Source organism: Mustela nivalis (genome assembly GCF_964662115.1).
Source record: "Mustela nivalis genome assembly, chromosome: 7".
NCBI lineage: Eukaryota > Metazoa > Chordata > Mammalia > Carnivora > Mustelidae > Mustela > Mustela nivalis.
In genome coordinates, this window is record NC_139026.1 from 76,117,433 (window position 1) to 76,251,309 (window position 133,877).

Below are 133,877 nucleotides of genomic sequence, written 5' to 3' on the forward strand. Positions count from 1 at the left end.
TAATATATTACTAGTATGCTAAAGTGCAAAACAGTTCGTATTGATAGTTCTTTTAGATTATTCTCTTACTGCAGATTTATTCTTCCATTTTTTTTCCTGAGTTTTCTCTCAGTGAAACAATTCTGTGATCAAATTCAGTTTGATAGCAAACAACTTTTACCCTCCTCGTGGTAAGACTTTTTGATCTGTCATTGAGTTTGCTTGAAATGATTTCAGGCATTGACTGGTAGTCTTACCTTCAGTAAACAAACAGAAGAGTATTTGAATGTGGATTACCAAAATACTATAATGTGACTTGGAAATAAATAAGGTGGTAGCTGATATGAATGTGCAGATGCAGGCATGTCTAATTCCAAATCCAACAGTAATTTCATTGTAATTTTGAGAAAACAATGAATAGTTCTTTATCATGAATTTACATGCTATGAACCCAAATGAAGTTTTACTAATATTTATATGTTCATAAATAGTTTATTATAAATTGGGAAAATACGCTTCTAGAAGCAAGAAGATAATTTTTTTTTACAGATTTTAATTAAATTCCAGTTAATATATAGTATAGTATTAGTTTCAGGTGCACAGTATAGTGATTCAGCCCTTACATACAACACCCAGTGCTCATTACAGCAAGTGCCCTCCTTACTCCCCATCACTGTTAAGTGCCTTCCCTACCTCCCTCTGGTCATGATCAGTTTGTTTGCTATAGTTAAAAATCTGTTTCTTGGTGTGGCCCTCTCTCTCTTTTTTTCCCCTATGCTCATTTGTTTTGTTTCTTAAATTCCACATATGAGTCAAATCCTGTGATATTTGTCTTTCTCTGACTCCTTTTGCTTAGCATAATATTCTGTAGCTCCATCTATGTCATTGCAAATGGCAAGGTTTCATTCTTTTTGATGCCTGAGTAATATTCTAGAGGGGGTGAGTGTGTGCGCGTGTGTGCTCACATACCACCACATCATCTTTATGCATTCATCAGTCAGTGGACATTTGGGCTCTTTCCATAGTTTGGCTATTGTAGATAATGCTCCTATAAACATTGGATGCATATATCTGTTTAAATTAATATATTTGTAATCTTTGAGTATAATTGCTAGGCCATAGGGTAGTTCTATTTTTAAATTTTTGAGGAACCTCCATACTGTTTCCTACAGTGGGTGCACCAGTTTGCATTCCCACCAGTAGTGCAGGAGGGTTTCTTTCTCCACATCCTCCCCAAAACCTGTTGTTTCTTTGCGTTGTTTATGTTAGCCATTCTGACAGGTGCGAGGTGATATTTCATCATGGTTTTGATTTGTTTCCCTGATGATGAGCATCTTTTCATGTGTCTGTTGGCCATCTGTATGTCTTTGGAAAAATGTCTATTCATGTCTTATGCCCATTTTTTAATTAGATTATTCATTTTTTGAGTTTTAGAAGTTTTGTACATCTTGAATACAAATCCTTTAACAGATATGACATTTGCAAATATCTTCTCTCATTCACTTGGTTGCCTTTAGTTTTTTTTTATTGTTTCCTTCACTGTGGAGCTTTTTATTTGGATGAAGTCCCCAGTGGTTTATTTTTATTTTTGTTTCTTTTGCCTCAGGAGACAGCCACTAAAAAGTTGCTATGGCCAAGAAGATAATTTTTTTTAACTGGAAGGTTTTTTTTTTTTTTTTTTTTTCCTAACAGTTATCCTGTAGTAATCAGAACAAAATACTTTTCACTAAGAAATAGCAAGCATTTGCACAGTACTCATTTATTGGCATTCTGTAAATGTTCATGGGATGCCTTATGAGCAAAGTATACAAGGACAATCTCTCACAGAGCTTATAGCCTAGTGAGAATTACAAACATAAACTGTGAATAATCGTACAAGTATATGGTTAAAAATGAATCAGTATATCAAGAAGAGTAAGGATCTTCATAGCATAGTGACAAGAGATAGTGCCCCATTCTGGAAGTTAGAGGAGTCTTGAGGAAGTGAGAGTTGAGTCAACATTTGAAGGATGAACAAGAGTTAATTCACTGAAGCAGAGATGAGAGACACTTCAAGGGCTCTAAGAAGCCTGTGTCACAGGGGATACAGAGGGGAAGAGGGGTAGGCCATGGGGATAAATCTGTTCTTTAAGAGCAAAAGGAAAACTGTAAGGATTTTAAAAAGAGGAGAAACCTATCAGATTAGCATGTTTAAGACAACATCTGGTGCTGTTTGGAAAATAGCCTGGAGGATTATTAAAATAGAGGCTAGAGAATGCTCCTCTAAGAATCCCAATAAGCATGCTACAAGGACCAGTCATGAGACCTAATAGTCCAAATTATGACATTGATAACTTGGATGTGGAAGGAAGATGCAGAAAAATAGGCAGATTGAAAAAATATCAAGATAAAATCAGCAGGACTTTGTAATATGGTGACTCTATGGGGCAAAGTAGAGGGAGATGTTGAAGACGATGACTCCTAGGTTTCTGACTTGGCTTGACTGGTTAGATGGCTGTGCTATTTTCTACAATAGGCAGCACTAGAAGGGAAAAGGTTAGGAGGGGTGGGATGAGTCAGGAGAGATCTGAGGGCAGGGAAGATCAAGATCATTAGTTCATTTGAGGAGATATTGATGAAACATCCAAAAGTATGAAAGGTAAACGTCTGGACCAAGCCTTTGAAGACCTTCTTTAGAGTGAGGCAGACAAGGGTGAACAAGTAGAGCCTGTCACCAACAGAATTACAATACCATGGTATATATTCCTGATGTTCATAGGGCGTTCTTAGTCTAGTATAAGTTTGTGTTAAATATTTAATTCTTTCTTTTTTATTATTACTGTGATTATTGCTCAAATCGTTGATTATTCACTTTTTTAAATTTAAGGTGGTTTGTTGGAAGTGTTCTGATTACAAAGCTCAACTTGAATACGATGGTGGAAAATTAAACAAAGTTTGTAAAGACTGTTATCAAATAATAAGTGGATTCACAGATAGTGAAGAAAAAAAAAGAAAAGGAATTTTAGAGGTATGGAACACTTAATGTTTGGTAATGTTTAAATTTTTATGCAAGGAATGTAGAATTGTCTTTTAACCCTGAAGAATACAAAAGCATATTTTGTTATTTCTCTTAATATTTAATAATTTGAAGATTTGAAGAACAAGCAAGATTCATACTTTTGTCCTATCTTGCTGAATTTGGGGATCATACTCAGTTGTGTAGAAAGAAGAGGGACAAGTGCCATATTTTAATCACGTGCATTTGAGAGTGAAATATAATGCTTTTGTGAAGATGGCTATAGTCAAATATTAGAGTATTAATTGTCTCTTCTGGTGCCTAACTTATGGTATATTTTTTAATAGAAAAGCTTTTCTGTCAATTTTATCATATCGGCTTCAAAAGCCATTGTCTGAAATTATTAGAATTCATATTAAAGTATTTATTACCTGAAAATATCTACCAACTTACTGTATTAAAAGCATCATTTAATAGCCAGTGACACTAATCTGGTAACTGCATTGAAATATTATTGAAATGTCTTGCAAATGAATTTGACTCATGTTTTCAAACTAAAGTCAGAGCCTCCCAAGCCGGGGAACTGTAATTCAGCTTGTATCTGAAATGAGTTTTATACTCAAAAGACATTAATGTAAGGAATAAATTATATAGTAAGGCCTTTGTGGCAGAAAGTTCAACATAGCCTGGAAGGTCTGCGAAGGATAATAGGCTCATGATCAGACTCCAATATATCTAAAGTCAGAGACACACTTGGTTTATAAAGAATTTCCATGATTTATTAAGAATCAATGAGCATTTATTGAGCATCTATACAGTGTAAGCTTACAAAGGTCATTTCTGCTAACTGAAAAAGAATCCATTGGAAAAAGTGTCCATTGAAGGTTAAAGTATAGGCTGACAAGCTAAAAGTATAAAACTGAATCCTTCTAGGGTATATATGTTGCTTACAGGCAGACCAAAATGGGGCTTTCTCCGGCAGGAAGGTGGAGACCCATTTCATTGGCTCCCAGGAGCACAGCCTTGAGACTTAAACACAGCAACTGATGAAACTGGCATAATGGAATGAGTCAAATAACTTGTGTTAAGGGATGAATTTCAGGCTGTATCTATGAAATAAAAAAACTCTAGGTAGTTTTCTCAAAAAACCTTTATTGGGAGGACAAGTTACCAGGTTAACCCTTTTAATCAAATAAATATATAATGTGAGGTCAAGATAATATATATATGTGCACATGCACACACATGTACACACATATTTGAAACTGGCTTCATGCCAGCGGGTTTGTTATGTGCTCTAGACCAAAAGTCAACAAACTTCTCCAGTAAAGAAAGGGTCAGAGAGAAACTATTTTAGTCTTTTCAGGCCAAGAGGAAAAGCGGAATATTATTTCTATAACAAGAAAAAAAAAATATTTTCACAATTTCTTGAAAGAATTCAAAATTTAGTAATAACTTAGTATAACTTTTTATAATATGGCAATAAGCCTGGAATTCGTTGCGAGTAGGGGAGAGTGCAGTTCGTTTAACTGGAGTCCAGAGTTAGTGTTCGCTGTCGTCAAATTGATTTTAAATGTTCATCCTTAAAAACTATTCTTAGCTCATAGGCCATACAAAAACAAGTGGTGGGCTGGTGGGCCCTGGTTTGCCAGCCACTACTTCTTAAACTGTCTGTGATGAAGGGCCAGTTTTATTTCCAAATCACCACAGCTCAATATTTTTGTGACATAATTATGTTGCCTGTGTGTTGTCACAAAGCCCAGTTGCTCTAAAAGTTTCTAAGTGCTTACTCTTACTTTCTATGTTTTATATTGAAGGTGTAGCAAAATAGTCTGAACTAGCACTGTTCAGTGGGCATTGAGTAGCACTACCCTAATGATTAGAACAATTGAAAATAGAAACAAACCACTCGCTTCCCCTAATGTGCATAATAAAATCTATCATTTAGTCCAAGGGTTTTGTTTTTGTATTTTTTTAACCAGAGATATAGGTATCAGGAGACAAAGCAGAAAACTATAAATGAGTCTACAAAGAATTGTTGCCATTTTCAGAACTTTTAAATTATCTCAGATTCCAGAACAAAACTTGCTGGTCAGTATTTGCCTTTTTGCTGTTGCACTGTTACACAGTTGAAGCTGGTATAGCATTGTGGTAAAAGGGCAGGCTCGGGATCCAGACCCAAATGCCTAGCAATACCGTTCCTAAATGTGTGACCTGGGGACAGTTACTTCATCTCTGAACCTCATAGATAAGGGGGAAGGGGTATCTTCTTATTGTCAGTGTAAGGATTAAATGAAATAATACACATAGTGAACTAAAAAATGTGCGTGCATAGCAAGCAGTCAGTGAATGTTTAACTTTATTTAAATTTCAGGTCTGGTGCTACAAAGAGTTAAAATTCACTTGAATATTTTCCGTGGCTCATGAAAAATCTAGATGAGTATTTAAATAAACATTGCCATGAACCTTTTTGGACATTCCCAAGAGAAATTTTAGATGAATGTATTGTACTTTGTGATTATTCCCTTAAGGTGAATTACTTCTCTGCCTGGTTCATTTTGTGTTCTCTATCTCTCTCACTCTCTTTCCATTATATTTTTCTAGATTGAATCGGCAGAAGTATCTGGAAACAGTGTAGTGTGCAGCTTTCTTCAGTATATGGAGAAGTCAAAACCTTGGCAGAAAGCTTGGTGTGTGATCCCCAAACAAGACCCTCTTGTGCTGTACATGTACGGTGCCCCCCAGGTATCTGACCGGTATCTTTCTGAAGGGGGTCCTGGGGCACAGGCGGAGGTGAAGAGACACTGAACTCAAAATCCTTCCATTACTACTCCATAGAACAAGAGAGCTCAGACAGTTGCATTGTCTTTCATTACAGTTGAACAATAATTAGGAACTAAAATTCAAGCTTAAACTGACTATTTTTTAAGCTTTTTTTTTTTTTTTTTTAAAGATATAACCCATAGCTTCTTCACCCTGTGCAGCATTTGCCTTCTCCCCCCTCTCATTCCTATTCAGTGATTTGAGAAAGGATTAGCTGGATTAGGAAGGGGTATGGGAAGCAGGGGTGAAGAGGAAGAGCCAAGGAGGAGAAGGAGCCTGTTTGGTGAAGGGAAATAATTATAGGTTTGGGTTTTGTTTTATTTTTTTTTCCTGAATGGATGTATACCTGAAGAAGAAAGGAATTTGAGAGGAAAGGGAATTTACATCAACCTCAGATTTTCATTGTCCAGTAACAAGTTTCTAAGAACCATGTATACATGAACCTGAGCTACACCTGCGGGAGTAACAGACGCAGGTTTAGCTTCTAACCAGAACAGCACCAGGCACTGTGGAAAAACACCTGCATTCACCTGGAAATAGATAAAATCTTAAATGTACCTGTTGTATTTTAGCCTATATCCATATTAAGGGCTGGTAAAAAAAATGTTTTAGAAATAAACTTAGCACCTGGCTGGCTCAGTCAGTTAAGCACCTGCCTTCAGCTCAGGTAGAGATCCCAGGGTCCTGGGATCAAGTTCCGCATTGGGCTCCCTGCTCAGCCAGAAGCCCACTTCACCCTCTCCCTCAGCTGCTCTCCCTGCTTGTACCCTCTCTCTCAAATAAATAAATAAAATCTTAAAAAAAAAAATGAAAGAAACTTAAAATACCAAGGTATATAGTGTCTTCTATTTCATTATTTTTCCTATACCCTTTTCTTGTCCTTAAATAAATTGGTGCATGAATGAATGGATCACCAAATAAAACAGTTCGGTAATCAAATCATCATTAGTGCTTGGTGGTTTTGTAGAGTAAGATAACTATTATTCTTTCCCCTTTTCATCTGAATGAAGAGCTAAATGGACTCCTTCACAGGGGGTGGGGTGTAGGGTCTGTGAATCTTGGCTGATTGAGGTATCTGCTCTCATTCATTAATTCACTCAGCCAACATTTTCAGTGACCTCATGTCTGGGCAGTATGCTAAGCATTGGATCCCAGTCTCTGTCCACAGAGAGCTCATAGCATGTGTCTTTGTGGAACAGCAATAGGGAAAGGGTTAGTGGGAGCCAGATCACAAAGGGCCATGGATAACAAGCAAATACATCTCACAGTCCTGTGTACCATGTTTTTTTTCCTTAGGACGTCCGAGCCCAGGCCACCATTCCACTCCTCGGCTACGTTGTGGACGATCTGCCAAAGAGTGCAGACCTGCCCCACAGTTTCAAACTGACCCAGTCCAAGTCTGTGCACAGCTTTGCTGCAGACAGTGAGGAACTGAAACAGAAGTGGCTGAAAATCATCTTTTTAGCTGTCACAGGTGAGACACCAGATGGTCCCAACAAGCATCCAGCCACCTTGGATGATCATGCTGAACCTAAGAAAAAATTAGAATGCTGAACTCCAGGACCATCCATGACATGGAGGTCTCAAGATTTACAGCCCAAGACATTCCCAGCCCTCCTTATTCATCTCTTAGCACTTTATGTTGGAAAATATAGGCTCATAAATGCATCTTTTGGGGGACTATTTTCCTATGTTTCTGTACCCTTAGTGAAACTGATGTGCAGAGCCATTCTACCGATAAAAGTTTGAAATAATGTGAAAATGGAGCATTTTTTAATGAGCTATTCCTTGCATATGTACTTTTGTCTTGAAGAAGATGGTATCAATGGATTCTATCACTATCAGGTTAGAATAGGCCACTTGCATCTAAGGTCCTTCCATGTCTTCTCCCTCACAGGTAGGACTTGTAACAGTTTGAAAGATATACCTCCATGTTGCCAAAATAGATCCGTGGTATTAAAAAAAAAAAATACAGGGACAGTTTAGGCTATTAACTTATTTAATTTAGTTTATAAAGCTCAAGCTGCATAAACAATGTAAGGTCTCTTAAAACAAAAAGGACAAATTGTTGACATTCAAACTTTCAACTTACTAAGAAAAGATAGTACTTGTTTTTGTAGAAATATTCCTAAGAAGAAACTATCTCAAGTATATAGCAATTATGTGTATATAGTATTAAATATGGATATAATTATATTATACATGCTTTTCTCTTCAGCTTTAGGTTCATATTTGTCTCTAATTTATTTTTTAAATATAAAGCATGTTTTATCTTGGATTTGAACAATTTCAGAAATGTTTTTGGTGTTTTATGTTTAACTGATTGACATCTAAGGGTATTGATATTTTTATAATAAGAAAAAGCAGTAATTTATGTGGCATGGGATATATTAGTTCCAACAGTATTTTTAAAGTACTATTTTTTTCGTTCTGTGCCTATTTAAAACAGTGCCTCTCTTTGAAGGTGCTAATAATACCTATTTAAATATATTATGAGGGTTTAATTAATGCTTCAGTCTTGAGTATTTGGCCACTGGGGTGGTCGAAGTCACACAGGTTATTTTACCTTTCACAGTCCTGCAATTGTTGCAGCAGTTAATATCAGCATGTGCAAAAATGTTCACAGAAACCTAAACTGTACAAGATACCTGACTTTATATAGAACTGGGACATATGGAAACTGTGTTTATTGTAATGTTTTTCTATTCTGTAAGGCTATTAAGCATGGTTAAATGAGGACTATACATAATTAACACTTAGATAACTATGTGGGCCTATGCCTTCATCAGATGGGAAACGAAATTCACATGTGTTAACCTGTGTTTGAGGGGCAGGTAAATAGAAATTAGAGGGAGTTTATGCTCAACTCTTTAAACCACCTCAGTGAAGAAAAGGAGGGGGAAAACACAGTAATGAAAAGCAATATTTTAATGGTAGGTTTGGGAGGTACAAGATGTTTGAAGAGAGTCTGAGCATTTTTTCCCATCATTTGGGGAATTCTTAATAGTCAAAACATGATTTCTTATCACAAAGGCTGCTCTTCATTATATTGTGGTTGTGATTAAGATCTCACATAAAATTGGCTATTTAAGTTAATCTTTTTCTCAGATTAGGTATTTTTTTACCCATTTACCCTGTTAAGCCCCAAACATTATCACTTTTAAATTCCTAAGTCTGCTAGAAATCCACAAGAATGACCCCACTATCTTGGCTTTTGAAAATTATGTCTTTTTTTTTTTTTTTAAGATTTTATTTATTTCTTTGACAGACAGAGATCACAAGTAGGCAGAGAGGCAGGCAGAGAGAGAGAGGAGGAAGCAGGCTCCCCTCGGAGCAGAGAGCCCAACGTGGGGCTCCATCCCAGGACTCTGGGATCATGACCTGAGCAGAAGGCAGAGGCTTAACCCACTGAGCCACCGAGGTGCCCCAAGAGTTATATCTTAAGTGTAGAATGGATTCACTCAAAATTTAAGACAGCCACACATTTATTCAGGCCTGTTGTTTTAAGAAATATTTGAAGTCTCTCCTTTTTTCCCCACTCCAAAGGCGAAGGTAAACTAATTATGGCTGACAAAATTAGATTGCCTTCCTCTATAAAAGGAATTTCAGCCATGATCATTAACATTAAACCAAATATTTGGAATCAGAAAAAGATAATGGTGTAGCTTCTTAAGCCCTATCACATCAGGGACTCACTGAAAGAAATGTTACATTACTTCTCTTTTCTAGTTGCAAATCCTATGCGGGGAGGTGGTGTGTGTGTATGTACAAAGTATATATTCAAGGTGGCTTTTGAGATGGTTACACTATAGCTGTAGGTGATATATTGGCATTCTTAATCTCCAGAAAAGAGAAGCAATAAAGACATAGAGGGATTATCAGGAGAACATGACTTTTGTAAATTGTGAATAGAGCAATGGAAACATAAGGGCCAGTTTAGAAGATTTATGGGCCAGATTGTTTTTGAAAACTATTTTGAACAGTGAGAAGATTGTTATCCTGCAATGGGAGTAACATGGATACACTCAAGTTTTGGCTCAGTAAATATCATTGTTATTTAATTTAGATTATCAAAAGAATACGTAAAAAGAATATTGTCATGCCCTTAACATTATCCATTATCTTTAATTTTTCTAAAAAATTAGAAATAATAGTACTAGAAGAGAATTTCTGGTTATCCAGTTACCATCTTTCATGGCACACCCCGTGTTCTTTAGACAAGCACAAAGAGAAGCATTGAGGCAGGCTTACCTGTTTCTCATAAAGAGTCACTAGTGCTTTTACTTGGAGGAAGGCAAGGGAATACTCTTAAGCATTTAGTAAACATCCAGCTAAACCAAAAGACATCAAAGTGTGATTGGTTTCAAGAACCATCATGTGTCTTGGTTTCTGAGACACCTGAGCAGCATGACAAATTGAACATAAAAAACCAATTGATTGCTTTCCAATTAAAAACAACATTCCATATAGGTTTTACTCTTTATTTTCCCTAATCTGGTGCTTTCCAAGTCATCTTCAAAGTGCCCTTTCTCCAAACTTTGATAAAAACTGCTATTCATTACAAAACATTCCAATTTTTTTAAACTTAAATTTTGCTTTTACTGAACGTCTACCATTTGGTATATGAAGTATGAAATGTAGTGCAGACTTATCTCCAGGTTTTAAGTGGGACTCAATAATGAAAAATGCCACCAGCCACTTTTGTAATAATGGCATCTACAATGCCATCATGTATGCAAGCAATAAAATTCTTCAGGGTATGTTTTTATACTGAAATTTTAATAAGAATGCCCCTAGCCACAAGGATATAGAGAATTAACTTTTAGAAATGATACTATAACTCAAATTTCTGGGTATAGGGAAGGGAAAGGGGGGGGCATTATTCCTTGGATTGAAATAAGTGTCAAAAGCATTTTTCCTTTTGCAAAGGGTATGGATGGTGAGAGAATTAAGCACATCTGCACTACTTCATCAAGCTACATTTCATTTTCCATGAAGTTTAATACAGCATACAGGTTGGTGTACTTACCTTCATTGGGTGACCTACCCCAATTAAAAAAAAAAAAAATACTCCAACCTAAAAAATTACTAAACTTTTTATAAGAATTAACCTTTTAAATGTGCCCTGTCCCCATATATAAATACACATTTGGGTTTTTTAAAAAGAGTACTTGTCATAGTCATAAGTATATAAACTACAAACTTCATAGTACTGCAGGGTTGTTAAAGATTCATTGATGCCTTCTAAAAACCTTATATCAAAAATACTTTCGTGAGCTCACAATTCTGTTTTACTTTCCCTTGTCTACTTTGTGGAAACAGGGTAGGTTTTTTTTGTTTGTTTCCTTCCAAAGTGTAGATCCCATTTATGATTATATTTAAAGCCTTAGGTTCTTATTCTGAGAATATTATCTGTGATAACTCTAACAAGATCTTTCTGGACAAGATACATCCAGAGGAAAAGGCACCAACAGGAGCAAATAAACTTTTAAGGAACAAAGGTCTTATTTTTTGCCAGGTATCCTTGTATAATGCAGAATAGAAGATTAATTAAAATTTCCTACATCATGTGATGTTCATGTTAGCGGGTCTAAGATTAAGCACATGGTATTTATAAGCTAAAATTAATTCAAAGGCAAGAATGTCTTAATGTTTTCATTCTTCAATTTTGTATTCTTTAAGAATGTATTAATATAAAAACTGTGGCTAACCAGTTCTTATTCTCTAGAACTGTATTGACACCGGTAGTGGATCTTGTTACTTCTTCATTCTCATCCGATTTTAGTAGAATCAAATTGCTTTTTATTTTCGTATTACTATCTACTATAGATTCTTCAGATGTAGAAAATGAGTAGGATATATAAAAACCACTAGATATACTTTTAAAACTCTTTCTGTGAATTTATGCATATATGTATATATGTAAAAACATTGTTGATTTTCCAATTGTTTTTCCATAGGAGTGAAATTTTTATAGAGACTGTTCTTTTTAACTTAAATATTTTAACATAAATTATTTACATGGGTTTTTAGTACAATTCATTCTTGTGTGTGCCCTGTAATCATGTTTCCAGAAGAAGATTACTTTCTTTATTGATACGGTAAAAAGGAATAAAAAATTAGGAACTGAAATAAGCAAGAGTGAACAGAGAAGTGGACTGAAAGAGAATTCTGATCACCAGATCAGAGCAGTATATGTTAGGACAAAAGAAAAAATGCCTAGACTGCAGAAAGGATATGAACTATAAAATAAAAGTCTTTGTAGTTGAGCACTGATGGGATTTGTTGCACCAAGGCCTTTCTCCATTAACTACTTTTTCCTTCAGGCTTAAAATTCTTTCATCCTATGGGCCATTTTCTGCACTGTTTACTGAGGTAAAAAAATTCCTTTAAAGTCAATCATGGTTTTTCCACTTTTTGACCGAGGATTTGGCAGAATGCAGTATTTTTCTGTGTTTTGAGATGAACTAGCACATAGCTCCTACAAGATAGTTTTTAAGTCATTGGGGTCACTAGAAGTCACATGATGGTATACTTCTTCCTAAAATTTGTTATGGTAGATTTAGTGAGAAATTAAATCAAGAAATCTCATTGTAGCATATTTTAATAAGTGAATACCAAATACGTAGAGTGAGATATATATACACATATATATATCAGTTTGCAAAGAAACATAATAGTCTTGGGGACCATTATGAAAACGGAATTGCATTATATATTACACATTATGTGGATGTGGAATGTATCACTTGGGGGAGGGGTCTCCATTCATTAGCAATCATGTCTGTATATAAAACTTTTTTTTAACCAAACTAGCATTTTATTTTGTGAGTGACAATTGACTGATATTTTTGAATGAGTGTTATCTGGGTTTTGGAATTGTGATCAGTTTTAAAAGGTATGTTACCAGAATTTTAGAGTTAACTCCAATGTGAAAAAGTGTACACAAAAAGTAATTCTTTTCTAGCTATATGAATGTAAAATACTTGCATATAGTGTATATATTGTGTAATATATGTATATTTGGTCATAAAGGCTAGAGTTGGAAACATTGTAAAATTATGCACTTTAATTCCTATTAAATATTAAACATTTGTATCTTGTAAATAAATACATCCTTAAATGAATTATAAAGACTTAAATGTCATTTCATTTAGGACTATAGATGTTCACAATGATCTCGGTTGTCAGAAATTTTGGTTATCTCCAGTTACTCCAATACAGTGCCGATGCTCCTTCCCATATCCAAACCCCACCAAAACCTGTGGAAATCTTTCAAGAATAACGCAGTGACAGAAGCCAGGGCTCCCCAGTTATAGAACTGGGGACTCCTCCCTGTGATAACTCCAGGATAAGGTCTACAGGAGCCACAAAAGCAGTGCTACTGTGTTCTCCGAGAAATGACTGACTGCTTTACTACATTGTTTATGGTGTTTGCCTGCACTGCTCAGTCTTAGCTGGTGAAACAGACATGAAAATGGAAGTCAGAGGAAATGCATTTGAGTCTTAGTCCTGCTGTTACTACTATTATGTGATCTTAGACAATTTACCTGAGTCCCAATAATAAACTCTTATAGTCATTCCAAGAAATACGAAAAATGCACTTGGTGACTACAAAACACTATATACATAAGTATTTTATGGAATACTTCACTGGGTTTCATACAGTTACTTTACTGGCTTTTGATTTAAAACGTAAAAGATATCCCAAAAAGGAATGTGTGAACAGTTTGATTTAAGACAGAAAATATTTCCGGAGATAATCCTTTTTAGAAATTAATACCCTTGTTGAGGTCTCAGTGAATTACAAATGCTCACCAGGATGAGTGTAGTTACCATCTATCACCATACAAAGTTATTATAATATTATTGACTATATTCTCTACACTGTACTTTTCATTCCTGTGACTTATTTTTATAACTGGAACTTTGTTATTTCTTAATCCCCTTCACATACTGCTCGCATCCCTCCTCCCCTCTGGCAACCACCGGTTCTCTGAGTTTTTTTGTTCGTTTTTTAGATTTCGCATATAAGTGAAATCATATAGTATTTGTGTTTCTCCACATAATACCCTGTAGGTCTATACATGTTGCAAATGACAAGATTTATTAAAGATTTATTATTGGGATGCCTGGGTGGCTCAGTTGGTTAAGTGGCTGACTTCAGCTCAGGTCATGATCCCACTGTCCTGGGATTGAGTCCCACATTCGGCTCCTTGCTCCGCGGGGAGCCTGCTTCTCCCTCTGCCTCTGCCTGCCACTCTGCCTGTGCTCTCTCTCTCTCACTCTAACAAATAAACAAATGAGATATTTAAAAAAAAAAAAAAAGGTTGTTAGAGAGAAAGAGTGCATGGGGAAAGGGTGAGGGAGTGAGAATCTCAAGTTGACCTCACTGAGTGCGGAGCCCAATGTGGGGCTCCATCTCACGACACTGAGATCATGACCTGAGGTGAAATCAAGTCAGACACTTAACTGACTGAGCCACACAGGCACTCCAAGGATCTTTTTTATGGCAGAACATTCCATTGTATTCATATATACCACATCTTTATCGATGGATACTTAGGTTGCTCCCATATCTTGTCCATTATAAATAATGCTGCAATAAACAAACCCCAAAAAACACATCTTTTTAGATTACTGTTTTATTTTTCTTTGGGTAAATAGCCAAAATAAAATTATGATATTTCTATTTTTAACTTTTTGAAGAAACTGTGCTGTTCTCTTAAGCAGCTTTGTCAATTTGCATTTCCATCAACAGTCATGAGGATTCCCCTTTCTCCATCCTTGCCAAGACTTGGTATTTCTTGTCTTTTTGATAGTCATTCTGACTATATAAAGTGATACCTCATTGTGGATTTGATTTGCATTTCCCTGATCATTAGTGATGTTGAGCACCTTTCCATGTGTCTGTCATGCATCTACAGATCTTTAGAAAAATACCTTTTCAGGTCCTCTGCCCATTTTATAATCAGATTATTTGGCATTTGTGTGTGTGTGTGTGTGTGTGTGTGTTTTCTTTACATATTTTGGGTATTAACCCCTTATTTAATATATACTTTGCAAATACCTTCTCCCAACTAGTAAGTCACCTTTGTTTCCTTGATGGCTTTTTTCACTGTGCAAAAACTTATTAGTTTGATGTAGTGCCAGTTATTTATATTTGCTTTTGTTCCCCTTGCCTGAAAAGACCTATCTAGAGAAATATTGCTAAGGCTAATGTCTGTGAGTTTACACCTATGTTTTCTTTTAAGAGTTTTGTGTTTTCAGGTCTCAGGCAGGAGTCTCTAATCCATTTTGAGTTTGTTTTTGTGTGTGGTATAAGTGGCCCAGTTTAATTGTTTTGTATGTGGCCATCCAGTTTATTGAAGAGATTGTCTTTCCCCATTTTGGGTCCTGTTGTAAATTTATTTACAATATATACATGGGCTTCTTTCTGGGTTCTCTGTTCTGTTTCATTGATTTATGTGTTTGTTTTTATGCCACTACTGTACTGTTTAACTTACTAGAGCTTTGTAGTATAGTTTGAAGTCTAGAATTGTAATATATCCAGCTTTGTTCTTTCTCAAGATTGCTTTTGCTTTTGGGGTCTTTTGTGGTTCCATATAAATTTTAGGATTATTTGTTCTATTCTAAAAAATTCTATTGGTATTTTGATAAGGATTGCCTATGTTCTGTAGGATTTTTATAGTTTCAAGTCTCACATTAAGGTTTTTCATCCATTTTGACTTTATTTTTGTGTGTGGTGTGAGAAAGTAGGCCAGTTTCATTCTTCTGCATGTTGCTGTCCAGTTTTCCCAACACCGTTTGTTGAAGAGACTGTCTTTTTCCCATTGGATATTCTTTATTAAAGATTAATTTGACCACATGGTCATGGGTTCATTTCTGGGTTTTCTCTTTTCTTCCAATGATCTGGGTGATTATTTTTGCGTCAGTACCATATTGTTTTGATCACTATAGCTTTGTAATACAGCTTGAAGTCTGGGATTGTGATGCCTCCAACTTTGCCTTTTCCAGGTTGCTTTGGCTATTCTGGGTCTTTTGTGGTTCTGTACAAATTTTAGAGTTGTTCTAGTTCTATGAAAAAATGGTGGTGGTATTTTGATAGGGGTTGCATTAAATATGTAGATTGCTTTGGGTAGTATAGACATTTTTAACAGTATTTGTTTTTCCAATCCATGAACATGGAATGTTTTTCCATTTTTTTGTGTGCTCTTCAATTTCTTTCATCAGTGTTTTATAGTTTTCAGAATACAGGTCTCTTACATCCTTGGTTGGGTTTATTCCTAGGTATCATGTTGTGGGTGCAATTGTAAAGAGGATCACTTCCTTAATTTCTCTTTCTGCTGCTTCATTATTTGTATATAGAAATGTAAGAGATTGCTCTATGGTGATTTTGTATTCTGCAACTTTACTGAATTCATGTATTGGTTCTACCAAATTTTTTGGTGAATTCTTCTCTACATAGAGAATCATGTTATCTGTAAATAGTGAAAGTTTGACTTCTTCCTCGCCAATTTGAATCCCTTTTATTTCTTTTTGTTGTCTGATTGCTGAGGGTAAGACTTACAAAACTATGTTAAATATGTTTAACATAACATGTTAAACTTTGTTAAATAACATTGGTGATAGTGGACATCCCTTTATTTTTCCAGACCATAGAGGAAAAGCTCTCAGTTTTTCTCCATTGAGGATGATATTAGCTATGGGTTTTTCATATATGGCCTTTATGATGTTGAGGTATGTTCCATCTAACCCCACTTTGTTGAAGGTTTTTATCTTGAAAGGGTGTTGTACTATGTCAAATGCTTTTTCTGCATCTATTGAAATGATCATATAGTTCTTATCCTTTTTCTTACTAATGTAGTATATCACATTGATTTGCAAATATTAAACCACACTTGTAGCCCAGGAATATATCCCACTTGATTGTGATGAATGATTCTTTTAATGTACTGTTGGATTTGATTTGCTAGTACTTTGTTGAGAATTTTTGCACCCAAGTTCATTAGAGAAACTGGCCTGTAGTTCTCTTTTCTGAGGAGTCTTTGTCTGGTTTTGGAATCAGAGCAATGCTGGCTCCATAGAATGAGTTTAGGAGATTTTGTTCCATTTCTATTTTTTGGAACTGTTTGAGAAGAATAAGTATTAACTCTTCTTTAAATGTTTGGTAGAATTCTGCTAGGAAAGCCATCTGGCCCTGGACTTTTGTTTGTTGGGAGATTTTTGATTACTGATTCAATTTCTTCAGTGGTTATTAATCTGTTCAAGTTTTCTATTACTGTTTCAGTTTTGGTAGTTTATATGTTTGTAGGAGTTTATCCATTTTTTTCATATAGTTTTTCATAATCTTATAATTATTTATATTTTGTGGTGGTGTTATTTCTTCACTCTTTTTACTTATTTTTTATAGATTTTATGTATATATGTGTGTATGTATGTATTTTTGTGATGTTATTTCTTCTCTTTTCACTTATTTTTTAAACTTTATTTATGTATGGATACATACATACATAAATATGTATTTCAGAGAGTGAAAGAGAGCCTGAGCAGGGGGAGGCGCAGAGGGAGAAGAAGAAACAAACTCCCCGCTGAGCAGGGTGCCTGACATGGGACTTGATCCCAGGACCCTGGGATCATGACCTGAACCCAAGGCAGACACTTAACTAACTGAACCACCCAGGCGTACCCTATTTCTTCTCTCTCTTATTTTTTATTTATTTGGGTCCCTTCTCTTTTTGGTAAGTCTGACTAGACGTTTATTAATTTTATTAATTCTTGCAAAGACCCAGCTCCTGGCTTCACTGATCTGTTCTATTGCTTTAAGTTTCTATGCCATTTATTTCTGTTCTAATCTTTATTATTTCCTTCCTTCTGTAGGCTGTAGGCTTCATTTGTTCTTTTTGTAGTTCCTTTAGGTGTAAAGTTAGGTTTGAGATTTTTCTTGCTTCTTGTAGTAGGCCTATATTGCTGTATGCTTCCTTCTTTCCTTTTGCTGCATCTCAAAGGTTTTGGACTTTGTGTTTTTATTTTCATTTGTTTCCATGTATGTTTTTAATTTCTTCTTTGATTTGACCCATTTATTGTTGTTTAGCCTCTGTGTATTTGTGGTGTTTCCAAATTGTTTCTTGTGGTTGACTTCTAGTTTCATAGTGTAGTGGTCAGAAAAGGTCCATGGTATGATCTCAGTCTTGTATTCGTTGCAGCCTGTTTTGTGAACTAATATGTAATCTATTCTGGAGTATATCCTATGTGCCCTTGAAAGGAATGTGTATTGTGCTGTTTTGGGATGGAATGTTCCAAATATATCTGTTAAGTCCATTTGGTCCAGAGTGTCCTTCAAAGCCATTGTTTCCTTCTTGATTTTCTGCTTAGGTGATCTATCCATTATATAACTGTTGTGTTAAAATCCCCTACAATTATGGTGTTATTATCAATTAATTATGTGTGTCATTATGTGTTTGGATGCTCCTATGTTGGGTGCATAACTATTTATAATTATTATATCTTCTTACTGGATTGCTCCCTTTATGATTATTTAATACCCTTCTTTATTTCTTATTACAGTCTTTGTTTTATTCTAGTTTGTCTGATACAGGTAATGCTATTCCAGCTTTCTTTTGACATCCATTTGTGTAATAATGACTCTCTTGGGGCACCTGGATTTTAAGCATCTGCCTTCACCTCAAGTCATGATCCCAGAGTCCCAGGATCAAACCCCACATCGGGCTCCCTGCTCAGCAGGAAGTCCGCTTTCCCTCTGACCCTCCCCTTTCTCATGCTCTCTCTCATACTTGCTCACTCTTTCTCAAATAAATAAAATCTTTAAAACAAGTTTCTTATAGGCAGCATATAGATGGTTCTTGTGTTTTCGTTTTTTTTTTTTTTTTTTTTTTTAACCCATTTTGATGTCCTATCTCTTTTGTTTGGACCATTTAGTCCATCTACATTCAAAATAATTATTTTTTGTTAAGATTTTTAAGTAATCTTGGGATGCCTGGGTGGCTCAGTTGGTTAAGTGTCTGCCTTCAGCTCAGGTCATGATCCCACAGTCCTGGGATTGAGTCCAATCAGGCTCCCTGCTCAGCTGGGAAATCTGTTTCTCCCTCTTGCCTGCTGTCCCCCCTGCTTTCTCTCTCTCTCTCTCTCTCTCTCTCTCTCTCTCTCTCACACACACATAAATAAATTACATCTTCAAAAAAGATTTTTTTAAGTAACCTTTACACCCAACATGGGGCTGGAACCTATGACCCTGATTCAAGAATCATACACTCCACCAACTGAGCCAGCCAGGTGCCCCTCAAAATAATTGTTTGATAGATATGTATTTACTGCCATTTTACTACTTGTTTTGTCATTATTTCTGAAGATTTTCTCTGATCCTTTGTCACTTTTGGTCTCTCTTTTGCAGTAAAGATTCCCCTTTAATATTTCTTGCAGGGCTGGTTTAGTGGTTACAGACTCCTTTAGTTTTTTGTTTTTTGTTTTGGTTTTTTTTTTTTTTTTTTGCTTTTTTTGTTTTTAACTAGATTCCATGCCCAATGTGGAGCTTAAACTCATGACTCTGAGTTCAAGACCTGAACTGAGATCAAGAGTCAGACACTTAACTAACTTAGCCACCCAGGCTCTCCAACTCTTAGTTTTGTTTTTTTTTGTTTTGTTTTGTTTTTTTCTGGGAAACTCTTTATCTCTGTTTCTATTCTGAATGACAGCTTTCCTGGATAAAGTATTCTTGGGTGCAGATTTTTCCCATTCAGCACTTTGAACATCTCATGCCACTCCTTCTGTCTTGTCAAGTTTCTCTTGAAAAGTCTCCAGTTAGCCTTACGGGTCTTCCCTTGTAAGTTAAGGGTTTCTTTTGTCTTGCTGCTGCTAAGATTTTTTCTCTTCATCACTGTATTTTGCAGTTTTAATTACAGTATGTCTTGATGTTGGCCAGCTTTTGTTGATTTTAATGGGAGTTTTCTCAGCCTCCTGCATCTGGCATTCTGTTTCCTTCTTCATATTAGGGAAGTTTTCTGATATTTCTTTCTGCTCCCCACCCCTTTTCTCTCTCTTCTTCTGGGACTCCTATAATACAAATGTTATTATGTTTGATGGAGTCACTGATTTCCCGGTTTATTATTGTGTTCCACAGTTATTCTATTGTTCAGCTTCATTATTTTCCATTATTTTGTCTTCTATTTCACTTATTTGGTTCTCTGCTCTTTCCAGCCCATTTATTGCATTAAGTCTATTTTCCAAATCTCATTTATTGGATTTCTGACTCAACTCTATTATCTCTGTGGTAAGAATCTCTTCTGATCTCTTCCATTATCTTTTCTTAAGTCCAGTGAGTATCCTTATTGTTGCTTTGAATTCTCCATCAGGCATGTTACTTACATCTGTTTTGCTTAGATCTCTGGAAATGGCCGCCTCTTTTTCTTTCATTTAGGATAAATTCCTCCATCTTGGCATTTTGTCTAAGTCTCTGCCTTCTTCTGTGGGTGAAAAAAGCCAGTTATGTCTCCTGATCCTAAAAGTAATGGCCTTATGGAGAAGAAGTCATGTAGTACCCAAGGCCTGGTGCTTCAGGGAATGTCTCTGGTGTGTGCTGCATGTGCTCTGCTGTTGGGTTTGGGGGCTCTATCCTTAACGACAGTCATCTGCAGGGGCTCTTCTTGCATGCTGTGCAGTTTTTGGTTTCTGGCCTGAATGTGGTAACTTTTAACTAGGCCTGAACCACCATCACCTCTTGCCTACATGACTGCAGTATCTTTCTAATTAGTCTCCAGGCTATCATGCAACCCCTCCCATTGTCAAATAATCAGCCAGGGGAGTTAGGTAAAGCACAAGTCAAGTTGCTTTTCCTCTCCAATCCCTCCAGGAACTCCCCATTTCACACCCAGTAAAGCCTAGGGCCTCGAGTGGCCTCCTAGGCCCTATATGTCTCCCACCACCACCACCACCCTTGCTTTTCCGTAAAGAAGCCAAGTACATCACAGCCTTATAACACATACACTGGCTGGACCCTCTTCCTGCAAGTTCCTTCCCCAGATACCTACATGAGTAACACCCTGCCAGTTTAAGGTCTTTGTTCAAATCTCACCACCTCAATTTCCCTTGAACATGTTATTTTAGATTACAACTGCCTTCACTACCAATGTAACTCTCCCATTCCTCATCTATTTTTTCCCATAACACTTATAGCATCTTGTAGCCAAATAATTAGCTCTTTTTATGTTTATTTTTTCCTATCTGCTCTACCTACTAGTAAAAAGTTCCAAATAAGGTCCATTTATCTGTTTTGATTACTGATGTCCCAAATCTACAAAACAGTGCCTGGCACATTTTAAGAGCACAAGAAATACTTATGCAATACACAAGCTAGGTTATGTAAAAGGGGAAAAAAAGTGAACAGAACATTTCTTCCAAAGTATCAGATTGTGACTCTGGACTTTTGGAACAGAGGTCGAGAGGAAAGGAAATCAACATTTTATAAGCTAAACTTCTTTAATACAAAACCAGATTTCTGATTAAGTGTTTATTTTTTTTTTTAAAGATTTTTTATTTATTTATTTGACAAACAGAGATCACAAGCAGGCAGAGAGGCAGGCAGAGAGAGAGAGAGGGAAGCAGGCTCCCTGCTGAGCAGAGAGCCCGATGCGGGCCTCGATCCCAGGACCCTGAGATCATGACCTGAGCCGAAGGCAGCAGCTTAACCCACTGAGCCACCCAGGCGCCCCTCTGATTAAGTGTTTAAAACATAGTCAAGGACTTCAAAATGTAAAAATCTTGGTTAATTTTTTCATAATGGATTTTTGCTTTCAAATATCAGTCTCAACCCACTATCACCACCATCACCACAGCACCTCAACTGCGGAAATTAGAGGCAGCTGGTCACTGTTCCAAAAAGAGCCAGAGGCACTGAGAGACACATGTCCTGAGGAAGTGGGACTGGCAGGGGGGACCTCATCCAGGGTTTGGATAATGAGTGCCTAGTCTGCAGCCACTTCATAGAGGAAGTGATTCATGGATTGTTTTTGTCCTGCATTTAAGTAAAAACAAAACCAGGTTGCTTTGTCTTAGTAAAGGAAACTCTCTGCTTTTATACAGTAAGATTGGACCTTATAGTCCATTATGTTTTTTTCACAAAAAATAATATTTTAAATCACTTAAATATATTATTATCATATACTGTGAAAAAATTAAGAATGTTCTGTCTATAGAGAATCATGTCCAATGTTGGAAGAAACATACCTTGTCCTAAATATCATCATGTAGTTTTTCCAATATCTTCTCCACAGTACCTGCTTATGTATCTGTGTATATATGCTTGAGGAGTGGGGAACAGGCAGGCAGGAATGGGACATAAGGAGAATGAATCAAAGGATCCAGGTTCAGTTATAAATATAGGAGAAGGAATCTTCAAATATAAAAAAATTATTTATGGGGCACCTGAGTGACTCAGTCAGTTAGGCATCTGCCTTCAGTTTGGGTCATGATCCCAGGGTCCTGGGATTGCGCCCTGTGTCATCAGGCAACCTGCTCAGCATAGAGTCTGCTTCTCCCTCTTCCCCAACCTCCCCACTCCCATGCTAGCTTGCACTCTTTCTCTCATAAATAAAATCTTTATTTAAAAAAATTATTTGCTGGGGCGCCTGGGTGGCTCAGTGGGTTAAGCTGCTGCCTTCGGCTCAGGTCATGATCTTAGGGTCCTGGGATCGAGTCCCACATCAGGCTCTCTGCTCAGCAGGGGGTCTGCTTCCCTTCCTCTCTTTCTGCCTGCTTCTCTGTCTACTTGTAATCTCTGTCTGTCAAATAAATAAATAAAATCTTTAAAAAAAATTATTTGCTAAAGCAGTCATGATGCTTTTCTTTTTATTTATTTATTTTCAGTGTAACAGAATTCATTGTTTATGCACCACACCCAGTGCTCCATGCAATACGTGCCCTCCCCAATACCCACCACCTGGCTCCCCTGACCTCCCATCCCCCACCCCTTCAAAACCCTCAGGTGGTTTTTCAGAGTCCATAGTCTCTCGTGATTCACCTCTCCTTCCAATTTCCCTCAACTCCCTTCTCTTCTCCATCTCCCCATGTCCTCTGTTATTTGTTATGCTCCACAAATAAGTGAAACCATATGATAATTGATTCTCCTCTCTGCTTGACTTATTTCACTCAGCATAATCTCTTCCAGTCCCATCCATGTTGATACAAAAGTTGGGTATTCATCATGATGCTTTTCTAAATATACCTTTTAGTTGAGTTTTGACTTTTGAACCATCTTAATGTTTTACGTACACACACATAATAAAACTAAAATTGTAAAACAAAACCTAATATGGAATCCAAATGCAAACAAGTGAACCTATCTGTATATCAAGTAATAGCAAAAGAATAACACAGCCAAACTGAAGATAAGAATTAGAAGAACTAATGCACATTTTTAAATGTAAAATATTGACTACATATTCTTAAACTAAAGAAAAATAGACTTACAAACAAATATTGAATTCTAGGTCTTTGGTTTGTTTTTTCAATGGTATGGCTTCACAATTCTAACATTACTTTTGCTGAGTTTTGGAACCAAGAAAATCAAGTAGTATGTTGAGTATAATGGAAGCCAAATTTCTGTCAGAAAAGGCAGTATGGAAAGGGTGAACATGATAATAAATCCTGTATTTTGGACTAAAATTGCAGGAATCAGTATGAATACATGGTTTTATAAAATTAGCTAGGTGAGTATAGTTATACAGATATAAATATATTGATCTGTATAGATATATAGATATGTGTGTGTTCATATATTTCCAAGCTGTCTGCTGCAAGGGTCTAGAAGCAATAACACCGCAGTAATAATGAGCATATCTATGTTGGTTTCTAAGTACCACTTTCCACTAAAAGAAATCAGAGGTCCTTGGAAAAACAGCCAGTTCCAGGGCTAGGGCAGAGAACATTCAAAATAAATCTGGAATATTATATTGTGCCAGAAAGTGGGAAAGTGCCCAAAAAATAATGGGGACACGTCAGAAGAACCAGTAGTAGCTTAAAGAGACTCCCACTGGTAAAATCTGGGATAGTCAAACATGAAAATAAAAATGGTAGTAGTTATATGTCAACTTTTTTTTTTTTTTTTTTAAGTAGTGGTGTCCAATGTGGGGCTTGAACTCACTGATCCTGAGATCAAGACCTAAGCTGAGATCAATAGTTAGATGATCAAAAGACTGAGCCAACCAGGTGCCCCAGTGATATGTCGATTATATCTCAATAAGCCTGAGAGCCATGGGAAATGATGGTAATGGATTAAATTCCATTCAGTAAAATAGGAACACATGAATTCAAGCTGATATGAATGAATGAGTGAATGAATGAATGAATGAATGGAGAAAAAGGAAAATTTCTTCCCTATAATAAAATACAAACAAATGTAGAAGGAATGATGAAGTTTAAAAAATAGCATTTTTAGCTGTTAGGCATCATGAGTTCAAGCCCAGGACACTCCATGTGTAGTCTACTTAAGAAAAAGGTATTGGATATGGGGCGCCTGGGTGGCTCAGTGGGTTAAAGCCTCTGCCTTTGGCTCAGGTCATGATCTCAGGGTCCTGGGATCAGCCCCGCATCAGGCTCTCTGCTCCGTGGGGAGCCTGCTTCCTCCTCTCTCTCTCTGCCTGCCTCTCTGCCTGCTTGTGATCTCTGTCAAATTAAAAAAAAAAAAAAAAAACAAACTTAAAAAAAAAGGTATTGGATAAAGGATTAGTAATAATTTAGGTAAGAATTATCAATAGACACTATTACAGATGGGTAAGAAATTGTTGAGGACAAGTATATCTCTACAGTCTCAAAATTGTACCCACAAAATCCGTACTAATTACAAAAAGAAAAAAAAAATACAATGGGAAAACCTGGGGACAACACCCTAACAAATTAGTATCACCAGTGAATACAAACTGGTATCATGGGCTATTGGTCTGAAGCACTAAGAAGGGCACAATATCATTTCTGTGATATTTCTACCAAAAATACAGAACCTAATCTAGTCAGGAGGAAATACCAGACAAGCACAATTGGAGGAATATTCTACAGAATGCCTGGTCTATATTAAAAAGTGTTAAGGTCATAAAATACAAAGACAGACCGAGGAACTTTTCCAGAATAAATGACTAAAGAATTAGGACAACCAAATGCAAGGGTATGTAATCCCGGGTTGGACCTAGGCCAGAATATTTTTTTCCTTCCATCAAGGATATTACTGAGACAGTAATTAACATTTGTAAGTGAGATAATTGCATGTGCTAATTTCGCCATTTCAGTCATTGCAATGTGATTATGTAAGAGAATAGCCTTGTTCTTTAAAATACACACACAAGTGTTTGAGACAAAGAGGCATCAGGTATGCAACATACTGACAAATGGCTCAGCGACCAAAAAAATCAAAGATTAAGCCAATGAAATAAAATGCTTCTAGAGAATCTGGATGAAGGATAAACTAGATATCTCATAATTCATTTCTAACTTTTCTGTAAGTCTACATGTATTTCAAAAAATTTTTTTTTCTAATGTTTTTATGGAGTTTAACCTAGTCCTTTATTTTCCTGAATTGTTTGTAAGCATACATATTGCAACCTTCCTTTTCTTTATCTCTTTCCATACAAATAAAAATTGTCTCGTAAAGATAAAAAATAACTAAATTGTCCCAGGAAAAACAATAGTTTCAAGAAATAGTTTATCTTGAGTCATCCATTCATTCGACATCTAAATATTAATTGAATGCTTTCTGTATGCTAGTTGGTTATTGTATCAATATTTAAGGTCTAAGATTACTCTGAATATACTGAGAGTAGGCTTCTTTTTAAATTTCTCCGAACACACAAAGAACTATTCCCGTATTTTGTCATTCTTCTAATCAGAAGATATGTTCGTTGTAAACCAAATACCCTGGATTTTTAAAATACATGAGCTGTAGTGTCACAAAAATGTGTATTTGTCAACATTCATATGGAAAAGGTTTTTGTTTTTTTTTTTTCCATATGGAAAAGTTTTGACCCTATGCTTGTCAGCTGTGGTTCAACCTAATATAATATTTATAAAGTAAAATAAAAACAGGAGAAGCATCCTATTTTAAGCACAGTGGAAATATGTATCAACAACTACGTGGAATGTTATAAAAGTATACAGTTTTTCCTCTTTTTGCTTTCCTTTTTTAAGTAGGCTGCACACTAGACCGAACAAAGGTCTTGAACTCATGACTTGAGATCAAGACCTGAGCCAAGGTCGAAAGTCTGATGCCTAACCAAGTGAGCAACTCAGGGGCCCCAAATTACACATTGTTTCAAATAAAAGGAACTGGGATTGATGCAAAAAGTATTGCCTTGCTACATATTAATAATTGGTTTATTTAAGGCACCCAAAAAATGGTAATAGATTTTTAGGAAAAAAAAAAACTGTGTGAAAGGCAAAGAGATAACAAGCTGGGTAAATCTGTGACCTTTCTACCTTCCTGTGTGCATTTGGGCTTCTCAGACACACCAATGGGCTGCATAAATGTATTTCATTTACTCTTAAAATGCCAAATTCCAGAGGGTCTGAGGTTCTATTGTTTCCAAACGACATTAGAAAAAGTGCAATATGACAAGTTGTACATTTCCAGATTCAAAAACCAAACCATGAAACCAAAATGGAATTAGAACACAAAGTTCAGACTTCGAGCAGCCAAAGTAAAGATCAATGTAAATTTAAAGCTGTGGGATCCTGAGTAATTTCATCTTAACTTTTCTTCTCTGTATCTTCCATTTTTTCGTAAGTCTAAAAATAGAGTCAGAAATTAAGAAGAAACATGCCATTATTAAGGAAATGCTGCCATCCCCCTACAATTATACAACCATTAGTAACAGTCACTTGCCAGAGTTTGGGGCAGTGATGGTGGCCAGGCAGAGAGAGTCCCCTGCCCAAAGTTTGCCTTAGTATTTGTCATCTAAGCCCCAGTTATAGGACGCAAGTCTCTCAGATCTTAGTATGCAACAGATTCCTTGGCCAACATAACAACCGAAATGCAACAAATAAAAATTCTTCAGTTTCTGCCAATAATCTTGGTCTTTATGAGCTCTGAAGAGGGGTGGGCCTAGGATCAGGGCCAGATGGAAGGTACAGGCTCCAGGGAAAGTATTAATTTGGTGCCTTTTAAAACTAATACTTTTAAATACTTGCTTAACATTTACTTAGAGAAAGAAGGAAGGACAGAGAAGTAAGACTTCTGGGGGCAGTTGGCAACCTCTTCTATTGTGTTCTGGGCTCTCCAGTTTTGGCAAAAGAGCTGCATATACTTACTATTCACAAAATGAAAAGACCAGAATCAGCTGGACCCAGTTTCACTAGAAAGCGGTGTAGGGATCATTTACTCACCCGCGCCCCCTGGGGGTTTCAAACTGTGACAAGTGACTTTAACCACATTTGGTACTCTGAGAGTTTTGGTAAATACAAGTTTCCCCCAAAACACTGTTTTCTACTATGGCTAGTGCTCACTGATTCTTTAGCATCCCTTGTGCAATGGCAACAAGATGGCTCACCTGCTCCCCCGTCCCTTAATCCAGCTCGGCTGGGAAGGAGACAGTTCCCAACCCAGCTGCTCTATGATCCTCCCAGTTGTCTTTCTGTTCTCTTATTTCTCCTTAATACCAGAGGAAATTCTTCAAGTGTGTCTCCCACCAGTCATAATGAAATCTAAGAGACTGTCACAGCTCAGTCTTGAGTTGGGATCCCCAGATTATGGGTATCTCTTTAAAACACAAGGGATCCGGGGTGCCTGTGTGGCTCAGTTGGTTAAGCAGCTGCCTTCGGCTCAGGCCATGGTTCCCGGGTCTTGGGATCCAACCCCACATCGGGCTTCCTGCTCAGCAGAGAGCCGGCTTCTCTCTCCCTCTGCCTGTTGCTCTGCTTGCTTGTGCTATCTTTCTGTTAAATAAATAAATAAAATCTTAAAAACAAACAAACAAACATAGGGATCCACTATTTATAGCCTCGGGTCTTATTATTTTCATTCAACGTCATACCCTAAGCACTTCCCTAACCTCCAAAAGCAGTTTTTCATAGTCATAGCAAGCATTTGAGGGCTCACTATGTGCTGAGCACTATTCTAGGAACTTTATATGAATTCTTTCGTTTTTACTCCTCCACAACCTGTTCAGCAAATCTCCTACATCCTATTTTTCACTAGTTAAGATAATGCTTTAAGGAACATTCTTTTTAAGTTTATTGATTTATTTCGGTAATCTCTACACCCAGTGTAGGGCGGGAACTCACGGTCTCAAGATCAAGCATGCCATGCTCTCCTAACAGAAACAGTCAGGATCCCCAAGGAACATCTTTAACTTGTTATTGAGAGCCCACCTGTGACTGAGGTAAGGTGTCGTAGAAAACTTCTTAAGGCAGGTGGTTCTTCCTCGAGGAGAGAGTTGCAAACAGGCACACCCATCCCGCGCATGCGCCTGCTGGCATGTTTGATGTGCCTGGGGCTACATGCCTGCAGGTGGTGGACAGGGTTATATCATTTTCTCCCAGATGATTCTGATTCACCCCCTTCTTCCTCTACCTGCTCACCTCCATTTTTAAGAGACACGGTGATAGTCAAAATTGAGGTAAGCAAGTTAGTTTTCAGTGTTGCTCTCAGGCTGAATACCACAAGCCCTGCCCGGATGAGACCTCACGGCTCGGACCTGCGCCCTCCTGCCATCCTGCTCACCTCCCAGATGCGGAAGGGCTTCACCAATGGTCTCGGGTATGTCGCAACCTGTCATGGGGTGACTAGGATGAAAACAGAAATAGCTCTCCAACTGCAGAAGATCCATAAGGGATCTTTTAACGGATTCATAAAGAACCTTTCTAAAAAGATAAAATGTTTATAAGGGAGAAAAAAAAATTTTTTTTTAAGATTTTATTTGTTTATTTGACAGAGAGAGACAGAGAGGTCACAAGTAGCCAGAGAGGCAGGCAGAGAGAGAGAGAGGGAGAAGCAGGCTCCCCGCCAAGGAGAGAGCCCGATGTGGGGCTCCATCTCAGGACCCTGGGATCATGACCTGGGCCAAAGGCAGAGGCTTAACCCACTGAGCCACCCAGGCGCCCCAGGAGAAAAAAATGTTTTATAAAGGGAGAAAGGGAGGAGGCAGATGTCCAGGGTATGTTCCTATGGTTTGCTTCCTCACACCCAAGCGCATCGGCTCTCAGCCTGTTCTTCCATCTCCTTTCTCCTGCCTCAGCAGGGACATTTGGCAGAGTCTGGAGACATTTTCGGTTTGTCAGCCCTGGGAGAGGAGTGGTGCTACTGCATCTAATGCAGAGAGGCCCAGGATGGTCCTACAGGGCACAAGACAACACCCTGCCACCAACAGCTCTGCAGTCTGAAATGCCAGTAGTGCCAAAGCTGAGAAGCTCTGCTCAAGAGCCTTTACTTGCCTATGGCGCTCTCCTCCTTTCCTCGGTCCCCTTGTCCAGAGCTGGAAAGGGGATCGAACTGATGAAGTCCCAGAACCTAAGTCATGTTTGGTGGGGTGAGGTTCGGAGCTGACGACTAAAGAAAGAATTCTTAAGACATCTTTGGTGCAAAATGGTGGTTTATTAAAGCACGGGGACAGGACCCGTGGGCAGACGGAGATGCTGCTGCCCCGGGTTGTGAGGAGTGGCTGGTTATATACACAGGAGTTGGGTAGGTGAGGACAAAGGGCTGTTCAGAATGGCTATTGGGGTAAAGAAGACTGTCAGGATATGGAAGGCCTGGTTACTATCAAGCCAAGGCCACTTTCCCTCTAATGAGGCACTAAAATAAAGACAATTGGGAGTCTCCTGGTGGAATGTTACATTCCTGCTATCAAACATCCTTGTTAGTGAGATTTAGGTTTTAAAAGAAATTTAACTTTATTTACTTTTCCTTCTACCTCCGTCTCCTTCAGTTTTTTTTATGGAGGGGAGGGTGACGTTAGGGCTTGAGGAACTGAGTTATGTATCTTTGGAAATTGGGCTATTGATAAGGTAACTTCTCTGTTGTAAATCTCAAGGACATTTGTAAACCAAGAGAGACTCCTGCCTTGCAGGACTGTGATCTCTGCAAGATAACCATTTGTTCTTTTAGGGCAGTCAGGGGTGCCTGTGGAATGTTACACATATTAACAAGGGGAGTGGGTGGAGAGGGGGTGCAAGGCACCAGCCCCTGCTCCATCCTCAGCCAGCCTCCTGCTCCCTCATCAGAACCAGAGTGCTTTAGGGGTGTCAAGCAGTTTGCTTATGTTCTCAGTCTGTAGGTAGTATTTAGTAATAAGTTTCTTGGAGCAAAATTCCTTCTCTCAGCTATGAAAACTGCGGGCTCGTGGAGACGCATGGCTCGCCTAAATCCTGGTGGCCTGGGAATGTGTCCTTTGACCAGCAGAATTGGAAAGTTCCCTTCCTTAAGTGGCCTTGAACTATGAACTTTTCTTTCAGAGCTATGTCTAGTTCTCTAGCTTAACAACTTTAATTTAGGATGTTTCTCAGTTTTGCATTCCTCTGGGCTGCGATTCAGCCTCCCATAACTACTTCCCACCCCCCACATGTCATTATAGTTTGTGTTTCTACTGAACTTGTAAATTCAACAGAGAAATAGAATTGGCGTTAGCTGTTATTTGATAACTTAAGAAATTAATTTGCTGAGAAAATGTACCCCTTGAAGGAAGAAGTCCTCCATTGGCTTTTTTTTTTTTTCCTTAAATGACTAAATGATTAACATTCTGTTTGAATACATTTTATCACTATTCATTACATCTCATTACACTTCCTGTGAACTATTGGGTAAAACAGCCCATAGAAAGGACTTTAAACATTTTAAAGGACTTTCACAATGGCAAAAGGGCACAGGGGTTTTGACTTTGAAACTCCTCTTCAACACAGCTACCCAGTTTAAATATACTTATCTGGGGGCACCTGGCTGGCTCTGCTCAAAGAACATGAAACTTGATCTCAAGGTTGTGAGTTCAAGCTCCATGTTGGGTGTGGAGTCTACTTAAAAATAAATTAGGGGAGCCTGGGTGGCTCAGTGGGTTAAAGCCTCTGCCTTCGGCTCAGGTCATGGTCCCAGGGTCCTGGGATCGAGACGCCGCATCGGACTGTCTGGTTGGCAGGGAGCCTGCTTCCTCCTCTCTCTCTGCCTGCCTCTCTGTCTACTTGTGGTCTCTCTCAAATGAATGAAATCTTAAAGAAATAATAATAATAAAATAAAATAAAAATAAATTAAATAAATACACCTCATCTGTGCATGATGAGCTGGGAAGGACCTGATGAGTGCTTGCATTCAAAGACCTGAACACAGGGGTGCCTGGGTGGCTCAGTGGTTTGAGGCCTCTGCCTTTGGCTCAGGTCATGGTCCCGGGGTCCTGGGATGGAGCCCCACATCAGACTCTCCGCTCAGCGGGGAGTCTGCTTCCTCCTGTCTCCCTGCCTGCCTCTCTACCTACTTGTGATCTCTCTTTGTCAAATAAATAAATAAAATCTTACAAAAAAAAAACCTGAACACAGTGCGAAGTGCCTGTATGTACCATGTTTTGGGAATGATGCTAAGCATCTCGTTTCATCCTCACAATCCTATAAGGTAGGTTGAGAAAAGTAAATTCAGAAACTTTAAGAGAACTCCTCAGGAACATGTATCTAAGGACTGCCAGAGGCGGATTTAAACTCAGGTTTATCTAGCTTCAGCAGTCACATTTGACAGTAATTGCTACTATGATTGAGCACATTTAATGACAAACACACTCTGGTAAGCCCTTTACATGCATTATTTTGTTTTGAATCAAACAGCTATTTTTTCATGTACTTCTTTAAAAAAGATTTGGTGGGGTTCTAGGTGGCTTAGTCACTAAGCGTCTGATTTAAGCTCAAGTCATAATCCCATGGTCCTGGGATCGAGTCCGCATTGGGGTCCTAGCTCAGTGGTGGGCCTGCTTCGCTCCCCCTACCCCCCCACTCATGCTCTCCCTAGCTCGTTCTCTTTAAGTAAATAAAATATTTTCTTTTTAAAAAGATTTTATTTATTTAACAGAGAGCGAGAGAAAGCCAGAGAGCACAAGCCGGTGGAGGGGGCTGCAGCAGGGAATGGCAGAGGGCAGAGGAGCAGGCTTCCCGCTGAGCAGGGAGCCCATGTGAGCTCAATCCCAGGACTCTGAGATCATGACCAAACCCAAAGGCAGACACTTAACCCTCCAACCCACCTAGGTGTCGCTATTTTCTCATGTATTTTGTAGATGAGCAAATAGGCTCAGAGAGTGTACATCAGTCATTCCAGGTTAGAACTGGTAAACAGAACTTGAATTCAAGCATGTTGTGTCTGCCTATAAAACCCATGCTTTAAAGAATACAGTATACTGTCCCCCAAAATGCCATTTCCTCCTCACCAGGTAGCCCTATGTGCATTATCTCATCAATGCTAAAAAATGTTGGTCCCTTTTTGCAGATGGGAAAATTGAAGCTCAGAGGCATAGGTAACCTTCTAAGGCAACACGTCTTTCCCCATATATGGGTTATACTAGGCAAGGAACATTTGCTAGTACCCATTCCACCAGTAATTTTCAAGTTCTCTCTGTGTGGGTGTCTTTGAGGCACCAGCGCAATTTAAAAGACAAATGAAATCATAAACAAATTGTGTTCTACATATATAAATACATTTAAAGGTGTTAAAAAGAATGAGGTGATGCTATATACATTGATTTGGAAAGATGCCAACAAGACACTAAGTGAAAACTTAAATTATTATTATTTTTTTTAAAGATTTTATTTATTTATCAGAGGGGGGGGGGGAGAGACTGAGCATAGGCAGACAAAGTGGCAGCAGAGGCAGAGGGAGAAGCAGGCTCCCTGCTGAGCAAGGAGCCCGATGTGGGACTCGATCCCAGGACGCTGGGATCATGACCTGAGCCGAAGGCAGCTGCTTAACCAACTGAGTCACCCAGGCGTCCCTTAAATTATTTTTTTAAACTTAATTATAAAACAATATGACTCCCCCATGTGTGGGAAATTTCTGAAAGCACACACCAGAAACCTTTAATAGTATTTACCTTCAGAGCAAGTGATTTGATGAGATGCCAACAGAGTTCAGGTGACTTTTACCTTCCTCTTTATATATTTCATTATTATTTTTAAAATTATTACCACTCTTTCTTTGAGGTGAAGAAAGAAAATCTAAATCAGCCTTTAGAGAATCTTCTAGCTTGAGAACATAGCCTAGATGGGGTGTGATACAAGTAACATAAATGTTGTCAGCATGTTGTTGTTGTATAATGGGATCCAGAGAGTGAGACGCGTGATCTCCAACACACAGTTGGCCAGATGGGGCGGGGAGGGCAGGAAAGTGGCTTTTAGAGAACCTATAGATTAGGTTCCAGGCCACAACTGGCTCTGAGTTGCTAATCCTGGGATTTGATTGTTTATGTGAATTTAACGCCTGTGGGCAAAACTCAGAAATGATACTTCTGGGGCTTTGAGTTGGCTTCAGGGCTTTACCATCTATTGAATAGCGCACCTCAGCTGGGTATTAGATACGCGAAATAGTTGTGAAACCCTGATAAACTATCAAATTTTAATTCTGCAAAAAGTCACGTTTTAAAATGTGTGAGGTTTGTTCTTGTTTGCTTTTAATTCCAGAGATATTGTGGGATGCCTGGGTGGCTCAGTCGGTTAAGCTGCTGCCTTCAGCTCAGGTCATGATCCCAGCATCCTGTGATCGAGTCCCACATTGGACTCCTTGCTCGGCAGGGAGCCTGCTTCTCTCTCTGCCTGTGCCTGCCACTCTGCCTGCTTGTGTTCTCTCTCTCTCTCTCTGACAAATAAATAAATAAAATCTTAAAAAAAATCCAGAGATATTGGAACTCCTAAATTAAGGAGGTTTTGCCAAATTGAGAACTGAATTCTAAACCTGTCTTTGCTAGTAACTGGAGCCGGTTCCTCTGTGAGTTTTCTTTAATCATCATAAATTTTCTGCAGCATTGTCCATAAAAAGAAATTTGAATTGATTTATCATGTGTCCAGAGAAAAACTTAATTATCATAATCTTTACAAGCAAATACTATTCACCTGTTTGAAAGAGTATTTTGGGATTTTTAGGCACTGATATGGATGATATCTGTAATATAGCAATAAGTGAAGAAAAATCATAATGAGCTTTTTCCACAATAAGTGAAAAAATAACTATAGGTGTAGTATAATCTAATTTATATTATATTTGTGTCTGAATGGTAAAACGTGGGAAGAACAGAAAGAAGCTACTCACTCTCCCTTCTAGAGAGTGAGATCAGAGGTGAGGAGGGGCACCTGGATGACTCAGTCAGTTAAGTGTCTGCCTTTTGCTCAGGTCATGATCTCGGGTCCTGGGATCAAGTTCTGCATTGGGCTGCTTGCTCAGTGGGGAGCCTGCTTATTATCCCTCTACCCCTCTCCCCTTACTTGTGTTCTGCCAAATAAAAACAAATCTTAAAAAAAAAAAAAGAGGTGAGGAGCTCCTCATATTTTATATTATTCATTCAAAGATATTATAGACTGAATTGTGTCCCCACCTGTCCCAAATTTATATTAAAGCCCTATCCCCCAATATGACTGTATTTGGAGATAGGGCCTGTAAAAAAAGTAACAAGGTTAAATGGTCATGAGGGTGGATCCTAATCCTATGGGCCTGGCATCCTTATGAGAAGGGGAAGGGACACCAGAGAGCTGTCTCCTTCAACTTGTGCACAGAGGAAAGGCTATGAATGAAAATAAGGCAACCATCTCTAAGCTAAGAACAGCTAAACCAATCTTGCTGGCACCTTGATCTTGGACTCCTAGCTACCAGATCTGTGAGAAAATAAATTTCTGTTGCTTAAGCCACCCAATCTGTGATCTCTTGTTTAAGCAGCTTGAGCAGACTAATACAGCTATAGAGATTTTCATACTCTTATCCCTGAATATTCTTTGTTGGGAGAAGCTCATGCCCCCCCCTTTTTTTTTTGCAGATAATTAAAAAACCCACTTCAAGACATAAGCTGCACCCCAGGATAGAAACTTTTCCAATAATGTGCCCATCAAGGTTAGGCTGCTATAGTAAGGATAATTAACACCAAATGCTGCTACAGACCTCTAAATCTTAGTGTCTCTAAACTACAAAGATTTTTTTTCTTGCTTATGCTACATGTCTATTATATTTTGGCAGAGGACTCGATTCTACATAGACAGTCAGGGACCCAGTTTGACTAAGGGTTGACCATTTTGGTAAAATCACTCTTTCAACCTTTGTCCTCAGAGATTGCCAAGTCAGGAAAATGGAGCTAAAAGGTTGCACCAGGCTTTGCACTGACCCAGCTCAAAAGACACACAGGCCACCTCTGCTCACAGTGATTTGGAGAAGCAGTCACAAGCCTCCAAGCATATTGCAAAGGAAGCTGGGAAATATAAGAACTATTAAATATTAATGAATACCATATGTTCCACCATTCCTGTTATGGACTGAACTGAATTTCCCCCATAAGATATATTTAAGTCCTAAGTTGAGTACCTCAGAATATGACCGACCTTATTAGAAACTGGGTCTTTATGGAGGTAATCGAAAATTAAAATTCCTTTGAATTAAAATCTTTCTGCTGTCTTCTCTTTTTATCTTTTTGAAGATTTTATTTATTTATTTATTTATTTATTTTTAGATTTTATTTATTTGACAGAGAGAGCGAGAGACAGGAGATCACAAATAGGCAGAGAGGCAGGGAGAGGGGAAGCAGGCTTCCTGCTGAGCAGAGAACCCAATTCGGGGCTAGATCCCAGGATCCTGAGATCATGACCTAAGCTGAAAGCAGAGGCTTAAGCCACTGAGCCACCCAGGTGCCCCTATTTTTAATTTTTTAAGTTAGCATATAATGTATTATTTGTTTCAAGGGTACAGGTCTGTGATCCACCAGTCTTAGATAATTCACAGCACCCACATAGCACATAGCCTCCCCAATGTCCATCAGCCAGCCACCACGATCCTCCCACCTCCCTCCCCTAAAAATTTTTTTTCTGAGTAATCTCTACACCCAACGTGGGGATTGAAACTACAACCCAAGATCAAGAGTCTTCACTGCACCAACTGAGCCAGCCAGCAGGCACCCCCTTTAGTCTTCTCTTAATATGAGGTCATTAGAGTGAGTTCTAATCCAGCAATGACTGGTGTCTTCATAAAAGGACATTTGAACACAGAGACAGACACACACAGAAAGAGGATGGTATGAATAGGCAGAAAGCAGATTGCCATGTGAAGGTGGAGCCAGAGATTGGAGTCATGTTGCCACAAACACTTGGGTTCCCCAGAAGCTAGAAAAGAGCATGGATTTTCCCTCACCACCTTTAAAAGGAACCACTCCTGCTGGCAACTGGATTATGAGTTTCTAGTTTCTAGAATTGTGAGACAATAGATTCATATATTTCTTTCTTTCTTTTTTTTTTTTTTTTTAAGTAACCTCTACACACAACCTGGAGCTCAAACATAGGACTCTGAGATCAAGAGTCACATGATCTACAATGAGCCAGCCAGATGCTCCAAATTTCTATTTTCCTAAACCAATGAGTTGGTGGTACTTTGCTACAGGAGCCCTAGGAAATGAACACACTCTATCAAGTTTATGCAGAGAGAGATTTACTGCATGGAATTAGATGTTTGTGAATCTGCTAGAATGACTTGAAAATGAGCTCTAGGCTAGACATCCAGGAATTACTCCCAGAAAAACTGGTCACCAAGAATTACTGATACATTTATTACAATTAGGAGCTGGCTCTCAGGATCTCCTCACCTTAGCCACTATCTGAGAATCAGAAAGCATCATCAGAACCATTAACTCTAGAACCACGTCATGCCCTCCATACCTGCACAAGTAAAATGGATGCCTTGTGTAACTTGTCCATCTTCTCATAATTTAGATCAGAGTTTAAGCCTTGAGTGAATGTACCTGTCTTATGGAACTAAAATTATATATGGAACACTGAGTTGTAAAGATATTGAGAAATGTAGTTTATAGTTTCTGGAGCAAAGAAAAGCCCACAAGAAAGAGGTTAAAATACATTTTGCACAAGCCATTAAAATTTTTTTTTTCCTTTTTATGTTTTTAGGTCACTATTTTATAGTTTTTCTAACATCCTTCTTCTGTCTCCTCTTAGATGTTCCTATTGCCCATTCTGCCCTTGGCCTTTTTTTCTTTTTTTTCTTTATACTATCTCGACAAATTCATCTATTCCAAATTTCTCCAGTTCCACCAACCCACCTCCATTATTCCCACCGTAGTATACATTACCATCCTCTCGGACTTGGATTACTGTACTCCTCCCTATCTGGTTTCCCATTCTCCCTTACCTTGCCCCAATCCAGTGGGATGTGGCTGATCTTTATAAAACTCATAAGATAATGTGTCTCTTTGCACTCTTCTGATTTTCTCCCTTACCCTCGGGATCCATCTCTATGTCCTCACTCTCATGAATTCATCTCTGACTGGCGAGCTATTAGTCTGGGCACTTAGCACTCTGGTACAGACCCTCATGCCCTATATTTAGCCACATGGAACTATTTAAAGCATTGAGAATACATCATGTGCTTTCCTTCCTCTTCATTTTTGCGCAAGCTGTTCCTTTTGCTTGGTTTAAAAGTCCTTTCTCTTCCTCTTTGGTCAACTCCTATTATTCATTCGTTCATCCAGGAAGCCCAGGCGAAGTTTTTTCCTATGTGATGACTTATTAATTATGTTAATTAATTAATAGTTATTAATTTATATAATTCTGGCCACTTGCCTGTTTTCTTCTTGAGGAGAGGAAAAGAGAAGAAGGTAGTTTTGAGGAATGCCAATGGATGTGTTTTGTTCACTTTTACATCTTAACACCTAATTTAGTATTTAATAGTCCCTTTTTGTTTTCATTTTTATTTCGTTTGCTTTTGTGTTTGCTACTCTTGTGAATCGTGGCACACATTTGAAACTGCTCCCTGGGTTTTGGGCACATCATTTTCTGTTTTTCCATTAACTCACTAGTACTGCTAATTCTGTTTAAAAACTTACTTCTGTTTAGGTAGTAGGTCACATTCTTAGCAGTTATATTATTACTCCTAGGTCATAGATCAGGGGTTGGGAGTAAAGAGGTTGATTAATTCAGAATTCTTTTCCTCAGTCTGTACTAGTTCTAAAATGACTTGTTAGTCTTTGGCTAGCCCAGAAGAGGATTTTTAATATGCAAAACATCTAGTCAATCATTCATTTATTCATCCATCCATCTTTATTCATCCATTTCATCAAAATTCAGTAACTGAAGAAGAATTACAATAAAATTCATTAGAAACATAAGTCAACTGCTGGATAAGCCTTTTTATATATTATACATAATGTACTTAGTACTTTATGCTATACTGTCTTATTCACTAATTTGACAATCATGTCACTGATGTATAAGTTTTATCATCCATCACAATTGTGCAGCATGTTTATAAAGAAGGTTCTTATAAATTCAAATCTACTCATGCTACCCATTACTGGTTAGATGGGCTGGTTGTGCAATTAGAAAGGAAAGATGTTCAAAGTCTATACCAGGCCTGGCTCCTAATGGAAGAAATTCCGAGTAGAAGTCCCTTTTGTTTACCACCGGGTACTGGTAAGCCTTCGGATATGCGAGGTAGCTAACCAAGGACTGAAAAGCTTGATTTCTCTTTATCAAAAAGTGTGAGCTAATTGAGTTGGTATAGGGAAGACATAAAGGAAGCCTGAAAAACAGAGGATAGAGGAGATTTACAGAGCTTCTAAGAATGTCAAACAACATTTTGGGACCCTGGAATGCAGTTGGAAAGAGGCCAGTGAGAAATTTCCATAGACAAAGTGAGAAAGGTAGTTTAAGGGCAGGGATGTCTAATGTGTAATTTTCAGTTGTTGGAAAGTCACTTTGTATCTCTAGTAGTTAGTGAAATATACATGTTTTGAGGGTGGGAGGATTTAAAAAATGGCGGAGTTCCCCTGGTGTATGCGAAAGGAGGAGAAGACCATCAGCTAGGGAGAGGAGTCAGCTCCATTACTCTTAATTGTGTTGTCACGCTGCCCTCTACTGTGCTGTCAGTATCTCCCGAGATTTCATTGCTGGCAGCTGAACCACATGACCTGCCCCACCATCTGTGGACAATTTCCGGCACCTACTGACAAAGTCTGTGTTAAGCTCGCGGCTCAGGGAGTAGTGCAAATTGATTAAAGCTGTTTTCTTTATCATCTTTCCAAAATACAGGCAGTTTCCAAAATATAACAAAGAGGCTTCCCCATCAGAGTTGTGTATTTTATGTTCACTTTAGATCTGCATGTTCCACTACGATTTGAAGGCATGGATAGTGGCACCTTGGCTATGATTGATGATCAAAATGTTGGCATAAAATGATACCGGGCAATTATGCTATTAAAAAAAAGTCTGCCTGAGCAGACTGGATGCTCTGCAAGAGCTATTAATAATTTCTAGTTATTAATTTAACTCAAAATGAACTTCCGTTCATCAGATATTGAGTTAGAACAAAGCCAGCCTACTCCCCAGCAAAGTAATTTGTCAGCTATTCTGATGAGTCTTCTGCCAGGCCAGCCTGCTATGTTTCAACAGGGTTTAACTGCAAATCCTAGCTGCAATTCTGCCAATTCTGACATCCTTAAATCCTTGCTATTCCAGAATTTTCAAGTAAAGCAGAAGGAACCCACCCCCTTCACTAGAGTGATAGTGTAAGAAGCATCATACTTGGTAGTGGAGCTAACTAGCTGTATAAGACACCCCCTCTGCCCTCCTTGAGCTCACTGCTGACCAGGGGGGAAGGGCATGCTATTGTCATGTCCACAGTAACTCCTTTTCTTTAGCAAATATAGTGCCTGGCGCATATGTCTACAAGGTACATGATAAATATGTGTTGAGTGAGTGAGGGAATGAATGAAGAAACTAGGCAGTATGTGTAAAGGTAAGGAGTTGGCCAAATAGCCTGTTTTGATCACAGCTCTGCCATGTACTAGCTATGTAAATGTATCATTTTATAAATAAATCCCTGAAGCCTCTGTTCAGCATCTGTACAGCCGTCCCACAAAGCAACTGTAAAATGCTTAGCACTCTGCTTCACCCCCAGCAAGCACTCAGTGAATGTTTAATAATATAAAGTGAAAAGGGCAAGGAGGAAAAGGAGTGATTAAATATGGGGATTAGAATTCCTAGATTGTGTCTATATATGTACATTTAGAAGTATGGGACAATGTTGGATTTGGGTAGTTGTTTTGTTTTTTTTTTTTTTTTATGGTGAAATAAGGGATCTATTTTCCAAAACCAATTTATTCCATGTGGTAGGAAGCATGATTTCTGAAGACATTGACTCACATCCTGAAAATGCCATTACCAGACAGAGAAAATTCTTGGGTTAATTCAATTTAAAAAATTCTGAAGGGAGGGGCGTGCCTTGGTGGCTCGGTCGGTTAAGCGTCTGCTTTTAACTCAGGTCATGATCTCAGGGTCAGAGGATAGAACCCCATATTGGGCTCCCTGCTCAGTGGGGAATCTGCTTCTCCCTGCCCCTCTGCCTCTGCCCCTCCCCCCCTCATGCTGTCTCCCTTGCTCTGCTCCCTCTCAAATAAATAAAATATTTGAGAAAGAAGAGAAAAAAAAAAAAATCAGAGGGAAGGCTTCTAAATGTCCCTGCTGGGATCAGGTCCATCTCCAGAGCAATCCCCTTAACCTGATGTGGTAGGCAGAATAACACACCCCCAAACATGTCCATGCCCTACTCCCTGAAACCTGTGAAATTTAAATGGCAAAAGGAACTTTCTGGGTATGATTAAAGGAATGGACTCTGTGCTGGGAGACTGTCTCGGTTTAGCCAGGTGGGCCAATCTAATTATGGGTTCTTAAAAGCAGAGAAACTTTCTTGGCTATAGTTAGAGATGCGATGGCAGAAGAAGGGTCAAAGACATATGACACTGCTAGTTCTGAAGATGTTGGAAGGGGAACAAGAGAGGGAATGTGAGCATTCTCCGATCTGTAAAAGGCAAGGAGATGGACATTTCTGTAGAAGCTGCAGAAAGGAATGCAGCCTTGATGATCATTTTAGCCAGGTAAGACTCACATTGGACCTCTTACCTACACAGCTGGCAGATAATAAATTTTTGTTGTTTGAAGTCACAATTTGTTGAATTTGTCTAATTTGTTAAGGCAGCAATAGAAAGCTCATACACCAGGGAAACATGGTAGAAACCTAGTATCAGTTCTTCTCCTGATTCATTCAAAGTCATCAGCCCTAAGGCAGCTTGCTCATGGAGATCCCTATAGCTTCCACCATTGCCTGCTGTCCTGCCTGCAAGGATAAATTGATTTGAGAGAATGAAGTAGATTATGCAGAGAGAAGCAGAGCTAAGAGGTAGAGAGAATTCTGATGCTATCTGAGCCCCCAGTTCCAGTCATTTTTGAGGCCAAGGTCATGCTAGCTCTTTGGTTATATAAGCGAATCAATCCTGCTTTGTGAGCTAGTCGGTTTGAGTTAAATGTCTGTGAGTTGCAACCAAATGATCCTGCCTAATGCATAAACCTATGGTAAGGGAGGGATGGCTGAAGGAGAAGAGTTGTTCAGTTTGTTTTTTAAAGCTTTTGGTACAGTAGCTGATAATGGCTTAATGTGATTTCATAGCAACCCACAGAGAAACACATTATCCTACTTTAGATGAGGAAAGTCATATTTATTGGCTAAATGGCTTTCCTACAAGCAAGAATATTCTGAATTTAAAATGATAAAACCAATATTCGTTTGCTTTGTTTGTCTCCAGTGAGACACATTGCACATAGAGTATCCTGCCTTATATATTTTTTTAAGTTATCAAAACAGAGCTACACTTTTTAAAGGCCTCACCACTTCCTGTTTCTATAGTCTCAAAGACTTTCCTTTTCCTCTGCACCTGATAAACTCAATGGTTTAGAGTCTAGGCAAGGCCTGGACAAAGCTGCTGAAACCTAACTGGTGGTCATGGTAATAGGAGGACTTTTGAACACTGACCATGTGGTCATTTCTCCTAGAAAAAAAAAAAAACAATTAAAAAGCAGTCACTATTATTCTTGAAGTATGTTATAAGACTCTGGATGTTCCCTCCCAAGAGATATTTTATAATGTCAATGGAAATATATAATGCCACACGAAATTCATGACATTTGTTTTCCTGGAATATATGTATGTTTATTCTTTTAATTTTGAAAAAGGAAAAGACTACGTCTATTGATGTCACAAATAAGGTAAAAGCAGCTGTAGTTTGATCATTTTTGCCCTAGGCCACCTTGCCCCTATGAAGCAGTTACTGATTTTGCCCACGGCGCTTCACAAGGAGCCTACCCTCTCTGTCTGCTTTTTCCTGTTGGAAGGAATACAGACCACTCAGAGAAAAAGAAGAGTTGAAAATCTCTATCAGTAGAGGACTGAAAAGCAAAGTGGGTAAAATCTGACTACTATATTGTATTTGATAGAAAATAAGGGGATTTGGAATAAATGCCTTATTTGCTTTTTGTTTTCTGGGGTTCTGAAATTTTAATCTCACTTTTTTTCTGAAATTTTTGTTTCTTTAGACAATGAGAAGGAAATGTTCATAAAACTTAGTAAGAGGCAAAACACTGCTAGTGGTCCCTCAGGTCTTAGCTTATGCGGTATTTTATTCATTGGTCCCAAAACATTCTGTACTTACTGTGTGTCTTGCTGAACATCCAGCATGTTCCTCAGGGCTACAATGTGGGGTGTGCAGGAGAACAGTACCTGGGGTATTTGTGCAATGCTCAACTTTTCCTATTGCAGGTGGTCCTTCCCCTCCTGGAGATGAAGTCTGATGATGTCTAGAAAGTCTTGCTTGCATTTTCACTCTTTCCCCTCAGAGTAGAAAAAGTGTTCCCATTACATGTTCTATGATACCCAGTCATAACATGCCACCCATTTATAATGGTGTCATCCTGTTACACTGTAAACTTAGATGGGACTGAGATTGTACCTGTCTTGTTTGCCACTTTCTAGATGCTAGGGGTGCATCAGTAAATTAAATTGTCAAAAATCCCTGGCTTCTAGGAGCTAATAATCTAGCAAGAGGAAAAAGTAAACAAGTTCAATATGTAGCATGTGGAGAAAAATAAAATAAGGGAAAGGGGCTTTCTCCTCACTCACTTTAATTAAAAAAAATTTTTTTAAAAGATTTTATTTATTGGGGTGCGTGGTTGGCTCAGTGGGTTAAAGCCTCTGCCTTCGGCTCAGGTCATGATCCCAGGGTCCTGGGATTGAGCAGGGAGCCTGCTTCCCCCTCTCTCTGTCCCTGCCTGCCTCTCTGCCTACTTGTGATCTTTGTCAAAGAAATAAAATCTTAAAAAAAAGATTTTATTTATTGAAAAAGAGAGATAGAGAGAGCATGAGAGGGGGGAGGGTCAGAGGGAGAAGCCGACTTCCTGCTGATGCGGAGTTTGATCCTGGGACTCCAGGAAATTGACCTGAGCTGAAGGCAGTCGCTTACCCAACTGGGCCCTTTAAAAAAATTTTTTTTAGAAAAATTTTAAACTTATTTATTTGAGAGATAGTGAAAAAGCAAGAGTGCGCAGGATCCGGGGAGGGGACAGAGGGAGAGGGAGAAGCAGACTTCCCACTTAACAGGGAACCCCACTTGGGGCTGCATCCCAGGATCCTGGGATCCTGACCTTAGCCCAAGACAGATGCTTTCCCATATGAGCCAGTCAGGAACGCCTCTCCTCACCTACTTTAGATCTTTGCTCAAGTGTCACCTTCTTTTACTTCGAAATAAGAAACATTTGGAGGTTTGGAGTAGAGGAGAGGTAGGATCTGTCTAAAAAAGAAAAACATGAATAGTTTCAGTGGGCCCACTTAGAAAAAAAGCAAGTAGGGCAGTTACCAGATCTCCGCTTTGCCAGGAATTAGGCCACAGCAAGTGAAGTTTTATACAGAATATAGAGAACAAGGGCTCAGCCTCCTCTCCCCTCCAAAACTCTTGACATAAGATTTTCTTAAAATTTTTTTTGTTTTGTTTTTAAACACGTTTTTACAAGAATCTAGGCGAACCCGCGTGTTCTAACAGGGGTTGGTGTGTTTTTGCAAAATAGCACCCCACGCCTTCTGTAGTATCACTCTACAGATCCCGTGTATTTGATTGGGGAGCCTGAAGCATCAGCTATCCTTTTAAGATTCTTCAGCCCTCCCTCTTTAAGCAAGCGACCCCATAAGGAAATGACATCTTGGATAATCAAGATATTCCGCTCTAGTTAACACACATTTATATCCGGCATTTTCACACCCGTTAGGGCCCTGATACATAAGAGATACATAAATGTATCTCTTCCCTCCTGCTCTCGGGGCCTCTCTCCCTAGTCTTTTGACCGGTGCGGGTGAACCATGTCAGAGCTCTCAGCTCTCCGCCCGCCTGGCGCCGCTCAGCCTTCTGGAAGTCGTAGGCCTCCGTGTCCCTCCGACGCAGGACTACAACTCCCGGCAGACTTTGTTCCTCTCCACCTTCCTCTTAGCGCGTGGCCTGCCGGGAGGGGGCAGGTAGCGGGCGGGCGGGGTCCAATGGGTGCCGGCTCCCGAGGAGAGGGCGGAGGAGAGGAGGAAGGAGGCGGACTCTGGGCCCCGGCCCCATTCATTGCCGCGGCCGGGCGGGCGAGGGTCCCGTGTTTTCGGAGTCATGGAGGCGCTAATTCCTGTTATCAACAAGCTCCAGGATGTCTTCAACACGGTGGGCGCCGACATCATCCAGTTGCCTCAGATCGTTGTGGTGGGAACGCAGGTAAGAGACGAGGGCGGCGTCCGCCCAGGCCAGAGTCCGGGGCGTGGGCCTGGTGGGGGTCTGCGGCAGCGCCCGCTCCCAGCTGGCCTTTGCGGCCTGAGGGAGAGGGCGTTGCTGGGGGTGCCGGGGCTCCCCGGGCTCTGCCGCGCCTTCCCGCCTCGGGCTGCGTTGCTTCGGGCCTGGGAATCCGGGCCCGGTCCGGAGACGAGGGGCGGAGCCGGCGCAGCGGGCCCGGCGGGTCCCGGGGGCGGGCTCGGGGAGGGACCGGCCGGCGGGCTGAACTGGAGTCCGCGGGGACCGGGCGCGGCTTGCCCAGCGGGCCGCTGCTTGCAAGGGCACCTGGGGGACGCGCGGGGCACGCGGGGCCACAGTGGGCTTGTGGTGGGCCAGCCAGCCCTTCCTCGGTTGGTTTTAGGACGACAAGGTTTTTTTTATTCCCCTCCTTGCTCAGGGGCTGCGGAGTCAGTTTTGGAACCGCGGGGTCGGGACTGAGAAGGCCGCAGCTGTGTGGCACCAGAGTGTTTTCCTGCAGTGCAATCCGTTCTGGTTTCGGGAACGCCGAAGCAGTTACAAAAAAAACAAAAAGCAACAAAACAAACACAAAACACAAAAAATCCAACCCACCCCGAAACTACCTGTACCTGGGTTTGAGGAAGGAATAACCAGTTTTTCTGAGTAGGCTGTGGTTTTTTTTCTTTCATCGAAAGTGGGCATCAAGGTTCTCTGGTCTATCCATTTTGTGTCTCATAGATAACATAATTTTTAATGATTTTTTTAAATTTTTATTTTTTATTATTGCTTATTTTTTATTTTTTTATGCAGAAATGTTGAAGAAATAAATTAATTCTAAAGTGACAGAAGTATAAGTTTCATTTTCTCTGCCTGCTGCTTTTCTTAGTTTAAAAAGACTCCTAGGACTTTTATTAGAGTTCAGAGGAACTCATTTTAGAGATTACTTGGTGTATTGATTTTAAGTGTTTTCATTTCTTAATGATCTTTTCTATTTTACTTGGTTTACTTTTTTTCTGTTGCTACATCTTGTTACAGTATTTTAGTGTAGAGTATAATTATGAGAGAGATTACTATAGTATATTCAAACACTGGAGAGCTTGGAAACTGTAGACATCTTGCACTCTTTCTTGTATTTAAATATAGTAATAGAAATTATTTCAGAAACATATTTGCTTGGTCTGCTGTAGGATTGGTACAGATTCTGGTCTTTCCTGCCTACATATATTGTAGTACTTGTAACTCCATATTTGTAGTGATCGGACACTAAATCATCAGTATAATATTGTGAGCAGTATTTTTGTTTAGCATGTTTTGTTTACTGCTGTATTCTTGTTCCTAGCTCTGGAACAGTCTGGGGTATGTAGTGAGTGCTCTATAAATACTTTGAATGAATGACTGTTGCTCGCTGTAACAGATAATATTTTTAAAACACTGGGACTTCTATCATCAAAACGGATCTGCTTTTGAAAATAGAATTAAAGGAGGTGAAATAAATCTTCTTTGGTAGTAATTTGGAAATGTTTCCTGTCTGTGGACCAGAAACTTTCCATATACTTTTAAGAGATTCTCCATGCTTTTTAAGCTTGAAGCAGTAAAAGAATCAGGGCTATTGTGTATCAGCATAAATAGTTTAAAATCAAGAAGGATTTTTCTTACACAAAATTGAGTTTATTTCCGTGAGTAAACCTGTTGGCAGAATTAGGAAGGTCGGAGTGGAAAAGTTAAGATCTCACTGTTAGGAAAGTCGTTAATGTGTGCTAGCAAAAACCATCCTAGTAGTGTTAGGTATATGCTGTGTTTGTATGTTGATGTTTGAAGTTACTCACAGGGGAAATTAGGTGTCATTGTTGTTTTAAGTATACTGTACATGAGTTTGAACTTAAAACCCTGAGATCAAGAGTCACATGCTCTACTGACGGAGCCAGCCAGGCACCCAGGGAAATTAGTGTTTCAAAACTTGATTTAATGAAGTTTATCGCTGTGTATGTCTTTATTAGCTGAAATTCAATCCTTTATTATTCATGTACAGAAGAAATAAGATTACAAACACTGTCTTTTTTCCCATATTTTCCTTAGTATGTTGAAAATCTCTTTTACTTGAATATGAGTATATCACTACTTTTTCATCCATGCCATTAATGTTTTGTACATTTATACAGCACATGCATTACATTCATATTATGTCTGGAATTCATTTATTGTACAATAATGAATTCCAGACATAATAGGTGTTCTGACAGGTAAACTTCTCAGTAGTAGTGAAGATGTCGTCATAACACAGGTACAGTCACTATCTTACACATTACCATTATCTTAAATGGCTGTTGGTCCCATTTTATTGAACTGTGATTTACAAACTTAGTGTATGTAAGGATTAGTTTGAAAATAAGTTCCTGGATTCCATCCCCAGAGATTTTTGATTTTTTAAGTCTAAGTTGGGCTGGGCATCACAGGTGATTCTGATGCAGATGGTTCATAGATCTTAATTGAAAAGAATCTTAGTGTGTCTTTAACTTTAAAATGCACGAGACTAGAAAAGACAGGGAAGCTGAGCCTAAGGACCTGCTACCATCCAGTAGCATGTTCATCTTGGTGGCATTCTTGCTAATGTTTTAAATTTTGATTTTTAAAATGGCCCAAGTAATATTTCAAGCCTAGATTGTTGGAGGAGTTGAGAGGGAAACATGTTCATAGCTGTAGATTACTCACAGCTTTTACGGTTTAGCTAAGTAGTTTTCTTATTTCCCTAGTTGAGAGCATCTGTGTGGAAAGCACTGAAGAGGGGAGAGAAAAGGTTGACACTTTTAGACCATGGTGTATTTTGTAGGTGGAGGAGATAAGACTTAAACTTGGGAAATTTGATCACTATTTTTTAAGTTGAGAATTAGAAGGGTGAGCCCTCCCAAGTATGTAATCTAAACCACCACCCAGTATAAGAATCCCAGTACCCAAGACATTTACCTGAGATGCTGGCTCAGAGTTGCTAGTAGGGAAATTTTCACTTTACCTTTTATTTCAGTGATCTCAGCATTCCACCTTTAGTAATTCAAAAAGGAATCTTGGGTTTTAAATAACCAGTTTGCCAACCAGACGTTTGTTTCTTTTTAATTTAACATTTTAAAAATGGAAAGATAATTCATATAACATAAAATTCACCCGTGTAAAATTCAGTTTTAGTATACTCCCAGGTTATGCCACCATCACCACTATCTAATTCCTGACTTTTTTTTTTAACAATTTTATTATGCAGGAGAGAATCTGTACCCATTAGCAGTCATTCCCCATTTCACCCTCCCGGCCTGTCCCCTGGTAACCACTAATCTATTTTCTGTCTCTATAGATTTGCCTGTTTTGGACTTTTTTTTTTTTTAATGATTTTATTTATTATTCGACAGAGAGAGACACAGTGAGAGGGGGAACACAAACAAGTGGGGGAGTAGGAGAGGGAGAAGCAGGCTTTCCACTGAGCAGGGAGCCGGATGCGGGTCTCTATCACAGGATTCTGGGATCATGACCTGAGCTGAAGGCAGACGCTTAATGACTAAGCCATCCAGGTGCCCCTGTTCTGGACATTTCAGTATAAACAATCATACAATATGCGGCCATTTTTGTCTGGCTTCTTTTGCTCAACAGGTTTTTTGGGTTCATCCATGTATTTAACTTCATTACTTTTTATGGCTAGAATTCCATTGTGTAGATATGCCACAGTGTGATTATCCATTCATTATTGATGCATATTGGTTTTTTCCCCACTTCTTGGCTATGATGAATAATGCTGTGAATATTGTTTACAAGTTGTCCTGAGGACACGTTTTCAGTTCTCTTGGGTATATACTTAGGAATAGAATTGCTGGGTTGTTTGTTAACTCTTGTTTAAATTTGAGGAACTGCCACATTGTTTTTTGTTGTGGCTATTCCATTTTACATTTCCTCCATCAGTGTATGAGGGTTTCAGTTTCTGCACATCCTCCCCAACTGTTACTGTCTTTTTAAATTGGGACACCTGGGTGGCTCTGTCAGTTAAGTGTCTGCCTTTGGCCCAGGTCATGATCCCAGGATCCTGGGTTGGAGCCCCTCAACTCAGTGGGGGCTGCTTCTCCCTCTGCCCCTTCCCCCACTCATGTTTCTGTCTCCCTCTCATAAATAAACAAGATCTTTTTAAAAAGTGCTAAACTATTCTAGAATTCTTTATTTTAAAAAAAGGACACACATCCCCCTCTCCCACACTGCTATCTACATTTTAGTTCCTGAAGTCTTGCCTTTTCCTCCTGGATATACCTTCATTTGTCTTGTGTTCATAGAGGTGATGATTTCATTACATTTAGTAATTTCATGCTAGATACTGATCATAGTTTTCATTCGTATATTGATTTCTTGTGAATATTCTTAGGTGAACTTATATTTTTATTTTTTTCCTAGTTTCTTTATATAGCTCATGTGCTGCTTCTTTTTTTTTTTTTTTAACTTAAAAATGAAGTGAAATTTGTATAACCTAAAACTTGCCATTCAGAGACACAGTTCACTGGCATTTAGTACATCCATGGTCTTGTGCAATCACCACCTCCTTCTAGGTCCAAAACCTTTTTGTCACCCAAAAAGAAAACTTCATACCTGTTAAGCAATGACTTCCTGTTTTTCATTGTCATCTCCAGTCCTGGCAACCACCAGTCTTCTTTCCATCTTTGTGGACTTACCTATTCTGGATAGTTCATAGAAATGGAATTGTAAAATATGTGATTGGTTTATGTCTGGCTGCTTTCACTACAAATAAAAAGTTAAAAAAAATAAGAAAAATACATTTTAATCTATTATATTAATATCAAAGAATTAAGAGGCCTGTCTTATACAGTGAAAAATAAAAACTTAGTTAAAAACTGAATCAGTTTGGGGTAGTGTGTCATGAGTGAATATTTACTACATATTTCCAACTGATGTTGGATCTGATAGCTTTTTCAGATTTTTAAGTGTTTTTTTTTTTTTAAAGATTTTATTTATTTGTCAGAGAGAGAGGGAGAGAGAGAGCGAGCACAGGCAGACAGAGTGACAGCCAGAGGCAGAGGGAGAAGCAATCTCCCTGCCGAACAAGGAGCCGGATGTGGGACTCGATCCCAGGACGCTGGGATCATGACCTGAGCTGAAGGCAGCCACTTAACCAACTGAGCCACCCAGGCATCCTGGATCTGATAGCTTTTTATCAGAGAGAAAAAGCTAAAAATATAATAAAGCCTTTTCAATGAAAGGGTCAGTCTCAAAATATAAATCCAAAGCACTATAAATTTTAAAACAGTACAATTTGGAAGAAACTAAAAGATGGTACTAAGACCAGGGACACAAATCTCTAATCAGGAAATACAGAGATAGTGAATCAATTTGGGGAATATGTGGGGATGAAAAAGCAGAAGCATTGCAGTGCCAAGTGAGCCATATTTTCAGAGCAAGCTGCCTGTGACTTGCCATACTGGAATTTATGCAGCCACTCACCTTCCTGGAAAGAGTGTGAATATTGGGTATTTAAATCATTGGGAAAAACAAACACTGTTCCAGCCAGTTATTGAGGAAAGCCAACATTATTCGTAATAGGTAAAAATGAAAACTTATAAAAACATGTTTTGTTTGGTCTGTATGTGACTCTGTTGACGTAATTTTTTATAATTGAGATATAATTGACATATAGCATTTTATTTCGTGAATGCAACATAATGATTTGATGTACATATATAGTGAAATGATCACCACAGTAAGTCTAGTTAATATTCATCACCACACATAGTTGCATTTTTTTCCTTATGAAAACTTAAAATTTACTGTCTTAGCAACTTTCATATAGAAATACAGTATTATTATCTAGAGTCATCATACTGTGCATTATATTCCCAGGACTTACTTTATTGGGAGTTTGTACCTTTGACCACTTTCACCCATTTCACTTACCCCCAGCTTCTGACAGCCAGTAATCTGTTCTCTGTATCTGTGACTTCTTTTTTGCTTTTGTTTAGATTCCACATGTAAGTGAGATCATGTGGTATTTGTCTTCCCCTGACTTATTTCAGCTAGTGTAATGCTGTCAAGGTCCATCTGTTTTGTTCCAAATAGAAGAATTTTTCTTTTTTATGGCTGAATAGTGTTCTGTTGCACATGCATATATGTATTAGAGTAGTCTTTTAAGATCTTTTGTATTCTGTGGTAATAATTATAACATCTCCTCTTTTATTTCTGATTTTGAGTCCTCATTTTTGTTTTTGGTAAGCCTAGCTAAAGGTCTGTGTATTTTTTATCATTTCAAAACAACAGCTCTTGGTTTCATTGATTTTGTTTTGTTTTGTTTTTAGTCTCTATTTAATTTATATCTGCTTTGATCTTTGATCTGTTTCATTCCTTTCCTACTGATTTTGAGCTTAATTTAGTCTTCCTTTTCTAGTTCCTTGAGTTGTAAAGTTAGGTTGTTTATTTGAGATCTTTCTTGTTTGTTAATACAGGCATTTATCACTATTAGATTCTCTTTTAGAACTGGTTGTGCTGCATCCTGTAAGTTTTGGTATGTTTTATCTTCATTTGTTTCAAGCTTTTTTTTTTTTTTTCTTTTTTCATCCATTGGTTGTTCAATGGCATGTTGTCTAATCTCCACATATTTACAGATTTTTCAGTCTTGTGATTGATTCCTGGTTTCATACCATTGTGGTTGGAAAAGATTTTTGATATTTCAGTATTCTTTTTTTTTTTTTTTTTAAAGATTTTATTTATTTACTTGAAAGAGAGATAGAGAGCACAAGTAAGCAGAGCAGCAGGCAGAGGAAGAAAGAGAAGCTTTCTGCTTAGCCGGGAGCCCGATGCGGGGCTCCAGCCCAGAACCCTGGAAATGACCTGAACCAAAGGCAGCTGCTTAACCAACTGAGTCACCCAGGCGCCCCGCATTTCAGTATTCTTAAACTTATTAAGATTTGCTTTGTGGCCTGATATATGATCTATGCTAGAGAGTATTGCATGTGTGCTTGAGGATAATGCGTATTCTGTTAAGTTTTGGATGGCATGTTCTCTGTATATCTCTTAAATCCATTTGGCCTAATGTGTTTTTTCTTTTTTCTTTTTTTTAAATTTTAAATCCAGTTCACTTAACATACAGTGTTAATATTAGTTTCAGGTGTACAATGTATTGATCCACAATTCTATACATTATTCAGCGCTCTTCATAAGTATACTCTTAAACCCCTTCACTTATTTCACACGCCCACCCTAATCAGGTAACCATCAGTTTTCTATAGTTAAGAGTTTACATATGAGTAACATCGTGTGGTAGTTGTCTTTCTGACTTATTTCACTTAGCATTATACTTTCTAGATCAATCCATGTTACTATAAATGGCATGATTTCATTTTTATGGCTGAGTAATATTCCATAGTGTGTGTGTATGTATGTATGTGTACCTATCTTTCCAACTTTCTGTCCATCTATCCTGTCTATACACACTACACCTTTATCCATTTATCAATCAGTGAAAATGGGCTGCTTCCATAATTTGGCTATTGTAAATAATGCTGCAAAAGCTGTAAGGGTGCATATGTCTTTTCAAATTAGAATTTTTGTATTTTTCAGGTAAGTACCCAGTAGTGGAATTACTGGATCATATGGTAATTCCATTTTCAATTTTTTGAGGACCCTCCATACTATTTTCCAAAGTTGCTGCACCAATTTGCATTTCCATCAACAGTGCACGAGGGTTCCTTTTTCTCCACATTCTTGTCAACACTAGTTGTTCCTTGTGTTATTAATTTTAGCTATTCTGACAGGAGTGAGGTGATACGTCATTGTGTTTTTGATTGGTATTTTCCTAATGAGTAGTGATGTTGAGCATCTTTTCCTGTGTCTGTTGGTCCTTGCTATGTCTTTGGAGAAATGTCTGTTCATGTCTTTTGCCCATTTTTAATTGGATTATTTGGGGGTTTTTTTGGTGTTGAGTTGTGTAAGTTCTTTTATATTTTGGATACTAACCCTTTATTGGGTATGTCATTTGCAACGATCATCTCCTATTCAGTAGATCAGCTTTTAGTTTTGTCAGTTGTTTGATTTGCTGTGCAGACTTTTTAATTTTGATATACTCCCAGTAGTTTATTTTTGTTTCCCTTGCCTTTGGAGACATGTCTGGAAAAATGTTCTGACACATGTCAAAGAAATTACTGCTTGTGCTCTCTTCTAGGATTTTTGTGGTTTCAGGTCTCACGTTTAGGTCTTTAATCCGTTTTGAGTTTACTTTTGTGTGTGGTGTAAGAAAGTGGTCCAGTTTCATTCTTTTGCATGTAGCGGTCCAGTTTTCCTGGCACTATTTGTTGAAGAGATTGTCTTTTTTCCCATTGCATATTCTTGCCTCCTTTGCCAAAGATTAATTGACCAAGGCTCTCTATTCTATTCCATTGATATATGTGTCTGTTTTTGTGCCAGTACTATACTGTTTGGGTTAATGTAGCTTTGCAGTGTATCTTCAGATCTGGGATTGTGATAATCTCCAGTTTTTTTCTTCTTCTTCCACATTACTTTGGCTATTTGCGGTCTTTTGTGGTTCCATACAACTTTTAGGATTATTTGTTTTAGTTCTGTGAAAAGTATTTTGATACGGATTTGCATTAAATCTGTAGATTGCTTTGGGTAGTATTTGTTTAGCAGTATTTGTTCTCCCAAGCCATGACCGTGGAATATATTTGTCTTTTGTTTGTGTCATCTTTATTTTCTTTCATCAGTATTTTATAGTTTCCAGAATACAGATCTCTCACCTCCTTGGTTACATTTATTCTTTGGGGTCTTTTACTATTTTGGGTACAATTGTAAATGGGACTGCTTTCTTCATTTCTTTCTGCTGTTTCATTATTAGTGTATAGAAATGCAACAGATATCTGTATATATTTTTTTAAGATTTTATTTATTTATTTGACAGAGATCACAAGCAGGCAGAGAGGCAGGCAGAGAGAGAGAGGAGGAAGCAGGCTCCCTGCTGAGCAGAGAGCCCGATGCGGGACTTAATCCCAGGACCCTGAGATCATGACCTGAGCCGAAGGCAGTGGATTAACCCACTGAGCCACCCAGGCGCCCCCAGATATCTGTATATTGACTTTGTATTCTGCAGCTTTCCTGAATTCATTTATCAGGTCTAGTAGTTTTTGAGGGGGGAGTCTTTAGGGTTTTCTATATAGAGAGTATCATGTAATCTGCCAATAAAGTTTTACTTTTTCCTTACCAATTTGAATGCCTTTTATTTCTTTTCTTGTCTGATTACTGTGGCTCGGACTTTGAGTATTATGTTGAATAAAAGTGGGGAGAGTGGACATTCTTATCTTCTTCCTGATCTTAGGAGAAAAGTTCAGTTTTTCCCCACTGAGGATGATGTTAGCTTTGGGTTTTTCACATATGGCCTTTATTGTGTTGAGGTATGTGTCCTCTAAATCTGTTGAGTTGAATGGATTTTTTTTTTTTTTTTTGGTAAAGGTTTTATTTATTTTGGAGAGTATGAGACAGGGGAGCAGCAGAGCAAAAAGGAGAGGGAGAGAGAGAATCTCAGGCAGCCTCCCACTGAGCCTGGATCTCACAACCTTGAAATCATGACCTGAGCCAAAACCCAGAGTTGGTCGCTTAACCAACGGAGCCACCCAGGCGCCCTGGTGAATGGATTTTTTTTTTTTTTTTTTTTTTACTTTGTTTAAATGCTCTTTCTGCATCTGTTAAAATGATCATGTGGTTCTCACCCTTTGTTTTGTTGATATGATATAGCACATTAATTGTTATGTGGATATCAAACCATCCTTGCATCTCAGGAATAAAGCCCACTTGATTGTAGTGAATGATTTTTTTTCAGGATTTTACTTATTTGTCAGAGAGAGAGAGCACAAGCAGGGAGAGCGACAGAAGGAGAAGCAGGCTTCTCATTGAGCAAGGAGCCTGATGTGGGACTGGATCCCAGGACCCTGGAGTCATGACCTGAGCTGAAAGCAGTTGCTTAACCTACTGAACCAACCAGGTGTCCTGTGAATGACTTTTTTAATGTATTGTTGGATTCAATTGGGTAATATTGGGGATTTTTACATCTATGTTCATCAAAGATAATTGGCCTGTAGTTTTCTTTTATTGTAGTGTTTTATCTAGTTTTGATATCAGGGTAATGCTGGCTGGCCTCAGATAATGAAGTTAGAAGTTTTCCTTCCTTTTCTATTTTTGAATAGTTTGAGAAGAATAGGTATTAACTCTTCTTTACATGTTTAGTAGAATTCGCCGGTGAAGCCATCTAGTCCTGGGCTTTTATTTGTTGGGAATTTTTGGTTTTGTTTTTTTACCAGCTCAATTTTGTTATGAGTAATTGGTTAGTTCAGATTTTCTTTTCTTCTTGATTTCGTTTTAGAGGATTGTATGTCTCTAGGAATTTATCCATTTATTCTACGTTGTCAGTTTGCTGGCATATGAATTTTTTTCTTTTTTGGTATTTTTCTCACAATTCTTGTATTTCTGTGGTTCTTTCATTTCTGATTTTATTTATGTCCTCTTTTTTTCTTGATGATTCTGGCTAAAAGCTTATCAATTTTGTTTTATTTTCAGAGAACTAGCTCTGGGTTTCATTGATTTGGGGGGGTATTGTTTTATCAATCTATTTCATTTATTTGTGTTCTGCTCTTTATTATTTCCTTCCTTCTATTCACTCTGGGCTTTGTTCTTGTTCTAGTTATTTTAGGTGTAAGATTATTTGAAATTTTTCTTATTTCTTGGTGAGGTATGTATCACTGTAAATTTTCCTTTAAGAATTGTATTTTGCTGCATTAAAGATTTGGATTATTATGTTTGGGTTCTCATTTGTCTCCATGTATGTTTGGATTTCCTATTTGATTTCTTCATTGACCAGTTGGGTGGTTATTACTATGTTGTTTAGCATCCACTTGTTTTTGGTTTTTACCACTTTTTTTTTTTTTTTTTTGGTAATTCATTTTTAGTTTTATGCTTTTGTAGTCAGAAAAGATGCATATGATTTCAGTATTCTTAACTTTATTGAGACTTGTTTTTGTAGCCTAATATGTGGTATCAACAAAAAGTTTGTGTATTCTGTTTTTGGATGGAATGTTCTGTATATATTTAAGTCCATCTGGTCTAACATGTCATTCAAAGACACTGTTCTTTGGGGTGCCTGGGTGGCTCAGTTGGTTAAGTGTCCGAACCTTGATCTCAGCTCAGGTCTTGATGTCACCTGGCTCACGTTCTTGATCTCAGAGTTGTGAGTTCAAGCCCCTGAACAAAGACACTGTTCCCTTTATTGAATTTCTGCCTGGATGATCTGTCCATTGATGTAAGTGGGGTCTTAAAGTCCTTTGTTATTATTGTGCTACTAATTTTGTAATGGTAATAATACAAAATAATAGTTTTGTATTATTGTATTACTATTAATGTTTTCTTTTGTGTCTTTGCTTTATGTATTTAGGTGCTCCAAGTTTGGGTGTATAGATACTTAAAATTGTTGTATACTCCTGTGGGATTGACCTGTTTATCATTATGTAATGCCCTTCTTTGTCTCTTGTTAGAGTCTTTGTTTTAAAGTCCATTTTTGTCTGATAAAAGTATTGCTTCTCCAGCTTTTTTTTTTTTTTCATTTTTGTTTGCATGGTATGTTGTATTCCATACTTTTTTTTTCAAGGTTTTATTTATTCATCTGACCTCTGTCAGATGAATAAATAAAAAGTAGGAGAGAGGCAGAAAGGCAGGCAGAGAGAGAAGGGGAAGCAGGCTCCCCGCTGAGCAGAGAGCCTGATGTGAGCCAGCATCCCGGGTTCATGACCCGAGCCAAAGGCAGAGGCTTTAACCTACTGAGCCACCCAGGTGCCCCTGTTTTATTCCATACTTTAGCTCAGTTTTTAGTGTATCTTTAGGTCTGAAGTGAGTTTCTTGTAGGCGTTACATAAACGAGTCTTTTTCTTTTTTTAATCCATTTCACTGCCATCTGTCTTTTGGTTGGTGGAGCATTTAGTTGATTTACATTTAAGATAATTATTGATAGGTGTGTACTTTTTGCCATTTTGTTCATAGTTTTTTGTTTTTGTAGTTCTTCTCTGTTCCTTTTCTTTTCTCTTTCTCTCTTCCTATTTATTGATGACTTTCTGTAGTGTTATGCTTGATTATCTTTTTATTTTCAGGTTTGTAGTTACCATGAGATTCATATGTAGGGTCCTAAGTATATAGCAGTCTGTATTAAGTTGATGGTCATTTAAATTTGAACACATTCATAAAAAACTTTTTTAGTTCCTCCTCCATGTTTTATGTATATGTTGTTAAATTTTACATCTTTTTTTCTTCGTAATTTTCTTATTTCTAATTACGCCCCCCCTCCTTATAGAAGTCACTTTACAGTTTTTGTAAGGCCAGTTTAGTGGCAATGAACTTTTTAAATTTTTGTTTGAGAAACTGTTTTTTTATCTCTCCAGTTCTGAATGATAACCTTGCCGGATATAGTATTTTTGGTTGTAGATTTTTTTTTCCTTTTAGCCCTTTGAATATATCATGCCACTCTCTTCTGGCTGCAAAGTTTTTCCTAAAAATCAGCTGATAGCCTTGTGAGGTTTTCCTTCTATGAAACTTTTTTCCTCTCCTGCTTTTTAAATTCTCTCTTTATCTAACTTTTGCTATTTATATTATGTTGTCTTGGTGTGGGCCTCTTGGGTTCATCTTGTTTGCAGCTCTTTGTGCTTCCTGAACTTGAATGTCTGTTTCCTTCCCTTGGTCAGGAAAGTTTTTAGCTATTATTTCTTTATATTGTTCTGCCCCTTTCCCCCTTCTCTTCTGGGACCCCTGTAATGTGAATGTTAATTCACTTGATGTTGTCCAAGGATCCCTTAGCCTAATTCTCATCTTGAAAAATTCTTTTTTTCTTTTTGTTCTTCAGCTTGGAGGCTTTCCATTACCCTGTTTTCCAAACTGCTAATCCAGTCTTTCGTATCCTCTTATGTGCTGTTGATTCTCTCTAGTGTATTTTCCATTTTAGTTAATATGTTCTTCAAATTTGATTACATCTTTTTAGCATTTACTACCTCCTTTTTTTTTTTAATTTTTTATAAACATATATTTTTATCCCCAGGGGTACAGGTCTGTGAATCACCAGGTTTACACACTTCACAGCACTCACCAAAGCACATACCCTCCCCAATGTCCATAATCCCACCCCCTTCTCCCAAACCCCCTCCCCCCAGCAACCCTCAGTTTGTTTTGTGAGATTAAGAGTCACTTATGGTTTGTCTCCCTCCCAATTCCATCTTGTTTCATTGATTTTTCTTCTCCCCACTTAAGCCCCCATGTTGCATCACCACTTCCTCATATCAGGGAGATCATATGATAGTTGTCTTTCTCTGCTTGACTTATTTCGCTAAGCATGATACGCTCTAGTTCCATCCATGTTGTCGCAAATGGCAAGATTTCATTTCTTTTGATGGCTGCATAGTATTCCATTGTGTATATATACCACATCTTCTTGATCCATTCATCTGTTGATGGATATCTAGGTTCTTTCCATAGTTTGGCTATTGTGGACATTGCTGCTATAAACATTCGGGTGCACGTGCCCCTTTGGATCACTATGTTTGTATCTTTAGGGTAAATACCTAGTAGTGCAATTGCTGGGTCATAGGGCAGTTCTATTTTCAACATTTTGAGGAACCTCCATGCTGTTTTCCAGAGTGGTTGCATCAGCTTGCATTCCCACCAACAGTGTAGGAGGGTTCCCCTTTCTCCGCATCCTCGCCAGCATCTGTCATTTCCTGACTTGTTGATTTTAGCCATTCTGACTGGTGTGAGGTGATATCTCATTGTGGTTTTGATTTGTATTTCCCTGATGGAGCACTTTTTCATGTGTCTGTTGGCCATCTGGATGTCTTCTTTGCAGAAATGTCTGTTCATGTCCTCTGCCCATTTCTTGATTGGATTATTTGTTCTTTGGGTGTTGAGTTTGCTAAGTTCTTTATAGATTCTGGACACTAGTCCTTTATCTGATACGTCGTTTGCAAATATCTTCTCCCATTCTGTCAGTTGTCTTTTCATTTACTAACTCTTTATTGAAGGTTTCATTGAGTTCTCCCACTCTTCTCTGCAGTCTGGTGAACATCTTTATGATCATTATTTTATTTTACTTTTAAAGATTTTATTTTTTTATTAATTATTAATATTTATTATTTGACAGAGGGAGTTAGGGAGCACAAGTATGGGGAGTGGGAGAGAGAAAAGCAGGCTCCCCTCTGAGCAGGAAGCCTGATGTGGAGCTCAATCCCAAGACCCTTGAATGATGACCCAAGCTGAAGGCAGTTGCTTAACAACTGAGCAACCCAGGTGCCCCTGTGATTGTTATTTTAAACTCTTTATCAGGCATATTGCTTATCTCTGTTTCATTTAGTTTTTTTTTTTTCTGAGGTTTTGTTCTGTTTTGTTTGGAGCATATTCTTTGGTCTCCCATTTTGCTTGACTTTAATTATTTGTTTCCATGAATTGGGTGGGACAGCTACTTCTTTTAAACTTGAAGTGTGGTCTTGGGTATAATCATTTCCTGTGTAGACTCTGTGTGCTTGGTGACTTTGGCTGACTGGAGCAGTTTCTGGAGTGGGGCCCTGGGGCACTCTGTGCTGGGGTCTCCCTGGTGAAATGGCCAGCAAGGAATTGGGCATCGGCCTGGTGATCCAGGGGCCTTCTACTCGGAGGGTACTCTGGCAGCACAGTTGAAGATGAAGGGCGTGCAATGTTGGGGGTCCCAGGTCTTTCCCTACAGAGGGCACCCTGGTAGGGCAGCTAAAGCTGAAGTGGATATGAGCTGGTCCTTGGGTTCTCCATACAGAGGGCGCCCTAGCAGGATTGCTGAAGCTAAAGTGGTTACAAGCTGGTATGTCTGGAGGTATTTAGTGCTGGGGTGCCCTGGCAGGGTGACTAGAGCCAAGGCTTGGTGGGCCAGGGTGTCCTGGAGCACCTTGTGCAGAGGGTGCCCTGTTAGGGTGACTGCAGATAAGATGTGGTGCAAGCCAGGGGATCTGGAGTGCTATATTCAGGGGACTCCTTGGTGGGGTGGCTGGAACTGAGGCAGCATGGGCCAGGGGTTCTTGGGGTGCTCCATGCAGGGGGTCCCTTGGCAGAGTGGCTGGATCCAGGCAGGTGTGAGCCAGGTAGTCCTAGAGTACTCTGTGCCAGGGGTGTGCCCTTGCAAGTGATGTGGGCCTGTGGTGTTCTGGGGTACTTGGTGCCTGTGTCACCTTGACATGACAGCTGGAGCTGTAGTGAGTGCTGACCAAGGGTGTTTTGGTTTGTGCCACACTGGTGCTGTCTCGATGGCATGGCTATAGCTGATGTGGGCTAGAGACCCAGTACTCTCTGAGGTGGTAGATTGGCTCTGGCACCTGGAACTCTGTTCCCAAATGCACTATCAAGGTGAAAGGTTAATGTAAACTGTGGCACTTGCCAGCTCCTCCAATCTGGAGAGAGTCCCAGTAGTTCCCCCACTATTTGGTGGTTGTGTGGCTGGATCTTTTATATACTAATTGCTTTAATATTATTTCTTAAGTAATTAATTTTTAAATTTCTTACCACTAGATACAATGTTAGCTGTGACTTTATTGTAGATATTTTTTATTAAGCTAAGAAAATTTCTTTCTATTCCTAGTTTACTGAGAATTTTTTTTTTTAACGATTTTACCCATTTTTATTTGAGAGAGCGAGAGAGATAGCAAGAGATACAGAATGAGCAAGGAGGAAAGGGAGAATCCGGTACCCAACTGAGCAGGGAGCCCTCTGTGAGGCTCGACTCCAGGACCCTGGGATCATGACCCAAGCCAAAGGCAGTTGCCTAACTGACAAAGCCACCCAGGTGCCCCTACTAATTGCTTTATAGACCACAGTTTTTTGTTTGTTTGTTTGTTTTATGTTTTTCCTCTGTGCCCCTTCATACTATTCCTCCCTACTGCAGTTCACAGTGTTGGGGGTAGAGGTTCCTTTCCTTATGGTGTCTGGTTTCTTCATCTCTCTTGCCATTTTCTGTGTGGCCTCTCTGTATTTTGTGGTGTAGAAGCTACTCAGACAGAAGTGCTGTATAATTAGGTATAGATTTGGTGTGTGTGTGGAGGAGGTGAGTTCAGCATCTTAAATTGCTATCTTGGATGGGACTCTTGTTTATTGTCACTTTTTAAATTTATGGTTCTTAATTGTGGTTTTATTATATCTCCTTGATGATTAACAAGTTGGAGCATCTTAACTTTTCTCTTGTCCTTTTGTGGTTCTGGTTTTGTGAATTTCTGTTCCTATCTCAGCTCATTCTTTTTTTTTTTTTTAATTTTTTTATTTTTATCTATTGGACAGATGGAGATCACAAGTAGGTGAGAAGCAGGCAGAGAGAGAGGAGGAAGCAGGCTCCTTGCTGAGCAGAGAGCCTGATGCGGGACTCGATCCCAGGACCCTGGGATCATGATCTGAGCTGAAGGCAGAGGCTTTAACCCACTGAGCCACCCAGGCATTCCTCAGCTCATTATTTTCTGTTAGCTTATTCATCTTTTTTCTTACTGATTTGTAGAAGTTGTTTTTGCATTTTACTTACCAGTACTTTGTCAGTAATAAGAATCACAAATATTTTCCTCTTAATTTTTTTTGTATGAGTAAAAGAAATTACACTTTTACTTTAGATGAATTATCAGTTTTTTTTCTCTAGTTTTTACATTTTATGTATTAGGGAGTCAGGAAGGTATACCTTAATATTCTCTAGTACTTTTTAAACTTTGTAATTCATTTGGAAATTTTTCTCCTTTGTTTTTTTTCACAGCTTTATTGAGATGTTGTTTATATACCATAAAGTTCACCCACTTGAACTATATAATCAGTGTTTTTTAGCATGTCTGTAGAGTTGTGCAACCATCACCGTAATCTAGTTTTCGGTATTTCATCATTCTAAAAAGAAACCTTGTATCCATTAGAGGTCCCTCCCCATTTCCCTCCATCCCCAGTGCTTGGTAGCCACTTAATCCACTTTCTTGCCTATTCTGGACATTTCATATAAACAGGATTAAATATTTTTCTGATGACTTCTTTCATTTAGCATAATGTTTTTGAGGTTCATCCATGTTGTAGCATGTGTCAGCACTTTATTTCTTTTCATGACTGAATAATGTAAAAAAATGTATAATACTAAGCATTATACATGTGGGGCTTAATCGCAGGAGTCTGAGATCATGAACAGAGCTGAAAGTGAGAGTTGGACATTAAAAATAAGGGTAAGAAATAGTTGTTGGGGCGCCTGGGTGGCTCAGTGGGTTAAGCTGCTGCCTTTGGCTCAGGTCATGATCTCAGGGTCCTGGCATCAAGTCCCGCATTGGGCTCTCTGCTCAGCAGGGAGCCTGCTTCCTTCTCTCTCTCTCTGCCTGCCTCTTAGTGTACTTGTAATTTCTCTCTGTCAAATAAATAAATAAAATTAAAAAAATAAAAAAAAATAAGGGTAAGAAATAGTTGTAAAACAAATTTGGCAGAAGCTAACATTGAAAAGAGGCAGAGAAGATCCAACATATGTATAATGGGAGTGCTGCGCACCCCCCCCCCAATAAAGCTAGTAGGGGAACAGATACTAAAAATTTAGCTGAATTAAAAACAGATTTGGAATTCCGTTTTGAAAAAGCACAACACATACCTGAGAACACTTACACGGAAAGATCAACCTTGAGATATAACGTAGTCTAGTAAATTATTGGACTTTAAAGGAAAAATAAAAAGCCCTCAGACATGTAGGCAAGAATTCACGAAGTCTCTTAGAAGGAAAATCAGATTTTTGCCATATCTTTCAAAAGTAACTGTTCAGGAGAGAAAATAATATTTATGAGAAGACTTATGAGAGAAGACACAATTTATTGTGGAAATTTTATGTCTTAAGATATTCAAGAGTGTATGAACCCAAGATTTTATATATAATCATTCTGATTTTCAGGTATAAAAGTCCCAAAGTGTTACATATATGTTAGAATTTGAAGAATATTGCTTCTATTAGCCCTCCTGAGGAACCTACTGAGAACATGCTTCAGAGAATCAAAATGACTATGTATTATTTGTTAATTTGCTGTCCTTTAATATTGTATCTATGTTAAGTTTCCTGAGTGTTCTCATTGGATATGATTATATAGAAGAATGCCCTTGTGAATGTTCTTAGAGATAGATATGCTGCAAATATTTAGGAATGAAGTGTCATGAGATATATATATCTAGATATATTTATGAGATTTATATCTATATCATAGATATATTGATATATCTATATTTATATCATAGATATATCTATATCTATATCTATATATAATTCTCAAAGAGAACAAGAAGTGGATGTGTGAAATAGACATAAACAGACATAAAGCAAATGTCAAAAATTAATTGGTGCATCTTTGTTAAGATATGAAACTCCACTGTTAATATTCTCAAAACTCTTGTGGCTTTGAAATTTTCAAAATAAAAAGGGGAAATATTCAAAACAGAAAATGAAATGCAAGGATAAACAGTTTTATAAAACTAATAAGAAACATAAAATGCCAGCATTTGAACAATCACTGAAAAATACAGAAGGCCTTTAAACAAAATGATCCTTGACTTTAGTAATTAAGGAATGTAAATTTAAATGAGTTGTCACTGTTCATCTATCAAAGTAGCAAAGGTTAAGGAAAGTGATAATTCCAGTGCTGTTGGGGGTGCAGCAAATTGCATGGGAAGTATAGCTTGGTTCCTGCCATTCCGTGTGTAGTCTGACAGTATGTGAATACTTAAAATCTCTGTGCTCTTTAATCATAGCCATTTCATTTAATGTATAAAACTGATAATATGTGAGTAATGTTATGTGTATAAAGCATGTGCACTGCAGTGTTCTTAATAGCAAAAACCACTTAAATGTCCAAGTCAATGTTTAGCTTTACAAACAGTAGAATACTACTTAACTTTTAAATGCAGAAATTAGTATATTGATAGGGAATATTATCCATGATTGCTACATTAAAAATAAAAGCAGGTTATAAAACTACCCCATTTAAATTAATATGGTCTCATAGGCATAATGTTACATACCAGTATTATACAGGTTTTGAAAACCTGGTTGGGAGAGTATCGAAAAAGGTGGGAAAATTTTAGGAGAGTGGGACTTTATTTTTTAAATTTTGCCCGAGGGGGGGGTGTCGTGGGACTTTATTTATTTATTTTTAAAGATTTTATTTATTTGATAGAGAGAGAAATAGCAAGAGAGGGAATACAAGCAGGGGGAAGCGGGAGAGGGAGAAGCAGGCTTCCTGCTGAGCAGAGAGCCCGATGTGCAGCTTGATTCCAGAGCCCTGGGATCATGACCTGAGCGGAAGGCAATGCTTAATGACTGAGCCACCCAGGCGCCCTGAGAGTGGAATTTTAATATTCTCTTTTTTTAATTATAAAGAAATAAAGCTCATATAATAGAAAATGTAACTGAACTTTAATTTTATTTAAACATTTTTGCAATAATTTTTCCTTTAATTTCTTTGTATGGTGCTTTGTTAGTATAGTTTTATTGAGTTATAAAAAAAATCTGTAGGAGGACACCTGTTGGCTCAGTTGGTTAAGCATCTGCCTTGGCTTGGGTCATGATCCCAGCGTCCTGGAATTGAGCTTTGTGTGGGCTCTCTGCTTAGCGGGGAACCTGCTTTTCCTTCTCCCTTTGCCTGCCTGCTCCCCCACCCCCTAACACTCTCTGTGGAGAAACTAATTTTGCTCTTGTGTATTTTGTTTTCAGAGCAGTGGAAAGAGCTCAGTGCTAGAAAGCCTAGTGGGGAGGGACCTGCTTCCCAGAGGCACTGGTATTGTTACCCGGAGACCTCTCATTCTGCAACTAGTCCATGTTTCACCTGAAGATAAGCGAAAAACAACGGGAGAAGAAAATGGTAAATTTTAGAATTGAAATAAAAATTGTTTAAAAATTATTCATTTTTGCTTGAAAAATTTGCTTAAAAATACATGAATTGATTAGACAAATCAGTGGCTATAACAAAAGCAGGAGTCCTGTAAAGAGAAGTAGAATGCATCATTTCTCTTGTGAAAAAAGCGTTAAGTTTTGTTTTTTTGAGGACCGTGAGTAGATTTGTTTGGAATAGTACCTTTTTGGTAATTCCCCTTATTAGTAAGCTGTCATTAATGCTTAGGGAGGATTTAGTGAGGTACTGGGTAAATAGGAATCAATTATTTTAAAGAAAAAGTTTTTGTGTCTTTTGGAGTGTTTTAATAATAAGTAACTTTTTTTCCCTAGTGTTTAAAACAATGTTTTTATATTTTAACTTTGAATTAGAAACTTAATCTAGGTTTTAGCTCAGAGATTTTAAATACAATTAAAACGACTTTGCTTTTTCAGTATAGCAGTGTTATCTCACCTTCCCTTTTCTGGTCTTACCATGTACTTGCTAATTTTGAATCTTTTGCCCTTTAAGCTAATAAAATATTATTTTTAGAAAGAGTTTGGTTATTTTATTTTATTTCTTTTTTGCAATCTTTCTCTTGCCAAGCCTTGCCTGCATAGCACATACTATTCTGATTTTTCAGATCCACCCATTCCTGCAGTAGTAAATGTGGAATATTAAGATAAGAAAATATACACTGTCCTTTATTGCAGTCCTTCTTTGGTTAAACTGAAAATATTTTGAGAAATGCTAGGTCTATAAATGGATATTAAATTGCTTATTAAGAATATGTCCTATTTATATCGGTGAGGTTGGAATGTTTGATGCAAATAATATATTTTATCTTCAGTTTGTAGCTCAGACTTTCTGTCTTATTTATAAAACTGTAAAATGCTCTAATGAATACATTTGCAGTACTGTACCATGTTTGTTGCTTTTCTGCAGAGATCTGTTACAATGCACTTTCATTCTATTTCTTAGATTCTGATCTAAGAAGGGATGATAGTATTGATGAAATTGAAGTTACTTTAATTCGTATTTTATTTTTCCATTTTTATAGGAGTGTTGGTGATGATAGCCTGATTTTTTTTTTTAAGGAAGTAAAAAAAACCCTATTGTGATGTAGAAAGTTAATCACTGAAGCAGGTTAATGAAGTTGTAGGTGTTAACAAGTAATATTTTTGGATAAATTGCCAGAGGACATGTAAGAGCCTCTTAATTATATTAGTTAGTGTATTGATATATTATTTATCACTTTGCATTTCTGTAATATTTCTGTATTATTGAAATTTAGAGCCTTGAACTTAGTCGTTTTGTAGTAACCTATGGTTCAGTTCAGCTTTATATATATAGAATAACACTTAAAATTTCATTCCCACTAAGTTATGTCTTCACATCAACCAAATACCTTAAGCTTTAAGGAACCATATGGCATTAATTAGGTCTCTTTCTTTTAACTTTTTATTTTTTTCAGTCACCATGAAAAGGGCAGATGATAGATATCATGCCTTTCAGAAACTGTTGGCAGAGCTGGGCAGTGTTTTGAGAAAAGGGTGTACATTTCAGCTACAGAAGTGTCAGTTCCTCAGTATCTCTGCTTGTATGTTCACTGTATTTTGTTGGATGTGTCTCTTCTTGGTGGTGGTCAGCAAATCTGCATATCTTAACTTCTCTCTATATATTTTCAAAGCTTAGTGCTTATATTTTACATAAAACGTAAAACCTCATTTAAAATGACAACTCAGCTACCCATAACACAAAAGAGATTAAATAAGTTTTGAGTATTAAATTTCATATGTCCTATTAATAACTAGCATAGTTCCATAGTGTCTCACCAGAGTCTCTTTATCCTCAATATGAACAGTCTACCTTATCATAAATCATTGTAACCCAGAGAAAATCAGAAACAATGAAGCAGATAAACAGTTAGCCACAAGAGTATGAACTTCCTCCAGTCTGATAACCAGAGAGGAGAGAGGGAGGAAAACATAACCAGATGGAAAATTCAAAAAAGAAAAAATCAGTCTCTAACCATTTTGTATAGAGATTTATAGCCTCAGAGGGCTTTGCTATATGAGAGAGGCCTACATTATCAATAATAGGTTTGTTTAAGAGCAGTGTGTTTTAGGATGACATGGAGTAGTATAACCCATTTTAGATACAGCTCCATCAAAACTGACTAAAATAAAGTATTTTAATGTTTAATAAGCAGCATTTAGTTATCAGGAAATTTTATTCTATGTTGAGTCCTTCATTCTGCCAACCAGATAGGATAATTGAGGTGTCAGTGTATTAAATTTCTTAGCCTGCATCCCCTATTGCCAATGTAAAAGAATTTTCTGAAAAAAATCTTACAAAAACATATTCATGCTATTTTAGAGTAAGATGGTGGTTTTGTTTGAACTTTGAACTTCATGATTATTTTTCATATATTTTAAGAAATAAATCAAGCTCTCCTCAGATTTCTTTTTAGGCAAAATCCAGAAGTAGCATGCTGATTAAAGACCAAAATTGTTTGTGTTCTTTTAAATCCAGTTTATATTTCAAAGAACATAATAATCCCTTACATAGCTCAATCTTTGTGAATAGGGTAAATACTTGTATATATTTACTTTCGAGGTGTTGAAAGATGTATTGGGTATGCTTTGTAGCTTTTTTTGTACCAGGCCATTTATCTTCTCTCATAGTCATAGAAAGCAAGTATATCAAATATTTAAGGCAAAATTTTGAAGAGTGAATTAATCTTAATCCAGATGTGTTAGAACTAGAAACCAGAGGTAACACAATTAGTTGTAATGGAAAATAACAGTAAGTTATGACACATAGTATGCTTCATTTATATCACTTAAAATCTCTACATCCCTTTAATTATAATTAATTGTAGTGGGATTACAGTTGTAAAGTTTGAATAATTGAATGCTCTGTGCATTTGAAATGTGTTCAGGTTTCTGCACATTTGAGTTTTTAAAAAGGTTTAAAATATTAGGGATAAGCACTAAACTTCTCATTCTGTACTGTTTCTCTTTAACTACAGACCCTGCTACATGGAAAAACTCAAGACACCTTTCTAAAGGTTTCCTTTATCCATTTGTTTTTGACCCTTCTTTTTCTAGTATGCCTGCATGTGTGCTTATGTACTCTTACAGGCTGTGTGCATTATTTTTCTTCCATTTTTATTTGCTTATCTACATTGATTGCAGGTGGTTCTTGTTACCTCTTGGCATTGCATCAGAATACAGGCTTTTTTTGGTGGTGAATGTAATTTATTTTATTTTTATTTTTAAGAACATGCTTGTTAAGCCAGGCCTCTTGTATATGATAAGGTAAATTAAAAGCACCCCTTTGGTATGTAGTACTTGCCTCTGTGAGTTCTGTTCACCTAGATTACTCCTGTCCTCCAATGAGACTTCTTGGAAGAAGGTACTAAGCTTCAAGTAGGTGAGCATTTTACTTGCAAAAAGGATCCAGTTTTATTTGCCTTATTTCCACCAAAGAAATAAGTTTTTCTTCAATATTTATTTGAAAATCTTTTAGTCATTTTTATTTTGATTTCAGTGGCTGATAATGCATTATTCATAAACTCATTAAGACATTTAAAACTCTAAATTTGGTGAAAGCAAAATAACTGTGCTTAGGGAAGGCAGTTAGGTTAGCTTTGTACAATTAAACACGTCTAGTTTCTTTGAGAAAACCAGAATAAAACTTGCTCGCCAAGATTTAGACCACTTGAAACAGGGCCTACAGTGAATATATTTTCCTTTTTTTTCAGCAAGTGCAGGAAGAACAGACCTATTACTGGAAAACTTCATGGAGAGTAGCATCTCTACAATAGTTATGCTAGAGTCCTCTGTCCCACCATCCTTCCCAACACACACTCATTTCATTTCTTTCTAACGTTCACTTCCAAGGGGGGAACATTTACCTTTGAAAATGCATATGAATCACAGAATGCACTACTGACGGAGCTCTTTAAAGGAATACCAAGTTGTAACTTACAGGTAGCCAGCAGGAAACCAAATTTTAAAAAAGTGGATTTAATAGCTATTTCATTCACATATTACAAACTTTGACCTTATGTGTGTAAACCTATTATGTGTGCTTTTCGCATTACTCAGTAGGATTTAGTTTTTCTTTTAGCCATTTGCTTGAGTTACTTTCATTATATTAACTGCTTATGTGTAAGATACTTAAAAACAAAGCATATACTTTTGCTATGATATAGTTACATACAAAATATGAAGTGAACAATTTTATTTGTAGGATCTAGATTTCAAAAGGAAGACCTGTGAGTAACTGAAAATAGTCACTGCTTGAAATACAGGATACAGTTTTTTTTTTTTTTTTTTTAGATTTTATTTATTTATTTGATAGAGAGAAATCACAAGTAGATGGAGAGGCAGGCAGAGAGAGAGAGAGGGAAGCAGGCCCCCCGCTGAGCAGAGAGCCCGATGCGGGACTCGATCCCAGGACCCTGAGATCACGACCTGAGCCGAAGGCAGCGGCCTAACCCACTGAGCCACCCAGGCGCCCCAGGATACAGTTTTTAAAATATGAAAGTACAATTTAGTAGATCTTAAAATACTGCTTGTCAGTGGCAAAATAGAAACAAGTGATAATTATGTTGCCTTTTTGAACTCCTGAGATAAAAAGGTAGTTCCCATAGTTTCCAATAAATGGAGTTTTTCTTTTTCAGGGGTTGAAGCAGAAGAATGGGGTAAATTTCTTCACACCAAAAATAAGGTAATTGATCACACAAGAATATTATGAGGAAAAAACATTTTTGAAAAATTTACAAGTACTTGGTAATTTAGTTCCTTATCATTGGTGGTGTGGTATATTACCTTGAAGCCACTGCTCCTTGTAAATTTTCCCTTAGTAACATTTCTAACCATAGCAGTTTATTTGGAAAACACATTAAGTTGAGCTTTATTGTAATTTGGAAATTAACTTTTGTGGGATCAGGCAGCTTTGAAAAACTCATATAAAACTCCTTGGCTCAGAAAATATGTGTTTATGTTAGAATTTACTAATTCTCTGAAGCAGACTCATAGACTTCTTTGAAATTTATTAACCCCTCACTTAAAAACTGTTGAGCTTGCTATGAGTGTTGTGCTTTTTGTTTCAATAATTTCTAGCTTTACACGGATTTTGATGAAATTCGACAAGAAATTGAAAATGAAACAGAAAGGATTTCAGGAAATAATAAGGTAGGCATCTTTTAGAGTTGGAACATATAAATGTCAGTAAATATATCATTGAGATTCTTCTTTTTTGTTTGTTTTTTTAATATTTTATTTATTTATTTGACAGAGACACAGCGAGAGAGGGAATACAAGCAGGGGGAGTGGGAGAGGGAAAAACAGCCTTCCACCCGCTGAGCAGGGAGCCTGATGCGGGGCTCGATCCCAGGACCCTGGGATCCTGACCTGAGCTGAAGGCAGATGCTTAATGACTAAGCCACCCAGGTGCCCCTCATTGAGAGTATTCTGTATATAATGTATGATGAGCATTGTAAATTCCTAGTCCTGGTATTTGAAACTAATGGAGGTTTTCACAAATATGTAAAAACCTTACTTAAAATCCCACTTGTTTCTTAGAGCTTATATATACTATAAGATATTTCATTTAGATGTTTATTCTTAATCTTATGATATACATACCACTTGTATAATTTTTCTATTTAATACTGCTACAATAAGTTATCTTCTTCTGATAGACTGTACTCTAACTCAAGAGGGATTATATAACTTCTGAGATTTTGAAGAGCTCTCTTTCTTACCTGAGTAAGGCTAGATTCACTTAGGAAAGCAAAGAGAGAGGTTTTTTTCAGTGAAATTAAAAACTAACATTAACTACTGAATTGTTTTCCTGTTTTCTAATACTGTGAGAATTTAAACTAGGTTAGGTATTCAATATGCCATTAATCTTGACACCAGGCACTGTCACTGCTTCCTGTAAATGCTTCTGTTTTCTCTCCTGGTTTATTCTTGCTAACTTTCTCTTTGTTCCCTTCCTTAAAATTTTTTTTTAAACCTCCATTCTTGTATTATCCAGAGGCCATTTAATCCCACAAGTGGGCCCTAGCCCAATATTAATATTCAACAAATATTCATTGAGCCCTTTTATCTCCCAGATGCTGTGCTGGAGAGGTTGTCCTGACAAAAAGGCATTTTGGGAGCCATATCAGTTCTTTATGCCTAGTCAGGATATTTATCTCTTTGACCAACTAAGCTTTATTCATTATTAAACTGGTAACCTTCAAGTTGCTGCTGCTGCTACCATACTTTCTTGAATTTCTAGTAATATGTTGTATAGAAGAAGCAGAAAAAGCGGTAAGGGACTAGATTATATTGTCCTTAGTCCTGTAATTGTATTGGGGATAATCTTGACTTTGGGGATGTTGTTAATCATAATACCAGTCTGAATTCTTTCCTGCATTCCCATGAATTTACTGAATTTAGGAATTTTACAGTGCTTGCTTTGGCAGCACATATACTAAAATAGAAATTTTACATAGGGCTAGAATTTAGAGTGGATGTGACTACATCCACTACTTTGCTTTCAGAAGGGAAAGTTTTAGTTACACTAAACTGAATGTCATGAAGGATTGAGTCTATATACCAATTAGATGTTTAATTTATGGTGGGGATGTGATATACTTACCTAGCAGGTTTTCTTACCCACAGTGTCCAAAGGATGAGAAGTCCCTTACCCCCAAATCTGTGAAAAGTCTCTCCTTCCCTAAGTCATGTTTGTAATGAAGTAAATGATACTTTGATCTTATGTAAGTAATTTCATATGTATAAATATCTAAATGAATTCCTGTGCCTAACATAAAGCCCTGAAAGATTTAAAATATCTGTGAGATTGGAATTTTAAAGGCATTTGAGCAAAGCTTTGTATTGGACATGAAAGGGAATCCCTGAGAAGTACACATACGTGAGTAGGTATGCTGAGTATAAGCATATGACTTTGGAACATTGGTGTATTTGAAATAGATAAGTAGTTCGGAGTAATCTAATAGAACTCAAGAGTAAAAGATGTTCTAAAAAAGCCTTCTGGGAAATTAGAATTTTCACTGGGTTAATGAAAGAAGATTCAAGGTGTAGGTAAGATGAGATGGCGTTTTCAAGGATAAAGAAGGGCAGGGCACGTGCAAAGAGAAGTTATGTATATTTTCTGTGTGTCTTTTTACTTATAGCTGGCTCAGCTTTAAAACTTGTAGAGGGCCAGTGGTGAAGAGAAGGCGATCTGGATAATAATCTCAGTCTGGAGAGAAAATAGAGGTATCTCTCACTATCCAGATTCTCTCTACTTGAATTCAGAGAGCTAAGATATGGATAAATTTTTCAGGGAATCTCTTAAAATACACACTTTTGCTACTTCATATTCAAAGATTAGGAGCCAGGTTGATTTGGATGACTTGTTATCCCATGCCTCACTGTCTACTCCAGAATATCGGAAATTTGGATAATGATATAGTTTTCTTTTTGTTCAGCACTAAGTCTGTTAAACATATTTAAGAAGTTGTGTCTGTTTAGAATCCAGAGAAAAGCATGTGAAGTAATGCAGGGGAAATAAATTTTGTGTATTAATGATAGAATTGGATAAAATTATCACCTGCTATGCGGCTGTCTGTCTTACTTGTCATGTGTTTCATCAGGTTTTGATTACTGAAATGTTTATGGTTTAATTCATATGTAAAAACTTCTAGTGTCTGTCTACTTGAAATGTGGTGTACTTTAGCATTTATATTTCACCTAAATTTTAATGTGATTTTAACATGGTATTTTAAAACTTATTTTTAGGGAGTAAGCCCTGAGCCAATTCATCTTAAGATTTTTTCACCCAATGTTGTCAATCTGACACTTGTGGATTTGCCAGGAATGACCAAGGTAAAGATTAGTTGTTACTCATTGTGCATTTGGTCATGTTTGTTTTCAGTTGTGGTGGTTTTTGCTTGACCTCATATGAGAATAGTCAGCTTTCTTTTTTCCCCAGTCAACTTGGTCTATTAACTCCATTCCCTTCTCCTTGAAACACTTTCTTTACTTGGCTTCCAGGATACCAGGTTTCTCTCCAGTCTCACTGGCCATTCCTTCTCTCTCTTTTGCTGGTTTCTTTCCTCCCATTTTCTCCAGAGTGAGTGCCTCAGAGCTGTTTTTAGACCTCTTGTCAGTTGGGTACACTTAACCCCTCTTGATGATTTCATTCAAACTATGGCTTTAAATACATGAGTGTCTGTTTGCTGACAGCATGTAGACATCTCCAGACTCATATATCCAATTGTCTATTTGACATGTACACTGAAGTGTCTAATAGGCATTTCAAACTAATGTGTCTTATGCTAAATTGCTGACCTGTCCCTCAACCTTACTCCATCACTCTGTAGTCTCCCCTACTTCAATAATTGACAAGTCTTTCCTATTAGTTGCTTAGCCAGAAAGTTTGTAGTCATCCTTGACACTTTTTATTCCACACCCTACTTTCTCAGAAGATCCTTCTTTCGGCTCTTCTTATATTTAAAATATATACAGAACTCCATTATATCTTAAAAGTTTATAGCTACTATCCTGATCTAGCCACTACCCTGTCAGCTTGATTACTGCAATAACCTCCTAATAGGTCTTCCTCATAATCTGTTAAGTAAGCCGCCAGAATGATGCTATTAAGGTGAAAATTAGATTGTGTCATTCCTTTGCTCAAAATCTCGCCAATGGTTTTTCATTTCATTCACAGTAAAAGCTTAAGTTCTTTTTTTTTTTTTTTTTTTTTAAGATTTTTAAATTTATTTGACAGGCAGAGATCACAAGTAGGCAGAGAGGCAGGCAGAGAGAGAGGAGGAAGCAGGCTCTCTGCTCTCAGCAGAGAGCCTGATGTAGGGCTCCATCCAGGACCCTGGGATCATGACCTGAGCCAAAGGCAGAGGCTTTAACCCACTGAGCCACCCAGACGCCCCAAAGCTTAAGTTCTTAAAAGTGAAAGTATCCCTGTTCTTCTAACTCCTTCTGCTCTAGTTTTCCGCCCTTACTGTTCATTCTGCTGGAATATTCTTCCTCCAGATATCTGTGTGTACCTCTCCCTTACTGGCTTCAGTTCCTGCCCATTCTCTTTTTTAAAATTATTTTATTTTTAAAAAATATTTTATTAATTTATTTGTCAGAGAGAAAACAAACACAGGCAGAGGGAGCAGCAGGCAGAGGGAGAAGCAGGTTTCCCCGTCTACTCATTCTCTTGAATGTCATTATCTGAGTGACTTCTTCCCTCTTTACTCTGTTTAAAAGCATAATCCTATTTATTTAAAAGTATAATCTTTTCTAATCATTCCCTAGCTTCTTGTTCTGCTTAATTTTTTTCTACAGTTCAACCACCATCTGGATACTATATTTATTTGCTTATTGTCTACTTCTCATCACTAAAATATAAATTCTGTGAAGACAGGAATTTGTCTTTTTTTAATCACTACTGTGACATATCTGATGTAGAACAGTGCCTGAAATATAGTAGGCTGCCAATAAATACTTGTTAATTGAATGAACAAATGAATTTTGTCTCTATATAGTTATCATTGACCAGTCCTTTACATGGTAAACTTGATATTTGCAAGAGGTACATTTTGCGACTTTCACATACCCCTAAATTCATATATTCCACTAGTACTAGTGTACTCTTTTTTAATTTAATTTTTTCAGTGTATATTCTTTCTTCATTTTAACTATCTGTGAATGGGGTAATACCTCTATTCTATAGATTAAATGGGGGTGGGGGCAGCTCAGTTGGTTTTTATTATTAGTTCCTTGCTCATCTCTGTTTGGTTTAGGTGCCTGTAGGTGATCAACCTAAGGATATTGAGCTTCAAATCAGAGAGCTCATTCTTCGGTTCATCAGTAATCCAAATTCCATCATCCTTGCTGTCACTGCTGCTAATACAGATATGGCAACATCAGAGGCACTTAAGATTTCAAGAGAGGTAGATCCAGATGGTAAGGACAGATGTTAATATTGAATGATGAGATGGTTGGTTAACAGTGGTAAATCTACCCTCAAGAAAGAAATATTTATTTTTAAAAGTAATTTTTCTAGCTATTAATATAGATTTAAAAAATAATGTGTTCCTGTTTTGCTTATAATTACAAGTAGAAATTCTGATGGAAAATAAAGTTTTAATGGATTAGTTCCTGTATAGTCAAGGCAAAAACACTTTATATAATGTCCATATTTGTAATAGTTGCCTAATGATTTTAACATTATAACAGGTTTTGCAAAGAGGGTTTGTTTTATATAAATAAAATGATTTAGATTTTGGATGGCTGACTTCTAAGAATAAGTGTCATAAAAGGTAATCATTGTAGATTATTATGGTATAGTAGAAAATTATGGTATCTATGTTCTGCAGAGATAGGAAAGAAACATTTAGACAAGGCAGAGGGAATTCTTAGAAATAAAGGTAAACTCCTTTTATGAAGCATTCATAACCCCAAGGATTATGTTCATAAATCCCAATTTAGTTCATACTGTGGATCAGTTTATGGGATTTGACTTATGCTGTGGTGTGCATCTCTTAGTATATATAAAATGGCAGCTTGTAGGTGAGTAGTTCTTATTGCTGCTGATAAATATGGCTTTGCCCCATACAGTAGCTTTTTTTTTTCCCTGAGTATTTGATGGTTCTGTGAGCTGTGAGCTATGTCATGTTTCTTTTTTCCTGCTTTGAAATAAAAATTTGGTAGGAAAAGTTAATGCTAAAACTGCTAATTAAAATAACCATAACAGTAACTTTTTAAAGTTTTTTTTTTTTTTTAATTTCAAGTTTTTAAGAAATTTTTATCTCACATCATTTTAGATTAAAAGATAAGCCCTAGGGGCACCTGGTTGGCTCAGTCAATAGAGCATGTAACCCTTTTTTTTTCTTTCTTTTTATAGATTTTATTTATGTATTTGAGAGGTGGGAGGGAGGGAGGAAGGGAGCAGGAAGACGGAGGAGAGGGACAAGCAGACTCCCCACTGAGCCTGGAGTCTTGACAAAGGGCTTGATCTCATGACCCTGAGATCATGACTTGACTAAGCCACCCAGGTGTCTCTAAAATTAGTATTTATTTATTTATTTATCTTTTTATTTTTATTTATTTGACAGACACAGCAAGAGAGGGAACACAAGCAGGGGGAGTGGCAGGCAGGGGGAGAAGCAGTCTTCCCAACAAGCAGGGAGCCTGATGCGGGGCTTGATCCCAGAACCCTGGGATCATGACCTGAGCTAAAGGCAGACACTTAACATCTGAGTACCCAGGTGCCCCTAAAATTAGCTTCTAAAAAGTATTTGTCAGCAAAGGTTAGAAAAGCATTACCAAAATGATGAGAGGTAATGTTAAGGAGAGATTATAGATGAGGATTTTTCTTTATTAATACCTAATAGCTTTATTTAATGGATCATTTTCTTTTTTTTTCATTTACCAGGTCGCAGAACCTTAGCTGTAATCACTAAACTTGACCTTATGGATGCCGGTACTGATGCCATGGATGTATTGATGGGAAGAGTTATACCAGTCAAACTTGGAATAATTGGAGTAGTTAACAGGTTAGAAATCAAGAATAGAATAAGAATTGCAGCATTCCCATTTCAAAGCAAATCTGAATTTTTAAAAGCATTCTAAAATGTGATATCCTTCTTTTCCCCTTTTACTATAATCTTGATATTGCTAGGAATTCATTGCTGTAAAGGAAGAAAAGAGATTCACTAAAGCCTCCTGTGGGCATTTGTAATGGAAAGTGTTTTTAAAGTAAGCAGTCCATAAAATGGGATGAAAATTTAATAGCCAGGCTTGAAAAATTTCTGCTTATTATGTTATACACGAGGAGTGAACTGGATAAGGAAAGAAAAATGTATTTAATTTGCACATGATTAAGAAAAAGTTTGTTAATACGGTGGAAGGATTTTAATAAATTCATTTAACACCTCTGGCATTAGTGATCCATCATAATTGCCAGGATGTGACTTGGAGAAATTTTATTAAAGGTCCTAATTTTAAATAGCTGGTGTCAGTAATTATGGAAAGGAAACTACTATTGTGTCTATGCGTTAGACCCTCTCCTGTGAGCAGTTTGAACCTTTACAACATCTCTGTGAGGTAGGAATTGATATTTATTTTATAATCAGAAGACTCAAGTTATACATCTACCAAAGTCTCATGGTGAGAGCAGATTTCAAATAAGATTTCTCTTAGTCGAAAGCCTGTAAAGTAGGAAGCACTGAAATTAATAGGAGATCTGGGTTCTACTCATACTTTGTCCATAAACTAGCTATATAACATTGATTTAAATGACACCTGGGTCTCAGGCCTTTTCTAAATGAAAATGTTTTTACTAAGTGATACCGAAGACCCTTTACAGTGTCTGCTTTATTCATATGTCCTATGTCACCCGTACTTCAGTTATTTTTAATTCTCTACTCTCTTTTCATGGTATAAAACTGTTGCATTTGTAAATGACTGCTCTTTAAGTAATTATTTTTGGTAGAAATTAGTTGTCTGTATGGGTAAAATACACAGCTGGTTGTCATAGTCATACTTTTTTTTTTACTTGTCTATCCCTGTTACTTCAGAGTACTGCTTTTGACCGTAGTTAATGGTACCAGTGAGGCATAAACTATTCAGGTATTACAAGTCAAAGATTGACTCTTGGTGGAAGTGCTTAACATGTAACCCTGGGTCAATTAATGTCCCTGAGCCTTGCATCCTTTGCTGTAAAATAGGCCAATACCTACTGCATACAATTATTACAAGAATTAGATAACATAGTCCATATCAGGCATTACTACAATGTCCAGTGCTACCATCATCATCTAAGGTATGCAGAGGACACAGTTGACTTTTAATTAAACAGTTTGTTATTTTTCAACCCTAGGAGCCAGCTGGACATTAACAATAAAAAGAGTGTAACTGATTCAATCCGAGATGAATATGCATTTCTTCAAAAGAAATACCCATCTCTGGCTAATAGAAATGGAACAAAGTATCTTGCTAGGACTCTAAACAGGTAACGTTTTTACTCTTGGAAAATGAGGTCCTTTTGGTTTGCCAGTAGGTGTCCGAAAACTCTGATTTTTTAGTTCCTTATATTTTCACAACATTCTTATGTGTACAGTTTCAGGTTTTGTTTCTTGTACAGTAGGTCCTTAAAATGTAGATGTCTTCTTTTAATTTGGGTGGTTGGCATTAAATTATGTATTCTAGGAATGCTCAAGGGAATTTTTTAAATGCCTTAATTATGAAGTTCTTGACAGTCAATTTACTTTTGGTAATAGAACTAGATAGCAGATGACTTAATTTCCACTTGGAATTTCAGGAACTAAACTAAAATGTATAGTTTTCAGATAAACAATTCTTATTTTAAATGGATATCTTCTGTTCTTATTCATAAAAAGAATTTGAAGTATTTACCTTGAATCCTTAATATCCACTTATGGTAGAAGAACTGGAAAACCTTTCTAGGTAATTTATAAATGACTGAAATGAAAGCTGTTTTCTCTTACTTTTATCTTATTCCCTAAATAAATTAAAGGCTGATGGACTTAGATCTTAATAAGATTGATTTTTCACTGTGCTAAGTACTCATTGTAAAAGATAAGTCAGAAATCAAAATTTTTTCTATTTATATTTGGTTCTCTAGCATATGCTACATTTTGGTGGGTTGAAGGCAAGTTTAAAAAGTGTTAATCAAGTTGTCTTTGTTCATGTCATTTTTTTTCAGTAAGTATTTACTTCTAGCCTAAGATTGCATTATTTCCTGGCAGGACAAATTATTTGACAGCTTTTATCATTATTGGCATTTTAAAAATTTGACTTGTTTGGTTCTTCAAAATATAGTTTTACTTTAAAATCCTTTTTTTCTAACCTTTCATTAGGTTACTAATGCATCACATCAGAGATTGCTTACCAGAGTTGAAAACAAGAATAAATGTTCTAGCTGCTCAGTATCAGTCTCTCCTAAATAGCTATGGTGAACCTGTGGATGATAAAAGTGCTACTTTACTCCAACTTATTACCAAATTCGCCACAGAATATTGTAACACTATTGAAGGAACTGCAAAATATATTGAAACTTCAGAACTGTAAGTAAAAAATTTCTCTGTGGATTTGGTTACCTGACCAAATCTGCTGGGTTACTTAAGCATTTTTTTTCTTTTTTAAAAGATTTTATTTATTTATTTGACAGAGAGATCACAAGTAGGCAGAGAGGCAGGCCAGGCAGGGCGGTGTGGGTGGGGGATGGGAAGCAGGCTCCCCGCTGAACAGAGAGCCCAATGTGGGGCTCAATCCCAGGACCCTGCGATCATGACCTGAGCCAAAGGCAGAGGCTTAACCCACTGAGCCAACAAGGCACCCCTTACTTTAGCTTTTGTAACAGTGACTTTAACTCTGAGATTCTCTGATTGTGATTTATAATCTGCAGAAGAGTATTTTGCAGAAATTATAGGATCATGTCTGATGTATGTGTGAAAATGCTTTGTAAACAGGTAAAGCACAGTAAAAATTTCAGGTGTGTTTTTTTTTTTAACAAGACTTTGATAAGCATTTAAAAATACTTGGTAATTTAACTTTTTAAATGTTTGTTTCTTTAACAGACACACTTTAATTTTTCATGAAAGAAAAAAAAATGCAGATAAGAAGAATATAAGGACAAAATTACTTAATTCCACTATCCAGAGTCCCTGTTAATTTTGGCATGAACCTAGACATTTTTCTGAGCATTTAAAACATTTTAAATGTCTTGGGCGCCTGGGTGGCTCAGTGGGTTAAGCCGCTGCCTTCGGCTCAGGTCATGATCTCAGGGTCCTGGGATCGAGTCCCGCATTGGGCTCTCTGCTCAGCAGGGAGCCTGCTCCCTCCTCTCTCTCTCTCTCTGCCTGCTTGTGATCTCTGTCTGTCAAATAAATAAATAAAATCTTTAAAAAAAAAAAAAAACATTTTAAATGTCTGTATTTCAAAAATCAGATCAAAATACTGTCATGCTATTTTGGAATTATATCTTCAAATCAACTTGTCACAAACAGCTAATATTAATTATACATTTCTGTATTCAGTCTTAAAAATTTACATGGCATTGGGGCGCCTGGGTGGCTCAGTGGATTAAGCCTCTGCCTTCATTTCAGTTCATGATCTCAGGTTTCTGGGATCAAGCCCTGCATCAGGCTCTCTGCTGAGTAGGAAGCCTGCTTCCGCCTCTTTCTGCCTGCCTCTCTGCCTACGTGTGACCTCTCTCCCTGTCAAAAAAATAAATAAAATCTTAAAAAAAAAAAAAATTTACATGGCATTTTACTTTTTAGATATACTCTCTTAAACCAGTACTCTACTACTGATAGATCATTTTTATTCATACACATATGTAAACAGTGTTGTGATGGACTATTTTGGGGGCATGTATTGGAGTAAACCCTTAGGTGAAATTCCTAGAATGGAATTACTGTGTCAAAGGGAAAGAACATCCTCAATGTTTCTTACTGTTGTCATACTGTTAGTAGATTGTATTATTGTACTACTAGCAGTATATAAAAATGTTCATTTCTCTGAACTCACTTAAAAAAGAAAACTTTTAATTTTGAAGTAATTATAGACTTCCAGGAAGTTGCAAATCAATGTACCTTCCTAGGTCCTGTTAATCCTTCACCCCATCTTCCCCAGTGTTGACATTTTACATAACTGTAGTACAGTAACAAAATGAGAAAATAGAATTGGTATAACCCAGAGCTTATTCAGTTTCACCACTTGTGAAATTATACGTACACTTGTGTGAGTATTCTATGTACTTTTGTGTGACCCAGGTGGCCTTTTATGTGCGTTAACTCCATAAAGACAGTATTGAACTCATTGGTGAATGGTTGGTTATTTTATATTTTTTGCAACTGGAGTAATACTTATTTTTTTTTTTAACTTGGCAAAAAGTCAAGTGCTACATTTTTAAAAACAAAACCTCAAACAAACATATTACCCATCACAAAGGGTCTCGCAATAGTACAAAACATCCTACTTAAGATCTTTTTTAAAATATATATAAGTTGGCTTAAAATGATAGACGTTCTGTGAGAATATATATATATATATATGGCATATTAAGGGAAATAAAGATTATTAAGATGAACCTTTAAAAAGCTTAGTGGGTAAGGTAAAACAAGGTAACACAAGGCACAATTATGTGGCAAACGGGCGTATAATCAAGTATTTTTATTTAAATACTATGTCTCCAGAAATGTGCTTATAACATAAATGGGGATTTTTTTTTTAAGATTTTATTTATTTATTTGACAGACAGAGATCACAAGTAGACAAAGAGGCAGGCAGAGAGAGAGAGAGAGAGGAGGAAGCCGACTCTCCGCTGAGCAGAGAGTGCGATGCGGGGCTCGATCCCAGGACCCTGGGATCATGACCTGAGCTGAAAGCAGAGGCTTTAATCCACTGAGCCACCCAGGCGCCCTATGGGGAGTTTTATAAGTAGTTAATAAAGCAAATAATCTTTGTAATCATTTAAGCCTTTAAAACATTGAAGAGAGACCAATTTACATTTCTCTCAGGACTGGGAGCATGCCATAGCTAAAGATGTGTTTAGGTTGGGTTCTGAATAGAATTTAGAGAGGCAATAAGTAGAAGGGTGTTTTAGGCTTTGGTACAGGAAAGAATAATATAGGGTGTATGTAGAGAATTGCATATATAGTGATGGGATGTAACAGGAGGTAATGCAGCAAAGGCATCTAAGAACAAGATTGTGGAAAATCCAGTATCTTCAGATTTTGGAGAACTTCCTGCTATAGAAGTAAAACACTTTCAGTCAGAGGAGTATCCATTTTAGAAGGATAATTCTAGTCATTATGGAAGATTATTTGGAGAAGGGAAAGGTTGGAGGCAGACTGGTAATTTATTCGTTTTAAGTATAATTTAATGGCATTCAATTAAAGTCACACTATTGTCCAATCATCAAAAGGTGTCTATTTCTAAAATTTTTTTATCACTCCAACAGAAACTGTGTATCCATTAAGCAGTATCTCTCTGTTTCTTCCTCCTTCTGTCCCTGGTAACCTCTAATTTACTTTCTGTCTCTCTGAATTGGCTAATTCTAGATATTTTATATGAGGGGAATCATACAATATTTGTCTGTGTCCAGCTTATTTCACTTAGCATAATGGTAGGCTTGTACCTTCTGCTTAGACCACTGTAAGAAAGTATAGTGCTTAATAGAGAGTTAATTTGTTTAAAGCAGGAGCAAAATGTAGCCCATTGGCTAAGAAGGATTTTTACATTTTTAAATGGTTGGAAAAAATTCAAAGAATATTTCATGATGTTAAAATTAGGCAGAATCCATATTCTAGTGTGTGTAAGTTTTATTGGAACAAAGCTGTGCTTATTTGTTTGTATTTTGTCTATAGCTGCATTTTTTGCTCAGTGGTAGAGTGGAGTCGTTTTGACAGAAACTGTATGCCCTGAAAAGCCTAAACTATTTACTGGCTGGCCCTTCCAAGGAAAAGTTTGTCCATTTCTCCTGTAAATTCTGAATAAACAAATAAATAAGATACTGTTTATTGTCTTTTAAAAAGCTTGTACTCGTAGAAAACTAGGGCAGAGAAAAGATGTTTAGTCGTTCCTAGTAAACTGGTGTTTTTTGGCAGAATATTTACTCTGTGTGTGTGTGTGTCTTTGCACACAAACACATACATATACATTTGACAAATGCCTTTTGTGGAATGACTCTTCTTTAAAAGAAAATAATTAGAAACTCGTTCATAATGGAGTTGAGAACACATGGAAATGATCTAAATGTAATTATTTAACTGAGACTGTCTCAGAAAACAAGACTTTAAAAGCTTAATAGGAAGACTTTTAACTTGTAGCTTCTTTCCCTTTTAGTAAATAATGGAAACCATGTACTTCATTGCCTTTCAGATGCGGTGGTGCTAGGATATGTTATATTTTCCATGAGACTTTTGGGCGAACTTTAGAATCTGTTGACCCGCTAGGTGGCCTTAACACTATTGACATTTTGACTGCCATTAGAAATGCTACTGTGAGTATACTTAATTTTTAGATTTTTTTAAAAAAGAGGTTAAAGGTTTATTATAATTTTTAACCATTAGCACTGTCTTTTTAAATGAATTTTATTTTTGTTCTCGTACCTGATATTAGGAAGCACTTTTCATGAAAAATACCAAAAAACATCATTTATTTTAACCTAGGGAAGAACTGAAATTTTGTATAGCTGTAATAAGAGCTCAGAAATTTTTCTAGGGTCCTCGTCCTGCTTTGTTTGTGCCTGAAGTTTCATTTGAGTTACTGGTCAAGCGGCAAATCAAACGTCTGGAAGAACCCAGCCTGCGTTGTGTGGAACTGGTTCATGAGGAAATGCAAAGGATCATTCAGCACTGTAGCAATTACAGTACACAGGTAACTGCGAGAGGCTGGAGTGGTATAAGACAGGAAGTGCTGGTTTCTTATGGTGGGAGGAAACATGGAAGGTGGGCTAAAAATAACTTAAAATATGCATTTTCCTCATTGGAAAGTGATTTGAAGTAGTATGCTTAAATGTAGCTTAAATTCTAATTGAGTATTTCAGTGATTATTTAATTTTCCTTTAAACAAAGCAGTCTATTCTATTTTGCTTCCATCATATATAGGAGTTGTTGCGATTCCCTAAACTTCATGATGCCATAGTTGAAGTAGTGACTTGCCTTCTTCGTAAACGGTTGCCTGTTACAAATGAAATGGTGAGCTGTTATTTTCACAAGTCATCATTATAACCACTGTTAAAGAAGTTTTTTTGTACAGCAATAGCAGTAATTTTGAGTTTAGGCTTGTTTCCCAGTGTATTAGGAAGATAAAGAACTGAACCTCATTCTTATTTCGAAGGACACAAGTAATTCTGACACAAGGTACATTTTTCTTCATATTTTAATCATTGTTAGCCTGCAGCCACAGGTTTTCATGAGAATGGAGTTATTGTTGGGGATTGTGAATAGCTTTGCTCTATTATATAGCACCACTGATCTAATGGAAAATTAGTTTTTATCACCAGCCCCAGTATACTGAGCCTTTATATAGCAAGCTATTTTAACTCTGGTATATTGGGGTCATTTGGCCATTTCTAGTTTGCTGGTTTGAGGACCCAGTACTGTAATATCATGGTTGCTTGCTACTATTTTGTGGGTTGCTGCTATCTGTAAAAATGCTGAAATTTGGAAAAACATGGGATAAGCATTAGAGATTGCCTTTATGTCTCTATTTGTTGGCTGAGTGTTTTGTTTTGTTTCTTTTCTGGTCACTAAAAGTGCATTTGGGTCCTTGGTTCAGGAAGGTGGTGAGCCCCAATGGAGGTTTAAGGTTTACTAAGACTACAAAACCACTCCTGGAAGTGTAGAATGTGAGCGCTGCTGCTTGGATGTTTCCCTATAGCAAATGTGACCCCCAGGCTGAGAGGAGCAGGGATATAGTAAGCCTGATATCAGAGTTAGTGATAGCATGGAATCACTGGAATTTCATTTGAATAGATGTTTTTCACCTTGGTTCTTGACGGTTTCGTACTCTCCTGATACCTGAGATTTGTTAAGGCAGCACATATGAAGGAGTTCGTTTAATCTCTGCAGTGCTAGAGAAATTACTTTCAACTTTCCATTTGATTATTGTCCCAGTAGGATTTCAAACCACTTTGGAGAAGTGTCTGTTCAAGTATTCTGCCCATTGTTTGACTTGACTGTTTTTGGGGTTGAGTTTGAGAAGTTCTTTGTAGATCTTGGATATCAGCCCTTTGTCTGTAGAGTCATTTGCAAGTATCTTCTCCCATTCAGTGGGTTGCCTCTTAGTTTTGTTGACAGTTTCCTTTGCTTTGCAAGAGCTTTTTATCTTGATGAAGTCCCAAAAGGTCATTTTTGCTTTTGTTTCCCTTGCCTTGAAAGAAGTCGCTGTGGCCGATGTCAAAGAGGTCACTGCTTATGTTTTCTTATAGGATTTTGATGGATTCCTGCCTCACATTGAGGTCTTCCATACATTTTGAGTTTATCTTTGTGTATGGTGTAAGAGAATGGTCGAGTTTCATTCTTTTGTATATAGCTGTCTCATTTTCCCAGCACCATTTATTGAAGAGACTGTCTTTTTTCCACTGGATATTTTTTCCTGCTTTGTTGAAGATTAGTTGACCATAGAGCTGAGGGTCCATTTCTGGGTTCTCTGTTCTGTTCCTTTGGTCTATGTGTCTGTTTTTGTGCCAGTACCATGCTGTCTTGGTGATCATAGGTTTGTAATATAGCTTGAAATCAGGCAACGTGATGCCCCCAGCTGTTTTTCTTTTTCAGCATTTCCTTGGCGATTCAGGGACTTTTCTGGTTTCATACAAATTTTAGGATTGTTTGTTCTAGCACTTTGAAAAATGCCATTGGTATTTTGAGCAGGATGGCACTGAAAGTATAGATTGCTCTGGGTAGTATAGAAATTTTAACAATGTTTATTCTTCATGAGCAAGGAATGTTTTTCCATTTTTATGTGTCTTCTTCGATTTCTTTCATAAGTGTTCTGTAGTTTCTAGAGTGTAGATCCTTTACTTCTTTGGTTAGGTTTACTTCAAGGTATCTTATAGTTTTTGGTGCTATTATAAATGCAATCGATTCCCCCATTTCTCTTTCTACAGTTATATTGTTAGTGTATAGGAAAGCAACTGATTTCTGCACATTGATTTTGTATTCTAACACATTACTGAATTTCTGTACAAGTTCTAGTAATTTGGGGGTGGGGTCTTTTGGGTTTTCCACATAAAGTATCATAAGAAGACATACAGATGGCTAATAGATACATGAAAAAATGTTCAACATCATTAGTCATCAGGGAAATTTAGATCAAAACCATATTGAGATACCACCTTACACCAGCTAGAAGGGCAAAAATTCACAAGGCAGAAAACAAGTGGAGGGAGAGGTTGTGGAGAAAGGGGAACCTTCTTATACTGTTAGTGGGAATGCAAGTTGGTACAGCCATTTTGGAAAACAGTGTGGAGATTCCTCAAAAAGTTAAAAATAGAGCTACCCTATTACTCAGAAATTGCACTACAAGGTATTTACCCCAAAGATACAGATGTAGTGGAAAGAAGGGCCATATGCGCCCCAGTGTTCATAGCAGCAGTGTCCCCAATAGCCAAAGTGTGGAAGGAGCCTAGATACCCTTAAACAGACAAATGAGTAAAGAAGATGTCCATATACATGATGGAATATTACTCAGCCATCACAAAGGATGAACACCCACCATTTGCATCAACATGGATGGAACTGGAGGGGATTATGATAAGTGAAATAAGTCAAACGGAGACAGTTATCCTATGGTTTCACTTACATGTGGAACATAAGGAATAGCATGGAGGACATCAGAAGGGAAAAATGAAGGAGGGGAGATCAGAGCGGGTGATGAACCATGAGAAACTATGGACTCTGGGAAATAAACTGAAGGTTTCAGAGGGGAAAGGGGATGGAGGGTGGGTGAGCCTGGTGATGGGTATTAAGGAGGGTATGTATTGCATGGAGCACTGGGTGTTATACGCGAACAACATAAAAAAAAAAATTTCAAACCATGTATAATATTTAAACCATGTGTGTCTAATTAAAGCTTATCAGTCATTATCTCAGGTCTTTACATGTGTCCTTTACTCAAATAAAGTTAACATCTTTTATATCTGATTATGAAATGTTTCTTGTTGAATCTGAACTGAAACTTTGACACGGAATAGCAGATGATCTGAGATTTTAATAGCAAAATTACATAAAGCCTTGGAACTTAAGATTTGCATCAAGGAATTTTTTTTCCCCCTAAAAAAGTACTTCTAACTATCTTACTTCCTAACCCCTTTTGAAGTGCAATCTTAGATGCTGAGATATAAATAATTCAAAAGAGAGCAAATTATTCTGTAGCATAATATGCATCAGTTGGAACATATTTTTTGAGTATTGACTCAGGCATCAGTGTCCCATACTGTCATTTTTAGAACTGTTTACAAAGTTTTACATTACCTAAAGTAGAATTAAGTCAACATGTTTTTGTATATAGCCTAATTTTATTTTTTTCTAGGTCCATAACTTAGTGGCAATTGAATTGGCTTATATCAACACAAAACATCCAGACTTTGCTGATGCTTGTGGGCTAATGAACAATAATATAGAGGTAAATACCATTTGAATTATCACTTTTGAGAGAAAAAAATCCGTTGTAAATCAGTTGTATCAAATATGTGGGACCATGTTATTGTCTGGTTACATCCCAGGATGTATGCTGAAGGCATTATGTTATGTTAAATCTAATTCTCAAAACCACCTGGTGGCATTATTCTAATTTTCTGTTTACACAGCTAATTCAGAGGGGTCTAGGATTCACTGATTTAATGAATGCTCCCTTTCAGTAACTGTTGTAGTTTATTCAGGTTGAAGAGTGGAAAACTAAGTGAGTGTTTAAAATTGTTTCCATTTGGCTCTGAAAGCTGGGAAGGAAACATTCCAAGATTTACATAAATTAATACATTTTCACCTGTACCAGGTGGCTACACTTCATGGCTCTTTTTTCACGCATTTGAAGTGAATTTTGGAAGTTGTATAAGATCTCACATGGAGCCAACGCTGGTGGATAAAACAGTTTATCCACATGCTGTTTTTATTCTCAGCTACTTTTATCCAAGAACAATAAATTTTTTTGCTGCTCCTTAATCCAGTAAGACCTTAGTTCCCTTCTTTATAAAATTTCTTTTTATGCATATGGGTGGAGAGAATATTGTAAATGTGCAATTTGGGAATTGGAAGGGACTCTGGGTCATCAGCTTCAGTCCTTTGGTTAAACAGACATGAGTAGGGCACTTCAAGCACTTGGCAGGTGCACTAAAAAATAGTTATGTTAAAAATTAGTGTGTATACACTATCTTAGAATAAGGGTTTAGTTCTTGGAACATAGAAACCACCTTCAAGAGAAAACCGATGTACCAAATTTTCTGTAATACTGACAATGTTATTTATGATATGATTTCTGTTAAGTTTTGTTTTGTCTTAGACAAATGAGTATGTCTGTTTTTAACGATTCCATGACAAAGAACTTGATCTGGATATTCTCATTAAATCTTTACAACAACTTTTTGAAGATAGGTAATGGTAACAATAGACTACAAAACTGAGGGCTTATAAAGAGTTGGTAACCTGTCCAGTTAACAAAGTTAAATAAGCCAGGACTATTGTCCAGGATAGCCAAGGTTATAACTGGTTGGTAACAGACTATGATGAGAATTTCTATGATGAGAAATTCAGAAAATTTTTGCAGGAGCAAAAGTCTCCTGCCTTTTGCTTTGTGTCCCTCTTCAAAATGTACATTTTAATTATTCTGAAGATTGTTGAAATCCACATATTTTTATCATCTGATACATTTTTTTAATCACTGGATTCCCTCACGAAAAAGATGAAAATCAGCCAAGTGTCTGTCAAAAAGAAAGTCTTTACGCATAAAAGATCACCATAGAAGCTTTGTTAACATCTTTTTTGCAGGTTTGAGAGTGCTTATGAAATGGTTTCTTCCTAGGAGTAATTTTGACTTTATTTAACCTAAATGCTTTCCTGTGTCTTTGTCGCTGCCTGCGAGAGAGCCAGGAACACCTCCATCTTTCTCTGTTGTCCCTCTTGCCCCTGTCACGGTGCTTGATAACAGTAGGTGTTCACTGCCTGTTGATTTGAATTTAAGAATTTTTTTTTTTTTAAGATTTTATTTATTTATTTGACGGAGAGAGATCACAAGCAGGCAGAGAGGCAGGCAGAGAGAGAGAGAAGGAATCAGGCTCCCGGCTGAGCAGAGAGCCTGATGCAGGGCTCGATCCCAGGACCCTGAGATCATGACCTGAGCGGAAGGCAGCGGCTTAACCCATTGAGCCACCCAGGCGCCCCTGAATTTAAGAATTTCTTAAGCTTTGTACCAGAGCTACCTGATAGTACTGGTAAATTAGAAGAGTGGGCGGTCAATCAGTCTGTTAAATTAGGTTACAGAAAGAACTGTTTTCACCACGTTTATTTCTGGGAGATGGTTTAGGATAAAGAAAATGAACATCCTTAAAGGATGACCTCCACCACAGGTATTTATAGGGTCTTGTGTGTGGGAGTTTTATGAATTTAACACACAGGTATGCAGGTTAGAGTGATTTTTTTCAAGGATTAGTTTTCTGTCATCTGTGCATTTAAGATTCCACATGGTGTGCTGGAGGGTTGTGCACATGTTTATGTGGGGACAGTTTAAATCAATGACTTCCAGTGGGAAAGGCAGAGATGTTGGCCCATCACCCCTCAACTGAGAATCCCCCATACAGGAGCCACTGTTACTGACGTTGTATTGTATCCTTCAGGTGTGTTGGGCAGAAAAAAAGATTGAGAAGCATTGGGTTAAATGATTTCTTGTTTGTTTTAAAGTAAAATTGTGGCATGAGTCCCAACAGTGAGAGGATATACTGTAAGTTATTCCACACTTTTCAATTCAGCTGAACATTTTTTAGTAGGCTTCCCTTTCAATGCTCTGATAAACACTTTGGTTTGGTTTGGTTGTGTTTTATAGGAACAAAGGAGAAACAGGCTAGCAAGAGAATTACCTTCAGCAGTATCACGAGACAAGGTAAAAAAAAATAATATTTTAAAATCATATTCCCAATATGCAAAGGATTGGTAAGCCTTAATACAACTCAGTTCTAGGAGTAATGGTCTTTTCTTTTTCTCCCTTTACTATTCCATTGGAACTATTTCATTGAGTAAAGGTCTGCAAGTTTAAAAAGAGGTTGAGTAATTTAAAGATGGTATTTTGAACATTAGATGGTATCTTGAATACATTAGAAAAAATGCTTAAAGGTGGGTTTTAAGCATTAAGCTTTTATTTTTTTAGAAGATTTATTTTACAGGGGGTAGAGACAGAATCTCAAGCGGACTCCATGCGGAGTCTCCATGCACAGAGTCCCATGGGGCTCGATCTCAAGACCATGAGATCATGACCTGAGCTGAAATCGAGAGTCAGAGGCTTCACCGACTGAGCCACCCTAAGTATCAAGCTTTTAAACCAAAGTTTATGGTGACTTTATCAACTTTATAAAATTAGTTGAAATGACCAACAAGAAGGTATTTTGGGAGGGAAGGTAAATATGCACATAATAGATGTTTTCTACAAACAGTTGCATAGATTAAAATACATGTATACAAATCTGTTACCTTGAATTCTTTACCAGAAAAGATCTTAACAGATTCTAGAAATAAAAATGAAGCTTTTGAATTTGGATTTTCCTTAGTTATTCATCTGAAGAAGGCTTTTAACAAAGGTGATAACAGTATAGTACAAGGAGTAAGGAAGAACAAATAATTTTATATCTCATGGTTGCTTTTGTTTCTCATGGTTACTTTACTATTTTGGTACAGAGAAGAACAATTTACACTCATAGAATGTTTCTGAATGCATTTTTGGCATCCTTGATTTTCTTTCCCTGCATTTTTTGCCTTTAGTCTTATAAAGTTCCAAGTGCTTTGGCACCTGCCTCCCAGGAGCCCTCCCCTGCTGCTTCTGCTGAGGCTGATGGCAAGGTCTGTTCTGATTCTTAATCTAAGCCTGCATGCCTAGTTGTTTGGTGCAACATAATCATCTGGAAACAACACACTGTACACTGAACATTAATGTGGGATGTGTGCTAAGGTTAGATCATTTTAGTCTAATAGGAATTTTAAATTATATAACAATGTATACTTCATAAATTGTTGACATGCCTTTCTTTTGCTTACAATATAGAAGATGCGCACGGAAAGATAATTTAAAGAGGAAATTATCCTGCACTTTTGAAATTCAAGCTATTGGTATTTAAATTTTGCTTGTTAAACTGCATGTTTTAACATATCTTTTAACAGTTAATTCAGGACAGCAGAAGAGAAACTAAAAATGTGAGTCTCTTGCTTCAGAATGGAAATGTACCTTTGGTTCTCACTGAAACATTGTCTTCAAAACCACTGAAGCTCTTTGTATAACAGCATCTATCTCTTGTCTGTGTTCCATTTTTTAATGTTTCTCTTACCTAACTAATCCTTCTAAGATGGCATTAGTTCTAGTTTTAACATTTTTTTTAAATAACAAAAGGCTTTCCTCCTAGTTTTGACTTTAATATTGTGGTAGGGAGTTAAGATTCCAGAGCTGGCAGTTAATACTTCTGGACATTTCCTCTTTAAAGGTTCAGAGATCTGTCCGGTACTAATGGATCAGCCTCTCCTGCTGCTTGCCTGCGCGGCCACGTGGTTTGCCTTGTCACCCGAAACATGGGGCTTAGCATGTGCCTCAGCAGCTTAAGCGAATTCGGAACAAACAGGGACTGGGAGAGTTTGAGACTGTCAATTCTTGATAACCTGTTTGGGGGGAAATGAGATAATCAGTAAATTATTCAGACCTTCCTCTGTTTTTTTTCTGCCTTTAGCTCCTTTCCTCACTTACTGTCCAGGTTTAAGATTCTGAACCTCATAAGTTTATCAATGTCTTATCCTCTCTCAGCCCACTGTGCTCAGGTTTTATAGAGAACCATCTAAATCATTGCCTTAAGTTTTATTTCACTTATGGCATCACCCTGAGTTTGCTTTCCTTTTCTTTTCATCATTCATGGTGTAGTTAACAGGTATTTAAAAAACTAATTACTCATGTTAAGATTAGTTTATAATATACTGCTATATTTGGACATAGCATATCTTAACTGATGTATTACAGGCAAATTTGGGCCAGTGTTTTGATTCAGAATGATAACCCAAACTAATGTTTTAAAAATATATCTTTCAGGTGTGCAGTATTATAATTTGATATCTGTATGCACTACAAAGCGATCACCCCAAGTCTAGTTAAGCATCCATCACCCTACAATTGAACCCCAGCTTCTTCTTGATCTAGGATTTTGTTTTTGAAAACTGACATAGATTTAACACTTGCCATAATACACTTCGGTTAAAAGTCTGGATGCCACCTTAATTCCATTTTAGATTGTAAGATCTTTTTAAAGAGCATGTAAAAACATTCCCAAATGTTGATCAGTTACTGTTTTTCCCATTATTCTAAACATTTTTCTTTTATAAATCAACTGACATATCCTAGAGAAGAAGGTACAAAAGTACTGGTGATTACTAGATTTCTTTCAGTAGATTCTTAAGAACATTGAGGAAACTTACCTTGGGTTTATGTCACATTCCACATTTTAGGCAGCTTAAAGTCAGTATCAGCCTAAGAACTGTAAGTGTAAACAGTTTGTAGTTGTATCTTATAGTATTTTGTTGACTATTAAAAATGTAAACTAACTTGGAAAATAGATAAACTCTGAAGTTTGAGACAGGAGTTCATAGGACTTTTGGAAAGATCAAGTTCAATAGTGTGTAAGGTTACTTTGAAAAAATCAAACTGGCAGTTCTGTTTTCCTTTGTGCTTTTAATAAGCACTATTAAGGGCAGTTTATACTTTTCCCACAATTTACTGTTGGAGGGGTTGGCAAGGAGGAAGAATTTTAAAGTTAGCACATGATAAAAATTAAATCTATGGGCTGAGGCCTTCCAAAGAAAAGACAACAGAACCTCTTATTTACGATAGCTCAGGTTGCCAGTTACACATGCCACATGCCATCTTTTTCTGACCCTGTTATCTGTCTGAATAAAATCCCAGATGGTACTGGATGTTGTGTTCTCCTTGTCAAAGAAGATGAACTTTAAGTTCATGTCAGGTCCGATACAGTTGGAATAGGTTTTGGAACATGTTCTTTTCAGGTTGCATCTGGAGGTGGTGGGGTTGGAGACAGTGTTCAAGAACCAACAACAGGCAACTGGAGAGGAATGCTGAAAACTTCAAAAGCTGAAGAGTTATTAGCTGAGGAAAAATCAAAGCCAATTCCAATTATGCCAGCCAGCCCACAAAAAGGCCATGCTGTGAATCTGCTGGATGTGGTAAGCCACGCGAATGGGTTACGCACTAAGAAGATAACTGAATTACTAGGAAAGCACTTCAGAAAAACTCAAGGAACTAAAAGTCACAAAAACTTACTGAACTTTTAACCGTTTCAAAATGGCACAAAAGTGAAATTTTTTTCTTTCCCTCACTCCATTTAGCCTGTTCCTGTTGCACGAAAACTATCTGCCCGTGAACAGCGAGATTGTGAGGTCATTGAACGACTCATCAAATCATATTTTCTTATTGTCAGAAAGAATATTCAAGACAGGTTAGTACTATAGTACTAAATCAGACTCTAATACTGCTCAGTTATTCCAGAATTTGTTGTAGAAATACACGTGTTTTAAAATTTTTAGGCTTTTATTCTAAATTAATGGATCATCTGATTTGGTTTTGCAGTGTGCCAAAGGCAGTAATGCATTTTTTGGTTAATCATGTGAAAGATACTCTTCAGAGTGAGTTAGTAGGACAGCTGTACAAATCGTCCTTATTGGATGATCTTCTAACTGAATCTGAGGACATGGCCCAGCGCAGGAAGGAAGCAGCCGACATGCTGAAGGTATTACTGTCAGCGGTTTTTAATTTTCACAGTTGGGTCGTAGATACAAACACTGCATTGTTAAAAATGCATTCTTATCCTTAGAGATATAGTCCTCCTATAAGGACTAATCTTTTTTTTCCACTGGTACTTGATTAGACTTTTAGGTTCAAAACCAGAGGAGATACTGGTTAATATAAAGTTACTACATATAAAGTGGAGTGATTACACCCACATAATTCAGATTTTTTGTTTGTTTGTTTTTTTAAATATAGGCATTGCAAGGAGCCAGTCAAATAATTGCTGAAATCCGAGAGACTCATCTTTGGTGAAGAGAACTATAGAATATGGAGACTTTGTTGACTCGAAATTTGCTAGTTACTGCCTACTTGAGTAGAATTTTATTTATGAACTCCTGTGTATTACAATGGTATGAATCTGCTCATGTGAAGAGACTGGCTATAAACTGAAAATTTTACTCTGTATTGCAGAACAAATCATACAGTTAATCCAAATAATAAATGGCTGTTTCTAAAGTTGCCCAGTACCTATAAAATACATCAAGTCTTTCTTGTGACCATTTCATTTGAACTTAAAAAGAGCTGTTAAATGTTCTAGTTGTGCAAGCAGTTTGCCTGTGGATAAGATGACCTGTGTAATCTGTTAGTAGTATTAAAGCTGCTGCCCTAGTCCTGCAAGAAGAATGCACAAGACACCATTTCCTACAACTGTAATGCATGCACAATATAAACTGGTCTGGCTTTGAAAGATGTGAGTTGACAGGTTACTCACAGTCATTGTATTCCACCTGTCCTTCGATTTATAGTTTTACTGAGCTTTGCTGCAGCCTTTGATGTGTAAGAAAGCTGAAGTCACAAGAAGGTCTGGAACGTTGACAGTGACGCAGTGTGTGTGTGTAGCTATGCAGCCCTTCCACTTCTGGGCTCATGCTACCCTAGGGCGTTAAAAATCAAAGTATCTTTGATCCTTTCTTAAACCTGGAAGGATGAATTATATTGTTCTGCATTAAAAATCATCTAGACTTGATTTTCAAATATAATAATTCAGATCCATCTTTAAATTAGATCACTTACACCATGTCCCAAGATTCACTTGGAACTGGGACTTAAAACCAAATCCTGTGGTGATCACTGAAGTGTATCTTCTCTAATAGTTGGTTAAAAAAAAAAAGTTACTTTTGCTTCACACCAACAAAATACATTAGAAAATACTCTATTTTAGAGTGGAACAATATATATATATAGTGGAACTCTATTATAGAGTAGAACTCTATAATCTAAAGAAAAATACCCGGACACAGCCACACATCCGAAGGCTTAGGCTACTAAAATGCATTCAAAGAGGTTGGGGGTGAGGTTTAGAACATATTCACATTTTATTAAAATTCCCCAGGTGATTCTTGATATGAATTACATTAAAAATTTTTTAAGATACGGGTCAAAATCCTTAAGGCATTTATTTAGCTCCATCTCTGACAGATACTATATTTCCATAATATAGAATTTACTGAACATGTTAACCTTTCTCCTAAGTTATGACATTTATGAAGAACTCCTGGCAGGGAAAGCATGTCTGGCAACTCGAGCTTACGGTACCCATTTACTAGCAAACAACAGGCTCAGCAACTGACCTCAACCATGAACAGATTCAATCTTCTCTAATATGGTACTCCTTTGAATCTGTGAGCAGTACCTATCTGGAGAGAATGCACACTACCTAAACGTCTGTTAGAACACACTCTGAAGTCACTCTACCATTCTTCAACCTCAGTATAGCCATCCATGACTGACTTACTTCAGATACATCAGATGACTACCATTTCAGCCTTTTAAATTTGTAAGGGGGCGGGGAACTTAACAGGGCACCATTCTCATCAAACATATTTCAAATTGGAAATGTTACCTTTAAAGATAGGTTACGGTAATGTACTTGCTGGCACTACACACCTTGTACAAGAAAAGCAGAGGCAAGAAAGGTTTGGGAAGTTAGAAAACCTTCCTTTGTTGGCTCTCAAACTGAGTGAAGCTCTGATATGTTTAGACGATCTGACATTTACAGTGGACACCTGTATGTTCTTGCTATGTAAATAAAATTGCTGGTATGAAATGACATTAAAGTTTTGTCAATAAATGAATTCTTCTTAACTTTGCTCCCAGAGAAGGTTCAGATAAACTATAGTTTAACTCATAAATCTAATTGGAACATAATACAGCTTACACTGTATAAAAGTTTTACAAAATTTCCTATTAAATTCTCACAATTCAGAGATTATTACATCTCCAGTTTCACACATAAATTCAGTGATTTGTTCCATGTAATCCAGGTAGTAAATGGCTAGAATTTCAACACTACATGCTTTGCTGCCTATATGGTTTTCTAGAAGGAATCAGATTGTGAACCATTTTGTATTTGTGTATTTCACTTAGTCCTCAGGGAAATACACTGATATTACCCTGATTTTTGAGATGTGGAAACCGTTCTAAGAATTAATTTGCCTAATGTATAGAGAGCTTAATTAGGTCTGGACTCTAAGTCTGGAAAAGTTCCCTTACCTGAATTCCTTATGATATTCTCCTGTGATTGGATATTGGTATAATATTTATCTCTGTTTTCACTCTAGTTACTTTTCAGTTCAGTTTATCTCAAGTTGCAATCTGCTTGAAGACAGACGCTGAAACTTAAAGCTAGGTTTCCAAATTTATGAAATACTGCTTCCTCAGTAATTTGGCAAAACAAGGCTGTGAGTAAATTTAATTATACTGAAACACAGGCAAGGGACTAAAACACTCAATTAGAAAACTTCTGAAAAGTACGGATTTTTGTTCTTTGAAAGCTAACTTTCTACTAGAATTTCTACTGCCAACTATGGCTTAATGTATGTAATACTTGTCTTCTTAAGGAGAACTGGATTTAATCAACAAAATTCAGAAATTTACAAGTTTCCAATACTATTTTTCACATTTCTAATGTGAACACTAGAAGCCCTGCTGGTGTCTGTGAGTCAGATCAGGGAGATGAACCCCCGATATAAAAGTATCCATGAGTCCTTACGCCACCCTCTTTTTCACTGTTCCTCCTCATCTCTAAAAAGGGAACAAAAAGGATAGGATAGTTCTTCCATGAAATAGAATTTTTAAAAGATTATCCCTGGCAATCATAGTTCTATGGTAACACCTGCAGCTCAGCAGATAAAATACTGCATTATTACACCAGCACTTGTCTTAACCACCCTGTGGAAATAAGAAAATTACTCACACTCTGAGACCTAGAGAGTACTCCATTCTCTACAGTTTGACTTACATGAGCAAAAGTGTAAGTTCTGGAGCCAGCCTTTGGTACATCTTAGGAGATGGGTAAGTTTGAACCACCTGAAGGATTTTTCATCATAGCTGAAGCCATTTTATAATGTAGAAATTCCTTTTTCCTATTTTTAATAATGAAAGTCCATTCTTAAGAATATGTTGTCCAACAACCAAAACACACTCAGGATTCGTTACTTGTCTGTGATTTATACTAACTCCACCTTCTGTGATCATCCGATGCCTAAAAATAGAAATGTTTAATTAGAATCATTTGACTTACATTGCAGAGGCTCTGCAAACCACTCTGAAACCACTTAGCAGTGAATTGTTACCTTCATGTTCACTCTACTAGATTCTGCCTCCCTCAAATGCTTTTTGAAAAGGAGTGGATTTAAGGCATAAGTTTCTTGTTTAGTGGAGAAAAATCTAGGGTATTTCATAGCTCTACGCAGAACTCTTCAGTTGGCAGTGGTTTAAACATGAATAGCAGAATCACCTGGAGAGTGATTCCTTAATCACAGAAAAGAAGCCTCCAGAAATACAAAGAGGACAGTGCTGCTTTTTGTGAGTTCCCATGAGATACCAGTCGCAACTATGTAGTCCTGTTATAGAAATCTTTAGGAAACTTATGAAACTGGAAAATCATTAGAAATTATATTATGAGACTATGCAAATAATAGCATATTGTTAAAATTGAGAATTTTTTAAGTGAAATGGGCTGATTTCAGAGATGGATTATCAGTAGCTTATCTAATTCCAGTTTAGTAACAATTTTTTTGATGGTGTATGTAAATAGGTTTTACTTCTGTTATTTACTTACTGCCCAATTCATTCAACAAACATTTATAGAGCCTTTACTATACGCTAAATATAAATAGTACTGCAAACTAGTGGAGAGAGCCAGACTATTCCAGAGAGATTAAATGCTGTCACCAGTAGGAAATATGACTCTGGGTGCACACTGGGTTGGTGGGGGAGCTGGAAATTGTCCTGCAAGAGGAGACATGGAAACTGGGAGGGTGAGTAGCAGTTACTTCCACAAATAGGGTGAGGAAACATAGGGAGTAGCTGGAAAGAAGCAAACAGAAGAAAAGGTCTAGAGCATGAAAGTCCTTGGAAGCCCTTGTGAAAAGCAAATGTTCATTTTCTCTTATCTGAATGTTACCAAATGACAAAGAAACCACTACTACACATGGTTTCATAAAACTCAACGTTTTCTATTTAAGGACCGATTTCTTTCTCTTAGGAAGTGTTACTTTGGTCTGTTTGCTATAGTTTCCAGATCATGTTCTCATTTTGCTTAAATGGCAGTCTTATTTAGCTTATACAATCTAAAAAAACGTCAATATTAAGAGCTCTGTCTAAATCAGATATGCTGTCATCCTAAGTCATGGTAAAATTTCCAGTATCAGTAAATAAGCCACTAGAAAAGTTCAGAAGAAAATAAAAAATGCTTCCACAGTAAGGAAAATCCTTAGAACCAGTGACTCACTCTGGAGAGGTATACGGCACCACCTGCAATCCAGTGTACATGAAATAATGAGCATATTAGGGAATCAGTAAGGTGGAATAGCAAGTGATAACAAAGACAATGGATATTTTCTCTCTACAGAATAACTAAGGGCTTTTTAGGAGAAAGGTAAAAATCTAAAATAACTGAAAGAAAATAGCAATTTTAACAAATGTCATTTATAATCATGACTAGGGGCTGACAAGCATATGACTTAACTGTCAAACTCCAGGAAATGAGACACCCAGGGTTTTCTGGCTAACCAGTGCTTTTCCTTCTAAATCACTCTATTTCAGTTTTAAGTGCAGAAGCATCAAGTATATGCTGGATTACTTTTTTGTGGAACACTTTTATTCCCTCATAATCCCACATAACTGAGGAAAACGCATTCTACCTACATCTTGATAAGAAAAATGGAATTCTCTGGGGTGCCTGGCTGGTTCGGTTAGTTAAGTGTCTGCCTTCGGCTCAAGTCATGATCCCAGTGTCCTGGGATCAAGTCCCAGGTCTGGCTCCCTCGTCAGTGGGGAACCTGCTTCTCCCTCTACCCCTTGCCCAGCTTGTGTGCGCTCCCTCATGCATGCGCTCTCTCCCTCTCTCTCTCCCTCTGTGTCTCTAACAAATTAATAAAATCTTAAAAAAAAAAAAGAAAAAAGGAATTCTCAAGAGGAGTAGTAGGTAATTTACAATACTAGTTTTAGGAAGTAACATCATATACTTACTTCATTTTCAGAAATTAAACTAATATTCTTTAAAATTTTTATTTATTTGTCAGAGTGAGAGTAGGTATGCACACAAATGGGGAGCAGCAGAGGGAAAGGGAGAAGTAGGCTCCCCACTGAGTAAGGAGCCCAATGCAGGACTTGATCTCAGGACCCTGGGATCATGACCCGAGCCGAAGGCAGATGCTTAACCCACTGAGCCACCCATGCGCCCTCAACAAATACTGTAAACGGGTTGGGCAACCCCTCTATTCCCTCAAAGATGACACAGACTGAATATGAGAGGGACCATGTGAATCTCTTAACTTTGGTCTCAAATTGTGACCATCCATCCCCAAGCTGACTAATCCCAGTGCATCTGCTGATCACAGTGGTCCCTTCAATGTAGGCCTTTCCAGTGCTGGAGGAAAAATGGGCTTAGATTTAAGGAGAGAAGTATGGGGGTATGAGAGTTTATAGAAAATTTAGAGTATTTTCAACAATAGGTTCTCAAGTTTTCACTTTAGTCTTGGACTAACCTAATTTCTGCCAGGAATAAGACACCTTGTGGCACTACAGAAACATGCTGTGAACTGTAACATTTACTGCTGAATGAACAGTGACTGAAAGTTAAATCATCTTACCCTCGGGGACCATCTGGAATGGCATTTGCTTTGCGGCATGTATCTAGGACACTTGTTCCTGGGTCAAGAACTAATTCAGAAAATGAAGCTTCTTTAAACAACTCTCGTAACTCTTGATCAGACATGACCTCCAGGGCATCGATGCTGCTGTGATAAAGGGCCTGCGTACACCTGAAGAACACATCGAGAACCACATCACGGGAGTGCTTATCCACAGACACATTCTAATAGTTCTAAAACAGCAACGTTTATCTTGTAGAAGTCATACTTAGCTCAAGATGATCTTTCCCACAGAGGCTATTCTAAAGCACTTAAGTCAGACACTGACAGTCCTTACAGTGGCAAATGACATGATAGCCCTAATAAATTTTCTCAAGTCCATTAACTACATAGCTTTATCCAGTGTTAGTTATTCCTAAAGGCCACCTTTTAGCAGAATCCAGCCCTTCTTGTCCATGAACGAGCTTTGTAACTTCTGCAGCGAGTCGTTTCTGAGGACCCCGCTTTTCTGGCTCTTTAACATGCAGCTGCATGATGTGGTCAATCTCTGGAAGGGGCAGGAAAGTGAAGAGCTTCAGGTACCTGTGGGACAAAACATACATTGCTGGTGTAAGCATCTGATTCTTCTTTTTTTTTTAAATATTTTATTTATTTATTTGACAGACAGAGATCACAAGTAGGCAGAGAGGCAGAGAGAGGAGGAAGCAGGCTCCCCGCTGAGCAGAGAGCCCAATGCAGGGCTCGATCCCAGGACCCTGGGATACATTGCTGGTGTATACAACACACCTAATTTTTGTCTCCAACTCCCTTTCCCTTCAAAAGACATCCTGCCTACTTTTAAATTTACATATATTTTTAAGATTCATTTATTTTAGAGAGAATGAGTGCATGCATGAACATGAGTAGGGGGAGAGGGAGAAAGAATCACAAGCTGACTCCCCACTGAAAACAGCCTGATGCAGGGCTCCATCTCACAACCCTGAGATCATGACCCACACCCAAACCAGGATTCAGCTGCTTAACCAACTGAGCCACTCAGGCGCCCCTAAACTTATTTTTCATTATGAAAAATAAACATATAGAAATGTACCCCAAATAAGATACCCATGCACACACCAGTCAGACTGAAGATGTTACTGTTTTGCCATCTTCACTTCAGATCTTTCCTTTTGAAAAGGCATGAAATAATATAGCTCTAGATGCCAACATATTCCCCTCCATGCCCAGGAATAAGCTAACTTAAATTTGTACCTACTCTTCCTATGCATGTTTTAATACTTTTGTTTTCTGTATATGTATCCATCAATAAAAAATGTGTAACTTAAAAATTGACATTTTATCTGTAGCCTTTAAAAAACACATAGAAAGTATATAAATCACAAACATAGTTTAAGGAATCAAAAAGCAAACATCTATGTAATTACTCCCCATCCAGAAATACCTCGTTTCTTCTACTCAAGAAAACCCAGATGTTTTTACATACACTTCCGCCTTTCCAAATGAACCACTCTTCTCCCTTTTCAAGGTAATCTCTGTTTTTTTTTTTTAAACTTCTACTACTCTGATATCCCTTGGGAAATGTCGTTGCTTTGTTTTGCCAGTTTTAGGCTTTATAAATGGGATCATACTGAATATATCTTCATCTTCAGCCTCTCTGGCACATCAGTATATTTGGCAAGAGACGCATTCACGTTGCTGTGTCACCGCTGTTACGTACAGCGTTCTGTGCCGTGACTACTTCGTATAAAGTATTTATGTAGACAGTCTACTGTGGATATCTGCGTTGCTTCCCCTCTTGGACAGCTGCTAATACCGCGGCTATGAATATTCCCATGTAGTTCTCTTGGTGCACATGTGTGCTCATTTCTTTTGGGGACGAACCCAGGAGAGGAAGTGTAGGGTCACAGGTTTATGTGCATATTCAGGTTTAGTAACACAGACACCTACTTTTCCAGAGTGGTTCTATAAGTGCTGCATCTATGTCTGACCCTAAGTTTTGGATTGCCACGGCCTCCATGCCAAGCACTCCCCCACACAAATGAGCTGCTGCCTGCTTGCCACAGTTGAAGGCTCATGAGCCAGGCAAAGCAGCCAGCCACGGCTGCACAGCAAGTTCCCCTTTTAGAAAGCTGTGGATAGGGGCGCCTGGGTGGCTTACTGGGTTAAAGCCTCTGCCTTCGACTCAGGTCATGATCCCAGGGTCCTGGGATCAAGCCGGCTTCCCCACCTCCCCACCCCACCTGCCTCTCTGCCTGCTTGTGTTCTCTGTCAAATAAATTAAAAAATCTTAAAAAAAAAAAAAAAAAAGCCCTCGGTAACTCAGCTAAGTGAACACTTGGGTGAACCCATTTCTCCCTTCCCACTACCTAATTTCCACTCTAGTGTTTTAAATCTGCCAATGAAGAAGGGCCTCATAAAGGCCCAGGCAGAGCCCCAGGACCATGCTCTCTGCCTATCCCTAACCGAGACCTCCAAGTGCCCCATACCCTCCAGAACTTGTAGGGAATAAGATGGTTTTCCAAATTTCCTGATGCTTGTTGCTGAGGTGCATCCTGCAATCCTAACAATCCTTACAATCCGGTAAGAACCATAAAAGCCAGTTCAGCCACAAAACAGACTCCAGTCTGGGAAATGTGGGTAGGAGACACACAGTCCCACTATGACCCACCACTCAATGGTCACTAGGGGAGTTCTCCCTCCTCCTTACCAGAATATCCTTTCCTCAGTAATTAGCCCTTCTCGGCACAAGGCCCGAAGGACCCTCATTTCTATTAGTCACTAAAGGCCTTTATTATTAATGGTCTAGGGGCACCTGGGTGGCTTGGTCATTAAGCGTCTGCCTACGGCTCAGGTCATGATCCCAGGGTCCTGGGATCGAGTCCCAAATTGGGCTTCCTCTTTGGTGGGAAGCCTGCTTCTGCTGCTCCCACTCCCCCTGCCTGAATTCCCTCTCTCACTGTGTCTCTCTGTCAAATAAATAAATAAATTTTAAAAAATTAGTGATCTAATCATCTCCTTAGTCCACATGGCCTTGATCACACAGCTCTGGAGACACTGAATTACTATGGCAGCAGTGACACTTTAGGAGAGAGACGACAGGCAATATATAGCAGAGGTGATATGCAAACCGGGACTGGTGGGATGGCATCCAGCGAGTGGTGCTGTGTTCCCAAGTGCTGTGACCTACCTGGTCAGCCAGTTATTGTAAGATGGGAAGGTAAGGCAGACCCCATAGTTAACTACAAGTACTACCATGCAGTCCTGCTGACAATACCATGTTCCCACTGTTCCAGATGCAGCCTATCAATAGTGATGTCGATAGGAATGACTGGGGGCACTCGCCGGGCCCTGACCACTTGTGGTGAGCCCCTAGAGACATGACCATAGTGACCCAGATGACCCCCTCTTCATTTCTAAAACTGAAGAGGCCCCAAATGACCTGGAGTCCAGAGAATTCTTTTCATGAGGTGCTCTCCCTAATTAGAGGGCAGCCCTACTACATTTTAATGGGACTGCTAAAACCATTTAAAAGGCACTGGGGGGCCCTGACGGGTTGCTAGATGTAGTGGAGATTACTATCCAGGCACCCAGATGCTTCAAACCTATGCCATTACACACCCACTGCCCCAGAGGGGTTTCCCCTTGAGCAAATTTCCCTCAACCAAAAGGAATCCCTACCCCCTCCTTAGTAAACTCCCAACTTAATTTTGTCCTTTTCTGAAAATACAGATTAAACTCTCCTGGGAGTTATAAAATTTCAGTATTCCTGGTCACTTAATATCTGGACAGCCAGTCTCTAAACTCTAGGCCCTAATTAATACTAGCATTCTCCTAGCCTGCACTCCTGACTCCAACCCAGTCCCTGCAACTACCTCTGCCCTCTTCTCTAACCTCAGGGTTGGCAGCCACCTAAGCCTCTACCCTAGGAACTGGGTAGATCCCCAGGACTTAACCCACCTCCCAGAGGCAGCTGCCCCATACCACTCTGACAGTCCACTGAGACAATAAAAATGCATGGTCCTTTTTGTCCCTATTAGATATCAGGGCTCAAAGTCACTGTTATTCCAGACAAACCCTCTAAATTCTTCAAAGGGAAGCCCTTCTACCTACAGGGCATTCCTAGTAAAACAATCAAAGGTGTACAAATCCATCTGGATTTAACTAACTACAGGGACCATTTACTTCAAATAGCTTCTTCGGGTGGTGGCTTCCTTGGCCCTTTCTTTCCCTATTATGGGCATGGATGCACTGGCACAATGCCACACAGACCCAGCCCAAGTTCTTAGTCTTCTTGGGGGGATTTACAAAATGGATGCCAGTGACTCTCCCTCCTGTGGGCAAAATGGTAAACACCCCCCAATACCAATTTAAACAGGGCACTAAAGGCCTATACCTTGTTACTATAGATACTGAGATGGAGTCTTTTTAAGCCCACAGCCTCCCCTTTCAATGGCCCTGTTTGGTCAGTACATAAGTCAGCCATTCATGAATGGAACCTCACCGTTTACCTTCAAATCCTTAATACTAAGGTTTCCCCAATTAAGCGATAATTCCTAGTATTACAGAATTAATTAAGGACACACCTCTCTGGGATAAGCAGCATGCTGGCATTCACATTACATGGGTCCCAGAAGGAAAACAGAGAATAGGGGCAGAAAACTTAATTGAAGAAATAATAGCTGAAAACTTCCCTAACCTGTGGAAGGAAAAGACATCTGGGCCCAGGAAGCACAGAGAGCCCCAAATAAGAACCCAAGACACATGATAATTAAAATGGCAAAAATTAAAGAGAGAATCTTAAAAGTGGGGAGAGAAAAGCAAAGAGCGATGTCTAAGGTAACTCCCATGAGGCTATCAGCTGATTTTTCAGGAGGCCAGAGGTAGCAGTACCGTGTATTCAGAATGGTGACAGGAAAAAACTACAACCAATACTCTCCCCAGCAAGGCCATCATTCAGAATTAAATGAGAGATAAAGAGGTCCTTAGACAAACAAAATTTAAAGATGTCCATCACCACTAAACGGGCTTTACAAGAAATGTTCAAGGGATTTTTTTTTAAGTGAGAAAGAAGAGGCTGAGAAAGAATCAGGACTTAGAAAATTATGAAAGAATTTCAATGGTGAAAGCAAATAAATAGTAAAGGTACCAGATCAATCACAAAGCCAGTATGAAGGTTAAAAGACAACAATAGGAAAATCACTTGTATCTATCATAATTAGTTAAGCAATACAAAAGACAAAAGGATGTAAAACATGACATCAAATACATAAAACACAGAGCGGGGAATAAAAACGTAGCAAACATGCTTTTTCAATGTGTTGAAACTTAAGTGACCATTAACTTAAAATAGATGCTATATGCATAGGATGCTATGTATGAACCTCATGGTAACCACAAACCAAAAATGTGTAATAGATACACAAAAAAATAAGAATCATCCAAGCGTTATACTAAAGAAAGTTATCAAATCACAAGGGAAGAGAGCAAGAAAGTAAGAAAGGTACAGAGAAGAACTAGAAAAACAATCAAACAATTACCAAAACAACAAAAGTACCTATTAATCATTACTTTAAATGTAAATGGACTAGGGGAGTCTGGGTGGCTCAGTTAAGTGGCTGGCTCTTGATTTCAGCTCAGGTTATGATCTCAGGGTCCTGGGATCAAAACCCATGTCAGGCTCCATGTTCAGTGTGGAGTCAGCTTGAGGATTCTCTTTGGCCTTCTGCCCTTCCCTCTCCATATGCTTGCTATTTCTTTAAAACAAACCAATAAATCTTTAAATGTAAATGGACTAAATGCTCCAGTAAAAAAACACAGGCTGACTGAATGGATAAAAAAAAATCCAAGACCCACCTACATGCTGCCTACAAGAATCTCCTTCAACTTAAAGACACAAACTAAAAGTGAACAGATGGAAAAAGGTAGTCTATGAAAATGGAAACAAAAAAAGCTGAGGTAGAAATACTTACATCAGACAAAATAGACTTTAAAAGACTGTAATAAGAAACAAAGAGCATTAATAATAAAAGGATCAATCCAATGAAGATATAAAAATCACAAATACCAATGCACCAAACATGGAAACACCTAATTACATAACACAAATATTAACAGATATCAAGGGAGAAATCAAGGGGTACCTGGGTGGCTCGGTCAGTTAAGCATCTGTCTTTAGCTCAGGTTATGATCCTGGAGTTCTAAGACCAAGTCCTGGGGTGGGGGGTGGAGCAGGGGGGATGAGGGGGGAAGCTCAGGTCCCTGCTTAGCATGGAGTCTATTTCTCCCTCTCCCTCTGGCCACCCCCCACTAGTGTGCACATGTGTGCCCTCTCAAATAAATCAAATCTTTAAAAAATATAGAGAAAAGTCAACAATAATACAATAGAAGGGGACTTTAACATCCCACTTACAGCAACAGATGGGTCATCTGGGCAGAAAACTCAAGGAAATTGTGGCTCTGAACAACCTATTGGACCAGATGGACTTAACAGATATATACTGAATATTCCATTCCCAAACATAGAATACACATTCAAATGCACACTGAATATTTTCCACAACAGACTGCATGTTAAGTCACAAAACAAGTCTCAATTTATGAAAACTGAAATTATACCAAGCTCCTTTCTGGAAGGTATGAAACTAGAAATCAATTTTAAGAAAAAAATCTGGAAAAAAACACAGACATGTGGAGATGTAACAACATGCTATGGAACAAATAGTGGGTCAACAAAGAAGTCAGATAATAAACTAAAAACTGCCTAGAAACAAATGAAAGTAGAAACATGATATTCCAAAATCTTTGGGACTTAGAAAAAGGAGTTCTAAGAGGGAAATTTATAGCAATGAAGGGCTGCCTCAAGAAACAAGAAAAATCTAAAACAAGCAATCTAAACTTACAACTAAAGGAATTAGAAAAAAGAACAAAGCCCAAACCTGGCAGAAGCAAAGACGTAATAAAGATGAGAGCAAATAAAAACAGAAACTTTAAAATAAATGAAATTATGAGTTAGTTCTCTGAAAAGATAAAACTGATAAACCTTTTACCAGATTCATCAGGATAAAGAGGACTCAAACACATAAAATCAGAAATTAGAGAAGGTACGACTGACACCACAGAAATAAAAAGGACTGTAAAACACTACCATGCTTAGGGGCACCTGGCTGGTTCAGCTGACAAAGCATATGACTCTTGATCTCAGGTTTGTTGGCTTGAGCCCCACATCAGGTGTAGAGATTATATAAAAATAAATAAATAAAATCTTAAAAAAAAAAAAAAAAAAAAGACTACCATGCTTAACCAAAGAGGCAGAAGATCTGTAATGTGCGAACTATAAAACACTGATGAAAGAAAATGAAGATGACACAAACTAGATTGGAAGAATTAATAATGTTAAAATGTCTGTACTGCTCAAAGCAAACTACAGATTAAATGCAATCCCTATCAAAATACCAAGAGCATTTTTTATAGAACTAGAACAAATTTGTATGAACCACAAAAGACCCAGAATAGTCAAGATAGTCATGAGAAAGAATAACAAAGCTGGAAGTAACACTTTTCCAAATTTCAAGATATACTACAAAGCCACAGTAATCAAACAGAATGGTAATGGCACAAAAACAGACCCATAGATCAGTGGAACAGACTAGAGAAAGCAGATATAAACCTACACTAATATGGTCAATTAATCTGTGATAAAGGACAAATCTGTGACAAGAAAATACAATACAATCCCTTTAACAAATGGTGCTGGGAAAACTGGACAGGTACGCGCAAAAGCATTAACTGGACCACTTTCTTACACTATACATTAAAAAAAAATTCAAAATGAATTAAAGATCTAAATATTGAGAACTGAAACCATAAAATAAAAATAAACTATTAGGACTATACCAAAATAAAGCTTTCACGCAGCGAAGGAAACTATCAACAAAACAAAAAGGAAACCATGGGGCGCCTGGGTGGCTCAGTGGATTAAGCCGCTGCCTTCGGCTCAGGTCATGATCTCAGGGTCCTGGGATCGAGTCCTGCATCGGGCTCTCTGCTCAGCAGGGAGCCTGATTCCCTCTCTCTCTCTCTCTCTGGCTGCCTCTCTGTCTACTTGTGATTTCTCTCTGTCAAATAAATAAATTAAAAAAACAAAACAAAACAAAACAAAACAAAAAACAAACAAAAAGGAAACCTACTGAGTGGGTTTTTTTGCAAATGATTTATTTGCAAATGATATATCCAACAAAGGATTAATATCCAAGATATATAAAGAACTCACAGAAGTCAATACCCCTAACACTATGCATCCAATTAAAAATGGGAAGAGGACTTGAATAGATATTTTTCAAAGGAAAACATATAGACAGTCAACACATACCAAGATGCTCAACATCACTATCATCAGAGAAATGGAAATCAAGATGATAATGAAGTATCACTTAATATCTGTAACAATGATTTGTATCAAAAAGATAAGAAATAACATATTGGTGAGGATATACAGAAAAAGAAACCTTTGTGCGCTATTGATGGGAATGTAAATTGATGTAGCCACTGTAGAAAACAATATGGAGGTTCTTCAATAATTAAAAATATACCACAAGGATCTGCTGATGGGTATTTGCTAAAAGTAATGAACTAATTCAAAAAGATATGCATCCCTATGCTCAATGCAGTATTTTTTTTTTAAGATTTTATTTATTTGACAGCGATCACAAGTAGGCAGAGAGTGGGGGGGAAGAAGGTTCTTCACTGAGCAGAGACCCCGATGCGGGGCTCAAACCCAGGACCCTGGGATCGTGACCTGAGCTGAAGGCAGAGGCTTTAACCCACTGAGCCACCCAGGCACCCCGCAGTATTATTTACAATAGTTAAGATATGGAAGCAACCCAAGGGTCCATTAATAGATTAATGGATAAAGAAATAGTATATATACAGTGGAAAATTACTCAGCAATAAAAAAAGAATGATATCTTGCCATTTGTGACAACTCCAGTGGATCTAGAGGGTACTACATTAAGTGAAATAATTCAGGCAGAGAAAGATAAATTCCACATGATTTCACTTATATGTGAAATCTAAAAAACAAATCAATTTAAAAAACCCCCCAAACAGAGGACAAACTAATGGTTGCCAGAGTGGGAGGCTAGGGGATGGGAAAAATAGATGAAGAGGAATAGAAGATACAGGATTCCAGTTAAGGAATGACTAATCATGGGATGAAAGATACAACACAGAAAATATAGTCAATGGTTTAAAAAAAAAAAAAAGGACTACTACGGAAAATTATTATATGTCTAACATATTGAACAACTTAGAAGGAATGAAAAATTCTTAGAAACATAAAATCGTCCAAGACAATCAAGAAGAAATAGAAAATCTGAACAGATCAGTTACTTGAAATGAAACTGAATCAGTAATCAAAACCTCCCAAGAAACAAAAGTCCCGGACCAGATGGTTTCAAATGTGAATTCTATCAAACATTTAAAGAGCTAATATCTACTCTTCTCAAACTATTAAAAAACTGAAGAGATGAATGCTTCCAAATACATAGTATTCGGCCAGCATTTCCCTGACACTAAAATCAGATAAAGACACTTCAAATAAAAAAGAGTATTGCAGGCTATATATCCTTGATGAACACAGACACAAAAATCCTCACATATATTATCAAACTGAATTCAACAATACATTAAAAGGGTCATTCCCCACGGTCCAATGGGATTTATTACAAGGATATAAGGATGGTTCAATTTATGCAAATCAATCAACATGATATACAACATTAACAAAAGATAAAAAACCATACGATTATCTTATTAGATGTAGAAAAAGCATTTGACAAAATCAACATCCATTTATGATAAAAACTCTCAACCGAGTGGGATTTTTGGGAACATACCCCAAAATCCAAATATGAAAAACCCACAACTAACATCATACTCATTGGTGAAAATCTCAAAGCCTTTTCACTAAGATCAGGAACAAGGCAGTAATATCCACCTGTCACTTTATTTCAGCATAGTACTGGAAGTCCAACCACAGCCAACAGACAGAAATAAAAGGCACCCAAACTGGTAACGAAGAAATAAAACTGTCACTATTTGCAAATGACTTGATACTATATAGAAAAAACCCTAAAGACTCCACCAAAAAACTACTGGAAGTAATAAATTCAGTAAAGTTGCAGAATCCAAATTAACACACAGAAAACTGTTCCATTTTTATACAGTAACAACAAAGTAGCAGACCAGGAAATCAAGAAAACAATCCCATTTACAACTGCATCAAAGAGTAAAATACTGAGGAATAAATTTAATGAAGGAGTAAGAGACCTGCACTCTGAAAACTATAAAACACTGATGAAAGAATGTGAAGAGGACACAAATAAATGGAAAAATGTATCATGCTCATAGGTTGGAATAATATTGTTGAAATGTCCATACTATCCAAAGCAAAATACAGATTTTATTTATTTACTTTTGTGTGAAGTACCTATTTAAAGCAATCCCTATCAACATACTAACAGCATTTTTCACAGAATTAAGAACAAACAATCCTCAAACCTGTATAGAACCACGAAAGAGCTCAAATAACCAAAGCAATCTTGAGAAATAACAAAGCTGGAGGGATCACACTCAGATTTCGAGATATATTACATAGCAATAATAATTAAAACAGTAGGGAACTGGCCCAAAAATATACACACAGACCAACAGAATAGTGAGCCCAGAAATAAACCTACGCCTATATGTTCAATTATTCTATGACAAAGGAGCAAGAATATTCAATGGGGAAAAGACAGTCTCTTTAATAAATGGCGCTGGGAAAACTGGAGAGCTACATGCAAAAGAATAAAACTTGACCACTTGCTCACACCACACACAAAAATAAACCCAAAATGGATTAAAGACCAAAATGTAAGACCTGAAACAATGAAAGTCCTAAAAGGAAACAGGCAGGAACTCTTGGGACATCCACCTTTGCAATATTTTTTGGATTTTTCTCCCCAGGCAAGAGCAACAATAGCAAAAGTAAACTATTGAGAATACACCAAAATAAAAAGCTGGCACAATGAAGCAAACTATCAACAAAACGAAAAAGCAAAAGCGACTTGCTGACTGGGAGCAGATATTTGCAAATGATATATCTGATAAGGGGATAATACCCCAAATAGATAAACAACTTCTACAACTCAACACCAGGAAACAATCTGATTAAAAAACAATCTAATTAAAAACAAAACAAAAAACCAAACCAAACCAAACCAGACATTTTTCCAAAGGAGAGAGATAGCCAACAAACACATGAAAAGATGCTCAACATCACGAATCATCAGGGAAATGCAAATCAAAACCACAATGAGATACTGCCTCACACCTGTCAGAACGGCTAATATCAAAAAGACAGGAAGTAAGTTTTGGCAAGAATGTGGAGAAAGGGAACCTTCATGCACTGTTGGGGGGGAATATAAACTGGTATAGCCATTAAAAAAAGAGTAGAAAGGTCTTCAAAAAATTAAAAATAGAAATTTGATACCATCCAGCAGTTTCACTTCTGGGTATTTACCTGTAGAAAACAAGGACACTAATTCAAAAAGATACGTGCACACCTATTTTCACTGCAGTATTATTTACAACAGCCAAGAAATGGAAGCAACCTAAGTGTCCACTGATAGATAACTGGCTAAAGAAAAATGGAGTATTATTATTACTCAGCCGTAAAAAAGAAAGAAATCTTGTTATTTGCAACATGGATGGACTTTGAGGGTATTATGCTAAGTGAAATAAGTCACTCAGAAAAATGCCATGATTTCACTTGCATGTGGAATCTAAGAAACAAATGAACAGATAAAACAGAAACAGACTTACAAATACAGAGAACTGGTGGTTGCCAGAGTGCAGGGGATGGGTGAACAGATGAAGGAGATTAAGATATACAAACGTCCATAAAATAAGAAAGTCACAGGGATGAAAAGTACAGCACAGGCAATACAAGCAATATTATAATAATTTTGTAAGGAGCCAGTGACTACAATTATTGTGATGAGCATTTCATAATGTATATAAAATGTCAAATCACTATGTTGCACACTGGAAACTAATCTAATATAGTATGTCAACTATACTTCAATTAGAAAAAAAGGACAAAAAAAAATCTCTAAGTGCCTGACATTTTAGTTGCCAAATTATCCATTTTAAAGACGTTCATTTTGAATAAACATACTGCTAGCTGTTATGATACAGTTAGTAGCAAACCAACTAGATCCATTACCAGGCCACCCTTACTCATGAAGTTTCTCTTCTAGAAAGCCCTAGATAAGGGACCACTTGAGTGACCCTGTTTCTCCCCTTCCTGTTCCCTAATTCCTGCTTTTATGTTTTAAATTTCCCACTAAAGGGTGAACCTAAAGCCCTAGGCACCCCACCCTTTGTCTACAATAAGGCTGTGGCCTAGGTCCACACTCCCTCCCTCTCTCTACCCAGGGCCTTCTGTGTGGCCCTCCAGGACCTGTGAGTAAGAAATTTTGTTTTTCAGATTTCCCTGATGGTTGTTGCTGAGATGCATCCGGCAATCATAAGAACCACAAAGGCCAGTCCAGCCTCAACACTGGTTCTGGTCAGGGAAAGGTCTGTGGGGCTTGCCACAAATGGTATGTGCCCAGGTGAGTTCCTCAAGCATTTCTAGTCAATAGCATCACTAGCAATTGGCCGAGACTGATACCACAATTAAGTTCACTCTCCCAACACCTTGGAACATTTTCACCAACACCTGGTATTGCTAATTCTGTTTCTCCATTCTGGAGGGTACATAACAGTATTTAATTGTACCTCTATCTTGCATTTTCTCATTATTAAGGCTGAGCAACCTTCTCAGATGTTTTGGGTCTTTTGGACAGAATCTCTCTGAAGTGCATGCTCAAGCCTTTATGTTTCTATTGGGTTGTCTTTTTCTTATTGGTTTATGGAATTTGAATATAAGCTCTTTACACTTTTAGTACATGTAATGGATATTCTTCTACTCTTAATGGTGACTTCAATGAACAGTAGATCTTAATTGTAATTTAGTCAAATCTTTATTTGTATCTCATTTGAGGATCCTTCCCTATCCCAGTTATGAAGATATTTTCCTATTTATCTTCTGAACACATGATTTATCTTTTGTTAGAGTTAGGTTGATAATCTACCTGGAACTGATTTTTGCAAACCGTGTGAGACTAAGTTTCATTATTTTCCCCACATAAGACATCTAATTATCTAAGTGAAATTTACTGAAAAGATTGTTTTATCCCGATGTTCTGCAGTGCCAAAGAGATCACGTGACCACAGATGCTGGAGTCCGCCTGGATTCTCTAATCTTTACCATTAGTCTCTTTACAAAATCTTAAATTTAAGCTTTAAATTTTGCTTTAAAACCAAAAATTACTAGAATTAAGATTTTAGAAGAGTTGCTGGATACACATTTAGTCATAGAAATTAATTGTATTTTTTATACATTAGAGCCAAATAGAAAAGGAAACTTTCCAGATGTCAGTTCTTGATACATCAAAACCCTAAAGTGTATCATCAAATGTTTGAAATAAATCTAAAGGAAAAAACTTTAATTATTATAGTTTGATAAGGCATATTTTCCACTCTGGAAATGTTATTTTTGGTTAAATTCATCTTTTTTTTTGTTGCAAGTCTATTTTTCTCATTAATTTATATTCTTTAAAGAGTTTAAGATGCGAATTAATGAGAAAGTCATTTTTAAAAAAGGATTTTCAAAAGATGTTATAAAGAAAACAAACTTTAGAGACAAAGGTAAAATCAGGTTTAGTCAAGTTGATGATAAAAGGAGTGAAAAAACTAGAATACACAAGTGGGAGTGTCTTAAGTACTTGTTAGATGTAGATCACAAACTTGGCTCTAAGTTTTCATCAATCACAGTGGTTTTCTGATCTAACCAATAAAAAACTGTTCAGAAGAACAGAATTGCAATGTTCTGGGTCTTAAACGAAAATCTAAATGAAAACAAAAACACAAACTATAAAGGGTACATACAGATTCAATGGCTAAAATTATGAGTTTATAAAGTTAATTTTTCTCAGGATACTATGAAGAACTCACCTTTCTACCAAATCATCCTGCTGCCTGACAAAGAACTGATACAATTCAAATGGGGAAGTCTTCTCTCGGTTTAGCCAAACAGCATTACCAGCCGACTTTCCCAATTTTGCTCCAGTTGTACTTGTAATTAGAGGAACCGTGATTCCAAATACATCTTCTCCCGTCAACCTAAGCATAAAGAAAAACTTCATTATGTGCTTCAAACACAAGTGATGGTAAGTTCTGCAGATCCTTCTTCAGATTTCATTCTGGTCTCTTGCTCTAAGAAAACTTCCTTCACTTTGTAAATCTGAATTTTTGTTCCTCTTAATTGCACTCAATTCGTTTTGACATTTGTCATTTTAAACTGCAATGGAACCAGTGACTCTGACGTAGTTTCTGCATCACTAGGTCCTAGAAAACTGTAAAGTCTGAGGGAGAACAGGAAGGAAGACTGGGTAAGGGGAAATCAGGTAGAGACACTTAAGAATGTTTTAAGGAATTTTTAAAATGAGTTATCACATGGGTTAGCCCTGTAGTTGAACTCCCTCAAGAAAATGCGATTAAAATCTACCTTATTTGCCAAATATCTGGAGTTGGAAAAAAATTTGAGATGCCAACCAAAAACTAACACTAGCTTCATGGGACCTGCAAGGCTAAATCAGAAACTACTCTAGGAGACACGGTCGCATTCAAGCATAAACAACGAAAAGCAGAGTTACTAAAGGGAAGCAAAATACACAAGCTGTATTCTGAGTAGTGGTCTATTTCCTTCAAAGCTCTAAGAATACGTTGCATGCCTAGTATCATTAATTCAGCCCTTCAACTTTCGTGAGCTAGTCACATTAACACCATTACAGACTTAGCGGAGTAAAACCCACAAGGATTCAAAAAGGGCGTCATTCCCCAATCGTTAACAGTTGATCACAGGCTATTCACGTGTAAATTATTTGGTCACAAGATTTTTCCTGGGTGTAAAGGAGCTTACTTGTGGATAAACTCGTATCCGGACACGATATTGCCCAGCTGATCAGATCCACCCAGCTGGACCCGGCATCCATAATGCTTGAACAAATAATAGAAGTCATAAGCCTGGAGCACCTGGTATAAAAACTCTGCCAAGCTCATGCCCTCGGGACTCTTGAGCCGGGTTTGGACGCTCTGACGGCTCAGGAGCGTGCCCATGCGGAAATGCCCACCCACAGCCGTTAGGAAGTCCACCAGGTGCTGCTTCTGGTACCAGGCCGCATTGTCCAGTACCGTGAAGCTTCCCCAGGCCCGCCCATTCGCGAAGAGCTGCTGGTGATTAGCCACCATGGCCTCGAGTCCTTGGCGTAGGGCGCGCGCATTGCTTCGCACGCGCTCTGGTTCCAGCGCTTCCCGCTCCTTGGTACGGCCGCTGGGGTCTCCCAGGCGCGCGGTGGCACCTCCTACCAGTGCGATCACGTTGTGGCCGGCTCGCTGGAAGTGAAACAGGCCCAGCAGCGCGAGCAGATGCCCCACGTGAAGCGAGTCGGCCGTGGGGTCGAAACCGCAGTAGATGGTCTGAGGAAAGTTGCCCGTGCCACGGTCAAAGAGCTCTGGGAGCTCTATCTTCGTACCCGTCTCGGGGAAGAACTCCTTGAAAAGACCCCGAGCCTTCTGCATCGCCAGCAACCCCTGAGCGCCCGAATGGGCCTCACGCGGTCCCAGGAGCAAGACTCCTGATGGGCCTGGGGTCCCAAACCACCGGCCGCGGGCAAAGCACCGCAACACGGGGGCCGCCATCTTGGCGTCGGCACGAGGGGAATGCTGGGATTTTCTGGCTCTCGCCACACCCCCCTCAGTGCCAGCCTCCTACAATTTCTACGGAAATCGCTTCCGTGTATTTCTGCGCATGCCTGAGTGGGGCGGGGCGGTCACTTAGCGACGGAGCTTGAGTTCTCCGCAGACGCTGGAGTTCTGACGACCCGAGTGGGGATTGTGTTTACCGTCAGTCACCTTAAATTCTCTAAAACTTTATTGACTCATTCGTAACGTAGGTGTGTCTGTGATAATAGTTCCTACCTCACAGGGCTCTTGTGAGAACTGAGAATGAAAGCTCTTGGCACCTGCTGTAGCTCTCTACAGATGTTAGATTTTGTTTTAATTTTCACCTGAAAAAATTGTGGTGCACAAGTTCCTTCGAATTCTTGGTTCTATGGAAAAAGTCCATAGAGGTTGTCCATAGAGGTTGTAACGGGTTAGAAATTGGTTTAACTTGATGGAGAGTTACGGAGTTGGCGTGGCGACCCGAACTCGGGATAGCGATTCCCCGCGGAGGAGAGCGCCAGAGGCATCGGCCTACATTAGTTTCTCCGGGAGGTGGCAGTCTTGCCCAAGCTATAGCGGGAACCAGCCCTACAATAAATTAAATGCAGGAAACCCCAAGTTTTATTTATCTATTTAACAATTACAGGTAACCAGGTGGGACACAGCTTTAGTAGAAGTGGATTCAAATTGGTAATCGCATTGCCGCAGCATGGCAGGTGCTGTCAAGACTCCACTCACCAGGGATGGGGTTCTCATTACCCGCGTGCTGGCACGGAAACCAGCTCCCAAACCCTATTTTGGAGTCTCAATTCTCGGACCACTTTCAGTACCAGCTGTGTAAGGTCGAGTTGGAGATTCGTGTGCAGAAGGATCACTGGGGTGTACTCTTGGAAAAACCTCTGTAATGGAGTGATGGAGGCAGGCTTGAGCTGAGGGAGAAGTTAAATTGTGAACAGTTTGCAATAGGGGCCTCAAATACTCCCCGGGGGTGGGGGGAGCTCTGGAGTTGGGATTTCCTCTCAGATTCATTCTTAATTGAAACAAGGGACAGGCCTTGTCTATTGGCCAGCCATTAAATGTGGGATGTCCCTGGAAAGGAGGCAAAACCTTGGGCAAGGCTTTGGCAGAGAACTAGATGCAGAAATGGACTCAGCTGTGAGCTATCAGCAACCGATAAGCTCAGCAGCTGGGGGATAGAGCCCTGGGTCCTGAAGCAGACATCTGGGCCGTTGGCCAAATTACTCCCCAGGACCTTTCCATTTTATAACATTATAAAGTCATTTAACCAAATGAAATAATATTTAAAAATTAGTTTATTTGCACGTATAATTATCAGCAAAGTGAGATTATCAATGCCAAATGGTAATTGTGATAGGATTTGAGATACTTATTCAACAGGTTATGCAATAAAATCCCAAATACTGAACAAGCAGGATGTGTTCTTACATGTTGCTATTCAAAATATCTTAAAATCTGCAATTATAACCTGTTTACCTATAATTTTATTTCCCACCACTTTAATCAGAGATATATTTAAGTATGTGTAGCACACAGCAAATAGTTTTTTCTATTTAGTACCTAACACAGGAAGATCTGAATTTTTTTTTAAAGATTTTATTTATTTATTTGACAGAGAGAAATCACAAGTAGATGGAGAGGCAGGCAGAGAGAGAGGGAGGGAAGCAGGCTCCCTGCCAAGCAGAGAGCCTGGGACTCGATCCCAGGACCCTGAGATTATGACCTGAGCCGAAGGCAGTGGCTTAACCCACTGAGCCACCCAGGTGCCCCAGATCTGAATATTTTTAAAGGCTATCGTTCATTTCTGAAGTTTCTGGTAATAAGACAGGTAACTATCTGTGGTTTTTACAGGTATGTTAGTAATCTTATACCTGAAAGTATGACTTCATGTTGTGGTTTAATTACTTAGTCATGTCAGGAAGTCATGTCTAGGAGCAATAGAAGAAGGGGGGGGGCATTTAAACCTTGGGAATTATTACATGGCTAAAATTTTATGGGCCTAGACCTAGGACTTGGGCTTGGCATGAGAAAAGGTGCATACATTGATTCTTACTGTTTTTACTGGCTTAAAAAGGAAATAAATAATGTTTAAAAGTATTTTATTTTTTAAAGATTTTATTTATTTATTTGACGGAGATCACAAGTGGGCAGAGAGGCAGACAGAGAGAGAGGGGGAAGCGGGCTCCTCACTGAGCAGATAGCCGGATGTGGGGCTCAATCCCAGGACCCTGAGATCATGACCTGAGCCAAAGGCAGAGGCTTACTTACCCCACTGAGCCACCCAGACGCCCCTAAAAGGTATTTTAGAAAGCATGACTTATCTCAACTGTGATAACTCCAAGTTGGCTGACCTTGAATTAGTCACATCAATTTCTCAATTACCCTTTCCCGCAACAGAAAGCCACATAAATACTCACTTTGAAAGCACCTCTATATTATACAGTTTGGTTTCAAAACGTAAAAAAAAAAATTACAAAGGTATTCAAAAGGCACAGAAAGAGTAATAATTAATACTGTTCTAATTGATTTCTCACAGGTTATGCCCAACAGCTTAAAGTTAGGCAGTCCTATTGAATTCTGATCTCTATCTGTAGTATGGAACATACTCAAATTACAGCAAAGATGTGACTGGGGCTAAAATATAAGCTGTCTAAAGGCCATAGTAAAATCACAGCAGAAAGGAGTCTAAGATCATTACAATTTTTAGAAGAAAGAGTTTCTTCAGAGCTGTTGGTTATAGGAGGATATTAGACCAAAAATCAAAACAAAGCCAAATTTAAAAAACCTGTTACTAAATGTCCCTTTCTAGGCGTCTGGGTGGCTCAGTGGGTTAGGCCTCAGCCTTCGGCTAAGGTCATGATCTCAGGGTCCTGGGATCCAGCCCCACATTGGGCTCTCTGCTCAGCAGGGAGCCTGCTTTCCCCACCCCCTACCTCACCTGCCTCTCTACCTACTTGTGATCTCAGTCAAATAAACAAATAAAATCTTTAAAAAAAAAAAAAGTCCCTTTCCTTTCTACATTGTAATATCAGAGAAGGATACACACAACTCTTCTTTCTTGTAGTCAGTGGAATCACTTGTAGGGCTCACAGTTGCCATAATTCTATGCACCCGATTCAATACCCATATGGCTGGACAATGTTTTCAGATATTTATGGGTTGTTGTTTTTTTCCCCCCATCCTTCATTTCCCCCTTTTCATTCTACCATTTAAGTTGGTAGTAAGCTCTGTGTCTCAGTTCCTGGGGGAAGTCAGGGAAGAATGCAGAGTAAGTCTGAAAATTTTCTTGGCTTTTGTTTCCCAAAGTTGAAAACCTAGAGACAGGATAAATTCTGAGAAAATAAGCTTGGAGAAGCAGAAGAGAAAGAGACACGATTCTCTTTATTATTAATGAGGGCACCAACCCTAGCAAGAGAGCCCAGGCTGTTGGCCTTACTTGCTACAGGAGCTGGGCATTGCTTCCTGGCCTCAAAGAGCTGATGCACTTCAGGCCTGGGGTTCGAGGCCTCGCAGAAGGTTCCTCTGCTCCATTTGAGGCAGTGCAGTGCCTGAGTGCCACCTGGAAGCCTCAGAGGACCACTGTGGGCTTGGCCAACAGGGATCGCGGAATCCAGATCTAATCAGATCTAATCTCCAGAATAGATTGGAGATTATTCTTTCCTGGGTATCCTGTAAGATGATCAAATTTTAGAAATCCTGTAAGATTCCCTCTTCTGTGGAGCTCAATAATGTTGAAGTAGTTTGTTACCATTACACTGGGTTCAGGACTCAGAAGTGTGTTCATTCATTTAAAAATTTATTTAACAAATATTTATTAAGAGCAATTGATAGGGTTGGGGGTAGGAAAAGAAAAAATGAAAGAAGATGGGATTGGGAGGTAGACAAACCATAAAAGACTCATTCTCAAAAAACAGACTGGGTTGCTGGGGGGAGGGGGGATGGTGGTCGGGAGGGGGGTGGGGATATGGACATTGGGGAGGCTATGTGCTATGATGAGTGCTGTGAAATGTGTAAAACTGGCAATTCACAGACCTGTACCCCTGGGGATAAAAATACATTATATGTTTATTTTAAAATATATATATATATTTTTAAAAAGAGCAATTGATAAGTCAGGTACTATTCTCTAATGGCTTAGACATATTCACGAACAAAAAGAGGATCCCTGCCCTCATGGAGATGACATTATCTCTGAGCAGTCCTGTTCTTCACTGACTTCCTCCTTCGGATGCAGAGCCCTTTGCCACCCCAGCCTTGGGGCAGAGAGAGGGAATGAGTCCTCAGTGACTGTTCAGGAACATGCAGGTTGGGATGGGGCAGAGGGAGAGAAACACTGTGGAAAATATGACAAGGGAAGGCCCCCGCCTTGAGGAAGAGTGCTAATAGAGACATACAGCCAACAGGATCCTGGGCCACAGAATTCACATAATTCTTCTTTGGACCTGAAGTTCTGTCTTCCTTCACCACTGCTGCACCGACTTTTCCCCTCAGGTGATGTTTTCCCCAACACACTCCCTTTCTGCTCCAGGTTTGGTGATAGCTGGTGCAGTCTGCACCAATATTTTGCCTCACAGGCTCTTTGCCAGGATTCCTTCAAGAGCTGCTTGTCTCTGTGCTGATGTGATGAGAACAAGCAGGCTTGTCTCCTAGAAACAGAATCTTGGAGACACCAGTTGTGATTGTTTTTTTGAAGAGCTTAGTTCAAAAAGATAATGTCTTCAGACCAGATAATTTCAAAATTTGCCTATTTCTCAATTGCCTGAGTATTTCTCTGGTCTCTCTGACATAGTGCACAAGTGGACTAATCAACCCATCATTCTCCTTCCATCAAGGCCAACTGAACTTATGTCTCCACTGGAGAAGAAGTCAAATAATAAGCAACCAGTCTACATTTTGTAGAGTGTTTCCACTTTGATTCAATTTATTTTTGTCCTTTTCTTTTTAGTGTCTCCCACTATGTGTTCCTGTGGTAAGCACTGTATGGTCAATCATCTAACGAGAAGCAAGTCCAGAAATATCGCCTAACTACTCTTCTATACCATTATCATAGGAATAAATCCCTTCCAAGTATTGGTCCCACACAGAAAATTCAGACATTACTTCTGGCATCATCATAATGGCAACAAAATGTGGTTCGGAGCTGTGATACGGGAGCACACTGGAGTAGGAGTCATAGACCTGTATAGTCGTCTCAGCTCAGTCCCCACTAGCTGTACTCCTTAGATAACTCAACACTCTCAGCCCTGGTGTCCTTATTCTACACATAAAGGGGCGAAGGTACCTGGCTGGTTTAGAAGAGCATGCGACTCTCGGTCTTGCAATTGTGAGTCCAAGCCCCTCAGTGGGGGTAGATCGCTTAAGTAAACAAACTTTTTTAAAAAATGGAGTGTGTGTGCGCTAGATTAGGTTACCTCTAGAATCCCAATGAGCTCTAAAATTCCGAGATACCTATCTTTACTATTTAAGCTGCCACACTAGAAAAGAGGTTTAAAAGCGTGTTTATCTATTTCCTCCTCTACTTGGTTCATTTAAGAAGTAGAAGCCATTTTAAGAAATGTCTACATGGCTGACAAGTTTAGAAAGTGAAGATTTGAGCACCTGGGTGGCTCAGTGGGTTGAGCCTCTGCCTTTGGCTCAGGTCATGATCTTGGCATCCTAGGATGAGGCTCTCTCCGCAGCAGGGAGCCTGCTTCCCTCTTTCTCTCTCTGCCTGTCTCTCTGCCTACTTGTGATCTCTCTCTGTCAAATAAATAAATAAAATATTTTAAATATTTTAAATAAAATAAAATATTTTTTAAAGTGAAGATTTACAGGGTCATCTGGCTGGCTCAGTGGATAGAGACTGTGACTCTTGATCTAAGTGTTGTGAGTTCGAGCCTTATGTTTGGGTGTAAGAGTTTACTTAATAATAATTAAAAAAAAAAAGACTTGGAAAAGGACCACTAATCAATGAAACATAGATCCTGTTTGCAGAAATATTTGATCAGGACCCAAGTAGCTGTGTTCAAATTCAAGCAGTTTCGGTACCCACTAATTTTATTAACATTCGTCCATGGGTGAAGACCAAACTGGAAGGGTCTCACTAAAAAAAAAAAAAAAAAAAAAACAAAAAAACACAACAGATGAGAAAAATTCCTCTGCTCATAGCTGTTTTCCTAGAAACCAGAAAAAAAAAATCTTACATACCTGTGCCCCTCTTTCTATTATGCATCACACATAACTCTTCTTCAAGCATAGAGTTTAAGGAAGGTCTGGGGAGTAGGAATCAGGGACACTTCAGTTCATGTCGGGTTGTGACCAAATACACAGCACATATAGTCAATTGGGACACTTTCCCTATGACTGCCGATATCACTTGACACTACACATTTGAGACTGTATCCTGTTAGTAGGTGACTATGAGCCCTGGTTTAGATGCCTCTTGTCTCAGCCGAATTCTTTTTTTTTTTTTTTTTAAAGATTTTATTTATTTATTTGACAGAGAGAAATCACAAGTAGGTAGAGAGGCAGGCAGAGAGAGAGAGGAGGAAGCAGGCTCCCTGCCGAGGAGAGAGCCCGATGCGGGACTCGATCCCAGGACCCTGAGATCATGACCTGAGCCGAAGGCAGCGGCTTAACCACTGAGCCACCCAGGCGCCCCTCAGCCGAATTCTTATTATGGCCATTTTTACTCTCAAAATTGTCCTACTTTGACAATAAATTATATGGTCATTCTATCTAAAGTTTCTACTCAAAATCCAGTTAATCAAAACTTTTTTCAGAGTTAAGAGTTTTTAATAGGGGGCACCTGGGTGGCTCAGCTGGTTAAGCAGCTGACTCTTGACTTCAGCTCAGGTCATGATCTCCATGTCATGAGATCGAGTCCCACATGGGGGTTTACCCTCACACACTCTCTCTCTCCTTTACAATAAATAAGTAAGTAAGTAAGTAAATAAATAAATAAATATAGTTCCTTAGAACTTACTCATCTTTTAACTGAAAATCTGTACCCTTTTACCAATCTCTCCTTATTTCCCCAACTTCTGGGCCCTGGCAACCACTTTTCTACTGTTTGTACAAGTTTTGACCTTTTTGGAGTGATTCCACATATGGGGCACTTGAGTAGCCAGTGGGATAAGCATCGCCTTCAGTTCAGCTCATGATCCCAGGGTCCTAGGGTTCAGCTCCCTGCTTCGGGGGGAGCCTGCTTCTTCCTCTCCCTCTGCCGCTCCTTCTGCTGGTGTTCTCACGTGCACTCTCTTTCTCTCAAATAAATAAATAAATAAATACCATCTTTAAATAAAATCTTTTTCTGCCTTCAGTCAGGAATCCTGGGACACCAATAAACAAAGATTCTTCCCATCCAGTTTCTCTCATTCTTAGCCTGGAGCAGTGGTCTGGTGGTCTCCAAATCGTTGTGGTCATGCATTCCCTAACTAAGAAAGTTTGAGCAGCCAGTATCTCAGTGTGTGTGTGTGTGTGTGTGTACACATGTTTGCAACATGTGTACACACATGTTGTACACACACTACTAAAATATTATGTACCTCATAAAACACCCACAAATTGAGTTAAAAATACAAATAAAAATTCTGCTTTTTAAAAATCTTGTATCCCATTGTGTGAATATGCACCCTCCACTGGGGTACACACACGGCATTCTAAGATAAATGCCTTGAAGTTCAGAACAAAGTTCAAAGGAGCCGACCTCCTGCAGTGATAAATCTGCTCTGGCTCCTCCCATAGGAATATTTTAAAACTAGTTTTTAATGGCTTTTTATTTTCTTAACACCCATGAGTAGTTTTTATATCAAGCCAGAACTAACTTAATCCTTGATTTTTCTTGTTCTTTTCTGACTTACCGTATTTCTTTTCCTTTGCTTACTCTCTGTATTTGCAGTCTTGTTTTCTCTCAAGCAATCTGTTTCCAACATATTTTAACACTTAAAGCATATAAATTTACACTGACTTTACAAAATGCTGTTTCCAGCAATGCTGATGGGATACACACGCAAACAAGGAGGGAGGGAATTTCCTTTAGATTCTGTTTGGATTCGGCCCAAGATGGAAAAGACCTGGAAGCGTTTCAGAGAAGGGATAAACTGACAATTGGATGAAAAACTGTAAAGGACATTGGGATTTTCCACATATAAAAATATATAAAAGGAACATGAATAGAAATAAAACCTGTACTACTTTGCACTAGAAATAACTATCTAATAAATAATAAGAGCTATGATCTCAGCAATTTGGCCTTCATATCCTGGATCGATGTCAAAAGCCTACAGGCTAACAGGTAAAAGGCTTGTTTAAAAAAAAAAACCTTATGAGTCAAATTTGATACATTTAAGGACACATAGTTTTTTTTATAAGACAACCTCTGTTACCAGTTCTTTTGCATCTTTTCAAATCCATCATATATAATGCCACTAAAACTGTACTACATAGACCATCCTGAATCATTCTTGTTTTGATTTAAAATTATATATTAACAAAGTTTCTAGTCAGTAAAGGAAGAAGACCCTCATTCTTTTTTATAGTTTCATGAACAGCTGTAAGATAATTTATCTAGTCAACCATTTATTTAGCCAATATTGATGATCAACAGCACCAGTATTTAGCTACTACAAATATTGCTGCAGGAATAATTTTACACATGCCATTTTATGTACATACTAATATGTCTGTAATATGAATTCTTAGAATTCAGTCACTGGTCAGAGTAGTTTTAGCTTTAATAGGTATTGGCAATTATTGCTCTGTGATTCTGTGATGCTGACCCAATCCCAACAGGTCTAAACTCAGTTTTACTCCTGTTTTTCCAAAAGGGGACTTAAGCCTTAAATCAGCCTCAACCGTGCCTTCCACGATGCTTAGCTCAGGCCACACTGCACACCGACGTCTTATCTGTGGTCTTAGTCCTATGGGCTTCATTCCTCATGTTGACCTGCTGGCCCACAATCATAATTTTGCAGGGGGCCTCAGGTGAGGGGCAGCTCAACACCTGCATCTCGGTATCTGCTTTGCTGTTACAAGTGACGATAGCCACGCGTGTCTTCTCTCTGACAGCTGGTGAGTGTTGACCCCCAGAGCCTTAGTCTGGCTTTTGCAGCTTTACTGGCCTTCTGGGGTCCTGAGGAGGGTTCTTTCGGAGTCCGCAGAGCCACAGAGTGTAGGAAAAATACAGGCTTTGGAGCAAGACAAATATAGTCTTGAATCACAGCTTGGTTCTTTCCTGCGGTCACCTTGACCAAGCCCCTTAGCCATTTTGTTCCAGCATTCTCGTCTGTAACATGGTGACAGCAGTGTTAGCGTCATGGTTTTATTGCTAAGAGTGGAAGCAATAATGTGCGTAACATTTTTGGCAAAGGCTGACAGGTTCTATACACATTATTTTTATTGCTCTATCCTGCAGCCACCTTTAACCGGAGCCTTTTCCCCTCCATTCTGTGAGGACTGTGGTGGTGTTGATGACTTGTATATTAAAGACATGAGAGGGAAATATTCCTTTTTCTTCTCCTCCTGTGTTACAGGTAGATAAATTATTCTTCTTCATGATCCTGAGTAAAAGACAGATGTGTTCTTAAGCCTGCTGTTGGAATATGGCCCAAGTAACTTTCTCCTCAGTCAAAGGGGAAGGCCTCCTATGGGTGGTCTCAGCTTGAACTCTTTTCTTCAGTGCTAGAAATGGTCTTTCAGGGGCGCTTGGGTGGCTCAGTGGGTTAAGTCTCTGCCTTCGGCTTGGGTCATGATCTCAGGTTCCTGGGATTGAGCCCTTCATCGTGCTCTCTGCTTGGTGGGGAGCCTGCTTCCCCCTCTCTCTCTGCCTGCCTCTCTGTCTGCTTGTGGTCTCTCTGTCAAATAAATAAGTACAATCATAAAAAAAAAAAAGAAATTAGTCTTTCATCATGAATATCCTTACCTTGAGAAGGCCAATAAACGTTAGTTAATGTACAGACAACAAAACTGCAAATAAGGAAATCAGACTATTTCGTGCACAAGGTCATGAGGAAAAGTAACAAGTGCAACTGTTGACACCAAGCACTCAAAAGGCGTGTTTTCTTGCTCTGTGCTGAAGAGAGATGCAGGATTGTTAGTTGCTACTCAGCAAAAGCCTTTCCAGTCTGATGATCATTACCGAGTTTGTCTTCTGGCACTTCTTACCAAGTTAAAAGATTCTAATTTTTAGAAAGGTTTTTGGATATTCTGTTTTTCAGTGGCTTGATGCTACTTTGAATTCTTCCTTTTTTGTTTTAGTTTTCTTTTCATTTTATTTTATTTCTTTTCAGTGTTCCAGCATTCATTGTTTATGCACCACACCCAGTGCTCCATGCCATACATCCCCTCCATAGTACCCATCACCAGGCCCTCCCAGCCCCCCACTCCCCTCCCCTCCAAAACCCTCCGTTTGTTTCTCAGAGTCCGCAGCCTTTCATGGTTTGTCTCCCCCTCCAATTTCCCCTAACTCACTTCTCCTCTCCATCTCCCAATGTCCTCCGTGCTATTCCTTATGCTTCACAATTAAGTGAAATCATATGATACTTGACTTTCTCTTCTTGACTTAATTCACTCAGCATAATCTCCTCCAATCCTGTCCATATCGATACAAAAGTTGGGTATTCATCCTTTCCGATGGAGGCATAATACTCCATTGTATATATGGATCATATCTTCCTTATCCATTCGTCCGTTGAAGGGCATCTTGAATTCTTCCTTTTTTAAAAAAAGATTCCCACTTTTATTTATTTTTTATTAACATATAATATATTATTTGTTTCAGGGCTACAGGTCTGTGATTTATCAGTCTTACACAATTCACAACACTCACCCTAGCACATAGCACATAGTACTTTGAATTCTTCTTAAATATCTCCTTATTTTTAAGTAAAATAACCTAGTGATCAGTTTTCCAGTGAGATTTAAACCACTGTTCTTTATAGCTGTAGTTATCTTGTCTGATGCTTTATCACCCATGTTTCTGATATACGAAAAACAATCTCCAATTTAAACTTGGATCTAGGAATCCCCCTGCCCAAGAGAAAGCTGTTTAGCTGCTTTGAGAGTTGTCGGAAGTCTGTAACTAGTTCTTGTGTATATGCCTGTGGGGATTTGGAGTTCGGGAACACAGGGAAATGTCAATTGGTGACAAGCCTAAAAGGCTGGCAATAAAGTATCTCCTTTTCTCTTATAAATCTGAGGAAGAAACCGAGAGAAGAAATACAGAAATGCATGATGCAACAAAATCACAGGGTGTTGGGTCCCCTAATAATGGGTCTGTGAGTAAAGGAGTGAGACTGATACAAAGTGAAGGTCAAGCAAAGCTTTATTTCCGCTTGAAGCATCGAGAATCAAACCGACAGGCCGGGGCCACGCCTCTTACAGAGAGCGCGACCCCTCCCTGCCTCACAGACTTTTATAGAGCAAAGGACATGTGGTTGGGTCCAGCCACACACAGGTGGCGAAAGAGATTGTAACATACAGAGAAAGCTGCACAGTCCTGCTAGGTCACACATAAGTGACCAATTGAATTACAATTTACCCTATAGTAGACATTTGAATGAGCCTATCCCTTTGGTCAGAATTGGTGCCCAAAAAGGTGGGGCCCACACTCCTTGGTAGATAGGGAGACAGAATGCGCACTTTACTGATTGGATGTCTCAACCTGACCTGACTCATCTGTGCATTCGGGCTGTTATCTCTACCTGACCTGACCCACCCTTGCATTTGGGCTTTGTTACCTGGGACTGGTTTCCCAGACTTGCTTTTAAATAAGTTCCCCTGGGGTGGGGACAGGGTTAATTTAAGTTTTACTGCATAAACAACAAAATGGCTGTTCAAACGATGTGGGGCCACTCTGGCTAAACAGGCCCTTACAAGGGTAGTTTCGACTTGGAAGAAACTTATTCTTCTGGTTTAAATGCTTTACTCAACAGGTGATGACCCGAGACCACGATGCTAGAAATTGACATAAGTTTAATTTTGATATCAATCTTATGGATGATGAAATTGAGGAAACTCAGTAAGTGTAGACTTGGAATTTGGACCTAGATTTGGTTGGCTTTGGAGCCAAAATTTCAGCCTCTGTGCTACCTCATACACATAGATCTATGAGGCATTTTCTTGCATTGATTCACTTGTGTTTGCTTATAATGAATGACTGCATTTGCCCCATTGCATTTTGCTTATATTCCTTAAAGGATTTAGATGGTTTTAGTGCAAGGAAAAGGCATTCTCTTATGTGCAAAAGACTTGGATTATCGCTTGAGTTTTTCCCCTCTGGAGTGTTTATAACCTCCACGGTATCCCAGGAGATCAAACTGGCAGGGGGAAAAGGGCCAGGGAGTCAGGGAAGGGCACAGAAAGGCCAACCTGAGGATCCTACAAACAAACAAAACGATCAAACAAAAAACTGGGGATGAGATGTGTGGAGTAATGACCAAAGGACACAGCAAATTACAATACTGAAAACAATACTGGTCATGCTTTAAAATTGGAAAATAATGTTGATAAAGGAGGTAAGTCAAATTGAGGGGCTAAGTCAAAAAGATGTCTCTGTGGGGGAAAAAAAAATCAACTCACTATTTTCCCACAGCCTGGCTTGAAGTTTTATCATTTCATATATCTTCTTCTTCTTCTTCTTTTTTTTTTTTTAAGATTTTACTTATTTATTTGACAGAGAGGAAGAGAGCGAGCACAAGCAGGGGGAGTGGCAGGCAGAAGGAGAGGGAGAAGCAGACACCCTGCAGAGCAGGGGAAGTCCAATATGGGACTCAATCCCAGGACTCTGGGATGACCTGAGTCATGAAGGCAGTGGTTTAATCAATTGAGCCACCAGGAGCCCCTCATGTATTTTTACGTGGTAAGTAGAGAGGAGGAGAAAGGAAAGTAGCAGGTCCCTACATAAGATACAGCAAAAGACATATTTATTTCAAAATATAAGTATTAAATCTGTAATTAAAAGTTCAATAATTAAATCAATAATTAAAAGTTATTGAACATCTGTTCTGTGCCAAGCCTTGCATGAGATGCTACATATCCATATATAAGACACCACTCCTGAGCTCAATCAATTAACTGCCTGGCAGGGGAGACAGTACACAGATGTCTACAATATAATGGACAGGTAATAGGACCATAAAACCTTAACACAATAGTTTGAACAAGCAACTCAGCTTGGGGTATCTGGGATATAGTCACAACAATTCCTTGAGTTGTAGGAACTTTTAGAAGGAGAGGAGTGGAGGTGTGCCTGATGAAAACAAAGAGCAGAAGATATTTCAGGTGAATGGCACTGCATGAGCAAAGACACAGAATTATGCAAGCACACGCATAGAGGGTCTGGAGAACTGTGCAAAGTTAGCGTGGCTCTAGCTAGAGGACTGAGGGTAGTGGCTATTATAGTTGGTCCTTGAACAATGCAGGGGTGAGGGGTGCTGTCCCCCTGTGCAGCTGAAAATCTGCATCTGAATTTTGGCTCCTTAAAACCTTAACTAGGGGCACGTGGGTGGCTCAGTGGGTTAAGCCATTGCCTTTAGCTCAGGTTTCTGGGATCGAGTCCCACATCGGGCTCTCTGCTCGGCGGGGAGCCTGCTTCCTTCTCTCTCTCTCTCTCTGCCTGCCTCTCTGCCTACTTGTGATTTCTCTCTGTCAAATAAATAAATAAAATCTTAAAAAAAAAAACAAAAAACTTAACTACTAATAACCCACTATTGACCAGAAACCTTACCAGTAACATAAACAGTCAATTAACACATATTTTGTATGTTGTATATATTATATCTGTTCTTACCATAAAGCCAGGCAAAAGAAAATGTTAAGAAAGTCACAAGGAAGAGAAAATACATTTATAGTACTATACTGTACATATCGGAAAAAAACTACATGGAGAGCAGACAAGCAGTTCAAACCCTTATTGTTCAAGGGTCAGCTGTGTTATACTAGCTAGTTACAATGAAAGTGTTAATAGTTATTATAGCAAGTTCATTCCATGTACACTAATGCCAGACTGGAAAGCAAGTTGAGCAAGGCTGGGTCTGAGAGAGTGAAAGTTTCTGTATATGACAGAGATTATTAAAGATAAGATAAAAAACAACTTCATAGCTGAAAGATGGACAATATAACCAAGCTTATCATTTCCAGAGTTTAAGGAAGTCTTGACAACAAAGAGATAGTCAAGCAGACCACTTCACCCTGAGACAGCAGTGGTAAGAGCTTTCTTGAAGTCCAGATGAAACTGAGCAAAACACTGTAGAACAAACAGAATGAATCAACAGAAGAATCTATGCAATCCTCTTGGATTTCCTTTCAGAGAACACGTCTAGAGAAGAGAGTATGGCAATTGGGAGTCTCAGAGTCTGAGGTTTGAATTCTGGCTCTGCCATTTTGCTCATTATGTGGCCAGGAACAACGTAACCTCCAGAGTCTTAACTACCTCCTGCGGAAAATGGAAGCACGGAGAGGTGCCTCGTGGAGACGCTGGAGTGAAAAGTCTAGCAGGATACCTGGCACCCAGTGTGAATCCCCATCGTGAGAGTTAACCTTGCTGTGATCTCAGGGGGCTTGCTTTGAACATGTAATCGAATTTACTGCCTTCTTCAGAACAACTCTAGAGAAACTCCTTTGAAATAAGCTATGTTGGATGAACCATCCGTGTGGGAGGGTTGTATGTGGTGGTGGTATGTCTATGGAGAGGTTAGCAGGTTTTGAAATAGTTTCAGAACAAAGAAAAAAAATGCCACTTTATGCAGTGGGTGACAGATAACTACATAAAGCTTTTTGCCAGTCAATGTTATACAGAAACTGTCAACTCTCAATGAAGCCGTCGACTTACAAAACCTAAGTTCTACAAGAGTAGATGGCTCTAGGGTCATCTTTATGTTATTCAACATATTCCTAGTGCTGAGCACTGTATCTGACACATAGCAGGTACCAAATAACTATCTGTTAAATGAAAGAAGAAAGAAAGGAATGGTATTGAAAAGGTTTGGGCATGCTCAAAGATGGTATAACCGTAACATAATCCAAGGGCAAGTTGATAAGCATTTGGGGGATACATCAGCTTCTTTATGTTGACAGTGAGATGATCAACTGTCATGCTTTCCCACTAAATATTCCTTAGTACAGGGGTGCCTGGGTGGCTCAGTCAGTTGAGTATCTGACTCTTGGTTTCGGCTTGGGCCGAGGTATCAGAGTCGTGATATTGAACCCTGCATCAGGCTCCATGTTCAGTGGAGTCTGCTCGAGATTTTTTTCCCCCTCCCTCTCCTTCCTCCTTGGCCTGTGCTCTCTCTCTCTAAAAATAAACAAATAAATAAATAAATAACATCTTAAAAAATATTCCTTAGCACCATTTTCAGAAAGCAACAGTCACTGGATAATTCCTTGAACAGGTGAAGTTCTTAGAAATTCCAGATGGGTAGGTTCATAGAGTTCACATCTGAATGGACATTGTTACCAGAAAGACTGAAGGAACGCAAATGATGGTGCAGTTTTACATTCCTCCTTTAACATGAAACCCAGCAGCCTTCAGATGATTTCTGTACTCTTTTCCATTTTCAGCCAAAATAGATCCTTTGTGCCTCTCTCAAACTTTCCCATTATTGCATAATCTAGGATGTCCCTGCAGAGCTTCCCTTGCTGTTAAGCAGAACTGACAGAAGAGTGATATTTTCTATTTATGGCAGAGCTTGGAAGTTACCAGCTAATTCTCAAATAGCACTGAAAAACAAATGCTGGGATCATGCACCAGATATTGGTACCTTTGACTTTTACTTTCTCGCCTCTAAATATCAGCTCCTAAACACCAGCCTGTTTAAGAGGTCCCATCACTGACATGGGATCATTGGAATTGCTATTATTTCTTTAGAAGGCAAAATTTAGGCTTTTATATTTTGTTTTCATTATATTTGAGGAACAATGCCTCACATCTACATAAACAAACCTGGAAATTCCAACTTGGAAGTTCAAATTCAAAATGTTAGAGTATCTTTGTTCCTTTAAAAGGTTCCTGATAAGAGCGCCTGTGTGGGTCAGTTGGTTAAGCAACTGCCTTCAGCTCAGGTCATGATCCTGGAGTATCAGGATCGAGTCCTGCATCAGGCTCCCTGGTCAGCAGGGAGTCTGATTCTCCCTCTGACCTTCTCCCTTCTCATGCCCTCTCTCTCAAGTAAATAAAATCTTGAAAGAAAAAAATTAAAAATAAATAAACAAGTAAGTAAGTAAATGTCCCTGATAACAAAAAAAAAAAAAAAAAAAAAAAAATCTCTAAACAAATAAGCAAGCAAACAAACAAAAAACAACCCACACCTCACAAAGTGAAGAGGTTCAGGACAGTCTGTAATTTTGATAATATGCCACTTTATAGAGTGATATCTGTTTTCAATATCTAACTAGCTTTAAAAAAATTTTTTTTAAATTTATTTATTTGGCAGAGATAGTGAGAGAGGGAATACAAGCAGGGGGAGTGGGAGAGGGAGAAGCAGGCTTCCCGCTGAGCAGGGAGCCTGATACGGGGTCCATCCCAGGACCCTGGGATCATGACCTGAGCCAAAGGCAGATGCTTAATGACTGAGCCACCCAGGCGCCCTTCTAACTGGCTTTTTTTCCTCTATTATCCTAAATGACTTCTAATATTTTTCACAGTTATTTAAAACATGCTCATGTGGTCACAGTTAAATCCTATAAAGGGCAAAGGGACTCGGCCTTTACATAAGCAAACCTCAGAGACACTATGGTTTAGTGCCAGACCAACACAGTAAAGTGAGTATTGCAATGAACTTTTTGGTTTCTCAATGCATACAAAAGTTAGGTTTAGTGTATTAAGTGTGCAACAGCATTATGTCTAAAAAACGCCCAGTGTACATACCTTAATTTACATCTACTTCATTGGTAAAGAAAGCACTAACCATCATCTGAGCATTGAGAGTGGTCATCTTCCTGGTCGAGGGTCTTGCCTCAACATTCATGACTGCTGACCGATGAGTGATGGTCGCTGAAGGCTGGGGTAGCTGTGGCAATTTCTTAAAATAAGACAACAATGAAGTCTGCCCCATCAATTGACCAATTCCTTTCACATATGATTTCTTTGCAGCACATGATGCTGTTTGATAATATTTCACCCCCAGCAGAACTTCTTTCAAAATTAGAATCACTCCTCTCAAACCCTGCTGCTGCTTCATCAGCTAGTTGATGTAATATTCTAAATCCTTCGTTGTCATTTCAACAATGCTCATAGTATCTTCACGAGGAGTAGATTCCTTCTCAAGAAACCACTTTCTTTGCTCATTCATAAGAAGCAACTGCTCTTGCATTAAAGTTTTATCAGGAGACTGCAGCAATTCAGTCTGAGCTTCAGGCTCCCCTTCTAATTCTAGTTCTCTGGCTGTTTCCACCGCAACAGCAGCTTCTTCCTCTACTGAAGTCCTGAACCCCTCCAAGTCATCCATGAGGGTTGGAATCAACTTCTTCCCAACACTTGTGCATGTTGATATTCTGATCTCTTCCCATGAGTCATGAATGTTCTTAATGACCTCTATAATGGTGAATCCTTTTCTGAAGGCTTTCAGTTTACTTTGCCCCAATCCTTCAGAGGAATCACTATCAATGGCAGCTATACCCATACAGAATGTAATTTTTTTTTTAAAGATCTTATTTATTTATTTGACAGACAGAGATCACAAGTAGGCAGAGAGAGAGAGAGAGAGAGGAGGAAGCAGGCTCCCTGCTGAGCAGAGAGCCCGATGCGGGACCCGATCCCAGGACCCTGGGATCATGACCTGAGCCGAAGGCAGAGGCTTTAACCCACTGAGCCACCCAGGCGCCCCCAGAATGTAATTTTTAAATAAGAAGACTGGGAAATCAAAATTACTCTTTGGCCCATGGGCTGCAGAATGAATGTTGCATCAGCAGGTATGAAAACAACATTCATCTTGGAGGTCTCACTCCAAGTGAGGACTCACTGATGTAAGTCCCATCAGTTCTGTTGGGTGATCAGGCACACTGTCAATGAACAGTAATATTTGGGAAGGAATCTTTTTTTTTTTTCCTCTGAGTACATCTCAACAGTTAGCTTAAAATATTCAGTAAACTATGTTGTAAACAAATGTGCTACTACCCAGGGTTTATGTTCTTTTGATAGAGCACAGGCAAAGTAGATTTAGCATAATTCTTAAGAGCCGGAGGGTTTTAGAAATGGCCAGTGAGCATTGGCTTCAACTTAGAGTCCCAGCTGCAATAGCCCCTAACAAAAGAGTCAACCCATTTTTTGAAGCCCGGCATTGGCTTCTCCTCTCTGGTTGTGGAAGTCCTAGATGGCATCTTCTTCTAGTATAAAGCTGCTTGGTCTACATTGAAATCTGTTGTTTAATGTAGCTACTTTCATTAATTATCTTAGCAAGATTTTTAAAAATTTTTATTTATTTGAGAGAGAGAGAGAGAGCGCGTGCGAGAGCATGAGCAGGGGCAGGGGAGAGAGAGAAGCAGACTCCCCACTGAGCAGGGAGCCTGACAGAGGGTTCAGTTCCAGGGACCCCACATCATGAACCCAGCCAAAGTCAGACACTTATTTAGCCGACTGAGTCACCCAGGTGACTGTTAGTTAGATCTTGATAACTTGCTGCTTCACCTTTCACTGTTATGTTATGGAGACAGCTTCTTTCCTTAAACCTCCTGAAGGAAACTCTGCTAACTTCCAACTTCCTTTCTGCAGGTTCCCCACCTTTCTCAGATTTCACAGAATGGAAGAAAGTTAGGGACTTCCTGTGGAGTAGGCTCTGGCTTAAGGGAATGTTGTGGCTGGTTTGATCTTCTATCCAGACCACTGAAACTTT

At 38.3% G+C, this 133,877-nt stretch overlaps 3 protein-coding genes across 11 annotated transcripts in view; 2 read left to right on the top strand and 1 right to left on the bottom strand.

Moving 5' to 3' along the window:
* FGD4 (FYVE, RhoGEF and PH domain containing 4) overlaps nt 1-12,924 on the top strand; it is a 205,269-nt gene extending 192,345 nt beyond the window's left edge. Inside the window, exons 16-18 of the mRNA XM_082742459.1 lie at nt 2,846-2,986; nt 5,579-5,719; nt 7,094-12,924. Coding sequence (XP_082598585.1) covers nt 2,846-2,986; nt 5,579-5,719; nt 7,094-7,351 — 540 coding nt within the window. The 3' untranslated portion in view covers nt 7,352-12,924. The remainder of the gene's footprint in view (nt 1-2,845; nt 2,987-5,578; nt 5,720-7,093) is intronic.
* Nucleotides 12,925-44,309: 31,385 nt separating this feature from the next.
* DNM1L (dynamin 1 like) lies at nt 44,310-95,142 on the top strand. Of its 8 annotated transcripts, XM_082738631.1 has the most exons (21): nt 44,333-44,574; nt 64,343-64,490; nt 67,534-67,572; nt 69,193-69,239; nt 69,635-69,706; nt 72,308-72,394; nt 74,320-74,482; nt 75,954-76,074; nt 77,400-77,531; nt 78,400-78,606; nt 82,427-82,547; nt 82,769-82,924; nt 83,155-83,244; nt 86,582-86,674; nt 89,084-89,140; nt 90,013-90,090; nt 90,409-90,441; nt 92,287-92,463; nt 92,626-92,735; nt 92,867-93,026; nt 93,281-95,142. In XM_082738631.1, the coding sequence occupies exons 1-21, from the start codon at nt 44,473-44,475 to the stop codon at nt 93,335-93,337; spliced, it is 2,250 nt and encodes a 749-aa protein (XP_082594757.1). In that variant the 5' UTR covers nt 44,333-44,472; the 3' UTR covers nt 93,338-95,142. The 8 variants fall into 8 exon arrangements, with proteins under 8 accessions (XP_082594759.1, XP_082594760.1, XP_082594763.1 ...); XM_082738633.1 differs by lacking the exon at nt 67,534-67,572 and having other exon boundaries at nt 44,310-44,574; XM_082738632.1 differs by lacking the exon at nt 90,409-90,441.
* YARS2 (tyrosyl-tRNA synthetase 2) lies at nt 89,372-115,136 on the bottom strand. Of its 2 annotated transcripts, XR_014313740.1 has the most exons (6): nt 114,251-115,136; nt 113,284-113,451; nt 99,610-99,765; nt 99,184-99,354; nt 96,327-96,569; nt 89,372-90,897 (listed from the first exon to the last, which is right to left on the bottom strand). XR_014313740.1 is itself a non-coding variant. In XM_082738639.1 (5 exons), exons 1-5 carry the CDS (start codon nt 115,027-115,029, stop codon nt 96,410-96,412), a joined length of 1,434 nt encoding a protein of 477 aa, XP_082594765.1. In that variant the 5' UTR covers nt 115,030-115,121; the 3' UTR covers nt 94,380-96,409. The 2 variants fall into 2 exon arrangements, 1 of the variants encoding a protein (XP_082594765.1); XM_082738639.1 differs by lacking the exon at nt 89,372-90,897 and having other exon boundaries at nt 94,380-96,569; nt 114,251-115,121.
* Between the last annotated feature and the right edge of the window lie 18,741 nt (nt 115,137-133,877).

Coding starts and splice junctions, on each gene's coding strand:
- DNM1L (XM_082738631.1), top strand. CDS start 44,473: ATGGAGGCGCTAATTCCTGTTATCAACAAGCTCCAGGATGTCTTCAAC. Junction 72,395..74,319: donor ATTTGCCAGGAATGACCAAG/GTAAAGATTAGT, acceptor TGTTTGGTTTAG/GTGCCTGTAGGTGATCAACC. Junction 83,245..86,581: donor TGCCTGTTACAAATGAAATG/GTGAGCTGTTAT, acceptor ATTTTTTTCTAG/GTCCATAACTTAGTGGCAAT.
- YARS2 (XM_082738639.1), bottom strand. CDS start 115,029: ATGGCGGCCCCCGTGTTGCGGTGCTTTGCCCGCGGCCGGTGGTTTGGG. Junction 99,766..113,283: donor CAGGATGATTTGGTAGAAAG/GTGAGTTCTTCA, acceptor TTTGTCCCACAG/GTACCTGAAGCTCTTCACTT. Junction 99,355..99,609: donor GGGCTGGATTCTGCTAAAAG/GTGGCCTTTAGG, acceptor TGTGTTCTTCAG/GTGTACGCAGGCCCTTTATC.